At 43.4% G+C, this 124,088-nt stretch overlaps 6 protein-coding genes across 11 annotated transcripts; 2 read left to right on the top strand and 4 right to left on the bottom strand.

Annotated features, from left to right (window-relative positions):
- Positions 1-3,010: 3,010 nt before the first annotated feature.
- On the bottom strand, positions 3,011-7,149 carry spred3 (sprouty related EVH1 domain containing 3; the record flags this gene model as incomplete). The annotated part of the gene is made up of 6 exons (XM_084310294.1): positions 3,011-4,009; positions 4,274-4,432; positions 4,573-4,634; positions 4,794-4,962; positions 5,178-5,343; positions 7,139-7,149. 6 exons carry the CDS (start codon positions 7,147-7,149, stop codon positions 3,011-3,013), a joined length of 1,566 nt encoding a protein of 521 aa, XP_084166420.1.
- Positions 7,150-14,793: 7,644 nt separating this feature from the next.
- psmd8 (proteasome 26S subunit, non-ATPase 8) lies at positions 14,794-27,069 on the bottom strand. Its single transcript, XM_084330800.1, has 7 exons — positions 26,916-27,069; positions 25,658-25,730; positions 25,421-25,523; positions 25,136-25,301; positions 19,791-19,891; positions 16,349-16,460; positions 14,794-15,715 (listed from the first exon to the last, which is right to left on the bottom strand). The coding sequence occupies exons 1-7, from the start codon at positions 27,018-27,020 to the stop codon at positions 15,578-15,580; spliced, it is 798 nt and encodes a 265-aa protein (XP_084186926.1). The 5' UTR covers positions 27,021-27,069; the 3' UTR covers positions 14,794-15,577.
- A 91-nt stretch (positions 27,070-27,160) lies between these two features.
- Positions 27,161-30,274, top strand: nup88 (nucleoporin 88). Its single transcript, XM_084330790.1, has one exon. The coding sequence runs from the start codon at positions 27,233-27,235 to the stop codon at positions 29,399-29,401; it is 2,169 nt and encodes a 722-aa protein (XP_084186916.1). The 5' UTR covers positions 27,161-27,232; the 3' UTR covers positions 29,402-30,274.
- A 1,909-nt stretch (positions 30,275-32,183) lies between these two features.
- ehd2b (EH-domain containing 2b) lies at positions 32,184-42,527 on the bottom strand. 3 transcript variants are annotated; one of them, XM_084330425.1, is made up of 8 exons: positions 42,355-42,527; positions 42,157-42,226; positions 38,352-38,581; positions 37,401-37,577; positions 36,194-36,309; positions 35,036-35,448; positions 34,096-34,260; positions 32,184-33,703 (listed from the first exon to the last, which is right to left on the bottom strand). In XM_084330425.1, exons 3-8 carry the CDS (start codon positions 38,570-38,572, stop codon positions 33,152-33,154), a joined length of 1,644 nt encoding a protein of 547 aa, XP_084186551.1. In that variant the 5' UTR covers positions 38,573-38,581; positions 42,157-42,226; positions 42,355-42,527; the 3' UTR covers positions 32,184-33,151. The 3 variants fall into 3 exon arrangements, with proteins under 3 accessions (XP_084186551.1, XP_084186553.1, XP_084186552.1); XM_084330427.1 differs by having other exon boundaries at positions 36,212-36,309; XM_084330426.1 differs by having other exon boundaries at positions 42,359-42,527.
- Positions 42,528-44,639: 2,112 nt separating this feature from the next.
- On the bottom strand, positions 44,640-78,153 carry bicra (BRD4 interacting chromatin remodeling complex associated protein). 4 transcript variants are annotated; one of them, XM_084332232.1, is made up of 14 exons: positions 78,105-78,153; positions 65,575-65,620; positions 64,824-64,869; positions 61,678-63,639; positions 61,285-61,473; positions 58,397-59,029; positions 57,356-57,563; positions 57,146-57,243; positions 54,794-54,916; positions 54,131-54,180; positions 53,788-53,936; positions 47,114-47,208; positions 46,908-47,013; positions 44,640-46,808 (listed from the first exon to the last, which is right to left on the bottom strand). In XM_084332232.1, exons 2-14 carry the CDS (start codon positions 65,613-65,615, stop codon positions 45,040-45,042), a joined length of 5,469 nt encoding a protein of 1,822 aa, XP_084188358.1. In that variant the 5' UTR covers positions 65,616-65,620; positions 78,105-78,153; the 3' UTR covers positions 44,640-45,039. The 4 variants fall into 4 exon arrangements, with proteins under 4 accessions (XP_084188358.1, XP_084188359.1, XP_084188360.1 ...); XM_084332233.1 differs by having other exon boundaries at positions 46,908-47,010; XM_084332234.1 differs by lacking the exon at positions 61,285-61,473 and having other exon boundaries at positions 58,397-59,068.
- Positions 78,154-88,955: 10,802 nt separating this feature from the next.
- On the top strand, positions 88,956-104,109 carry napab (N-ethylmaleimide-sensitive factor attachment protein, alpha b). The gene is made up of 11 exons (XM_084332764.1): positions 88,956-89,160; positions 89,779-89,858; positions 89,964-90,080; positions 92,290-92,336; positions 92,476-92,553; positions 94,748-94,803; positions 94,902-94,986; positions 95,803-95,907; positions 95,998-96,066; positions 97,167-97,217; positions 102,610-104,109. The coding sequence occupies exons 1-11, from the start codon at positions 89,063-89,065 to the stop codon at positions 102,709-102,711; spliced, it is 888 nt and encodes a 295-aa protein (XP_084188890.1). The 5' UTR covers positions 88,956-89,062; the 3' UTR covers positions 102,712-104,109.
- Positions 104,110-124,088: the final 19,979 nt, after the last annotated feature.

The raw sequence follows: 124,088 nt of genomic DNA, 5'->3' as shown, positions 1-124,088 counted from the left end.
GAGAGCGCAAACCATTCATTAAAATATAGAGTGAGGGTTTAATAATGATACAAACCCACGATATGTAACACCTCAAAGCAGCACATTGGCACAAAATCAGAAGTTAGACAGCACGGAAGATAAAAACCTGTCTCGAAAAATAAATAAAGAATCAGAATAAATATCTCAATAAATAAATAAACAGGTAATATTTCATTAATTACTTTGAAACTAATAAATACGTACATTTTAAAATATGCACATTGGCAGAAATCAATGACCCGAGGGGGGGAAATAAAGTAGTACTTAATACAGAGTTACTTAGAAATCATAAGTTATTGATTAATCAAATCAAAAGGCACATTTATTAAGATGTAAGAATGGGGCCTTCGGTTGTGATCTCCATTACTCTTGGTACTGTACCCTCTCACCATTTCTGAATCAGAAGTAGCAATTTGTGCGTGTGATGGCTTGACTAGTTCTGTATCTGCAGCATAAACTGAAGTCATGTGGTTCTGTGTGCAGATCTGCCCACTGTAGATATGTAGCGGTGGGTGCGAGTGAATATGAGAAATGGCAGTCCTGTAACTGACTGACTGGCGGTTGTATTCCTGTGATCTGGGAACAGGTTGGTATGTGTGGCACAGCATGGCTTTCTGACATGACCCCTGTGTCTTAATGCAATGTTCTATGCATTATTATAAAACGACTCGACGTTGGCCACTCCACTCGTGTGTATTCCTTTCTGACAGTGAAGGAATATCGTATGTCTCTAAGGTTAAAGCCAGTGTTGTGCTGGTGGAATGCTATGTACCGTATCGGTGTTGCTAAAATATAGCGTTAGTACATCCTCAATTAGTTTGGAAGGGGACTGGGCAACGTTCATGCACTAGAACATTGGTTCTCACCCTTTCTCATGTCAAGGACCCATACATTGATAGGCAGGCATTAGGTCACAGACCACCTTTTGTTAAGATTTTGTCTCAAGGGAGACAGTTTTCAGATTTTTCCGCTGTTTGATATGATTATGTCCAGAATTAGCTGAGTTGATAACAGTGGAGAAAGTGAAACCTATGATCAGAAGAGTCACACATGTTCTCATTTTGCTAACTTTGTAGAGAAGGAAACGGTGAAATTAAACTATTCCCCCCCCCCTCTCTCTCTTAAGGACCCATGCAGGTGTCCGGACCCCACTAACCACTGCACTAAAAACAAACATCTCTAATTCTCCTTCACCTAACCTCGTTCCCAGTTTTATCTCCATGAGATAAAGCCTGGTAATGAACTACTGCCGAAAGTGTCTATGGGGTAGAATTTCCGGTGTATGTACTTCCCCTGGAAGCTGCCTCCGAACAGACCAAACGTTTCCCGAATCCTGTCGGCAAACAAGCTAGAACGTCCCGGTCATGTAGTAAATTCTTCAGGCAAAGCCGTTGCAGTGGCTTAAACGAGGAAATATTGTGCACTTCACACGTTTCTATAATTGTTTTGTCGAAACCGGAACGCCTGTAGCCTGTACTTCCTGTTAGACACTTAAGGAGGCATATCTTGTCCAGCCTACCTTCACCACCTCATAGATTACTCAGAGGTAATGGTGATTGGGTTGGGTTGGAGGGGCGGGAGTCGAGATAGCAGCTTTTTCACTTCATACTTAAAGCAACATTCCACAGGCAAATCTCAACACTGTCTGAGCCCAGGTCCACCTCTTTCGTCGCTTCAAGTTAACGCGTCTCTTATCTCATCACGTAGGGGGGAACGTGTACAGTACACAGGTTTAGGACGCAGGCGACACCTGGGAACTCTGTGGGATGCTTCTGCTCAAAGACAACTGTGTCTTGTGTTTTTTATTTTCTCTCAGAAACTCACGCACATTTCACTAGCTTTCCAATTAATGTACTTTTACCTCCTATTCAGGTTTATCGGTCGGTACAAAAATAGTCTTTCGATACATCGTTAATTGCACTATATATATATATATCTTTTTTGGTGGCATCTCGTTTCAAGGTGTAGATAGGCCTAAAGATTGATCAGCGTGGGGGTTGGGTCGTTTTTTTCTTTGGGAATGGGGCTGTATATGGTTCGTCGTAAACATTAGGCAGAAAGAAAACATCGTTCAGAGGCCTCAGTTATAAGCACCTTAACTTAATCAACAAGTACAATGGTGGGATGCGATGGATCTACTGTCGACAGTCTGAAAACAACGTGGGAACGTGAAAAATGTATGTAAGCGGTGATATTCTTTTTTTTATCGTTTCGCAAATAGAAAGAGAACCTTGTTATTGTCATGGATGACTTTATGAATTTTTAGTCTTAGTGGTTGTCATTGCATCTTACCCTCATCATGATATCGTTCCCTTTTGCACTTGGTAACATGTCTTCCTACGCAGAGAGTTCCCGTGGCTGCTCTGCATTTCTACAAGTCTCTCTTTCCCTCTCTCTCTTGAGTAACATCTGAGGTAAAATTGGAGGTAAAGGGTGACACATCTGTTCATCTGATAGACAAACGGGCCGATACGAGACAAATAACCTCCCCCAATATCTCATGTTTGTGAATATGCAAGAGCGTGTGCCATTGGGGGTTCTGTTCTATGTTTTTTTTATTTATTTTTTACGTTTAATAAAATATACCAATCAAAATTATAACAATCATATATATAAACATCTTTTGTTTTTTGTGTTTTTCTCTCTAAAAAAAATTGACATTTTTAAACAGTGTACACATCATCATCATTGCCTCTGCCACTCTCCTACGGTCAAGTCTCTGGCCTCTGATCAGTCGACCCTTCAGTAAATCCCCTACGAAGGCTGCAGGTGAAGCCCACAGAGCCTGGTCTGAGTGCAGTGCACCACCAGCAGGCATGGACCAGCGAGGAAGGCCCCAGGTTGAAAAGAGAAAAGAGCGGAATGCAGTGGAAGGCCGTGGGGTTCGGAGGGCTATGCAAGATATCTGGTGGCTCTCCCACCAAGCTCAACTTCCCCCTAAAAGTCCCCTAGATACCAACCCAAACCCCTCCCACCCCCTAGCCTGGCCTCATCGGACCGCCTTGTGCTTTCCCCCACAGCAGCCACACCTCTCCCCACACCGCAAGCAGGCGCGCAAAGGCAGATAGCAGCACATGCAGGGAACCAAGAGTGACAGGGCCAGGAGGGCCAGCCAGCGGGCGCAGCACAAGGGGTGCGGGTGACCCGCGGGCGAGTCCTCACACGAGCAGGGCTCCCAGAACTCGCCCTCGGAGTCCGACATGCAGTGGTAGAGCAGACTCTCCGCGCACCACACACAGGTCCACTGGCGCAGGCAGTGCAGGGCCGGGTCGGGGGCGTCTCTGCAGCGGCCCCGCCCGTTCTCCGAGGCGCTGAAGACCGAGCGGCAGTAGACGCAGCGGGACGAGCACGACGACGAGCCCTGAGGACACGGGCTGTCGTCGTCAGGCGAGATGGCCCCCGGGTCGCTCCCGCCACCGCTGGCTCCTCCTCCTCCTCGCTTACGAGTCCGCGAACGGGGCGTGGCCAGCGAGGTGTGGATGCAGCAGGGAGAGGGGGAGCCCTTGCCCGTCTCCTGGGGCGAGCCGGCGCCTGAGGACACGCCGGACACGGCGTTGGACATGGACATGCAGGTGGGCGAGGAAGAGGACAGACGCTGGGAACCTTTGCTATCCAGGCTCACCGTCACCTCGCAGGCCGCTGTCCCCACGCCCGCCAGCTCCTTCTCAAAGCGGACCACGCACAGCTCGGACTTGTCTTGCAGACTCCCGCCGCCGCCTCCCACGACCACGCCCCCGGTCAGTCCGCCGACCATAGTCCTGGTGGCTCCCGCCCGCCTGTAGTCCTCGTAACCCCGGGAACCCCACAGGTCCTTACAAGGGTCCAAGCTGCGCAGGTCCCCTTCCTCCAGCAAGGAGATAGTGGGCGAGAGGGGAGACAGGGGGGACGAGGCGGGCGGGCCCACGGGAGGGGAGGGCGGAGCGGGGGGAGGGGGTGGCGGCGACGGGGGATTTAATACAGCTGTCACTTGTGCCAGCCTGGTGTGGACCTGTAGGACGGAAAGAGATGGGAAACAAGAGATCACAGTGTTAGCAGGCCAGAGGGTTAAGTATGGCAATCTGTAACCCCATCGCAACAAAGCTACGGGGAGGGGAATTCCTAGGCTCAAAACGAGAATGAAATGCCATATACTGTACTGCCAATAGATCAATGAGAACATTTACTGGAAGCACATTGTTTCTTCACTTTGAAAACGAAAAACGGTAATCTCGACATATATTGAAATACAAAAGGGCCGATGTGGACGTGGTACCTGTGCAGGGGTCTGGGTGGTGACGCCGTGGCTAGCTCCAAAGCCAAATTCTTCTGATCGCACGAAGCAGGTGGAGGAGGACTCGCTGGTCACTATGGTGATGGGTTTGGGAAGCATCTCCTTCCTGCTGTTGGATGACGACTCACTTCCTGTATGAGACTGACGAAAGACTATATGTCATCACACACACACACACATGCACGTCTGTGTGCCAGAGGTAACAGGACCGAATAGGGCCCAACAGCTGACTGGCAAACAAAACTTCCAAATGATGAAATAATTAGGTTAAGGATACTCACGGCTTGGCCATCGTCCTCAGTGTCCCCCTCTTCTGGTGTGGAGGAGGAAGGTGAGTCAGAGCCTTTATCACAGGGGGGGGGGAAAGGGGGGGCGGGGGGGGGGGGGTTTAGTATTTAGACGATACTTTTGTGAGTTTCCATTCTGAAGTGAATCCTAAAAGAACTAAGCTTCATGACGTCCACATAAAATCGCTGGTGTGCAATCTCATGTATGGTTCTACCTCCGTCCAGCTTGTCTATGACACACTGAAGCCCTTTCTCGAAGGAGATGGCATCCGCTGGACTCTGGAACGTCAGGCCAAACTTACGATCCTCCACTCGCCAGTGATGGAAGATGGGGTTCACCTTATTGTACACCAGTCCTCTCTCTACGGCACATTCCAACACCGACTGCATGCGGTGAGAGAGAGAGAGAGAGAGAGACATGGAGAGGGGGGGAGCGGTCAGTTTGCTAACCAAGAGATAGGGGAACAGAACACCTTCAATAAAACAACTCCCTCACAACAGAGACATCAAGGTACAAAACAGGTTCCTCAGGTGGTGCTGAGGAGCCACACGGCACCAGACACCAGCCGTAAACAGCACACCCACGCACGCGCACTCACTGCTCCATCTCGCAGCCGCTCTCCGCGTATGATGTGCTCTCTCCGCCCCTGGCCTTCCTGACTCCGCCCCTTACATATGACCACGTGACTGAGGCCACCGCCTCCAAGGGGCACCCACCCGCCACTGGAGTCGTCGCGCATCATCACCACCGCACGGACACGCACACTGTTCAGAGAAGCCAAAAGAGTGAGCAGGGGCCCAGGCTGATTAGACAATGCAATCACACACACATGCATGCATGCCGAACACACACACGCACACGCACACAGACACACACGCACACACACACACACACACACACACACACACGCACACGCACACAGACACACACACACACAGACAATGTTGGAAAAAACAAAAGGAACTCAGATCTTCTTCCATTCCATGATGTCTACAAATTTACAGCACATTGCAGTGTATTTAAGTCCATATGATTCAGAGGCAACTGTTCTAACTTCTCTCAAGCTCCACTGAACTCTGATAACATGTAATTGAATACAGAGAGAACCAAATGGACAGGTATGTGTTTGCTCATGTTGCAACAGTATAATAGCTCTGATGTAAATAAGCCTATATACATCAATTGTCAGGTCAGGTTTCTTTTTTTTCTTTTTTTAATCAGTTGTCACGTGATGGAGATAAATCTCATTTTGCTTGGGATGCGATGACTGTAAAATAGAAAAAACGAACAAACGGTCTAGATTGCATTCATAAATAATTCGCCAATAAAGCATGATTCCAAATATTACGCAGCTAGAGTATAGCTGTGATTGAAATAAAAAAAAAAAAATTGCGGACGACTATCTATACGAAAGGTGGTCAGAATGAAGGAACTATTGTGCACACAGACAGAGAACGCCAGTGGTGAGGAGGGGAGAATGACCGAATGGGAGGTAGAAGAAAGAATGAGTGTATCCCAGATAGATGTATCAATGAACGCGCCCATTCGCCATCCGAGGCCCGGCATTCTAACAAAAAAAACTGTTAGACGAATAGGCTGAAATAATTCATTGCCGCAGATCGACGTTTGCCTTTAAAACATGCACAATCGTGTCTTTTGTTTTAATCATTGTGAATTTTAATTGTTGCAATTATTTTAAGACGCTGCTTTCTCTACATTCCGCCCCTGCACACTAGCTGCACGCAGCACGCATGCACTCATTAACACACCCCGATATTTGTTATTTTTATGAATGAAATAGGGGAAAACAGCGCTGGGTTTAAAGGACAGCATAATGTAATATTTCATAGGGGGGGATACAATCGTATATGTGAAAGGAAAAATGAGTGGGTGCGAGGATAGAGAGGAAACGAGATGGGGGAGGGGGCGATGGGAAAGGGAAGGAGGAGAGGAGGGGTGAGGAGGATGAGGGAGAGAAAAATCACATTTCATTCATAAAGTTTGGCTTTAAAAATCATAATGAAACCCGAGACACGTTGATAAAAATCACAACGCTTCATCCCCTCCCTCGTTTTATCATAGCCATGTCTTGAATGACGCGATGTTGGCCAAAACTCGCCATATTTCGTCTTTTTTCATCCATACATTTGACACACTGACTGATTTATTTAATGGTTAAGAAGTCCACACCACTTCGTGACTATTTTCCACCATCTCAAACCACGCACTTAGTTATGATGAATAGCTGTGTGGCCTTTTTGTTTGATATGCTTTTGGATCGCGTGCCAATCGTTTCATAGCATATAGTTCCCATGTAGGTGACTAACATATTGATCATATATTGGCATCATGGATATATCTCACACGGGGTGTATACTGTTGATTCAAGACTACGTAATGGTGTTTATTCTCTCAGTAGACTAGTAAATTGTAGATAGCAATTGTGCTAACTGTCCATGGTTCTGAATTGGTGTAACACTGGTGATTCATGTCGCTGATCTCAATCCAAGAGTGGATGGTTGAATATAGAATGTTAAAAATTAAAATGTAAGGACTTACTCGCCCTCCATGGCTTGGTGTTGCCCGCCGCTTGCAGCCCCCGCGTCCAGCTCGCAGCCCCCCGGTCTCCTCTCTCTTTATCCCTCCTGTCGGAACACACACACACGCGCGCACTCACACGCTCACCCTCTCATTCTCTCTCCATCAGGCTCGCTGATCTCATTTTCTAATCTTTTCTCTCGCCACCTTGATGTCGTTTCAGTGGATCAGGATAGGCTTGAGGTTGCAGCAGCCATTTTCCGCTGGCAGCAGCGGCAGCATCCTCCCTCCCTCCCTCTCTCTCTCCCCCTCTCTCTCTCTCTCTTCCTCTCTCTCTCTCCCTCTCCCCCCTCTCTCTCCCTCCCTCTCTCTCCCTATCCCCCCCCCCCTCTCTCTCTCCCCCCCCCTCTCTCTCTCTCTACCTGCCGTGTGCCCTTCCAACTACCGTTATAGCAGCCAGCAGCACATCCGCACTAATCACCGACAGCATCAGGTATAGAGCGTCTCGTTGTCAGTGGAATAATTGTGTGATTGATTAAACATTAATGATACAAATAAGAACGGGTGGATGATGTGTTCATTCATACCACATTTATTTGCGTGTATTTGTAAACAATTTAACTGCTTCTCGAACACAATGATACGCATCTGTTTCATACTTTTGTTGTTTTGTATGATTTTATGGCCTTAGCTGAACCTTCAACTCCCAAACCAAACCACGCACCATTAACTGAGGCCGCGCGTTTCAGCACCACGGACAGCGCATCAACAGTTTTAAAAACTCAGGGCAACAATAAAGTTATTTTTGATTGAAATATGTATGGCCTGGCCTGGGCTGGGTTATGAGCCTATAGCTCAATGTTATCAGTATTCACATGTTCTACGGATGCTTGATAATGGAGGTAAGCATACTTTCAGAGGGGGAAACCTTGGAAGTAACTAAGAATTATGTTCGAATGTAACTTCATTGATATTAAGTCACCCAATATATGGCTACTATCTTTCTGAGTGAGGAATGACGGGAAACCGATGTTGAGTGATGGAGATGTGGTAATTGATAGGGAATAAACCGATTGGTTTTGACGGGAATCATTTGAAATGCCCTCCCAGGTCCCCATATACCATCTTAAAAAGGATTTTAAATATGCCTATACTGATTTTTGTGTAAGAAAACAATAAAAAACTGGGTTGTGTATGCTTGCATATAAATCTAAGGCTATTTCGCCGTTTGAACAAAAGATAATCAAGAGAACACAATTGAGTGAGTAAAGATCAAATAAACATATAGATATGCAGTATATGGGTGTTTCTGCAACTATGGTCACCTTTGACTCTCCCAAATGAAAAATAATTAACCTCTATAATTTCTCATTTCAAGCATCAGAGTCTGTAATACATATACACATACATAAAATAGCATATAGTCGTTAGGATTTCCTTACTGCAGCATTACAATAATGTACATTGTATAGTACAATTCCTTTTTTAATTTAGAAAGTGATTTTGGCAAGTATAAATCATAATAATCATTCAAATAAAGCATTACTGCGGTCATGGCGTTCTGTGTCAGTAAAAGAAAGGACACAATGTTAGGTAATGTAACCTTAACAATATATAGGATAGAAGAACAGTAGACAGACAAGATTAGCCAACATGTGTCAAAGATACTGTAGTAGATATTTGCAGTAAAGACTGTGTCAAACTGACCAAGCCATGTTTCAAAAAGATTATGGCCTGATGTGGCACCAACATTAATAACACAAACACATAACACTAACAGCTTCACACCTCAACATTATACACCTGTGCACCAAGTCTAACTATTTCTCATTTCATCCTGAGGAGTAAACTCATTGCAACTTTGAGGCTTTTGGTACATGTAAGATAAGATCTTTATTAATCCCCTTGGGGAAATTCTAGAAATGTACAGGTATAGGCAAGTAATTAAATATGAGAGCAGAGTTCCTTAATCCACACTGAGTCAGTAAGCTTCATGTGTCTTGATGTCACTGGTTTTAGTGCTCTAATTGTAGACAAACTCATCTAGGGTTGTAAAAATGACATGTTTTTATTTACAATAGACTTGCAATATAATATTATAACTCATTGTGAATCTGTCTCTACCAGCAACACCTAAAGCCGCTGCAGTAAATGTTGCGGAAATGACATTGGCCAATATTGCAGATAACTGTTAGCTAGCAAGGTCTAGCTAGTTAGCTTTTCTTTAGCATCTAAATATACATGAATTCAGCAGTAGTATTAATTTATTTAAAAAATATAGTTCAAAATACACAATTAGTAAGCTGTGGTAAGGACACACAATAAATAATTCCCAAGAAAAGATTGTTTAACTTGTTTTTCTTCATCTTGAGGATCGGTGGCCCAACCTGTAAAGCATGTGATCACTGCTCACATGCTAAATTCTGTTTCCATAGCAACGATATTTGTTTGACTTTGAAAAAAACATTTACTATGGCATTCAGTGTCATGGTAAGGATTCAAAAGTGTGGGACATGCACATATAAATAATCAGTAAATGTTTTAAAATAATTTATATGGTGTAAAGTAATATGTATATGAAACTATTTAATTTAAAATAAAGTCATATTGTAATTGAATTAGCTCATTTCATGTATCTCAACATTGAGACCCCAATTGGATATAAATAAAAGTAGTGTTTGGACCCATAAAATGCTTCATAAATTGTATTAAATCAAACATCTAATAATAGTTTTTGTCCACATACACGCATATACTCACTTGTAGGGAACAGGCATACACACACGTACTTATACACATATTTGAAGCATAAGCTCTCACTTACACATATAGGGGATATACACATACATAGGACACACACACATAGCTGAGATGCACATGCATATATACACACCTGAGATATACTCACACAGGTGGCAGAGACGCACATGGATACGAGACACACACAGGAGGTAGGATTACAGTCACATACCTGAGAGATGCACACACACACACGTATGAGACATACACACATTTACGTGAGACACGTACCCACATACACATATCTGAGACACACATTCATACATGTTCTCACGCACACCTAGATATATTTGAGACGCATCCTCTCACATGCACTATGGAGAAAGATGGCATCCCGATAGAAGATGCAGCACATACCTGCTTGCAGGTAGATCGGTCTACATGTAACGTATGTGCATCAGGGATATATATGCACAATGTATAGTAATGGTTTTTTTTTGTAAGTGCTTTTTTAATTTCCATGTCAGTTGTTAATGTGTTTGTATGAATCTTTTATGTGTTTTGTATGATGTTACAAAAAAGAAAAAGACAAATCTTGGATGTTGCATATTATGCTGTGGAAAGATGTCTTGTGAATATTGGAAGGATTTGTGCAAAAATATCAATTAAAAAAAAATAATAATAATTGTTTTTGTCAAGATGTGTAATAAGAGTATACTTGACACAATATCTATCAAGAATCATGACAGATTTGAACATAAATCCCGAATCTCACTGGAGAAAACGCCCAGTTGCAGAAACACCCATCACTTGACAGCGAGTGACGACAGAATCAACCCATCATGGTAAATAAAAACATTAGACAGAAGCACATTCCTGATTTATGGTTCACTGCTTTGTATATTCAATTAAAGGTATAATCTGTAATGCTGTCAACGAGCAACCTCTAGGCAAAATAAGTTCAAGAACCCCACTTGATATTGCACTGTTTATTTATTTGTTGTACTTTAGGCCTACATATGTTGCAGCCTTTTGCTCATGCTATAGTGAAAGACAGAAAATACATGAACCATGTTTAAATTCAGTTTTTTATTTGACAAATTATATCTTTGAAAATCACTTGTTGTATAGAGGTACCTGGTGTTCATCCCCTTGATGTAGTCTGCTGTGTTTGGCAAGGCAACATTCTGGAGTGATGTGGGGTCCGTTCCACGTGCTCTTTTTACACTCTCCAATCTCAAGGTGGGAGGGGTCGTCAAATTCCATGACTTTTCCATGACAAAATCATGGTATTAACAGTATTTGTCAAAGTCTATTTAAATTTGATATTGTATTGTTATACAGTTGGTTTAAATGTTCCAAGCTACAACATTCACTTGGACCTTATCTTATAAGTTATTCCTTCAAAGACCAGCAGTCAAGCTTGACATTTAGGCCAATTATTTGACCAGTGAAATCAAAATGATGGACACATTTCCATGATATTCCAAAAGATTTATGGAGATGAATCATTTTCCATAACCTTTCCAGGAACCATATCATATAGGCATATTGGGCAAAAACGTACATGTGTTGAAACCATAGAGAATAACACATAATAGAAAAATGCCAATAGAAATATGACCTGATATAAGTCTTGTGTGAATTGCTACCCAAATGCGCTTTGCCTATACTCACCAGCCTAGAGTGAAGAGTGCAACTCATATTCAGAACCATGAACAGCGCCAATTCAAGAACATTCTTTCTCTCTCTCAGCTAATATACCTTTTATTTTTTTTTGATCCACTTTTTCTCCCATTTTCTATATTTTCTCCCATCCCAATTTCGTATCATCCAATTCAACCCTCCCCTGTCACAAATGCTGTTTCTTGCCTCCCACAAGCCGGCTGCAATGTGGACTAAGTCATACATAGCACAAGCCCCCTCCGGTACTTGAGGTAACAGCAGTCGCATCTTTTCACCTGCGCAGCTCGATCTCTCAGTGGCGAGGAGTAACGCGTGGGAGGCTCACGCTGCCCCCGACACTTCCTGATTCTACTGCGCAGGCGCGCCAACCGACCTGTAGGAGTCGCTGTCCACAACGCCCGATCCCCACCCATCAGTTTCCCACCCTCTAATACTGCCAATTGTATTAGTACGGACGACCAGCCAAACTGAAAACAATGTGGAGAGCTGGATTCGAACACGCGAACCCAGCGTCTCCACATTGGTGGCGAGTGCCTTGCCCACTACACCACCTAGCCGCCCTAGCTAATATACCTTTTCATAAACATTCTAAAGGGGCCCAAGTTCTTTTTGTTTGCTAATACAATAGCTGACACGAAATACATACAACTGAATAATACACACAACATACAGCTGTTTCCATAGCAATGGAATGGTGCCACAAATTTCAAATAATGATTTTATTTAACTTAGCATTATCTAACCTAAATCTGTGAACATTAAATCTTGGCAACTTGAGACATTTATAGCAACGACTAAACTTAAAAATGTCTTGGCATAAAGATAAAACACAACCTCTTGTACAGTAACGTTAGGAAGTGGGCTGGAGACACTATATTTTGTGAATTGATGCACCATCAACCTGGATAAAGTTATAGGTTCATTCGCAAGGTAACCTATACACCTAACATATCAGTTAATTTAGCTAGCTGACGTTATTATTACTATTAATAGTCATTTCTACAATTTGAATAGACAGAAATAGATGATAAAATAGCCTAAATATTGTTGTACCTAGCACCCTGCTTTACAAAGCCCACTGTAAAATATAATACAATAAAATACCCCTCTCCAAATTAAAGGGAGATGTTTTGTCATCAATTCAGGGGCTGTATCCTTCAGTTTGTGGGACCTCAGACCTGTCATACTAAATAATATGGGTATTTTTTTGCTACACTGTATGCATTTGTTAAAGGTTACATTATATGGCTAGCACACCTTCCAATGAAAGTGTCCTGTTAAAATGCTTCCATTACTTTTACTACAAAAGTAAAACACGTTTGTATTACTTGGCTCCCGTTTTTGTTTTGTTGTTTTTATAATGCTGCCATTATGCCAGTTAAGAAAACGTTCATATTTTCCAGGAAAGCTGTATGAAATGGTATGGGGTGCATTCACTCCCAGTCAGAGCAAGGAGAAGACACTGAGGACACCCCTAAGAACATTGATATTGATGCAATGGAAACCAATAGGCAGCAACAGGCCACACCCACTAAACGGAGACACGACCAGGTACCACTTTCAAGTCTACAATTCCACATCCCTCAGAACAGGACAAGGAGCATTGCATCACACCAAATAAAGCACCTAAAGATCCTACACCAACACACAGCAAACAAAGAAACTAAGGTTGCCTCTGAGATATACAAAATTTAAATACCTCAAAACGCTGTTGAAATAGCACAAGCTAAAGCACAGGATCCCTACCAGGTACAGAACCCCACTACGTCTTACAGTGAGGTCATCCAAGGAGTAACATCTAACGTAAACCCAAAGCCGCGGAGGAAAGCAAAGGGCCAAAAATGCACCAACTGAACTTCGTATGTGGGGAATGATGCGAACACTGCCCAAATTCGTTAAACAAGATTCTCGACATCCAAGTGGTGAGCGCCCTACCGAACCAACTGTTGCACCCGTGTGTGACACAAAGTCTCTCACTTCCGTGGAGCTGGAGCCTCCTGCACCGCCAACAAATACCAAAAGAAAAATAGCAGGAGAGGTCAGGTGAAGGCTCGGGCAAAAACACCAAAACTGCCAGCAAGCCCGCCGTGAGCGGCAGTCAACCTCACTGCCCCAGCTAGAACGAGGCTGGAGCAGATGGCTGAAAATAAGTTCAAGGTTCAGCCACCAGATGGCAGTCAGATTTCTCCAGAAAAATGCTACCTGCATGCTAACCCGTCGAGTTTCAAGTTTCTTTAATAGTTGTCATACAGAAGTACAGAATACTTTTATACAAAATGCTTCTTACTGTTACGCTCCAGACTGTGCAAGACAAGATAAGTATGAAATAAAATAACATAGTATAGCATGTAAATTAGAAGTAAAAAATATATAAGGGAGGATCTGCAGGCCCAGTGAGGGCATTTAGTATGTATAATTCTATGGCAGTGAGCTCACAGCAGGGGGGGGGGGGGGGGGGGGGTAGCATTGCTACGGAAGAAAAACATGTGGAGCCACAATAAATATCTCAGTCTGTCAATGCCCAATATATTAATGGAGAGGTTCTGTGATGACCCTCCATTCTGCACGCCAACAGCCAATGTAAATGCAGACGCCTCATATGCCAGGGGTGAATGGGCGCCCTACAACTTCCTCTATTGCTGTTCTGTCATCCACTACCTGATCATAAACTGCAGATGCAAATATCGAGGTAAGAGCCAAGTGTCAGCCCAAGAACCCTACAACACCACCAGGTACACCGGTCAAGTCAAAATGGGGGAAATGCCAAAAAGGAGCTCAACAGGAGCCACCCAGTTGCCGTCCTCCATCTCAACGCCCAGCGCCGTTCTGCTGTGCGCTGCCAACGTAACACAGCACTGCCACATGTCTTAAAGTGATGAGTCACACGGCACACTTTGAAACACTACTGCCTCAATTGCAACATCACATGTTCAGTGTGTTACAGTGCCGAGTCTAGAGATTATGAACATCAATCGTCCCGTCCTTTGTTCCTGATCATCTCTGATCTTTTGGGAGAAGAGTTGAGTTGCAACATATTCTTCCTCTTCGCCAGGATCAATGTGTAGCGGAACTACCTGTGTGAGCCTCCTTGGATCGTCACAGCAACGCTCGCTGCTGCTTCTTCTTTGGTGAGGCAAGAGGGAAGTGAATCTCACCAATGAAAAAAAGGCATTTGTGATACTAATGAGTCATTCAAATACCAGTGTTGTGTTTTTTGTGTGTGCACATGTCTAAATAAAAATCATTCCAAATAAAAGAAAAGAAAAGGTTTATTGTTTTTAATCATACATTTCAGACAAATATTTGCATTTCCAGATTGATTGGATTACAAACCATCTAGGGAGGACAAAAATAATTACCATTTGGAAAACACTCACAAAACTTCAATGGCAATTCTCTGTCAGTTACTAGGATACAAGGCTAGGGCAATGAAATACAGTTCCATGAGCACTACTGGGGGGGGGGGGGGGGGGGGGGGGGCAAACTATATAAAAGAGTACTGCTTATACTTCCAAGTGCAAGGAAAGTAAAGTGTTTTCATATCTTCTATAGTTGTGTTACACTGGAGGACAAAGTCACTGCATGGCCACTGTGATGAAGAAGGCCTTTAATGAGCGAGACCCTCCCCAAGAAGAACAGCCCGGTCATCCTTTTACACTCATCAGCTGACAATGTACCATAAAAAAGAAAATAATACAAAATATAAACGTTGGATAGATGGCAACTTCAATAACAAAATTGTCTTCAAACATGCCAACCTTTCACCACCTTTACAAAGTAGAGTGACTGAAAAGACTGTTTGCGAGAGTGTTGCCGCAGGTTTACTGTAGATATAGCCTAAGTCCCTTACACACGTTGTCAAGACTTGCAGAAGGTAAAGTGTAAGAAGAAAGAGGATTTTTTTTTCTCTTCCAAGTTGGTTGACAAGTCAATCAGTCTGCCAATATTAATCCCTTGGGGAGATGGCATGTGAATTGATTGGGTGGATACTGTATGGGCTGTGTGTGTGTATGTATGCATGTTCCTGCAGTTGGATTACACAATCATTTCCAGCTGTCGTGCGTATTCGATGACCTGTTGTGCCAACTCTTTGGAGGGGATGGTGACCTCTTCTGTCCGCTGCTGCTGACTGCTGAAAGAGTAGTATCCATCTGGGCTCTGACTCCATCCCCTCTGAAACAACGACAACATAAAAGAAGACGATCGACTTCAGGTATTGGGCAACAACACGGGTATATAGTCCATGTGCAGAATAATGCTTCTTTCTTCTACTTGTTTACAGCAGTAGACGGTTATTCTGAGTGTCTATTCTAAGGCTATTGGCTGAGCTCTGTGATTCCCCCGTGGTAACCCTTCATTTTACTTTAATTTACTTGCTATGTATGATGATAGTAGAATGTGTGCATATTCTACTGTTGCACTTTGAAGACGAAGAGTGTGCTAAATGCCTGAAACAAGATAAAAAACTGAAGCAACATTCTTGGTGACGTACTCGGTCATCTTCTCAAACACAAGATTAAGAACTGAAGCAACATTCTGGGCGTACTCTGTCCTCCTCTCAAACACAAAATAAACATTTAAGCAACATTCTTGGTGTACTTAGTCATCTTCACAAACACAAGATTAAAAACTGACGCAACATTCTTGGCATACTCGGGTCATCTTCGCAAACACAAGATACAAATTTAAACAACATTCTTGCCATATTCAGTCAATCTTCTCAAACACAAGATGAAAACTGAAGCAACCTTCATGGCATACATTACTAGGTCATCTTCGGAAACACAAGGTGAACATTTTACCAACCTTCTTGGCATACTCTGTCATCTTCTTTGGGGAAGAGCAGAAAAGCACCCGGGTGGCTTCGTTGAACTGGATCTGCTCATACGCCTTCTCTATACAACCAGCAATCTCATCGCTGTAACAGAGAGAGAGAAGAACTGGGTATTTCTGTCCGGGTACAGAGTGTAGGACTACAGATTAAATACCGCTAAGCTTCACTGTATCTGTACCTTAATAATATGGATTATTGAGAACACCAAATACGAAGCACTTGGAATACGCAAAGTGTAGAGGAGCCAAAGCTATATTAGGTTATTGTATTATATGAATGTTTATATGTTTATTTTTATAACCTTACATTGAAACAGCATTAGGAATATTGATTGGATTTAAGATAGTCATTGGACCCAGAGTCTGGCTATTCCAATCATGTCACTCCACGCCTAAGTGGTAGCACCATGGACCGTCTTATTTGTCATAATAGAACATTCTAGAACATTTGTGATGTCAAAGTATGATGTCATAATCAAACATTCTAGAACATTTGTGATGATGTCATAACCAACATTCTAGAACGTGTGTGATGTCACCGTATGATGTCATAACCAAACCGTCTAGAACATTTGTGTATTTATATTAGGGCTGGGCGATTAAGCGATATTATCGATTAATTCGAATTAATGATTTAGGACGATTTCAAAAAATTAAAATCGGTTAAAAAAAAAATTTTAGTCACCTTTTATTTTACAAAAAGTGATGTTTGGTGAAAGTTAGATTCTTGTTTGATGATCAAGAGGCACATTTTATTTGTTTCAAGTGAAGTTTGGTGAAAAAGCAAGTTATTGCACTATTAATCCCAATAGGGACATTCATCTTTGTTTGATCAAGAGTAACCTTTTATATTATATATAATAATTTTTTTTAAGTGAAGATTGGCTAAAGTTAGGTTTGCACTTCATCTTGGTTTGATAAATTTTTTGTGTCAAATATTTTTTTTAGCTCTCTCAAGAGGAAACAAATCGATTACAATTGTAAATTGGATTTAAAAAAAATAATAATCTGGGATTTAATTTTTTGGCCATATCGCCCAGCCCTACTTTATATATTCAACAATTCTCTCAGTTGAATTTGCATCAGTTTGCATCTTGAAACAGTGCTGAGCAGTACTGAACAGATAGACTAAGGCCATGGTTAGACTGGTGTTTTTGTGGTTTTTTTTTTATACGTTTTTGAATACGTTTCATGTCCCTATTACACAGAAATGCGTTTTTTGGCGTTTTTTTTGTGGATACGGCTGAAACGCTAAATTGTGTTTGCGTTTTGGAGAACCGCTAAAAAACGCGCCGACAACAGCGTGTAGTCTGCATGAGCCGTTGTTGCGAAAACACCCATGCGCAGTAGATACCATCTGCGTGCCCTTCCGGTGACAACAGAGTGTGTGTGTGTGTGTTTGGAACAGAGGCAGAGCTGTCCCAAATAGCTGCAGCTACCATGTGTTGTCAAGTTATTGTTATAAGGATCCCAGTCCAAGCTACAACAGTCTGCATTCCCTTAACAATTGTTTGTATTGAGCCGTATTGTACCCATATGCAATATGTTAAATAAAGTTTACATCCATTCATTCTGCTAGCATTACCGATTGCATGAGCAGCTGGCTAACGTGAGCTATCAGATCCTGTTAGCTCAAAGCTCCTCTTTCAACTTAACAAGCATTAAACAAAATGGCCCAGTCATCTATTCACCTTTGTTTAATACACACAGCGTTGTCTCTAATGTTATCTAACTACTGATAGCTCTCGATATCATCAGTTGGTGCTGGCTAAATAGCGTGAGCTAACGTTAGCTTCTAGCCACAATGCTATACTGTTATAATGGCACACTCCATTGACGTTAGCATGCAGCTAACAATGCTACCGATCTTTTTTTAGACTAAACTATCCGCTCTTGGTGGTCACTTGTGTTGATGTTAGTTTTGTTTCATCAACAAATGACAGGCAGAACACACAGTGAATGTATCCGTTTTGTTTATTGCACTTTTATTAGGCTTTGCTGAAAAATAATTGCTGCATTGAGTAAATAGGCAAGATGGTGGCGCCCATAGGCGTCTGCCTTGTTGACATTTTCTTTGCTGGAGCTACCAGGAAGTGTATTGGCACATTCAAGTTCTGATTGGTTGAAATTGCCTTCATGTTCGCCACCTACTGCCACCTACTGCTTTGGCAGTGTACTACATCAGTGTGCTCAGGTGACAAAAAAAAAAAAAAAAAAAATGTGACTCGAGGCGCAGGACGTCGCGGCGAAACGCGTATGACAATGAAACGAAAATGAAACGAAAGGTGTAACCGCAGCCTAAACAACATAGATTGAAGCCTGCATTTCTAGACCAGCATAATGGGTTTGTAGTCACTTGTCTAACGGAACGTAGGCCAAGTGCGTCCACATTTTTATAGGATTCTATCACATTTTCATAACAATAGCACCCTGCGCCGTTTTCATTGAGGTTTCTTACAAATTAACGATGCTTTATCTTGTCCTTTATATGCCGATTATCATTAGAATCTTAAATTGTACCATATGTCCCCCTTTAGACAACATATGTAATGCTACCAGCGCACTTTTGTTAAGATAATTAGTTGGCCATTCGCGGTCGCTATACCGAGGTTGCAGTAATAGTTTAACGCTGTTCAGATCACGTCGGAGAATATAGACCCATCCCAGTGACCTGCGACCTGTGCTAACACTCTTGGGAAATGCAGTGTTGTAGTTCTCAACATTTTCAGCCTTTAATTTTAAACCAATGCTGCCATCTACTGACAACAAAAAAGTGTTGTCTAATCGTCACCTTGAGAGCCACTTCCGTATACAGCGCCGCCCCAAACCCATTCTAGAGATTCCCACTTTTTGCTGGGAGTGGGGCGTGGCCGTATTTGGTCCCAGACAATAAGAGTGGCTGCAATTGGTCACCGTGACGTTATTTGTGCGAGTAAATGAGTGAGCAACTGCGATAACAAACATTTCTTATCCGATTTGGCTCAAACTATGTGGATAGGTTGAACCTGCACTATTGATAATTATTTATTTCATTATTATTATATATATATATTTTTTTAATGGTCCAAGATCAAAGTTTTAGGTATTGGTGCATACCAGTAAGGATGGATTTTCTGCCTGGTGGGGACACAAGCGAGGTCTACTTGGACCATTTGAACACGTCTTCGGTCTACTTATTATTCTCCCAAATCCTTATGCCTGGAGCCGGAGGGTAAGTTTATGGGTTGACATGTGCTGTAAGGTGAGTGTAGCCCGTCTCTGAGCAGTTTGAAATGCCGCAAGCCATACCCGATGCATTTGTCAATCACAAGAGTTCCTACATTCACAGAGCAGTGAAGATCGGTGTAGGTCATTGCATGTGTGGCGAGGATGGTGGAAGTGGACTTTGGGCTCAGTTCTTCATATCGCTCCTTACCGAATTGTGTCCAGCAAAATGTCTATGAAGAAGGTGTAGCTCTCTGCAGGGATGTTCCCTTTGGCCAGAAAGACTTTGTTGTAGCTGCCTTCCATCAAGTACTGAAAAGAGCAAGGGGAGGACAATTAAAAGCTCTATAAACATGCATAGATTTGATTGTATCTACTGTACTTAGCAGGATTTTTTTGTACTTAGCAGGATTTAAAAAAAAAAAATCATCAAGACGCTTCAGAGTGAAGTAGAAAAGACATGCAACCTAGGCAATCCAGCCGTGGTCCTTGACCGAGGTACTGCAGGTACCCGCATTTCACTGTATGCCTTGTATGCTGTGACAAATAAAACTCTTGACTTGAAAAAATGTCATCTTTGACGGTGAATAACACCATGCTAACATTGACCAGACGTGAAGAATTCCCATTGAGCTCATTCAGCACCTTCTCGAGATCAAATGTACAAAAAAATCTAAGCAAATGAATAAAGGGCAGATTATATTTACAGGGGTTTTTGTAGATACAGTACTGAATTTTGCCATCCAGACATGCCATTTGAAATATGAATATAGAATATCAGGCCTATAAATTACCTTATTATGGCCAAATCATACATCTATGGATGGGGCCAAATCTCATCTTTCTAATGGCAGAGTTCAATCTGGATTTAGTACCACCAGGCGCCCATTACAGGGCAGCAAAGACCGTGAATTAAATCTGACTTTTTTGTTGATTGAGACGCGTTTTTTTAAGACGTTCAAAGAAAGGTAAAGAAAAACAATATTCTCTTTTATGGCAATAACATTCAAGTGAATTGGCGTGAAATAATTTCACGCCAGACGGCTCCAAGTTTGACAGGGGCTGGCGTGAGCTGGGTAGTGTAGTTTTATGAAATTCGAAAGCCCTGGGTCTCTTCTTTCATAGGACTACACACACGTATGACAGCTTCCTTTATTCCCATCTAATTCATCCAGTTTCCGCCGGGATGCGCCGAGATATTTATGAACTCGTATTTCGCCAATAACACTTGGTAAACAAACGTAGTGCTGAAAATATACACGTTGACTGCCGTTTTGATAGGGTTTGGGTCTTTACTCTTGGCTACATGTGAAGAAGGAAAAAAACACTACATTAATCCATTTATGACGTGAAACAAATCTTGGTCCGGTACAGGGCCTGTCGAGCTTAACACTTTCTGTGCCAAAAACGTAAAAAGTCATTATTGGGCGCCAACAGTTGAGTGCCAAAAACGTAAAAAGTCATTTTTGGATCGTTTGATCTTTTTACTTTGATCCCCGCTCTACAGACTTGCCCAGAGCTATCTGCATAATTTTCGACTATCCCCACACATTAGAACTGCAATGCCGATCGACTACCACCAGTAAGGTGGCATATTATTTACCCGAACATAGCAAGTAGCAAGCATTACTCGTCCTTCCGTTGCTCATAGAGCCCCGAGTTGTACCCATTCTGCAGTTTGTTAATAAAGTTTTCAATCAGACACATGTATAGAAAGGCTTTGTTTTATTATAACATTCGTTGCAGTAAAATCATTATGCCTCGTTTGGTCATCCTCATCTACGTTCTCGGCGGGGAGCTAACATATTAGCTACGGTGAGTCTGTTGTGCTTCTCGCAAGCAGATCAATGGCGGCATTGCCGGAAGTAAAAAAACGAATAAACGCTTGCCGATTGGTGGTAACAGCAGAGGCGGGTGCAAGCGGTGTGACGTAATTGGCAGAATCGCCCGTCAATCACAATTGTTCGATTGCATTGGTTGAGAGCTCTGGTTGAGACAATAGTATCCAGATGGAGCCCGGCAGACCATACTGGTTGAGCCGAGCGCCGCGCCTCTTCACATCGCCTCAACCCCGCGCGCCTCCCTTTTTTTCCCACCGAACGTTCGAACCCATTAATTAAAGTCCGAATGTCAGCGTAAGGAACGAACGTTCGGGCTCAGCCTTAACCACCAGGTGGCGGTATCGTCCGTGTCTGAACTGCGATGGCTTGGGTTGAATCACACTCTAACTTTCATTTCTGCTTGGCCAGTGGCCACTCCTCCTGCTGGAACATAGATTCACATTGATCGCCTAGAAATTCCGTCGCCTAAGCGTATTTGGTAATCGCGATGGCGATGCGATCACTTGGAATTCTTCTTCTTGGAATACATTCTGGCTAAGGTAAGGTACATTCTATGTCTATTTTACCGAATCTGAAACGTGTTTTTCTAACGATCACAGTTGTGTTTCACCGGACGAAAAACATGCTTGGAAAAACACGATCATAGTTTTGAGTTAAAACACCCCCCCCCCCCCCCCCACCTTGATGATTTTGTGATGGTATATACTTTGATTTGAGAGTATTCTGGGTTTCAGGGGATCAGCCAGAATGGTTTGGGCTTATTACACATAACGCGTTTTATCTCACAATCTATGAAAAAAATACTATTATCTTGGAAATGCTATGTTTAGCGTGTAATAAACTACAGCGTGTGGAAACAAACTATTATTCCCATGCTGGACTACAAGTAATGTTTGTCAAAATTAGCCACACGGTGTCTCTACAGCTATAATACAGAAAATGGGGGACCCTGATGTAAACAAGACGAAAGTCTTTCTCTGGTCTGCACTCCCTTAACAATTGTGTGTATTGAGCTGTACTGTATTGTACCCATTCTGCAATCTGTTAATAAAGTTTTCAATCAATCAATCAAACACACACACAGCTTCGCAAACATAGTGCAATGACCACGGAAACGACTAGAAGGCTGGCATTCTAAGGGTAATGATAACCGAATTGCGTGGCAGTCAATGTGTTAAAACAACACAGTTTCAACAGTGACATTTTAAGGCAGCATGTGCAGGGATTAAAGCAAAAAAAAATCTCCTGACTGAACTTTTTTCAGGCCAAGTCATATTCTTATTTTAACCTCCACTGCATTTCTTTTTAATAGCGTTGGCGTTTTAAGGGAGCCTACTTGTTTCGGTTTAGTCGATAATCCAATGTACAGTCCCCCCCCCCCCCCCCCCTCCACCCAACCTCCTCCAATGTACAGTTTCTTCATCAAATGTATATACTCCTTTTTTAGACTCTATTGTATTTCACAAACAATACTGTATTTGTAAATCTGGTATGTCATAATCATAAATGTATAGATGTAGCAGTATTATCTATCTGTATGTCATGTATGTCATATATGTTATGATGAATTGAAAATGGGGGACCCTGATGTAAACAAGAGGAAGTCTTTCTCTGGTCTGCACCCCCTTAACAATTGTATTGAGCTGTACTGTACCCATTCTGCAATCTGTTATAACAATCAATCAATATTTAACAGATTGCAGATATATAGGATATATAGGTTTAGGATTGCAGGTATATAGTAATGATTGCAGATATATAGGTTATATAGGATATATAGGTTAATATAGGATTGCAGGTATATAGTAATGTTACATTTGTGACATATACGATATGGAAATACTGTTACCCATAGATCCTAACAGAGATTATATACATTATGATGGGGAGGAGACTGTACATTAGGGTGGGTGGGAGAAAAAAGATACATACGGGGAGAGAATATACAGTGGGGAGGAGACCGTCTACAGATACACCTGTGTGATGTTGATATTTGTACTGTGAAGTAACACGACAATGACAAATGTGTTGTTTCTGTTTTTCTTTTTGACATAGTTGCGGAACACGGAACAAGTTAACAACTCACCACCGTCTACAGCCCCCGCATCATACTGTAGCCTAGCCAGTCTCTTGAAATACTGCTATCTTCAAACTTCCATTCCTCTCGACACTTTCTTTTGTTGGGTGGTGCCGCTCATCCTTTTCGTCTGAGAACACTGTGTTTTCTATTTAGTGGCCAGCTTACTCCTTCCATTAACGTTATTATGCTGACGTTAGCTAATAACTATGTGTTGGGGATAATGGTTCCGCACGGACCATATTGTTTGTTACATTGCTGTCGGCAAACTCGCTCAGAGTGTCAACAGAGTGTTGACGTTAGGGCTGGGCGATATGGGAAAAAATCATATCGCGATAACGATATGATAATTTTATTTTATTTCTCGATATCGATAATTATCGAATTGTTATAAGTATAATTTTTTTTTTTTTTTTTTTTTTTTTTAACAACAGATGTATGTTTATTTTGCAGCAATTCTTTGTCATTGCCGCCATCTTTAGTGTTACATCCCCTCACACTCCAGTTCTCAGGCTGCAGCTGGTTTAAAAGCTAAAGTAAACCGGCTTCTCTGCTGGCTGTGGCTCCAGAGGAGTTGAACAGTTCTGGCTCTGCTAGTTTATTTTCGATCTTTTGGCGCTTTTTTGGTGGACAAACCACCGCACATGTGCACTGTGACTCGTGACTGGAGTCTAGTTCTGCTAGCACACATAGCCTACTGTGTACAGACGGTTTCAAAATGTATTTTAAATTAGAAAGCAAACAAAATAAATGGACAAGAGAAAAATAAATCTGAATTTGGTCAGTATTGTCATTTGGACAAGCAAAGCCATTACTTTAAGTTGCAGGCAAGAAAGACAAGTCTGTCCACTGTCTCTGGTTTTAAAACTGCCCTGTTGCAGGTAAAAAAATATATAATAATAAAAAAAAAAAAAAAACGATTTTTCGATTTTTTTTTAATTTCGATATTCGATATCGATTATTAAAATATATTGCGATATTTATCGTTATCGTTATATCGCCCAGCCCTAGTTGACGTTAAGTTGATGTTAGCTGCTAGCTGGCTACCCAAATCCACAACAGCCAGGCAGCCAACCGTACAAAATACAGTCTCAGCCAATCACATCGATTTGTACAGTTAGTTAGCTCCACTCCATTGCAAAGTAAAAGTTAGCCAGCCAGGACAGCCCGTATTAGCAAGCTACAGTTACAGTAACGTTAGCCACCCGAAGATCGGTAGCTAGATAACGTTAGCCACAGCTTCAAAAACGAATTTCAATTATGTTATGAGCTATCAGCTAGCCAGCTAGATAACGTTAGAAAACGCCTTGTGTAGTAAACTAAAGTGAATAGTTTACTGGGCCATTGTTTAATGCTTCAGTGGTGTTAAAAGAGGACCTGCACGCTTGCTATCTTCGGTGCAAATGATACGGGTCTGTGACAAGACAGGTCTGTGAGGGGGAGGGCACTGTGAGCAGCGTGTGTGCGTCAAGCTCACGTTTAATTGGTTAGAATGGTCAAAATGCCCTACGCATCTACACAGCATATTATACCAGGTAGCCAATTCCGTCAGACTCCAAATCAAATTGACGGAAAAAAATTAAAAAAAAGACTGAAATCCGTCTGGAGACGGAACGCTTTAATGCATGCATGTGGCACCTGCTCTAAGGAGACCGGGTGTCGGATGTATACGTTGCTCTGGATGTCTCTTGCACTCAGCCTCTCCAGTTCCGTGTGAAACTCAGACACACGGTTCTGTGACAGCAGGAAAAGCAGGTTCAGTCCGAGTAGCTGGTGCATGTAGGCGGCATCGGGCAACTCCTCCCTTGACGGAGAGCAAAAGAGAAAGGGAGAAAGTGGAATATCAGAACATAGTTTACTTAAGTTTATTTGGCATGATTTAAGAGAGAGAGAGAACAGGCGAAAATGGAACGATTGCATTACTTGTAATCAAAATAGTAGCACTTCAGCTGTGCCATGTATCTCTCAAAGGAAGGGATGTCCTTCTTGAGGATGCTCCACAAGGCTCCGATTTCCAGAACATCACCTGAAAGACAGTTAGACAGGCCTTTTAAGTCTAAGGTAATGATAAGTTAAACTGTGGTGATATTGGTGTTCATCAATCACACTTTCGGTAAGTAAGTCTAGTGATAATGACTAAACTAAAGTGTTAATACTCACGGGCTAAAATTAGTTGCTGCTTAGTGAGCTTGGTCCCAGTGGTAGGAAGAAAGTTCAATTCCAACAGAGAGATCTGGGGAAAAAACAAGTAACGGAAAGGGTCATTAACCAGGAGGGGGGGGGGGGGGGGGGGTAACGTACCTAAATGACCCTGTACAGCAATATTAAATTATGTGAGATAATTCCAGGTGACAAAGCACAGCACACATAATCTCACTGTTTGACAGTTGCCATGACTGGATTAAAGAGAGAAATCTCACAATATACACTCATCTTAATCAATTAGGTGGAACGCCCTACCCAAAGCTGTAAATGTGAATCACTACCCACTTTCAAAACCACTCTCAAAGAACACCTACGGAAGACTGCAATTCGAAACTGGCCCCTGTAAATGTCCTAACCCAACCCCCTCCAATGTACAGTAATTTACCTAGTATGGTTGTCAATATTCCAATGTACAGTTTTGCTTGTTTGTACAGTGTCCCCCCCTCCAATGTACAGTAAATTACCTAGTATGGTTGTCAATATTCCAATGCACAGTTTTGCTTGTACAGTGTTCCCCCCCAACCCCCCCCCCCCCACCCAACCTCCTACAATGTACAGTTTTTAAGTCAAATGTATATACTCCCTTTTCTGGACTCTTTTTGTATCACTAACAGTACTGTATTTGCAAATCTGGTAAGTCATAAATGTATAGATGTAGCAGTACTGTCTATCTGTATGTCTCATGTATGTCATATATGTCCTGATGAATTGAAAAGATGAAAGTCTTTCTCTGGTCTGCATCCCCTTAACAATTGTGTGTATTGAGCTGTACTGTATTGTACCCATTCTGCAATCTGTTAATAAAGTTGTCAATCAATCAATAACAATTGTACACAATGGATAACTTGGTGGTTGTAGGGATTCAAATACAGACGACGGTGGCGTTATGTTCCCTAATATAAGTTAGCTAGTATAACTTATATTAATTTAAGGTTAACATAACATTAACGTTAGCTGTTAGCCTAACTTATACGAAATTATCTACTCGTGTTATGTAGTTATTTTCCAAACGTTGATACATCTTATATTGGCTACCGTACCAATATAGCTGACGTTTTGACTTCAGAAAACATTCATTGTCATTCTCGCTCTTTATTAGCTACCTAGCCGTTAGCTTCCTCCCTGCTTTCTGTTCCAACACACACCGTGACCGTGTTGTCATTTAGTTCAACCTCAGAAACATACACACACAACCAGACACACAGCGTTATACCTTGAGTTTAGTTAGAAGTTCGCCGCATTTCCCCACGTTTGGGTTCTTCTTGTTCCACTCGGTCTTCAGAGTGTCGTACAGACCCGCGGTCTCCTTCAGCGCCATGATGGTGATTCTGCACAATACACGACACCGGCCGCCGGGTTACGGCAGATACTGTCGTAAAACACAACCCACTCTTCTTCTTCTTATTATTGGGGTTTTACGGCGGTCGGCCACCATCTGATTTGGGCATTACCGATCTATGATTACCGCCACCTACCGACCGGGGAAAACACAACCCATTGTCAACAACCGTTTCTTACGTGCGGTGCAAAATGGCGGCGTGGGCAGAAGACCGCTGGCGGAATGAAATACCAAATCATTATATCTTTCAGAAATTACGAGAGAAACTCGACTTGGAACCCAAAGCGAACGGCAGAAAGACTGTGAAAAACCTCACGTTTTGTCTGAACGGAGACTTGTTCGTGTGGGACGACGTGGACCGCGTGTTTTACACGACCAACCTGAGACAGCTCAACTCGGAACAACAGATCCCGGGCGGGAGCGGGAGTTATCATCAGACCTTGCTGTGCATCAACCCGCCTCACTTCGACGTCTGCCAGGTGCTGCTGAGTCCGACGCGCTATCACGTCGCGCTGGTCGGACAGCGGGGCGCCACGGTGCTTGAACTCCCGCAGCGGTGGGGAAAGAGGTCCGAGTTCGAGGGCGGACGGAGCGAGATCAACTGCAAGACCATCCCGGTGGCCGAGCGCTTCTTCACCAGCTCGGCGTCGGTGAGTCTGCGACAGGCGGCGTGGTATCCGAGCGAGACGGAGGAGCCCCACCTGGTCCTGCTCACCTCGGACAACAGGGTCCGGTTCTATGGCTTGAAGGAGCCCCAGACTCCCGCCAAAGTACTGTCTGTCTCCCAGTCGGAAGAGGACAGCAGTGTCCACAGTCAAGTGCGCTCCTATGGTGCAGCTTCTCTCGGGGAGATTGCAGTGGCATTTGACTTTGGGCCAGTGGCGTGCACTCCCAGGAAGCTGTCGGGCCCATCCAAAGAACTGCTGGTCTACCCACTATACATCCTTTACGAGAACGGAGAGACCTATCTCAGCTACACCAGCAAAGCCAACAGGCTAAACGTCAGTAAGCCCGTAGGACCCCTCCCCATGTACCCCGCAGCAGAAGACAACTACGGCTATGACGCCTGCGCCATCCTCTGCCTGCCCTGTGTGCCCAACATCCTGGTCATCGCCACAGAGACGGGCACCCTCTATCACTGTGTAGTGCTGGAGGCGGAGGAGGAGGATGAGACCGGAGCAGAGAAGTGGAACAGAGGAGCAGAGGCTGTGCCGTCTCTCTATGTGTTTGAGTGTGTGGAGCTGGAGCTCACCCTCAAACTAGCCACGGGAGAGGACGAGGATCCCCAAGAGACCGACTTCACCTGCCCAATTAGACTGCACAGAGACCCCCTGTGCCAGCACAGGTACCACTGCACGCATGAGGCGGGGGTGCACAGCGTCGGTCTGACCTGGTTCAACAAGCTGCACAAGTTCCTGGAGTCGGACGAGGAGGACAAGGACAGCCTCCAGGAGTTGGCAGCTGAGCACCGCTGCATCGTGGAGCACATCCTCTGCACTCGGCCTCTCTTCACCAGCCTGTCGGCTCCCGTACTGGGCTTCTTGATCGTCTCGGATCTCTCCCTGGGCGCCACCATGATCTGCATCACCAGCAGCTACGAGTGTCTCCTTTTGCCCCTGCTGAGCTCCATCCGACCCCCCTCCCCGCCCCTGCTGTGTTCCCATCCGGGGGCAGGCTCTGTCAGCTCCCCCCTGCGCGGACTGGCCGACGACTCCTTCGAGCAGCACGTCCGCAACATCTTGGCCCGCAGCTCCACCAACCCCCTGGTGCTCCGGGCGGGAGACAAGGACACGTCGTCTCCTCCCCCCCCGGAGTGCCTTCAGCTCCTCAGCAGGGCCACGCAGGTCTTCAGGGAGGAGTACATCCTCAAGCAGGACATGGCCCGCGAGGAGATGCAGAGGAGGGTGAGGCTCCTCACCAGTCAGAAGAACAAGCAGCTGGAGGACTTGGCTCTGTGCAGAGAGGAACGGAAGAGCCTGAGGGAGGCGGCGGAGAGGTTGGCGGACAAGTACGAAGACGGCAAGTATCGCCAGGAGGCCATCATGAACCGGGTGAAGCAGGTGCTGGGCAGCCTCAGGAGCCAGCTCCCCGTGCTGTCGGACAGCGAGAAGGACATGAAGAAAGAGCTGCAGACCATCGGCGACCAGCTGAGACACCTGGGCAACGGCATTAAGCAGGTGACCATGAAGATGGAGTACCAGAAGAAGCAGATGGACAAGGGCGTCAATCCGGCCAGGACCACGGTCGCCCTCAACGCCCACCAGAGGAAGTGTGTCCAGGGCGTGCTGAAAGAGCAGGGCGAACGCATCGCTGACATGATGAAGCAGATCAAAGACATAAAGAACCATGTGAGTTTCTGAAACAACCCACCCCCCCCTCCCGATGGCATCCTGTACCCAAAACCTCCATTGTTTCGGAAACATCCAGAAGTAGCCTTTTATCCTTTGAAGACGGTCCATGTTGACATTTGCTTTCAGGTGACATACAAGTCCCAAGAATCGGCACTTAGAAGTCATAAAGACTGTGGAATGGAGGGTTGATATGGGGAATATTTGATCTTGTATGCATACACATTAATCTAACCAATCTTTTACACTATTTTTGTTTCTCTATTGGTAATAAAATAAAATAATACCCAAAAAAATCATAATGGTAGAATCCAAACAGTCAAACAGCGACCTCTAGGTCCAAAAATGACAACATGGTACTGCGCTTTGTTTACAGTTTAATAATTTTTTGTCAAATGCGTTTGTTGTATTCTAGTGGGAGGGGTTGCTATTGCTGGCCACACCTCTGGCTCTGCCAAGATAAGTCTGGAGAAATTCACAGTGTAATAATAAGTTACTAAACTCCCAACCCACACATCAAACCAAAAAGTAAGCAAGGTGCAATATCAAGGGGGGGCTCTTTTGCCAAGAGGTCGCCGTTTGCTGACATTACAGAATGATTCTACCTTTAACTGCTCAGTGCTCTGGCATGACTTGGTTGCTTTTTTCCCTTAGCTTTCTTTGCCTTTTTCTTTTTTTACATAAATCAGAATGTTGTGGGCCTTTGATGAATGAGTGTTATTCACATGGATGACTAACACATTGCTTAAATGTGTCACATGTGGAACTGCAGTCGACATGCAGAATATACAAATATTTTGTATACATGAATCTAGGCAAGTTTCTGTATTCTACATGTTTTGCCTGTCACGTTGGAGAATAATAAAAATGTACTTTATAATACTGGCATGGCTAAGACTGCATTTTTCTTTTCTGTACGAAACAAATGCCTCTGAATCAAGAAATTAAATGAATACCAATAAATAAAAACTGCTGTTGCATCTTTGATCACATCAGTGTTTATATTAAACATATATCTGTTTCCCACAGTTTTTTAGGTTATTTGCAGGTCCGTCCCAATTACCATTTATGACATTTTTGGAGGGGTAAAAAACAAAAACCACAACCAAAAACAAAGGAAGCGAAGCATTCAAATAGTGATTTTGACATAAATTACCATGACAGCAATTGAAGCTTTCGAAGCATTTGGGTCTGCCCTCGTTAAAAGGACTGTATAATGAAAGATGATACATTATTTGTATTATGTTATGTGTGTATATCCGTTTGGGAAATGTATTTGTGGTGGACCACCACAAACAAACCTATGTATAATGGAGAAACCTTGATAATGTATTATATGCTCCAGCCTGCCACCTACAGATGAATACCGTACTGTTTTCAACACTGGAATGGAATAATTCTTCATCCGCCAGAGGTCACTCCTTTCCAGCCTTTTCATCCTCAGTTTTTCCTTCCCAGTGGGGCCCCGATGAGGAATTCCCCACATAAACACTGTGACGTACATGGAGACCCCGCTTTAGTCGCGGTTTAGTCGCTTTAGACGCGGTTAGGGTTTTTTCTTGTTGCCGATGGTCTTCTTCGGTCCACTTGTATTTCCTGCGTGAGCTTTCCCCCAATTCTGTTGCAATGTCACACAGCTCAGTTGGAATGTTGCTTTTGTGCAACTATAGAGTTTTGAATTGTCATCTTGTTTTACTTAATTGTAATTGTGTAATAGGTCTGCTCTTGAAAGAGGTCATCAGTCATTTGAGGACACTAGTCCACTCTTATGAGACATGATCGATAAGACTTAAATTTAAGCAAACTTTGTTTCAAATCAAGAGCTATCCATAAGAACTATTTCAGATGGGCTTGGATACATTTCACATTTTTATTTTTCTCTTACACACTGGGCAGCAGAGGCCCTACTGTAGACCCTAGGCCTAGCTGAGTAACACTCCAAATAGGGCGATGTTGTTTAAAAAGTCTTTCATAAAGGTACAGTGTCTAGATCCTGTGCACGGGCCCAAGGAAACTTAGCGGACCCTAGGAAAGGAGATATTAATAACTCCTGGGCCAGCCCACCACATTCCTCCCATGTGAGTCACAGTGTACACCAGAGAGCGGGGAGGAATGGGGTGGAATTGCCTCTGTTTCTTATTTGTGTTTCTTTCCATGGAGGAGTGGAATTGGGATACAGGGAAGACCACCCCTTCTTTTCCCAAACCTTGAGAAAAACCCTCACACACAACAAATACACACACGCTGCACCACGGGCACGTAGTTGCTCTTAAGTTTCAAGTGGGGGGAAAAGCCTGGAACTTAAAAAGATATGCTGGCTATGGGTGTACCGTAGATCTGAATAGGAATAAGGGAATGTGTACTGTATTCGTAGTGTGCGGTGTGTTTGAGAGGGGGAGAGCGAAAATGGAAAATGGTGGTATGGAGACTTGGCAGGGTAGACAGTGAGTCACTGTTTATGTGATCCGTCACTTGGAAACCAACTGTGGATAAAGGGAAAGTATGTATAAGAAAAACTACTCCACTAACTAACGCTCAAATGCAGACGTTTATACTTGGCTACTGTTTTGTCTACTTTTACTGCATGCTAATGTATAGACCTTCTCTAACTAACATTCTAAATAGGCCCCTTTGTATTTCCTGTTGCAATGTTTGTTAAGACAGCTGCTGACGGGAAATAAACAGGCCAAAGCTATTCCCATAGCAACAGAATATTTCTCAAAATATCTAAACACTTCTTTCAGCCCCATTAAAAAATGTAAATGCCCAAGAAAAGGCACAGAACAAACAAGGCCACAGTCCATGAAGTTTATTTAGTTATGCAATAGTTAACATGGGAGCAGATGGGGATGTCATCTACAGTAGTCAGTGAGAAAGAACTGTGTCTTGCTGAAAATCTCATCATAGCGTGACATTCATTTATACATCAGAGAGGCCTTGTCAACATACATACGTCAAACTGCAATACTTACAAAATACAAAACAATATAAAGTGGATGCACAAAACTACAGTCAGGATAACAGCGTGAAGGCTACATATGTGGAGATGCGATATGTTTATTGGGTAGCGATGGCAGGAGTTAAAAATGCTTTTGCGGTTCAGCAAAAATAAGTTCTTCTACATAATTCGAAACCAGTCAGTACATGTGAATACTCGGAAGATGATACCCTCGTTGACATGGTCAGAGCATCATGTAGCAGAACCTCTTCATCATTAAATACGCTCTTGTTCTTTCTGCCTCTGGGGTTTAGTCATTGCAGGAATGTTAAGCTGGAAAGTGTGAGACAGAAAGGTTTCTTCTGTATCCAGTCAAATATTGTGAATACAAGTGGTGAATACTGCTTACTTAGAAAGAGTGCACTTGAAAGAGTACACCGCTTTGTTTTCCTCAGCCAACACTAACAGTTTTTTTTTGTTTAATTTATGTTTTTAAAGCACATCATACAAGCAAACCTCCGGGAGCGAACGGGAAGAGGGAACCACGCCAGGGTGACTTTACTCATTTAAATCTGTTCAGGTACTTTAAGCATTTGCTTTTGCCTCAATAGGCTGCCTTGACTGTAAAATGGGCGAGTTTTCACTTTTGTGGAAATCAAATTTATTCCACTGTGCAAGATAGAACAGAAAAGTGATCGAATCCTCTTCACATTGCGTCGTTCTCACCGAGGTCTGTAGGGAAACATAAACACAGTAGCACAAGTATGGCAGCCACTAGAGGAGAGTCTCTCTTGGCTCTCGGCTCCAGGGTCAGTATGGCATGTCTATGCATCAGAGCCTTTCTGTCTGCGCTTGGAGGGGGGTATCAGGCGGTTTGGCAGCTCAGGGGGCAGACCGTGGCCGTCGAGCTTGACCTCGATGAGATGGCTAGCCAGGGCAAATTCTTCGTCATCCAGCATGCCATCGCGGTCCACATCCGACAGCTTCCAGATGCGACCCAGCACCGAGTTTGGCAGGCGAGTGCTCACCATCCAGTCCTTGGCCTTGATGCCGCTCAGCTTCCCCTCGTCGGGAGCCAGGTTGTAGAAGATCTCGTCGTACTTGGGCTTGTCTTTGGTCACCACCCAGCCGCCCTCCTCTTCCTCGCCCATGTCCCCGTTCTCCTCGGCAAAGGGGTCGCCCTCTGTGAAGGGTCCGCCACGGTTGCCCAGGAAGGCCCCGCCCTGCACCCCCAGCTGATCCCCGGCCTCCAACTCCTCCTGCCGCAGCAGCGGCATCAGCTTGGAGATGTCGGTGGACAGCAACTCATCCAGAGCGGTCATCAGGCTGGGCTTCAAGGTCTTGAACTTAGTGAAGTCATGAACCATTAGCTGCTCCTACAGATGGAAAACAAAGAAAGAGTAATATACATGAGCCAATAGGCCTGAAACAATAGACCCTTTCACTCTAATATTGATTAAACATTTCTTATCAGAGGATAGAGAGAGATGAGAGAGAGGAGAGAGATAGGAGAGAGAGAGAAGAGAGAGAGAGGATAGAGGTTGAGTGAACGCAGGCGCGACTAGCTGCCGCTGCTCTCCGGTTGTTTTTCGGCGACCTTGAGTGCCTTGAAAGGCGCCTTATAAATAGAATGCATTATTATTATTATGAACAATTATTGGAAAAGTGTTAAACAAAACATTCCCATGTTGAGGTTTCCTGGGAAGCTTAAAAGGGATTTAAAGACAATTGTTTGCACACTAGACGCTCCCTGCGGCCTCAGACTCACCTGCATCTTGGCACAGTCTGGGAAGTCTCCGGGGGAGATGTGGTGCTGCAGCTGGATCTTGGAGAAGATGACCGGCAGCTCGTGGATCAGACTCTTCTTCTTATTGTCCTTCCTGAAGACGGAGGGCATCTCCTGCTTCAGGTAGCTGATGATGTGGGCGTGGACCTGGGATAAAGAAAAGCTTAGTCAGTTGGTTGTCCTTTGTGCTTCATCAGTGAAGTTGTTTATAGTAAAAATTCAAAAATAAAAATGTATCCGATTACGCACTATAATTTAATCCGATTACTTGCTACAATTGAATCCGATTACTCAGATTATTCTTATGTACTACAAACTATATAGGTGCACTATAATAATGAAAGCATGGGGGTAGTAGTATCTAGTATGGCTACATCATGCAGGAAGGAAGAGATTTACATCTTGTATCCACTTTTTCCTCCTTATTTTAAAATGTTTCTCCCATCCCAATTTCGCTGTTTCCAATTCTCCCTCCCCTGTCTTGAACGTTGTTCGCATATGCCCCCCATAGGTCGGTCGTAGGGAGGATAGAAGCCTTGCATCACGTGTCCCCTCCAGTACACGAGGAGGCAGCCTGTCACATCTTTTCACCTGCCAGCGAGGACTCTCATTAGCGAGGTGTAACGCGTGGGAGGCTCACACTACCCCCGCTATTTCCTGTCTCTGCCGTGCAGGCGTCCCCAACCGACCTGTAGGAGTCGCTGTCCACAACGTCCAGATTACCACCCATCGACTTCCACCCGCTGACTCTGCCCATTGAGCCAGTATGACGGCCGGCCCAAGCCGGAGGCAACGCCGACAGCCAGATTTGAACTCGGTGTCTCTTGCGTTGGTGACAAGCGCAATGTCCGCTGCGCCACCCAGCTGCCGCCTGGAAGGAAGAGATTTTCAATTAAACATGCACACTACTGTGTCCACGCACCCTGACCAGACGTGCCCTCTTGACCAGGTCATTCAGTTTGCGCATGGCCGCGTGTTGGGGGAGGTTCTGGATGTCGGTGAACAGGTCCTCTTCTTCCAACTCAAACAGCCTGCGGTTGTCTGGTACCAAAAGAGGCTCAGCCCAGAAGGACCCGATGTAGACCCGCAGCACCTCCGGGGTACCGAACACCTTCCCCAGGGACCACATGAGCGCGCCGTACACCCGCATCAGCTGCTGGGTGCCCACCATGTCGGCCTTGTTCAGCACCACGCGCAGCTTGTCCTCATTGCCCTTCAGCGCGCCGATGGCCTCTGAGAACTCGTCAGATATCTCCAGCTTGTGGGCGTCGAACAGCAGGATGATGCGGTCCACGCGCTCCGCAAACCAGCGCAGTACCGCTGCGAAGTCGTAGCCTGTTTCGGAGGGACAAGGTGCGGAGGATAACTAGAGACACTGGTGCAGATGTACAAACGGGTGCAGACAACGTGCGCATGCATGCGCGACACTCAACACATGTGGGAGAGGATAGGAGGACGACATAGACACAAACCCTTCACCTCTTGTCTAGCCATCTCTGCCCCTCTCTCTATCCCATTATTTCTTCTCCATCACTGTCCCTCTCTCCCTTTCATATCCCATCTCCTGCTCAGATTGGTTCCATCATCAACACGATCAAACTGACTCTAAAGATCCAGACTAGAGAAAGGCTATCATTCGATATGACTAGGGAGGACATTGTCATAACTTTATATTGTTCTTGTCTAACACTGCACCGACACAATTCGTTAATCGTGTTAGTTGTTAACATGCATGATGATTTAAGTGATATTAGGTTGAACAAACAGTATATGAATAGAAACGTGAATAGATAAGATGATTATGATGATGATGGCCTGTGAAGATCATCGTTTATCCTCCACACCGCTCTCCTACAGACGAGCCGTAGGAATTCCAGCTGCGCTCTCTCCCTCATTAGATGTTCACTGCTTTTCTCCTCTCCCTCCGGAGAGTCGCGCTCTTCCTGCGGCTGAGTGTTATTGTGACACAACATGTTGGTTCCATGGGTTAGCCAGGGATGACAAAGGAGTGGGGTTTTGTAAGCTGAGGGTCAGGGGTGTGTGTCTCTGCAGGCCCGTCCCAGCATGCACCTCTCCTCACCTTTGTTGCTTCCCTCACCTCGGCTCACTCTCTGCTTGGCTCCGGACAGGATCCCGGGGGTGTCGATGATGCTGATACTCTCCAGGACCTGATTGGACAGCTGGGCACACTGAAACCTGGCATCATACATACAGTATGTCAGCAGAGAGGGGCAATGAGTCACACTCACACAGGTGGGAGGGAACATCTACTCGAGGTCATCTGAGGTCAGATTTGGTTAGAAAGGAGTGCTCCCTTAAAAACACCCCATGGAAAGAATCTGAATGATGTGAAACATAGCTCTCTGTTATCATAGTAGCAACTGTGATCTAACAAGCGCACTGGAAGCCACTGCACCCCTCCCACTGCAGGCCATTGTGTGGAAGCAGGCCTCTCAATTACTCTGGGCTTCCTGAAGGAAAATGACGGCTACTGCCAGCGTCGAACAATAAGGCCCGCTAATGATGTGTGGCTTAGAACAACACCGCCACTTCCTGTCGCTGATGGGCCTAACGAGCCCCGGCAGGTTTCCCAGAACAGGAAGTTAAAAGTCAAAAGGATAGAGACGCAAAGACGTTCACAAACACAACCCGCAGAGGTGAGGAGAGGGACTCCCCTGGAACAAGGTCAGTGGAATCCCAAGAAGCAGAGGCCCGTCATACAGATGTCATGCGTCTCCAGCAACACACAACACACATGGCTGCCATGATAACGCTAGTGTTTACATCACTGGAAACAGAGACTCACAGAAAGACGACGGGGCCTCAGACGGCAAACAGAGCGGAGGAAAAATACCTGAGTGTTATGTTCCTTTTCACCTGATTCGCTAAGCTGCCTGTGTGACTTCATCTGTTTGCCTGCCCCGAGGGGCCGTGCAAGCCCCTGACCTCGTCTTTAAACTGGTGTACATTGCAGTTCCCCTCGAGTACATGAGCTTTCATCATCCTCTCGGGTGATATCGCTTCCTTTCTCCATTTTTCCACAAATAAGGAAAGTCCCTCTCCGCGCTGACATTTGGCACAGAGACTTAAAATTCCAATAGAGCAAAAACTGCTGCACTTTTTCCTTTCTGTTATCTCTGCTCTCCCTCCCTCTTGAGGAGCAGGAAGACACAGGGGTGGGGGGGTCTCCCTGCTCTTTCATCCTTATCTCGCCTTATCTCCCGGTGTCCCTCAGTAGGGCCATTATGAAATAATTAATATCCTAAAAGAAAGTCCCCCACACTTACCTATTGAGGAAGGTATTTCCAAAGGGGTTGAGATTGCGGAAGGGCTTGTTGGGATCCACGATGAGGGCATTTCCGGGGATGAGGCTCTCCACCTCCCCGTGCATGATGGCGGTGAAACAGTCGGTCGTGGGCTCAGGTCCCACCCTGCTCCCTGGTATGTCCTGCTCCAGTAGATACCTGTCAGACACATACAGTAGGCACGTCAGCTCCAGTGAACAGCACATTGTCAATGTCAACTTTAAACATCCCTCTCATTTAATTTCATACAGGTAGAAATCTCATTGAGACAGTCTCATTTACAAGAGCGACCTGATCCACCAAACAAACAAAACAAATACATAAAACAAGTTCCAGACAAATACAAGACAAGTAACTCAACAAAAAATCGAAGAGGCTAAAATCTAGATAAATTAAATTAAGAGCAAGAACAAGACCAGGCCCCCTTGGATGCCCTCTCAATATTGCGTATAAGAAGTTTAAAATCCCCAATGGGAATTAGGTTCGGGAGCCTCAGTTCCTTTTGCAATAAGTTCCACGTAGATGGGGCAGAATAGGTAAAGGCTGTTTTTCCAAGTTCTGTGCGGGCAAACCTACCTTATAGTGATTTCACTATGTCCATTGAATCCATACTAAAATCAATAGATTTGTATGACATCGTACTGCTGACCCCGGCAGTCAAATCATATTTGTAAATAACTAGTAATAACAGTGTTTGTTTTGTCTCGCCTGGAGTGCCAGATGGCTGGGGATCACTGCGTCAGAACAGATGAGATCATCTCAAGCGAGTTACGACTAAATTGACTTTTGAGTACTTTCTGGCACTCTTTGTATCATCTCATTAGGTAAGCTCCTCCCCCTAGCCACCCAGCCACCCATCTGGCACGTCAAACACCTATCAAGTAATATCCAATACTATCTTCTGTTGGGTGTCCACTTGTGGTCACGTCTCACTTGATGAAGGTGGTCTTCCCTGTGGAGTACTGTCCCACCACCAGCACCATGGGCTTGTTGTCGAAGTCGGCATCCTCCAGGCTCATGGAGTGGAAGTCGTGGAAGCCGTAGTACTGCTCCAGAGGCAGCAGCTTCTCACGGTACAGAGACTTCAGCCCGTCCGTCACGGTGCGGATCACTTCTGGATGCTTCTTCGCGTCTTTCCTCCCCCAGCGTGACATGGCGACGACCTGGAGGAACGCAAGGGAGGGGGAAAAAAGGGAACTTATTGTAATGGAAACACGTGTAGGTCTATATTTCCTGCGGCTGAACCCTGGGAAGGCCCTCAGGTGTTTCCTGTATTTACACGAGCGTCACTCACTTGTTCCCACAAAAACCCACCTCCCCTACATGTCGAAAGAGACAAAAGCTCTCGTGTTTCGTCCGAAGACCCTGGTTCTTTTTGAACTACCGGAGTCCTCTGTGAAATAAGCACAGATATAGTCAAAGTCTATTGCCGCTCCACCGCCCTGTTGATTTTTTGTCTCAAACATAGAAACATAAAACAAGTTTAAAAAAACAAAAAGGTCAAAGACTATTTCCATACAGTTCAATAAGTGTTCGAGAAGGGACAGGGGGAAGTAAAAAAAATTAAAGTATTAAAAAAAACGTATCAAGCCCTGCCCCTTTCTTGCAATATCTTAACACATTGAGTGCCAGCAGGGGGCACACTATTTATCGCTTGAATGCCAGCCTTTTTGGACTGATTTTCCGATATTTCGCGGAGCTATTTCTATATTCTATATTATGGCTATGTGTCTAATACGCCCGTCGCTTATCAATGACTTGCTTGCGGTCAACATGTACGAAACGATTGTTTTTTCATCGGTACATTTCCGTTTTATACCGTTTTGAAAAACGGACGTTTTTGAAAATGTCCAGAAAAAATTAAGATTCTGTGATAATAGCTCTTTAGTGGAATACACAAAACACGTTGTCATTTTTAGGCCTATTTATGAATCGTTTTCAAATAAACGCATTCTATAGTATATGTGTACTTATGCACGCTAGAGAAGCGGGCTGAAAAATCGATTATCTATTTCCTGGTCTGCGCTAACGTCATACACGCACACACAGACACGTTGAGATATGTGAAAAATACATCTGATTACCCCAAGACTGGTAACATAGATTCCTTACCTCACATCAGATGTTCTGCAAAAAGATTATTCCAAATATCGATCGCGTTTATTGATCCAACGTTAGGTACTCGAAACATATTCCATGCTGTTCCGAGGGTCCACAATGAATCCGATCGGCTCGGGTTACATGCCTGAGAAGTAAAATGTGGAATCCGGATTTTTTTTCTCTCATACATTTTCCTTGAGTCCAATCCAATGGGTGCATTACCATCTGGGAGACGATAGGGGGCGGTATTTTCCCTGTTCGAGCTCATAGACAGTCCCAATGGTAACATGAGGCTAGATTGATGAAAAATGAAATGGATATCGCTAATAACGATTAAATAACGAGATTTCTCGTCATTGGCACTCAACGCATGTCATGAAATAACGAGTTTCTCGTGGCTGGCACTAAAAGTGTTAATATAATAAAAATAATATAGCAAATAAAATAAAAGTATTTATTTTATATATACAAATATCCAAATGAGGAAACAATTTATATTAGGCAGTCACATTACTGCTCAAGCTCCTCTCTCTTATGTGTCCATAAGTGCTTGTTTATAGCTGCCTTTAAATTGGTTGATATTATTGCATAATTCTATACTCGCATCCAGACCATTCCAGAGTGATACCCCACAAACTGCAATGCACATGCTTTTAAGAGTTGTACATACAGTAAGTTGTTTTAAAGCTAATGTCCCTCTAAAATTATAAACACTCGCTCTAGCCATGAACATTTTTTGAATGTTCCTTGGTAATTCGTTTTTTATTGCCAGAAACATAATTTGTGCAGTTTTGAATTTGATTAAGTCCATGAATTTTAATGTTTGACTCTTTACAAACAGACTATTTGTATGATCTAAATATCTACCATGATGTACTATCCGTATGGCTCTTTTTTCTTTATGGCCCAAGTTTCAACACAATATGATAGACATGGTACAATGAGTGTGCAATACAATGTATATCGTTTTCTGATTCAGGATATATCTAGTCTTGCCCAGTATACCAATACTTCTCGCTAACTTTTAACACAAATATTTTATATGGGGTTTCCAGCAGAGTTTGTGGTCTATTAAAACCCCTAGAAACTTGTTTGTATATACTATCTAAATTTTTACATGATCAATTTCCAGTTGAGGATCAGTGTTTATTTTACAATTTCCAAATATCATGACGTTTTTTTTTTTTTCAAATTGAGTGGTAACTTATGTGTCGAACCAACCTTTTAATTTGTCCATTTCTTTCTTTGCCACTTCTAAAAGCTGCTGTAGGTCATCCCCCCAAACATAAAATGTTTGTGTCGTCCGCAAAGACAAGTTTCAGTATGTCAGATACTGTGATTGTAGGTAGACTTTAAACAGTGTAGAGAAGAGGTCTGCTGTGATTTCCCCCCCCTTTGGGCACAGAGTCTGGAGGAAAGAGCTCTAGCCCACACCGACAGACTGCAGGGCATTGTCAGTGCATGCCTGGAAAAAGAGCTGGTGTTCGCTGTGGAAAACACGCACACCCTGCCCAGCCTCCACATTTGCACAGGCGAAGCTCATTTCCTTACATTGAAATGAGTAAGACGTTCCTCCCCCCCCCCCCTCCCTCCCAGAAGGTTGTTCTCAGTTAAACGATAAATGAGCGAATGACTTGTCAATTGTTCACACGATGAAAGGCTGTTGATGGCTGGATCCAAGACATCACCACACACACACACACACACACACACACACACACACACAGTCTACATGCTCAGACACATGCCTACATGCTTTTGTCCACAGGCCTGGTTATTACCTCTACCTGCTCCAAGAGCAACATGAAATCATATATCAAAGACAGACAGTCTGTGAATCAGTTGAGAGAGAGCGGCTCACAGGTCTGCCCCCCCCCCCCCCCCCCCCTGCTCATTAGAAAAAGATCAGACACACACCAGTAGATGGTACTTCATCTGTGAAGAAACACTCTTGACTTGTGAACCTCATGTGAAACGGAAAGACGGGGCAGTGGGGAAACAGATGCCCCAGGGAGCCTGGGGCAAGAGAACCCAGGACATGTCACAAGACGAGTGAGCGACGAGGCCGTGGCAAAATGGCGAAGTTCGGAGATCCAAAGGACAGGCATTATATGTAATTTGTCCGCCATTACAAACAGTAACTGTGGTAATCTCACAACGAAGGCATGTTAACGGCATTAAGAGACGATTCCCAGGGTTCCTGCGAGTATGAATGGTTTGGGTTAGGCTCCGTGAGTAACTCCCCGACATTAAAAGATGATGGAAAATGCCTTGTGGGTTTTTTGCCAGCCCACAATTGCAACGCAGTTTTGAACTTGGAACAAGAAAGTTTAGAATTCTAGACTGCGGGAGCGATGGGAATCTTTCAGAATGTTTGCTTAGTGTTCTAATGAAGCAAAGGAACGTGAGCTATTGAAGCAATGCAGCAATAACAGTACTTCCAAAGATAAGGTAATTAAAATGCTTGGAATGTTTCATCCAGTGCGTTAATGCTGCCACTCTTAAGCAGTCATCTGTAAGTCAAGTCAATCACATGTTTTATTCAGTGCTTTAACACTATTTAAATAGAATTTTAGAACACAAGGGTCTTTAAACATATTTTCCAAGTTATATATAAAAAGAAAAAAAACATATTTACCAAGTTCTTATGGAGCAGGGAATGGATTTCTTCAACTCCTCTCTCTCTCCCTCACTCTTGTCTTCTGGAGCTTGGGGGGGAAAAAAAGGTTTGACTTGAGGACAGGGAAAAAATCTGTTGGAGGAGCTGCTGCTACATGTAAGTATGCACATTTATCAGCAAGGAAACAGCCGTCGGTGGAGTGTCAACGCAGCTTACTGACTGAGGATGGTCCTTCTCCTGGGTTTTAATGTATTTCAGCTGAACTCCTGGTGAAGATCCTCCTTCTGCTCACTGAAGAGGCACAAGACAAACACACACACACGCCACACGCTGAAACAAACCTCTCCCTCTCTCAGTGCACCTCCTCTCTGGTAGAGACGCCAGGCAACACTGTGGGCCAGCAGTAAAATCCCTGCAGTACGGGGCAGGGATGAGACGAAGTTAGGACGGAGGGTGTGGACCCGCAGGGGGGGGGGGGGGGGGGGGGGGGGCGTTCTGAATAAATTATTTGGGTGGAGTGAATTTCTTTAGATGACATAACCCCCACACACAAAGACATCAGTATGTCCACATGCTGAGCTTCTATGAATGGCAGAGAAAACCTTATGATGCACTCTTCTACTGTAGGTCCTTGTTCGTGGGATTCATATTCTTTTGGGCCACTCATCCAGTTACTGCGTCCCCAGCAGAGACTTTTTCCCCTCTCATCCAAGGCTAAATTCTGTGGCTCCTCCCAAACCCCGTGAACCCTAAGGGGCACGGGAAGAACACAGGCCAACTCCACTTTCCACTTCCATGCACCATCTGCTGGCGATAAAGAGCACCCCCCCCCCCCTCCAGAATGTCATCCAGCACCTGTCTGTCACTATTAGTCATCAAATGGTATGCAGCCTTGATTACCGGGGATGACTTTATCAACCACTTCATGGAATACATACTCATGTGCAAACGGAATGACTGATATTTTGAGCTCCAAGCCTTAATCCTATTATAACTAGCGCTTGTCTCCCTGCTTTCTCTTGTCGTTTCTGTTCTTAGCTCTATTCCAGTTAAATCTTTCAAAAATGGGGTATAAGTATGTACCCCAGTTGCTATTGTATGTACATATTTGTGGTTTATTACATATTCATACATACCAACTATTTCGCCTGTTTTATTCTCCACCCACGATCATCCTTAGCAACACTACTATCAGACATCCAAGAAGGGGGATCCCCCTTGAACAGCCCTTCTAAGGTTTCTCTCCTCCACATTGCCTGTGGTGCTTTTTTTCTATTGCTAGGTTTTAGGAGGTTTTCCTTACTTCGCTGGGGTATGTCTGGGAGTGTTTGTTTTGGATTTCATGATGTTTTTTTTTTGTTCTCTTGATTTATTGTGATGTTTCTTCTCGACTTGTTTAAAGACTTGTCCAGCCCATGGGGATTGCGGGCTTTACAAATAAATTAGATTTGATTCCAATTACAAAGAGATCCAAGGAATTTTTCATAAAAGAAGCAAGGTTTAATTTACAGTTTTACTAAATGTACATTTCTTTTTAAAAAGTGTCATTATACACAATAAATACAATACAAAATTAATCTGTAATACTATACTTCAAATTCTCTTACGGTCTTTTTGTACATTATTATTGTTCTTTTTTTCCTTCTCCTTTCTTCGCCACCTTCTTCCAATGTCAACGCTCTCGCTGTGTTTGTGTTTGAATTGTCCACCAGGTTTAGAGGAGGAGGAGGAGGAGGAGAATGGGAGGCAGGGACAGTGATAGCATGAAGGGAGATATTGGACTGGAGAGAACAGAGAAATAGATCAACAAGTAAAGACTGGCCTGCCCCCTGCTGACTGAAATGCATAAAGTCCATACCTGGAACTGTAAGCAAATGAGGTGGGGGGAGGGGGAGGGAGGCTGGGGGCGGGGTCTAAAAACATGGACCTGGAAATTGTCTTAACATTTGAAAAACAGAAGAGAATCGAATTTTCATTATTACATGTTCATTTACAGCCCACCAGTACATGAATACAGATCCCAGGAGCAGCCACAAGGTAAAACCACTTCACAACAGAACCAGCTGGGTCGACATGATACAATTAAGATGAATGCAACATGTATATGAGGTGCTGAGGAAAAGAGATGTCTGGGGGGGCAGGTGGGGCTAAATCAGTGTGTCTGTGTGGGTGGGGATAGCCACAAAAGGTTGCAGAGTCGAGATATGCATTACAAAATCGGATACTCAAAAAACCAGGTCAGATTTTTCTCCGCCTCTCCCCCTCGTAACGGAAGAGAGGGGTGGGTGTGTGTGTGTAGTGAAGGCTACCAGGGTGTCTGGGACTCCTGCACTGTTCTGAGTGCTGCCAGGGGCTCAGTGGGACACCATATATGCCAGTTAGGACATTTGGTTGTGGAGAAATGGCACTCGGGCCACTGCGTGATCGGAATGTATGAATATTGGGGGGGGGGGGGGGGGGGGGGGGGGGGGGGGTTAAAAAAGGGGAGGGGCGGAGTGGGGGTGTAACAAAGGGGAGGGGCGGGGTGAGAATGAAAAGAGAGAAATGGAGAACTAGAACTTCAAGACAAATTTCTTCTGATCACTTGACCCAACACACCACCGCATCTTCCAAGCCTCATACTGGGGCCACCTGGACAACCACAGTGTGTCAGGTTCCCTCCAAACCACGTCCTCGATCCCCCGCCCCCCTCCCCGTCTGTGGTGCAAAGTCAAGTAAACCACGAAGAAATGTCTGGACAATTCAAATGGACAAAACAAAAGCCCAACACACAGCTTTGTCAAGAGTAGTAGTACAGTGATACTGTTTTCACAGTGTCCCTCTTCCCCCTCCACACGTCTGTCTGTCCGCCAGGCCCGTGCTGCTCTACTGGCCCGGGGGGCCCAGGGGGCAGAGGGACCGTTATCTGCTGTGTTTCTGCGGCACCAGGCTACCGTTGTGGCCGCGACCCCCGACCTGAGGGCGCTGGGCAGACGAGGAGGAGGAGGACGACGACAACGAAGCGGAGGGGACCGAGGGTCTGTGGGACGAGGCCGCCGGGCCCCCCGGGCGCTGGCTTTGGTGCTGGTGGTGGGGCCTGCCGCCTTTAGAGTGGTGCCCGCGGGTGGATGGCCCCTGCTGCAGGTTGAGGATGCTGTCGATGGCACACTGCAAGTGCTCGTTGAGAGTGTCGTCCGGAGGGCTGCCGCTGGAGAAGCTGGCGTTGTCCATCTCGGGAGAGTCCGACTTGCAGCGCTTGGCAGGAAGCGCAGAGTCTCTGGTGTAGGAGGATTCCGGAGAGGGAGGCCCGGGGGCGTGTTGGTCCATTCGAAACGTCCCACCTGCCCTGTGTCTGGTTTTCCCACCGGCCCTCTTGTGGCGACTAATATCCGCCACTTGGTCCGCGCGCTCTGCCTCCTTCTCCCCCTTCTCCTCCTCTTTGACCACCCGCTGGGGCAGATGGTGGTGCTGTGTGGTTTTGATGCCACGGTAAAACACCTCCTCCACCTGGTCCAGCCTCTGCGCGGCGTTCCCCAGTCGGCCCCCGTCGTGGCCGGCCTCCGTGCGAGAGTCAGAGGCCTCCCGGCCCCTCTTCTCCACCTTCACGCTGGCTATCACCGTTCGCTCGGTGGGGGGCGGCGAGGCCTCGGGTTGGGGGGGTGAGGGCGTGGGTTTGGGGTAGGGCAGGCTCTCGTCCCCTCCCCCGGGGACGCCGGGCCGGACCCGGGGACTGATATTTTCCCGGTAGGTCTTGCGGAGAGGGAGGCGACACGTGGTCTGAGGTGGCGTGGCCGTGGAGGCCGGGTTACGCTTGACCCCGCCCACGTTGTGGTGCTCTAACGTCCCGTTCATCTGAGTGGAGGAGGACGAGGAGGAAGAGGATGAAGTCAATGTGTGAGAGGAAGAGGAGGAGGACGGGGCTGTGCTAAGGGGAGCTGAGCCTCTATGTGGAGGGTTGGGCTGGGTGGTTGCTGTGGTAACCGTTGACGTGGAAGCAGCTGTACAGGCCGGGGACTGAGTTCTAATGACCGTGGCGGGAAGAGGGGCTACCGGGCGGGCCTTGGGGTGTGGCACAGCAACTTGAGGTTGGGACGGGGGCTGGGACGGGGGCTGGGACGGGGGCTGGGACGGGGGAGGGGGCTGTGCGTTCTGCTGAGGTTGTGTGTGGTCCGGGTCTAAGGCAGTGTTGTGGACCACCTTGCTGAACCCCGTTTGATCCTGTTTGATCTTCAGCTTCAGGCCGATGCGCCTTCGGGCCTCGTAGGTCTTCATGGGAGGTTTGCTGGTTCGCTGGGGGAGAGCGTCGTCGTCGTCAGCCGGGCGAGGGCGAGAGGACGACGAAGATGGAGGGCGGCTGAAGGAGGAGCCGCGGCTCGTGGGTTCGGCGACCAGGCGGGACCCTGCAGCCGGAGAACAGCTGCTGGACCAGGACACGGACGCTCCTCCCCCGCCATGCTTGATCACCAGTTTGGTAGGGGGGAAGGGGGCCGGGCCGGGCGCCGGGGCCGGAGCAACGGTAGGGGCGGGTACAGGTGGAGGTGCGGGCGCCGGGGCAACGCTTGGTAGAGGGGCGGGAGCGGGAGTAGCCGGCGCCGGAGCAGGGCCGGTGGGAGCCATCCCGCCACTCACCAAGCCGGGTTCAGAGGAAGCAGCTACACTCTCCAACATGCGTGCATTCGCCACATACTCCTCTGCAAAGAGAGACAAGATGCATCATTATCATACATCCGATTCAAAGCGTCGGTATACTGTGGTGAAAGATGAAGCAGGGACACAGAGGGACAGGCTACCTGGTCTCTCCTTGGCCAGAACCCTGTCCTGACTCAGGGCCAGCTTCTCCTCCTGAATGAACATCCGGTCGATCATCACCATCTCTGCCGACGGGCCCAGTCTCTGCTCGGGTACAAAGCGCACACACCGGTCAGTTCGAAATCAATCCAGGGGGAGAGGAGAAAGCTCAAGGGGTTCACGGGACAACCGCAGTTCATAAACATACCTTTGACTCCGCAAAGAGTAGATGGCGATATTTATCCAGCATGGCCTGAGTCCTCTTCAGCAGCTGACAGGACACACTCTCAAACTCATCGTCCACTAGGCAGAGAGAGGCAGGGACACATGGAAATAGGATTAGGGGGTTAGATTGGGTTGATTCCTCATCAACGCTGGGAAATAGGGGCTCTCGCACACTAAAGAGCAGGAAAAGGCGCTACCGCGTCGTCACTTCTTTATTGAATAGAGGCAGGTAGAACAAATGTTTCAGTGTAAAGCCTTCACCGGTGTACAACGAGGCAATACCGTCTGCTGCATTAGACTAGTGGTTCATGACCCTGAAAAACAAGAGGGATGCATGTTCCCGATCCACCTACATAGTCCATCATAGACAGAATGGTGACACAAAATATATTCTTTATTCATTTATCTTTTTCAGGCTATTTAACTTGATTAATGATTATAGGAGGGCTTTAGACAAAACAAATCTACACCAACAACTATAACAGGGTGTCTACATGCATCAGTTAAACTTAATACTTTTTAAAACCTTTGAATGCCATTGGTTCATTACATTTAAGGTCGATTTTGCAATGAGAATAAACATCAAATGTAAAAATATAGGCATATTCTTCTGAGTAAATACAATGTCAGTTCAGAATTATCAATAAGGCACAATGATAACTGCTGGTTGAGTTTATGGCTGCACCTAACGATTATTCTTTTGATTAGTCGATTAATTCAATCAATCAGATTTATTTATAGAGCACATTTAAACATGACACATGTCAACCAAAGTGCTGTACAGAGGGTATATACATCTAGACAATATATATACATCTAGACAATATATAGACAACAATCACATCTCAGTTTTAGGAGAGGACACACAAGCAAACAGGGCATGAGTCAGTGTACATCTGGAAATGCTAATGAGTAGAAGTGGGTTTTGAGTCTAGACTTGAAGGCATCCATCGAGGGGGCAAGCCTAATGGAGGTGGGGATGCTGTTCTCCTGAGCTTAAGGTTAGACCTCCGGACTGTCAGGAGCCTCTAATCGGCTGACCTGAGGGACCTGGTGTTGGAATAGGAGGTCTGAGATGTAGGAGGGGGGCTGACCATTTAGGGCTTTAAAAACTAACAGGAGAACCTTAAAATGTATTCTGTAGTGTACTGGAAGCCAATGAAGGGAGGCAAGGACAGGGGTGATGTCGTCTCTCTTAAGGGTTCCGGTCAAATGGTCTGGCAGCAGCGTTTTGTACTAGCTGTAGGCAGGACAGGGAAGACTGGTTGATTGATACCTATATAGAGAGAGTTGCAGTAGTCTAATCTAGATGAGATGAAAGCGTGGATAACTCTCTGAAGGTCTGCAGGGGAGAGAAGGACTTTGAGCTTAGCAATGGTGCGTAGTTGGAAAAAACATGCCTTTACCACTGAATTCACTTGTCTGTCAAACTTAAATTGGGGATAAAAAAATTACACCTAGGTTCTTGACATAGGGCTTGACCAGGGCGGACAGGTTGCCTAGACTGTTGGTAAGGGTGGTGACAGCGTCTGGGGGGCCGAAGAGGAATATTTCACATTCGTTTTCATTTAGTTGTAAAATGTTTTGTGCCATCCAACATTTAATATCAAGGCAGGACATGACTGTTAAGTAAAGACTGGTTGTTGGGTTTCAGAGAGACATAAAGCTGTGTGTCGTCAGCATAAATATGAAAGGAGATGTTGTGCTTCTGAATGATTAAACCAAGGGGTAGCATGTAGAGAACAAAATCGGGCCAAGGATGGACCCTTGCGGGACCCCACAGGAGAGGGAGGCTGAGTAGCAGTTGGCAATGTTGACAGCAAAGCTTCCATTTTTTTTAATCTACTTTTTCTCCTCCCTTTTTCTGTATTTTTCTCCCATCCCAATTTAGTCGTTATGCCAATTCCCCCCTCCCCTTCCTGGTTGTTGTGTGCATTTGCCCCCCACTTGCCGGTCTAGGGAGGGTTGAAGTCTATCACATGCTTCCTCCGATACATGTGGAGATAGCCAGCCGCTTCTTTTCACCCAACAGCGAGGACTCTCTCTGGGGAAGTGTAACGCCCAAGTTCCCTCCCTCGCTGTGCAGGCGCCCTGACCGACCTGTAGGAGTCGCTGTTTACAACGACCAGGATACACCCCACCCCACCCTCTGACACTGCCAATTGTGTCAGTATGGACGACAGACCAAGCCGGAGGTACCACGGCAGCTGGATTCGATCCCACCGTCTCTCCGGTGATAGGCAGACGCTTAGTCCGCTGCGCTACCCGGCCGCACCCAAAGCTTCCATTTGTGAGATAGGAGAAACATGTTAATGCAGTGCCACTGACACCAACCACATGTTGGAGACATGTCTAGTAGAATGTACAGTCGTGATCAACAGTGTCGAAAGCTGCACTGAGGTCAAGCAGCATCAAAACAGAGCAGTCATGATTGTCAGCGGCGAGGAGTAGGTAATTTGAAACTTTAAGGAGGGCTGATTCTGTGCTATGGCCAGTCCTAAACCTAGCCCCTTTCGTGACTGTGATGCACGCCAACAAGGTTTGGCCGAGTGAATCCACAGTCACTTGCTCCTCGACTAATTTATAATTTATCCTTTAGTAGTGTAGTCTCAATACTGGAATTTTTAACTTCCAATACAATAGTGGACAATGAACTTCCCATCACAGTTAGGACAGCTGAAACCGTCCAATCTTTCGCCGTCTAAAAACACACTTCAATCAATATCTGAAATAAATAAAATAAATACCAACCTTCTTATACTATAGTAGTAGTAGTTTATTCAGTCATCATCTCACACAATACAATATACACAATCATTTAACAAAATTTGATTTTACAGTGACTGAAAAGGTACAGACTGAAGCATAATGCCCGTAATATATAATAATATATATGCCCGTCCTATATTCTTAACAAAATTAAGACTCAAACAGTATTCTAAAATAAAATAGCAAAAAACAGTATTATTCACCTTTGTAGTTTTCAAAAATAAAAATAAAACTAAACTACTATTTTCTTAAAAACCAAAAGTGAACTACTCATTCTTAACTGTATATCAGCATTGTTCCACAAGTTAACCCCAATAATAGAAATACACCTCCTTTTAATCCCTTTCTTAGCTTTTTGAAGAGTAAATTTACAAATATCTCTCAAATCATATTTTCTTTCATGTATTGAAAAAAAAACTTTGCACCCCGTCTGGGAGTAACTTTGCTTTAGCTCTGTACATTATTTGCATAGTTTTATAATAAACCAAATCATAACATTTCATAATATGAGACTTTATAAACAATGGATTTGTCTATCATGCACTCTCCCTACTATACTAATATGTCTTTACTACTATGCATATGCACTCAACACTGTACCACTCAAGTTTCAGCACTGTTTGATGATCATCGTTACTCAGCTAGAGTTGTACCCTTCCTGCTGACTTGTCGTACAGAACTTGTAAGTCGCTTTGGATAAACGCGTCAGCTAAATGACTAAATGTAAAACAATACCTTGAAAAATATAAATATTTGATACCACGGCGCCCGGTTCACTTTCTTAGCTTCCTATGAGTTTGCATCATACATTGTTTTCAAATACAGTTGGTAGGGTAGGCTGTGAGTGTGCTGTTTTAATACTACAGCTAGTAGGGTAGGCTGCGAGTGTGCTGTTTTAATACTACAGCTAGTAGGGTAGGCTGCGAGTGTGCTGTTTTAATACTACAGCTAGTAGGGTAGGCTGCGAGTGTGCTGTTTTAATACTACAGCTAGTAGGGTAGGCTGTGAGTGTGCTGTTTTAATACTACAGCTGGTAGGGTAGGCTGTGAGTGTGCTGTTTTAATACTACAGCTGGTAGGGTAGGCTGTGAGTGTGCTGTTTTAATTAGGGCTGTCAGTTTATCGTGTTAATTAGATTAATTACACAGCAAATTATCGCGTTATGAAAATTAACTCAAAATTAATAAAAAATTTCAATCTCATCCATTCCATAAGAACGTAGAATACACGTTTACAGACTTTTTTTAATATGTCCATTTGCATGTTCTTGGTATCTGATTCTAGGGACATCTATGGATCTCAGGGAATGTATTACCAGTGTCAGAAATACTGTGTCTAGGCTTGAGTAAATTGTAATGAACCAAATGAGAATACCAATAAATTTTTCTTTGACTGTGAATAACACCATGCTAAAATTGACCAGACCTGAAAAATCTTAAGCAAATGAATAAATGGAAGATGATTAAACAGAAGGTTTTGTAGATACAGTACTGAATTCTGCCAATCCGGACACATGCCATTTGAAATATGATTATAGAATATAGAATATCAGGCCTAAAATGGTTATGCGATTAAAATGAGATTAATTAGATTAATTAATTACAAATCCTGTAATTAATTAGATTAATTTTAATCGCCTGACAGCACTAGTTTTAATACTTACAGCTGGTAGGGTAGGCTGTGAGTGTGCTGTTTTAATACTACAGCTGGTAGGGTAGGCTGTGAGTGTGCTGTTTTAATACTACAGATAGTAGGGTAGGCTGTGAGGCTCCCCAGCTTCTATCTAGTAGGCTAAGCTACTATAAAAGAGAAATATGACACTTTTATTTTAGAAACCTTATTTTCTCATGTTAAATTAGGTATTTAAAAAAAATTATATAATTAACTAATCTTGATTGAATAAAAATGTATATGTATATCACCTTCTTATGCTTTATTAAAGAGGTGTACAGCATCCTACTAAATTAATTGACTATTGACCATAGTCATAGTATTTTTCCTATAAGTTGCAACCCAGCTGTCTGATTTCTCAGGCCTGACAGCTCTCTGCAGGGGTTCGCTTAGCGGGACATCTTGTTTGAATGCTTCAGTGGTGTTGAAATTAGAGCGGTCGCCAACCTCTGGAAATTCTTTAGTGTCCTTTTCCTTTCCTTCGCCTAAAAAAGCCAATATCCAAATAGCACTCCTGCCATTTTCCTTTTCAAATCAAAACCAGTCGTCGCTCTAAATCATTTTTAACAAGCTAACAACACTGTGACAAGATCCACAAACTATTTTCAAGTAAAGTTAAAATATATGAGACTTGAGAAGAGAGCGAGAACGAGAGAGACAAGTTTAGAGTCCCTGAGCACTGAGTGAGAGGGGGCAGGTCTAGCTCTGCTGGGCACAGCGTGCGCATGTGTCTGTGTGTGTGTGTGTGTGTGTGTGTGTGTGTGTGTCGGATGGGTACCTTTCACATTTGAACCGATACCGGTACCGGTACCTGTGAATCGATACCAGTACCCAACGGTACCTTTTTTCGGTACTTTAGTCTCAAGAAATTTAATTTACCTACCTCAGTCGTAAAAAAAAATCCAAACTTCAAATAACTACAATTTCGACAGTTTTCGGCTTGTCATTGCTCTGACTGCTTTGTTGTTGAATCAAGTCAAATCCTAGGTAAGCATATATTGTGCGTGTGAACGTTGACATGAAAAGAAAAAAGTCAAAAAAAAAAAATCAAAAAATAATAATAATATTTTTTTTTTTTTTTTTTTTTTTTTTTCGGTTTCTCACTTGATTCGATACTCTGTAGTACCGACGTGTTTCGGTTCGGTACCTCAAAAGTACCGAATTCGGTACCCATCCCTAGCCGTGACAGCTAGCCTATGTGTGTCTGTCTGAGACAGAGAGCAGAGGAAAATGTAGAATGATGTGTACATATATAAGCCGCACTGGACTATAAGCCGCAGGTGTTTTAATGTTTAATTACCATATGTAAGTGTTCGTGCACAGAGGGGATTGTCGGCAAAGAGATGGCTGTTTGAGGAAGCTCCCATTTATTAACATTTCACACACATAGCGTTTCAGACACAAACTTTTCAACTTTCAAACTTAAACGGTGCACTCAAACAAATAACAACACTATAGTAACAAATATATATATCTATATAATATATATCAACAATAACAGTGAAGTAAACATCTCACGTGAATAATTGAATGAACGTCTCGACTCGAGGCGAGTGAATGAATGTCCGTGAAAACCAAGATGGCCACTCAGCAATACCATAACGGAGCAAGGCCTATCCGGTTGGATACTGGTAAGGCGCTGCCCTCTAGTGGCCGGCGATAAACTCTTCATGTAACCTGTAAAATCCATAGATTTAGGAGGTCCCCTAGTGGCCGTTAGCTGTAAAAATCCATGATTAGCCGCACTGTTATATAAGCCGCAGGGTCGAAGAATGGGAAAAAAGGCGCAGCTTATAGTCCGAAAATTTCGGTAGCTGCTCCATGCCATCCAGACAAGTTAGCTAGCTAGTTAGCTGCTCCATGCCATCCAGACACGTTAGCTAGCTAATTAGCTGCTCCATGCCATCCAGACAGGCACTACAGTGGTCACCAGGTGACAAAGGTTGAGAACACGAACAGCAAATACCAAAGACTGTAATGTGATAACAAGGCTTTCCAATTCAACTCTTGACGATTTTGCCAAAGATTAATTGTATTATTATTTGGACCCTGCTTACGTCATTCAATACATAAACATGTATTCCCAAAACAGAATGTAAAACTATAATACTTTTAAAAAGGTGAATTTATTTTAAAAAGGATCCATGGCCACCCTGTATAAACATGATATTGTATTTATATCTTATAGTGTGGAGTTAGGTGAAAGGGGGGGGGTTACCTCTGTGATAGTCTTGAGGGGAGTTGGCAGTGCCTTGGTACAGGTGGTAAGGCAGCAGTCTGTGCAGTGTGTCCTCAAAGGTCTGGAAAGGAGCACTGTAGTTTGGGTGGAGTACCGAGCCCTGCTGCTTCCTAAGCTGCTCCAGCATTCTACACACAACCACAGATGGAAGCGTCATTCAAGTAAATTATTTTTGATACGAAAGTACGAATTTCACCTCATTAACCCCCGATGATGTCACAATGGCAACTGGCTATCCTGAGAGCGATGGGAGTTTTTGGATTCTAAGAAAACCTTCCAAAAGGTAAGAGAGAGATCCCCCTACAAGTACAAGCGTACACACCTGGCTTCTTTGCTAGGCTCTGCACTGAAAGGCATCTTCAATGGTGCAGTCTGCGACGGGAACAAAAAGGAAAGAGAATTTAATACAACATTCAAACAGCAGATTAAGAGTTTAGATTAGATTAGGGGTGAAGTCTCTCCCACTGGACCACCATGGGACCCTATTCCGGGAAAAATATTAACGGTAGTCAACGACGAGACCCCGTTTGAATTGTATGATGTTTGTCAATTTAAGTGTAATCGTCAGCTAGCTAATGTGACGTTACAGCATCAAGAGCTATCGATAATGTTAGCGATAATGTAACATTAACTCACTTCTTTGTAAATCAACTTTAAGTCAAATTAACAGACATATGTGTAATTCATGGCACAACTCAAACAGGATTAAAAAAAAAAGGTAGTCTCTCTGAAATAGGGTTCCATGGCCGTTACCGGACAGCGAGGGACTTGGCCTCTCTGTAGAAGACCTCACAAACACACATGGGCAGAACCTGTGAGTCTCTGTAGAAGACCTCACACACACACATGGGCAGAACCTGTACGTCGCTTTGGATAAAAGCGTCAGCTAAATGACAAAATGTAAACGTAAATGTAAAAGTGGGAAGATATGAATGACATGAAAGGTGGAAAAAAAAGAAAGGAGACAGAACTAGCATTCCCTTACATGTGTTTGTACAGAGGCAGGGGGTTGAGGCATCTGTGTCAGACCTGGGCCCAACACCTGTATCTGAATCCCACCTGTCCCCAGAGCCATCCCTCCTATGGAGCTGATCACTCCTGGCTTGACCTGGGGGGGGGGGGGGGGGCGTGAAGAGTGGGTTTAAGAAATGGGAGAAAAATGGTGGGTTTGTGAACGTAAACAAGGACGTGCACCAGCAGAGAGACATGATTCCCATTGACAGGGTTCCCCACAGACATTGCAAAATTAAATTCAAGGACTTTCAAGTACTTTTCTAAGCACTATTTTCCATTTTAAAAGGGCATTTAAAAGGATACAATTCACTTTTAAATGCTGTTTTTTATTGAAAAGAAAATCGGATCCAATATTTTTGGCTTAAAACCAATTTCCGACAATTAGTTACACTTTAGATAAAAAAAAGTATATTTCTTGATTCAGAACTATTTTATCATGGATGAACAAAACGTTCAATGCGAATGGTTTTGAATTTCAAGGACTTTTTTTAATCACATTGTTAACAAAAATGGTCTGTTTTCAAGGAATTCCAGGCCTCGACTTTCTTTTAACAAAAATCAAGCACTTTAACCCTTTAATCACCAAGGACGACTTGCCATGCGTAATCTGCCAATGACGTCGTACAGCGTCTTTGAGATCAATATTTCAAAAATCTGTCATGGCAATCATATTTCACCCACGGAGACTTGAGATCTCCTGTAGATCTCCTCTCAACTCTCCAACGGTTCAAGACCGCCATCTGGTGGCCGATCGGCAAATCGCCAAAACCGGAAGTGAGCGGCCGGAAGTGGTGCTCACCCATATTTCGTCCGGCCACTCGCTATCGCTAGCGGGACTCCATCTTGATACACTGGATATCGATCCGTTGCCAATAACTCGATAAACAACATGATTTGGACGTATATAGTATTATACAACCTGGAACTGGACCAACTAGATCGACATCCCATAATAACGATCTTCTTGCTCCACGCTGATCGCCCAACGCTACGAGGAAGCTGCGGTGAGTTTCAGCGTGTTTGATTATTATTATACATACAAACTGCTCTGATCAACATATCACCCATACTACATGAATCATTTAACGTCGGCCACGGACTTATAAACCCCCCCCCCCCCCCCCCCCCCCCCTCCGGTCACCAGCAGATGATGAGGCATGACGTTTAGGACCTTGTACAATTGAAATTTTTAATCTGACGTCAATCGGTATCAAACTACATTTGATGATATAATATATGTATTTATGGCTATAACTCACATTCTATGGAATGATGCAGAAAACGATAAAAACATTTATACTTTAGACCATATTTTAGTACGAATGTGTGAATGAAAAAGTAGAACGTTGCTACATCCTAAACGATAGATGATGAATGGGCCATAGCAATGTCAATTTAGCAATACAATTTAAAAAGTTATAGCCCTGCAAAGAAGAAGAACATCTCCAATCTCCATAGACTTGCAGAGAGTGGATTAAGATCAGAATAATCTCTGGCAGATAAAGGGTTAAGCACTTCAAGGACCTTGTGCGAACCCCAAACAATTTGTATCTAAAAAAAAGGCAAGCTATGCACAGGGGAAATGGTCACAGGTAATAATATAAAGTAAACATGTGCGCCGATTAGTAAACAAGCTAAAACTTGACAGATTATATTTTTGTACTAACGTCACAGTGACCAAGTGCGTCCACATTTTTATAGGATTCTATCACATTTTCATAACAATAGCGAATATTACGTACCCTGCGCCGTTTTCATTGGGGTTTCTTACAAATTAACGATGTTTTATTTGTCCTTTATATGCGGATAACATTCAAATCTTAAATTGTACCATTCTGTTTCCCTTTAGACAACAAACGTAATGCTAATGATGCACTTTTGTTAAGATAATTAGTTTACCATTCGTGGTCACTGTACTGAGGTCCCGTTAATAGTTTAACGCTGTTCAGATCGCGTCAAAGAATAGACACATCCCAGTGACCTGTGCTAACGCTCATGGGAAATGTATTCATGTAGTTTTCAACATTTTCACCTTTTAATTTTAAACCAATGCTGCCATCTACTGACAACAGAAAGTGTTGTCTAATCGTCACCTTGAGAGCCACTTCTGTATACAGCGTCGCCCGAAACCCATTCTAGAGATTCCCACTTCTTACTGGGAATGGGGCGTGGCCGTATTTGGTCCCAGACAATAAGAGTGGCCGCGATTGGTCTACGTTCCGTTAATACAGATGTACCAATTAGCTTGGCATTAGGACATTATGCGTAAAAAGTACTGGTTTCATCTGGATCCTAGAAGGTACTGGCGTGTGACGCAACCCACCTGTGCAAGCTGGGTAAGGCTAACTGGAGTGACCGCTTGATTCACCATAGCTCCGCCTAGTCCTTGGACTCCTGAGAATACCTGCAAGTCATTTGACACTAAAACAAGAGGAGATAAATAAATTACAGGGAATGGGAGGAACAATTTTCAGAAGGATATTCAGAGGAATATGTTTTTTCTTTTTGTTTCCGAGTGGTCCACTATGTCTACCTGTGGCAGGAGTCTTGACGAGCACAGATGTCTGCTGCAGCATTGGGGTGAGTTGCGGGGGATGTTGGGCAGGTATACTGGCGCTGACTGATGGCAGCACCACTTTCTCAACAGGCACGTCTTGCTGCAAGCTGAACTGACTGGTGGCCAGAGCCTGAGCCTGAGGCTGGACGAGCTGCTTGGCCTGCAAGAGTATGTTCTGTTGGACCTGAGAAGACCAGGGCAAAGAAAAGCTAAGCAGGTTTTATCAAGCTTTTTTGACACTAGGCTTGGGTGATATTGAAATTCTTCTACAGACGATATTGCTGTATTATCGTCCAAAACAAAAGCTAAAAAGCTTTTATTTTGAAAGGTTCTGATGTTGTTGTCGCTAGTGGAACAGGCTGCTTGCTTGACACAGGCCTTTGCTGCAAAGCTACAATCTCTAGGAAGATTAAAGCATTTTGATTCCAGTGTCCGATCAGAATTGATGAAGAGGGCGGTGATGGACATAGAGCTATAAATTAACATTTGACCACATGCCTGGTCAGTGCATAGAACTCTGCATCCCTGACTTGCCTTTTTCTGAAACACTAACGTTATATGCGGCTTGGCAAGTCATATTGTGAATCCAATTTATTTACCATTTCCTTGGATACAAACAATTTCTTCCTAATGTACCTACTAGTAACTGCATTCTTTTTGCTAACGAGAGCCGACATCTTTCCAAAGTTTTCTCCACTAAGTTAGGCTACATGGGGTAATGTTGTGTAGAGGGTCAGAACCTAGGCTCACATAATGTTACTTTTCTTTGGTAGACTACAACAAGGCAGTGAAGCATAGAGAAAGAAAGAGAGAAAAGGAAAGAGAGACTGATTAAAGCGCAAGATGCATAAAAGGTGTTGCATAATTGAATATTGTTCCGTTATCGGGGGCGCGTGAGGGCCATTATCGTGGCCACGTGCTGGATAACATCACCATATCGCTCAAGCCTATTTGGCACATAAGGATGATGATACAGAACACAGGAAAGAGTGTATGTGTGTGTAGGAGGGATATTACCTGGTGCAGCTTGTCTAGCAGCTGTTTCTGCTGAAGCGATGGCTGGCCGATGCCTGAAAGAGTGTGAATCTGAGCCCCGACCAGTTGCAGGTGGTGATGTTGATCCGCCGTCAGGCCCGACAGGAGAGCCTGGCCTTTCATGACTGTGCTGGCAGGGCCGGCGCCGACGGGCACCGTGAAAAGGTGCTGTACGGCCGGAGCCGGGGGAGGCTTCGGGGAACGGGACGCGGGAGGTAACGTTGCGTCCAGCTGGAAGGGAGCCGGCTGAGAGGGGGGCCGCGCCAGGGGCTGGAGCTGGACTTGAATGTGAGTCTGCTGCGGTTGTGACTGCTGTGTCTGGCTCTGAGGGGCCGACTGCGGGGACCCCGGGATTTGGTTGTGGACGATGAAGAAAGGGGGGTTCGAGGAGGGCGTGCACGAGCGGGAGGGAGTCTGAGACTGTGGCTGGGGCTGAGAGGGGGGGCGAGACTGCTGCTGATGGTGGGGGGAGTGGATCTGCTGAGTCCGGGCCAGGGGGGACTGAGAGGGCTGGGGGCTGACTGCCAGGGGCGGGGCCGAGGCCTGGGTGACCATGGTCGGCGAGGGGGACATGCTCTGGATCTTCATGGGCTGTTGATGTCCTGCGGAAGGTACCTGAGGAGGCGCAATCACAACAAACCCATTGTTTGGCACCTAGAAGGACATATCTTTTAAATAATGATAATAAAACATAGTAAAACATTTGATCACAGAAGGACACTGGACGTCAAGCACACAATCACAAACCACTCAATAAACACATCTGCATGCATAAAACAGAAGAATCACAACATAGGAGGAGCTAAGATTTTAAACTAGCTACAAAACCACGCAAAATGTGGGAGGAACAAACGATACGTAAACAATACAAAAGCAAAGTATTTATGTTATAAACTCTAAAGTAGCTGCTAATGGAAGAAGAGTGGCAGAAGCCGCTGAATTTGTTCGATGTCGGGAGTAGGATTACACATACATTTTTTTTTAAATAATACAAAAAGGGAGAGATGATCATTATTGAGCCAAGAGAGAACAGTTGACACAAGCAAGAGGTCAAGGTTTGCGGGTCTGTGATGGGAGGGTTCTGGGTTATCTGAAGAGTTCATGGAAGGAGGGCAGGGGTGGGAGGAGCAGGTGTTTTGCTTGTGGGGTCATTACACTGGGAAGACTAGTAGTTACAGGGGGAGAGAGGGGCTGAAAGCAGGGTGTAACTGCAAGGATCAGGAGGGTGGATTAATAGCCTGTGGGGCACTTTGCAGGGGAGAAGGCAGGGAGCTGGTCCCTAAGGCAGGTGATGAGGGGGGCGGGTCGACTGGGGATGAGGGTGAGTCAAATGGATGTGATCAAGCAAAGAGTTCCAACTAGAAGGGATACAGCTATGGACGGACCGATATATCCTCGGTACGGTTAAGGTTAAAGGGGCATTTTGCCAATTTCTAATCCCAATCCTGTCGTTCTGTTGTGAGAAGGACATGTGATAATCTGACGAACCGGCGTGTTCGGTGTCGACAGCTCTGCCACATTGACCCCCTCGAGATCAGACCTCACCGTTTCCTCAGTTATTTTCAACTGGGGTAGTAGAACCAACTCAAGTTGGGAGGAATAGTTGAGGAAATAGCGCCTGCGGTTCATTAGAGGTCTGCTCTCCTCTGGGTGACATCATCCAGCTGAGTTTCAGGGGGTCGATGTGGCCAGAGCTCTGCAGACAGAAATGCGTTGGCGTCCAATGATGTCCACTTCAGACACACAACAGAACACTTCAGGTTAAAAGAAAAATCAGCAAAATGCCTCTTTTAAAAAGGTATGGGTTAGGTTTATAAACTACAGATTTTACTTTAGTTTGTCATCCGGCGAACAATACACGCCATTTTTTGCACTACTTCCAGCCACGGCTGTATCCATCCTAGCCGCGACCCGAGCATAGAGGTGATCAGGTGGTGAAAAACGAGTACCCTTGGATGGCTCTTTTTTTAGTGATCGTTCCACAAAAAGCACAAGCATGTTTCCCATTATACTCAAATACGTAATTAATACGTAGATTTGGATGCAAAACATGCCATGGGTACGAGCTGGATCTGAGACAAAACACTCCCATGAGAAATTCAGGTTAGGGGGGGGGGGGGGGGGGGAACAAGGAACGAACAGACAGTTTATCTGGTGAATTAGCTTCACGCTGAATTCCAAGGAGATGCAAATAAGACGAACATGAAAACATTAACAGTTATGCACATGGGCAGGTGAGATGAGCATGCTATTAGGACATGGAGTGTTAAATAGGGTTGGGAACCGAGATCCGGTTCTAATAGGAACCGGTTCCTAACTTCCGGAAGTAACATATTTGCATTTCGATTCTTAATTTCGATTACATTTTTTTTTTTTTTTTTTTTAAATGTACTTTGTTAATTAATACCCTAGTTACAGTACAGCAACCAAATTAAACTGTATCAAGTCAACTGACGATGTGAAATAGTATGAAAAAAATCTCCTGCGAAATAAGCTGTGACCCGTTTTGACCTGCACCTCAAAGAATCGGAATCGAGAATCGTTTAGAACAGGAATCGAAATGGAGAACCGGAACCGGAACCGGAATCGTTCAAATCCAAACGATGCCCAACCCTAGTGTTAAAGCTCTCTCAGAAGTGGCAGAAAAACAAGAGGAAATGGATGGGATTAGACACGGCATGGCAACAGGTGAGTGGATAGCGATGGAAAGCCAATGCAGGTGAGAGAAGCAGCGGAGCAGAGGAGTGATGAGAGAGAGATGAGCGTTGCTGAAACGAACAGTTGCCCTAAAACGCAGTGGCGGCAGCAGCAGCGACAAGTGGGTGGGACTTAACATATAGGGGGGGGGGGGGGGGGGGGGGCATTTCTACCTGTTTTACCACTGCTGCCATGTGGGCGGGACCAGGGGAGGGGCTGGGGCTCTGACCCAACCGAGTGTCAGCTAATTGGCTGTCATGGACTGAGGGGGCCGGACCAGTGCTGCTGTTGCTGCTGACGATAACAGACGCTGGCACGCCCACAGAGGGGGTCGAGTCATTCTCTGTTTGGTGGCGCTGCTCCTGACATGAGTACATTTACCAATTCAAGGATGAGGAAGGGAGGGTGGGAGGAGGGGGGGGGGGGGGGGGTTGGAGGGAAGGGGGGAGTAGAATAGTAAACCAGAGAGGTCAGACCAAGGTATCACTCCGTGCATGTTATCTTTCTTTAGCCAATGTTAACTACACACAATTCATGAGAACGGGGAGGACGAGTGTCACACTGACCTGTTGCAAGAACATCTGCAGAGACTCTTGGCTCAGGATCATGCTGGAGCCGGCTTGGTTGGTGAACAGCACCCTCCCTGGGCTGTGCTGGGCCTGCAGCCCCATCGCTGTCACAGAGGAAGAGGTGGACACGGACATGGACGGAGAGGAGCAGGGGACAGAGATGCCGGTGGACTGCATGGTGAGGATGGAGGACTGCGGCGTGTGCTGCTGGCCAGGGTGGGCGGCCTGGTCAGTGGAGCTGCCCAACACGGTGATGCTCTCCCCGGGCTGGCCCTGGGCCATGGCCGCCGCTCCGGTGCTACTGCTGCTGGGGACGCCCCCGGCCTGGGGCTGCAGGGCTGGCTGCAGGCTGACCGCGGGGCTCAGCCCCTCCACCTGACTCAACATGGTGAGAGAGTTCTGGATGGGCATGCCCTGGATGACAGTCTGGGCGTGACCCGTAACAGGGTGATTCTGGGCCTGGCCCTGGGTCAGTGAGACAGGCATCTGAAACAGAGTATGTGGGCCCATCTGGCCAGGCTGTAGCTGGATGGGACCAGAGAGGATGTGGGCCCCAGGATGACCCTGGGAGGCCAACATCTGACTCAGGTTGGCGATGAGCTGCCCTCCGGGGCCCTGACTGGTGATGATGTGGCCCCCAGGGTGCTGCAGGATCTGCGCACCCGCCTGGAGCTGGGGCAAGAGGAACTGGTGGTTCTGACCCTGCAGAACGGTCTGGGAGGGAATGACAATGCTGCCCGATTGATTTAACAGTTGCACACTGAGGGGCTTGCCTGATGGGTGGGCCCCCTGCTGCTTGAACAGGGCTTGTTGGAACTGGGGGCCACCTTGCGACCCGGCCTGCGTGCTCAGGACAACATTAGAGCCAGGCTTGCCCGTCAGGAAGGCTACATTCTGAGCAGCGGAAACTGGGATCTGCTGCAACCCTAGAGCCTTGTTGGCGTCGTTTTGCAGAGAATGGGGCACTGGCTGTGGCTGCTGTTTGAAGAGTTTGGGTTGAATGGCTCCCCCCTGAGGAGGTCTGGGCTGGATGGGCGTCGGTGTGCGCTGGATAATCACGTTCTGCATGATTTGGCCTTGAGTTTGTGTTTGGGGTATCATGCCACCACCGCTGCTGCTTGCGCTGCTGACACAAACAGCTGGTCCATTTAAAGCTGGAGATCCCAGAGTGGCTTTGCCCCCTTGGATAAGAAGTCCACCTCCAGAGCTTAGCACTGACCCTCCAAGCCCCGCCTGTGTCCCCGCGCCCGATACCTCCGACCCAGGCTGGTGCAGCTGGTAACCACCCATGGCTTTGGCCAGGATCGGCTGCCCAGACTGGTTGATGGTCATGACCGTGGGCTGGCCCACAACCTGAATCTGTCCGATGCCCAAATGTCCTGACTGACTCCCATTAGGAAGAGCTTGAAGACTTGAAATGGGTTGAAGAGTCACATTTCCCAGACCTACAGGCTGCATAAATGGCTGAACACTAAGGGCCTTGTTCATGACTTGGGATTGAAGCTGTAGGCCCTGGTGAGCCAACACTGACCCCAGCATGTCAGCCGTGGCATTAGGAGGGGTTGCGGAGGAGCTAGGGCCTGATCCGGGGAAGATTGTTGCCGCTCCCCCAACTCCTATACCTACACCAACAGCAGTGCCTCCGGCCCCGGAGAGGCTGGCGTCAGGCAGCGTCTGAACCACCTGCGTAAGGCCTGGGATCCCAAAGGAGCCCAGGTCCAGCTCAGCCTCCGCCTCCTGCAGGCTCTGCTCTGTGATGTTGGCTTCAGCCAAGCTCTGCTGCAGGATGTCACATGGCTCATGATTTGTCCCAATGCCATTGCTCCCACCTTCACCGCCAGGGAATCCTCCCAGGATGTCATCATCCTCCAGGAAGTCCAGGTCGACACTGACTCTGGGCAGGCCCGCCGGCTCACTGGCCGACAGCTGGACCGGGGGCTGGACCTCTGCAACATGGCCCTGGAAGAGACACATATAAAGTAAAACCAGGCAATCCGTGTGTATGAAAGATGAGATGGGATGGAGAGGACGGAGCTGCGTGGACGTTGAGATGTTGACACAGCATTCCCCCCAAAAACATTTTCAAGGGTCAAATCAGGGCCAACCGGAGCCTTGAGCGTGGAGATGTTAGTTAGTGGAGGGGTGGGGTTGGGAGATGCATGCTACATACATGGATGGAAAACAGAAGGAAGTGGGGGGGGGGGGGGGATGTTACTCACCCCAGCAGTAGAGAAGAATGAGCTGGAGGGGTCACTCGAACCATCCAAAAGGTCGTCAGTGTCCAACTACAGACACACCCACCCAGGATAGGACAGACATAAACCATAGGCACCCAAAACAGCAGGCAAAAGCCACCAGGACAGAGAAACAGACAGACAGACAGACCGTCAAACAGAGGAGGGCAACAAAAGGACAGTCCGCAGAAAAACAAAAGGATAGAAAAGAAATGGGAGAAGGATCAGGAGGATCAGGAACAGAGGGGCAAAAGAAACAGGAATAACACAGAGACGGGAAGTGTTAGTATTAGCATCTCTTATTTGGGTAATTACCCTAGTAAAAGGGGACAATGCAGGCTCAAGTTGAAATCATAGGAAGTGCAATCAAAAGGCAAAGGAAACCATAAGCGCAAAGGGCCCATTTAAATTTTTAAAGAAAATCAGCAGGGAGCGAGGTAGGGAGGGGTTATCGGTGTAATCAGCGAGGAGCAAGGTGGGGAGGGAGGTAGTAAGGTAGCTAGGTAGGTAGAGATGGAGGTAGGTAGGGAGGGATGGAGATAGGTAGGTATGGAGGTAGGTAGCTAGGTAGGTGGGTATGGAAGTAGCTAGGTAGGTAGGTAGGTATGGAAGTAGGTAGGTAGGGAGGTATGGAAGTAGGTAGGTATGGAAGTAGCTAGGGATGGTAGGTATGGAGGTAGGTAGGTATGGAGGTATGTAGGAAGGGATGGAGGTAGGTACTGTAGGTAGGTAGATAGGGATGGAGGTACAGTAGGTAGGTAGGGAGGGGTTATTGAAGTGATTGGCAGGTATCACGTCGGCCCCAGAAGATTCCTCCTCTCGCACCAACCACAGGTAATGTGTAAAACACTTATGTAAAACACAAGCCTGACAGGTGTCACTCATTCAAGTATAGTATCTCTCACTCACATGGGTCTCAGATCCATGAAGAAAGTCATTGAGTGCTTCTGGGTCACTGTCGGAGAAAGAAAGGGTTGGACATTAACACCAGCCACATGCTGCTCAACGTTGGCTGATGCCCCCTGCCTTTCCTTTTTAAATTCCTTAAGCCACTTGGCAGGTGTTCTTGAAATCTATGGAAGATCTATCGTATTCAAACACCAATTTCGGCTAGTAGAAAATTGGAGTGACTGGACAAATGTCTGGATACACCTTGCACGCCACTGTGGCAGAAACTTAACAGTAGGGATGGACCGATGCCACTTTTTCACTGCCAATACAGATTCTAAATAGTAACTTTCAGTATCGACTGATACCAAGTACGGATCCAATCCAATCCATCACTTTACTGAACAGTATAAACTTAGACCATCAGTTTGGAGTCATTGGACAAAATGTATTTAGATATATAATACGTTTTTCTCCATTAGAGAGATCCATGAGTTAGAAATGCCGCAGATCAAGTGATTTTGCTTTGATTTCTAGCATCTTACACATTTCTATATCAGACTTTAAGACAGGTATCATACTTTAATTTTGGATACATGGATACCAATATCGGTATCATTGCATCCCTAATTAGAAGTTTGATTACTTCTAGAATATCAAATAGAAAATATAGTCTATTAATCTATTGCTTTAACATGGACTTACCAAATTACATCTAGAATATCAAATAGAAACTGCAGTCCATTAATATATTGCTTCAACATGGACTTACCAAATTACATCTAGCAGGGACCTGCCGTCTTCATCATCCATGACAACTGCAGAAGATGACAAGAATACAACATGTAGTTAGTCAAACGCTTCAGTTCAAGAAACTACCACACGTCTCAGAATGCATGACCCAGGTTCTGATCTAGAAATGTTGGCAGGCCTGGTGGCAAGTGCCTAGAGAGAGGGCAAACGTGGGCACGGTGACATATTTCTGGTGGCAAGTGCCTAGAGAGAGGGCAAATGTGGGCAGTGGCACGGTGACATATTTCTGGTGGCAAGTGCCTAGAGAGAAAGCAAACGTGGGTACAGTGACATATTTCTGGTGGCAAGTGCCTAGAGAGAGGGCAAACGTAGGCACAGTGCCATATTTCTGGTGGCAAGTGCCTAGAGAGAGGGCAAACGTAGGCACAGTGCCATATTTCTGGTGGCAAGTGCCTAGAGAGAGGGAAAACGTGAGCACGGTGACATATTTCTGGTGGCAAGTGCCTAGAGAGAGGGCAAACGTAGGCACAGTGCCATATTTCTGGTGGCAAGTGCCTAGAGAGAGGGCAAACGTAGGCACAGTGCCATATTTCTGGTGGCAAGTGCCTAGAGAGAGGGAAAACGTGAGCACGGTGACATATTTCTGGTGGCAAGTGCCTAGAGAGAGGGCAAACGTGGGCAGTGGCACGGTGCCATATTTCTGGTGGCAAGTGCCTAGAGAGAGGGCAAACGTGGGCACAGTGCCATATTTCTGGTGGCAAGTGCCTAGAGAGAGGGCAAACGTGGGCACGTGACATATTTCTGGCGCCACAGTGACAGATTCCATCAGGCCCTACATTTAGTGCAAAGCAAAAATCTCAAGGTACTTTTAAAAACAAATGTGCCCTGAAATCGTGTCCCCCTGCTGGACCAGGAAGATCAAATCCCACCTAGTCTGGATCGGCACCATGAGACTGTTGGTATAAGCACGCCATTGGCAGACTATTTCAGTCAGAGTTCTCCTCCCCTTCTGTTATTTGCGACACTATTTGAAAGTGCACCGTCGCTGGTGATTGTGATTGGTTTAAAAAAAAAAATACAAACAAGCCAGAGCGTTTTCCCACCCCTATAGACCTGTTCGCCAACGTCATGACAAATATGCGAGCGCAGACCCGAGGCAGAAAGGAACATAATCCTGATCAGAACAACGGGGCAGACGACAATATATTTGCATTTGTTAGCCATGCTAGCGATCTAAACAATCAATCCATCCATGCCAAAGCTAGATATGTAAAAGGTAAAAGACTCACACTCACAGCCATGCTGATTTGGCTAAATTACATCCAGCCATTTTTGTTTGAAACCACATTTAGTCAGGGGAGTGCCATGGTTTCTCCATAGAGCCCCGTTGTACTTCTTTTGGCGCAGGCTCGCGTGACTCCGTTGGTATTGCTGATTGGCTTGAACACAGTATGTTTGTAAACAGCGAACAGTCTATACCAGAATGATAATAGGTTCAGCGAACTTCAGCCAGACCTCTCTCCAGCACTGGCACATCCATAACATAGTGTGGAGAGAGCTATGGCGATGAAAGACTAAATCCCACCTGAACCTCCTTTGCTGCCTCGTCTCCCTCTGAACCACCAACTCTTTCAATAAAGAATAGGGATGCACCGATCCGATAATGGTATCGGCCGCCGATATCAGTAAAATAGCTGGATCGGGTATCGAAAAAAATAAAAATATATAGGATTTTTTTTATAAATAAAATAAGATAACCATTTATATCTATGTGTTAATTTGTTACATTTAGTTTCAGTTAGGAAAGTTAGGAAAGTAATGTTTTAAGTCAAGCCTGATGTTGCCTTGCACAAAAGAATGATCCCAGTCTCTTCCACACAGTGACAGTGAGGCACAGTTTATTATGAAGTTTATTTTCTGTCTTTGTTTACAACAAATCAAAAACACACTTGTGATCCTTTACAATTTTTAAAAACAAAATATATTTCAATATATAAAAAAAGAAAAACGTGGATAAATCTTTTTTTTTTATTACTTTTTGGGGGGGGGGGGGGTTGACAATGGGTATTGGATCGTAGGGCTGGGCGATATGGAAAAAAATCATATCGCGATAACGATATGATAATTTTATTTTATTTCTCGATATCGATAATTATAGAATTGTTATAAGTATATAAAAAAAAAAAAAAAAAAAAATGTTTTTTTTTTAACAACAGATGTATGTTTATTTTGCAGCAATTCTTTGTCATTGCCGCCATCTTTAGTGTTACATCCCCTCACACTCCAGTTCTCAGGCTGCAGCTGGTTTAAAAGCTAAAGTAAACCGGCTTCTCTGCTGGCTGTGGCTCCAGGGGAGTTGAACAGTTCTGGCTCTGCTAGTTTATTTTCGATCTTTTGGCGCTTTTTTGGTGGACAAACCACCGCACATGTGCACCGTGACTCGTGACTGGAGTCTAGTTCTGCTAGCACACATAGCCTACTGTGTACAGACGGTTTCAAAATGTATTTTAAATTAGAAAGCAAACAAAATAAATGGACAAGAGAAAAAGAAATCTGAATTTGGTCAGTATTGTCATTTGGACAAGCAAAGCCATTACTTTAAGTTGCAGGCAAGAAAGACAAGTCTGTCCACTGTCTCTGGTTTTAAAACTGCCCTGTTGCAGGTAAAAAAAAAAAAAAAGTAAAAAAAAAAAAAAAATAAGATTTTTCGATTTTTATTTTATTTCGATATTCGATATCGATTAATAAAATATATCGCGATATTTATCGTTATCGTTATATCGCCCAGCCCTATTGGATCGGTATCGGTATCGGCCGATAACCAAACCCAGGTATCGGTATCGGGACTGAAAAAGTCGGATCGGTGCATTCCTAATAAAGAACAACTCCAACAAGACACTTACACTTCTTTTAATTACGACGTAGGGTTCTCCGTTTGATATAGCCATTAGCCATCCAAAGCCATGTTAGTAATGTTGGCCACTTTTAATGAAGGCTATATTTCCAATGTGTTGGAAAGGGAATGAGAAGCAACACACAGTGTATAACTGCAAAAGCATTGGAATGTGAAGATAAAAAGGAAAAACAAACATAATGAAAATGTATTTGAATCTTGCATTTGTCCTACTAAGGCTAAATATATACAATTAGGCCTACCCCTTAAACCTTTTAGACAGCAACACATTAGGTGGTGGCAATATGGTAATGAGGTTTAAGTGCAGACTGTAAGCTTTAATCTGAGCAGGTTTTCAGCTAGATTTGATGAAAGTTAAATAATTGCTTACTGCCCTTTCTTCTCATGGCCCCCTCCCAGCAAAAACAAACAGCCAATTTCAATGTGCCCAAATATGTCCACTATGCGCATATTAATTAACACTTTGGACGCCAAGAACAAGTTACGCCGTTTTTGCCCGCCATGCGTTGAACGCCAAGAACGACTTACGCCGTTTTTGGGATCAATATAAAAAAATTTCGCCATGGCATTCATAATTCATCCAGCCAACCTCCGGACTCCAGCGGGACCCTGTATGAGATTGCAACGCCTCAATACAGCCGCCTGGTGGATGGTCGGGCGAGTTACACTCTCGCCAAAACCGGAAGTGCCGATCGGTGCATTGAGGAAATCCCTCCGGCAGTGATATCTTGTTACGTGGCTCCAGACAAACACTATAGTGCATTTGGATTGCTTTCTAAACTTAATAATCGGCGAACGGTAAGAGGACAGTAACGTTATTTTCAGCCCGATTGTTTATTAATTTCACTGCAAACCATCTGATCAATATATCAACCCATACTAAATAAAGCCGTTACTGGCGATCAAGGAATTATAAACGACCCCCCCCCCCTTTCCTTCACACATGATGAAGCATAATGTATACCAATCATATACATTTGAATTTTTTAATATAGCGTGTATAGGAAAGAAACGCCAATCGATAATCTATCATATGCGTCAGGGCCTATAACTCGTTTTTGGAATTACAGCAGAAAATATTAAAAACATACTTATGAATAGAATAGAAATACTTTTATTATCCCGTGGGAAATTTGACACTGCAAATCGCTCAACATTTAAACATTTAGACAGAACAGGTCACAAATTAGAATAATACAACGAATCAAATCAAGTTGCCTAGGATAAGAGTAGAGTAAAATAGAATAAAAATGGAATAAAATATACAGTAAATAAATACAGTAAAAATATACTGAGGTCTACAGTAGGTGTAATATTGCACAGTGCTGTTTCAAACTAAGTCCAGGAAGATGGTAACTGCCACTCTGTGCTCAGTGATGCAGTGAGGCACAGTGATGCATTGTATAGTCTGATGGCTGTTGGAATGAAGGACTTCCTGTGCCGTTCAGTGCTGCATTTGGGTAGTGTGAGCCTAGCACTGAACATGCTCCTCCTGTCAGCCAAGTCTGTGTATAGTGGGTGGGAGGGGTTTTCCCTGATGGCCTGGAGCTTAGCAAGGCTCCTCCTCTCCGCCACCCTCGCTAGGGAGTCCAGCTACACCCCAACCACGCTACTGGCCTTCCTGACCAGCTTATCCAGCCTTATATTCTAGACGGTACGGTATTAACACAACAATGTATGAATGAAAAAATATAACGTTCCGACATCCTGAACGATAGATAATCGATGTTGAATGGGCCATAGTAATGTCAATATAGCAATACAATTTAAAAAAGTTATAGCCCTGCAAAGAAGGTAAACATCTCCATAGGCTTTCAACGGTGGCAGACTGGGTATATTGATGGATATAACCCATGGCGCCCAATGTGTTGGTAATATTTATATTAAAAAAATAATAATAATAATAAATGTCACTATGCAATAGGGAAACTTTTTATGTTATTGAAATTGCAGGAGGCTTCAATATTTGCTAAAAGCAAAATGTGTGTCAAAGTAAGCGATGGCAACCATGAGCATCTAATGATACCGATCCAATATTTGTTAATGAATACAAAGATAATAATTAATAATAATTTGCATAATCTTTTAAAATAACCAAACAGCTGCATACTACATGCATCTTATTCTTTATGATCAATCTAAAAGCAATAAAAAGGGCAAAAAATCCGGCCTTCATCAGTGTGTACAGTACAGAAGTCAAGTCGACTTTAATGCTAGTTGGCAATGGAGGTTGGTGCTAACTATTAGCAAGCAGCCAAACAACAAACTGCACATTGATCCAGATGAAGCTGTTATTGGGGTGATCTCTACAGAGACAGTGAAATATCATGACATGAGGTTTCAGCTTCAAGGTTTCAGGACTGGTTACTCCACAGACGGCCCTCATAGCGGTCACAGAGGCTCTCCACTTAGCAAAAGCGAAGGGCCTCTCCTCTGTCCTGATTCTGCTGGACCTGTCGGCAGCCTTCGACACGGTCAACCATCAGATCCTCCTCGCATCCCTCCCAGGAATGGGAGTGGCTGGCTCTGTGCTGGCATGGCTGCTGACGTCCTACCTCGACGACCGCTCCAACCAAGTATCATGGACGGGTGTCCCCCAGGGCTGGGTCCTTAAACCCCTCCTCTTCTCCCTCTACACCAAATCTCTGGGTAACATTATCACGTCCCATGCCTTCTCGTATCATTGCTATGCCGATGATACTCAACTCTTCCTCTCCTTTCCTCCCTCAGATAACCATGTCTCTGAGCGGATCTCGGCTTGTCTGTCCAACATCTCCGCCTGGATGACGACCAACCACATCAAACTGAACCTAAGCTAAATGGAACTGCTCCACCTGCCAGCCAAATCCTCCCCGCTGACCGACCTTTCCATCAGTGGAAAATGTAGCCGTCACCTCGTCCCCGACCGGCAATAACCTTGGTGTAGTCCCTGACGACCAGCTGAACTTCTCCGCTCACATCGCTGCAATGACCAGAACCTGCAGGTTCCTCCTGATTAATGTCAGAAGGATCCGCCCCTTCCTGACAAAAGAAGCCACCCAACTCCTCGTCCAATTAATAGTCATGTCTTACCTCGACTACTGCAATGCACTGCTCGCTGGTCTACCGACCACCAAGCCCTTTCAACTGATTCAGAACGCAGCCGCCCGTCTGATCTCCAACCTACCAAAGTCAGCCCATGTTACCTCGCTTCTTAGGGACCTGCACTGGCTCTCTATCGCTGCGCGATATGCCAGGTCGAGGACCTTGAAGCAAATTCGTGCAGCGATAGAGAGCCAGAAGGGAACGGCTCCCGCCTACTGCAATGGTCTCCAGCTAGCTACACACGGCCAAGACCCCTCCGCTCTACATTCTCTGGCCACCTCAGACCCACTCCTATCAGAGCTCCGGGAGGGTCATCAAAGAGAAGCCACCTATTCTCGGACCTCGCTCCACAATGGTGGAACGAACTTCCCACCACAGTTAGGACAGCCGAAACCCGATCGATCTTTCGCCGTCGACTAAAAACACTTCTTCAATCAATATCTGAAATGAAAAAGAAAAAAAACATTCTAACATTCTTACTGTCTTATACTATCATGCACTCTATACTAATATGCCTTTACTACTATGCACTCATCACTGCAACACCCAAGTTTCAGCACCGTTTGATGAACATTGTTACTTGGTTGTAAGAGTCGTACCCTTCCTGTTGACTTGTCATACAAAACATGTAAGTCACTTTGGATAAAAGCGTCAGCTAAATGCATAAAAAAAAAGGAAGAAGATTTTTTTTTTCTTTGACCCTACGTGGTCATGTGCAAGTAACGTTACAGTATCCGGTCGGAGGTGTTCATTTGTGGAGTTGGTTGTTGTAGGAGATACTTATTTATTTTTGTATCTACTTTTTCTCCCCATTTTTCTATTTTTCTCCAGTCCCCAATTTCGTATTGTCCAATTCTACCCTCCCGTCTCGAACGTTGTTAGGCCATGCCTCCCACAAGCCGGCTGCAATGTGGACGAAGCCTTGCATCACGTGTCCCCTCCGGTACTCGAGGAGGCAGCCGTCGCATCTTTTGACCTGCACAGCGCGATCCCTCAGCAGCGAGGGTCTGCGTGGGAGGGGCACGCCGCCCCCGTCGCTTCCTGATTCTACTGCGCAGGCGCACCAACCGACCTGTAAGAGTTGCTGTCCACAACATCCAATCCCCACCCACCAGCTTCCCACCCCCTAATACTGCCAATTGTATTAGTATGAACGACCAGCCAAGCCGGTAGCAACGCCGAGAGCTGGGCTCAAACCCAGCATCTCCTGCGTTGATGGCGAGCGCCTTGCCCACTGTGCCACCTAGCCGCCTTGTAGGAGATACTTTTTAAACTTTTTTTGCACAGAGGCTTGTTTAGCTTAGTTGTGAGTGGATAATATATAATTAATTTGTCATGTGCCTGTGCCTCTCTGCACTGTGAAGGATACATTGTGAGTGAATAAAACATTATCTTTTATTTTGTTATATTGCGATTCAAACCAAATCATGATAGTTCATCTCTAAGACCTATTGTATGGTCTCTGTGATGTGATGTCATCTCTCTGACGTCTTTCACGAAACTGACTAGTTCAAGAGATTAGTACCGCCCCACTGCTTTGATTGAAAGCCTAGTGTGATTGATACGCTAGACTCATTTTGCCATACATCCTTGCCTGCAAGCAAGCACCGTTTACTACTGGGTCAATCGAGGAGAACATGGATCTATACTGGCTCCTGGAGAAGTTCTAGTTGAAGAGCCACAAATTATGGTAGGTCTATTTTACCTAGCAATCTAAAGCTATGCCCAACAGCTAGCTGTGTTATATAGTTAGCAAACAAGCTAACGTGGTTAGCGACAAGTGAACACAACTAAGCTGACAGACAGGAGAACGAGGGGAAGAGGCAGGTGAGACTGACTGGTCACTAAAACCTAAAACCAATCAAACAATTCCGTTCACACTCAGTTATTGCTATAGACCCACTTGGTTCCAGAAGAGTTTTGGCTATGGTCTCTCTACTAGTACCTAATGGTGCCAAATTCACAAAGACTACAATTTTCATCTTACGCTAGGGCTGTCGCAGTATGACATTTTCTCACCGCGGCTGTGTGTGTGGCTAATCACTGTGGGATGCGGTGGTACCGCACTTCTATTACATTTTTTATTATTGTTATTTTATTTTTTTATACCTGTATATATATATTTATATTATTAAGACATGCGAGTTTACCCGCGATCGTGATTAGAAAAAAATTCTAAGGTCGTAGGAGTCCCGAAACTATTTTAAACATGTTTGATAATCTATCCATTTGTCCCTCAACGTTCTGAAATGTGATAAAAGTAGTAGGGTGTTGCCTGCTCCTTTTTTTTTTTGATCCACTTTTTCTCCCATTTTCTATATTTTCTCCCATCCCAATTTCGTATAATCCAATTCAACCCTCCCCTGTCACGAACGCTGTTTCTTGCCTCCCACAAGCCGGCTGCAATGTGGACTAAGTCATACATAGCACAAGTCCCCTCCGGTACTTGAGGTAACAGCAGTCGCATCTTTTCACCTGCGCAGCTCGATCTCTCAGTGGCGAGGAGTAACGCGTGGGAGGCTCACGCTGCCCCCGACACTTCCTGATTCTACTGCGCAGGCGCACCAACCGACCTGTAGGAGTCGCTGTCCACAACGCCCGATCCCCACCCTCTAATACTGCCAATTGTATTAGTACGGACGACCAGCCAAACTGAAAACAATGTGGAGAGCTGGATTCGAACACGCGAACCCAGCGTCTCCACATTGGTGGCGAGTGCCTTGCCCACTACACCACCTAGCCGCCCGGGTGTTGCCTGCTCCTTTAACACTGAGGACAATGTTACAAGACTAAAACAATCAAAACAACTGTTACAACAACAGAATACACTATTGGAATTACATACTCATGATTACCTGACTCAGACTGTTTTTCAACACCTTAGTTTTGGTGTTTTGGACGTGGATGTCCATAGTGTTCAATGAAAACAGAGATGGCAGGGGATGCCGCGATAAGCAAAGAGAATGACAAGGGATACCGACGTCAAGAGTTGCTGTGCTCTGATTGGTTGAAGATTGGTGAGGACTATGGGTATTGTAATAGTTACCATGGAAAATAGTAACACAGAAAAACACATTTTCTCAAAGATCTATCCATCTGTCAAAGGTTATGATTATGAACAATATGGGATGGTAGTTTGATCTTCAGTAGGCGGCTGCAATGGGGGGAAAACCACAGAAGAATCTCACTCCCCAGGTCTATATATGCTAATGTGATAAGAAATATCTCATCAAGCACTGCTCTGATGTTAATGAAGGAGGACGCATTATGGTAACGTTGCAATGGATTGGTCGCGGACTGGACCATCTGTGGCCGATACGATCCATCAAACATGTTGTTGGCACAATTTGGAAATGCACAAACACGAACCAGTTTTTAACGCTAAGCTAACAAACCTTTCCATGTAATGTTAAAGTGTACTATCCATGCTCCACAGCTTCCAATTTCCTGCAACAATTCATGCCTTGCAGGATTTCAAAGCAAGTTTTCTGGGCGCCTGCACAGCAAGGGAAGGATCTGGAGGGAGGTAGTGTGACCTTCCACACGTTACACTCTCCCAGTGAGAGTCTGCGCTGCCAGGTGAAAAGTGGTGGGCTGGGTACACATGTGTCGGAGGAAGCATGTGATAGTCTCCACCCTCCCAGACCGACGGTAGGGGGTAGAGTGCGCAACGACCAGGAAGGGGATTGGGAATTGGCATAACAACTAACATTGGGAGGGGAGAAAAATGGAAAAAGATAATTAAAAAAAAAATACCATTCTAGGGGAGCTCCAGTAGCTCACCGCGTACCTCGAACGCTATTTCGGCGTCGGGGACAACCGTGCGCGTCACGGATCTGGGGTACACAAGTTCGACTCCCGGACTCGCCGTATTTTCTCAGAGTGTCTTTCCCCCGATCTATACCCCATTCAACCTGTTTCTGTCGGTCATGCTTGACCAGAAAAAGCGATAAACGCTAAAAGAACCAGCTGACTGGTCAAAGTTTAAAAAAATAAAAATAAAATACCATTCTAAATAAAGTATTGTGGTACTGCAGAGATTCCTTGGTCTACAAACCAAGTTGCAGACGCAAGAAAATATTTGCTATTTGTTTGGTACAAACCACTGCAAAAATCACATCTTAAAATAATGAAAATTATAATAATGATGCAAAAAAAATCCTATTCCCTCCAATATTGTGAATCGTATCGCAATTGCAATATCCGTCAAAGGAATGGCAATAGTACTAGCAGTGACTACATAGTAGACCACTTACTGTGTGTAATGAGTTCTACAAAGTCTGCAACCAATAAACATCATCTGTTGATATTTTCTCGTCAGTGCATCTCCATGAAGATACAGCTGTAGCAGCTTCACTCGGAATGAAGCTACTCTGAGATAGTATATAAAGTAGAGTATGCCAGGCTAAATGAGTGCAATCAAATAAGGATATGAGTTATTAATTATAAACCAACCTGGAGCCATGATGCTTCTGCTGTCCAGGTGCACCATGTCATGTGTGGGACAGAAATGTGAAGCTAACTCAGGGAAGTTACTTTTATTTTTTTCCCTTTCTAAATTACATGGTATATTTTCACAACTGCATAAACAAACTGTCCTGGGGGGGGGGTCTCTGGAATACCTGAGAAGTTACCGTTTAACTGTAGGCAGGGCCTGCAATTTCCTTTACAAACATACTATTCAAAAAAGAATTAGGCCATCTTCTAGGCTTAGCCTATGTTTGGTTCATAGTGCTAAAAAATATTAGTTTTGATTTGTGATAAGCATAGACATAGGATAATTCATAGGTAGCAATGCAAGCATCTACCTCACTGAAGGACCGATGACGATTAAGTCTGTTCTGTACATTGTTCTATACATCAATAAACCTTCTATTGTAAATGTAAACCAATAGCAGGCACTGCAAATGTAAACAAAGTTCTCGCTCCAAACTGCATAGTGCAGTTTCTACTCCCACTAACTTCCAGTCCCCATAGAGAGATATATACAGGCTAGTTATTTTGTGTTCATATGGGCCTACAGTAGCTGAAAATATCCTCACACCGAAGCTGACAGTCTGCACTTAACTCCATACTGCATCATTTCACATTGAAGGGTTAATTAAGGATATGAAACCAAATGTGCGCCGTCCATATACGTTCATAACTTACTGTGGGTCTGCATGTATATTGTAAAAAAAAAAATCACTTTTGAGTTATTGCGATTAGCTCATCTCACCTGCTCTATCACAGTATAGTATGGTAGGTCGGTATTTATTTAGACAACAAAACATACAGATTATTACATCACATACAACTCATTACAGAAATATTTCACAATCATTACATTTGATAGCAATAATGGCACAATCATTAATTAATACAAACATGCGCATTTGTTTAGACATGTTAAACTAGCCTTGAGTCTGTTATTGGGTATTGTTGTCATAGGGAAAAACGTAGCATACCTCACATTTTAACATAATTTACCCCATCTTTATCACCAATTGAAAGCTTGCGTCTTTCATATCACCAATAATAACACGCAAATCGACTGTTGTCATACCAGCCAAATCACAAGCAGTGATTCAAGTGTGATGCTGGGGAAACAAACATCAAGGTGCCGGAGAGAACCGTGGACTTGAGGAGGAAAGACGTGGAAAACAATCCGAAAACGCGCGGGTTTCACTCATCAGTGGAACAACATTTCGGTGTGCGAGGTCTTTGCCATTTCAACGAATGTATTAAAAGGTCAACGAATGTATTAAACACAAACACGAGGAGTCGCCGCACAGATTTAACCAGAGACGTGGGCTGGGATGAAGCTATAAAGGGGACATGTCCCCATATTGCCGCTCTCTCTCTCTCAGATCGTAGCCATTGCTCCGGAGCAGATGAAGCAGTGCGCAGGAGATGAATGGAGAGACACTGCAAACCACTTGCTATATGAGCTAGCTGGTGTTTCCAGGTGGCTTTGCAATGCACATATAAATAAACTCGCCGGAATCGTTAACATTCTCCCGACTAGATAACGGACTCAAATCGGTTAAAGTTAACAAACCCTTTTGATCCCCGCAACCTGTTTTCAACCTATTTCTGAGCGTATCGCTGCATCTGTGTTGAATTTCGTTAGCTTAGCAGGCTAACATGCTAAGCTAGGAAAGCTATCAACATTATTCAGACGTATAGCTGGCCCAATACATTTGACATTCAAAACAAACCACGGTCTGACAACAAGTCAAAACGTCGGTTTTGCATTGGTAGTGCTTCGTTTCGACTAACACCGAGCGGTATTGTTTGCTTTAAAATGTGTGGACAGAATTGCGTAGCGAGCTATCTGGCTGCCTTTCCTTGCAAGCAAAATATGAGTTAATGTTGGAATACTCTTGGATCAGGGGGGTATGCTTGGGGAATTCGGTGGAAAATGAACATGTTTGCCTGGCCATGCAGGAGTGTGACGTTTTGATTACGGCAGATGTGAAGTTTGCGATCCCCTTGCAATATGCAAATATTGCACCTTTATTACGGTTATTCAGATTAATAGAGAAATTGCTACATTGTAACAAACTCACCCGAGACGATAGAGGTGCAGGCAGCGCGGGGTCTCCGGAACAGCCTCGCACGGGCTGCTGTACAGGACCCAAGAACAGGCAGGAAACAGAATACTGTTTTCTTTTTGCCTGACCAAAATCCACGGTGCGTCAGTGTTGTTTAATAGTTAACGAAACAGCTAGTGGTTCCCCAAACATTTGGGTTTGTCCTTTTTGTAATATTTGTATTTGCCTCCCACCGCAGGACAGCTAAAACATTTACTAAAACAGACTGGACTAAAAAAAGACCTTTGAATACAAACTTAGTACATTGACATTAAGTCCCACAATGATTTTATTATCATACATGTACTGTAAAGTTTGGGTCAATTATCTATTATTTGCAGCGTTCAGTTTAGGCCTAAGCAGCCCTTGGTTACATATATTTGACTGATTGGATATAATGTATGGGAACATTGGGAAGGGTAAATAGAAAGCAACCACAAAGTCATCATCCCCTCAACCCATGCCTGGATTACCTACTGGGCATACTGTGCCAATGCCCCAGGGCCCTGAACCATCATAGGGTTTGATTAATTGCATCATCTCAATAATTTTAACTGGAATATATACCCATGCAAGCATGCTTTTTTATTGAAAGGGACCCCAGAATACTGTTCAACATACACATAATTACAGACGACTATAGAAATGATTATTCCAGATCCAGAGCTGTTTTTTTATTTAATTTTTTTTTTAATAAATGATCTTCATGGGAGCATGCCCCTGGACCCCCCTATGTCCCATACTATAGAACTATTCTGTCCCCTGAGGGGCCCATAACATTTTCTTGCCCAGGGGCCAATCTGGTGGCGTAATCTGGCCATGCCTCTGCCCTGAGAAAAAAATACAAAGGGTCTGAAACTAAATCTAATACCATGTAGGATCATGGGGCAATAGAATGAACAGTCTGGGCATTTGCTTTACTTGCCTCAGAAGCACAAAGGGACACATTATGCTAAAATGTGTGGCATTTAGGGACAGACCAACTAATTGAAATAACAGATCTGATCAATTTTATTTGTATTATTTACTTTTATTATTATTATTATTAAATGGTCCAGGAAGTGAAACCAACTAATTCACATTGTTACCTCAATGCACTTGTTCTCAAAATTACAGTACATCCCTTCTTCACTATTCCTGGAAAGTGGCAACATTTTGTCACTGACCCGTCCTCCACTAGGGGGTGTGTACATAAAAATTCCATTCAGTAAAATATATGATGAGACAAATCAATCTAAAAATAATCTCACTCCCCACCTCTCATCATCCAAAACTGTCTTCCTTTTGATCAACAGTGAAGGCTAAAGGTGTAAATCACTTTCACTCTTTAGTTTGTCATTATCTTTGGTTAAACTCCCTCCTGCCCCAAAAACTAGTTTCATTTGGAAACATGTCACATCACAGAATCAAATCATAAAAGGTAGAATCTGTAATGCAGTCAAACAGCAACCTCTAGACAAAAGAGCCCAGCTTGGTATTGCACTTTGTTTAAATGTTTTGTTTTGCTTTGATGTGGGTTGAGGTTTAGTAACTCATGCTGTGAATGTATCCAGACCTCCATTGGCAGAGCCTGATGTGGGCAGCAATATCAAGTTAGCAACCCCTCCCCTATCCCCACTCAACTCCAAACTACACACCAAAATATAAAATATAAACAAAGTGCACTACCAAGAGGAGCAATTTCTTCTAGAGGTTGCTGTTTGACAACATTACACTGGTATTACCCATGTTTAACATCTACTTAAACTACCCAATATACACACATTAACCATTCCCACAACCTATAAATGAAAAAGTAATTGTTGAAAGATGTTGAAACTACCCGCTTGACAGTCTACCCATGGTCAATTGAAAATCTAGATACCAACAGTCAACTGACACACTACTGGTATAAGGTGTAGGCTAGACTACCAAAATGAAGTGTGACTTGATAATAACTGTGTTTATTGCATTTAGCCAAGGTGCCATATTGGTAGGAAATTAATGCCACATCTTGCATTCTCTATTTGGGAGTCTTGCATGTCTTCGTACCATGTCCTTCAGTAGTCCCATGTCAGTTCATTTTGTTTTGGTATATCACCAAGGCAAATGTCTTGTATGTGCACCATATTCAATCAAGTATTTCTGATTCTAAAGACACTCCAATGGAAATGTATGGGAAAACATATTTGTGGAAAATACCCTTTTTTATGTGAAGAGTGACGGGGAAACATGGAGGAGAGACATGGGGATGATATGCAACAGAGGTCTTCAGCTGGAAACATGGAGGAGAGACATGGGGATGATATGCAACAGAGGTATTCAGCTGGAAACATGGAGGAGAGACATGGGGATGATATGCAACAGAGGTCTTCAGCTGGAAACATGGAGGAGAGACATGGAGAGCATCCTGACTGGCAACATCACCTCCTGGTTTGGGAATAGCACTGCACAAGACCGAAGCAGACTACAAAGAGTGACACGTTCAGCCGAACGCACAATTGGAGGGGGGCTCCCCACCCTCCAGAACATTTACAACAAGCGTTGCAGGGGCAAGGCTAAGAGAATCATTAAAGACTCCAGTCACCCGAACAACTGCCTCTTTGAACTGCTGCGGTCAGGCAAGCGATACCGGAGTCTCAAGGCGAGCACAGAAAGACTCAGAAGAAGCTTCTATCCCCAGGCCATCAGGCTGCTAAACGAACAATGAACACTACACAACAACAACCATCAAACGCACATAGCACACACATCCACACGCACACACTCACTTTAAACAAACACACTGTAGCACCCACTCCACACACTTTATAGCACACACCCACTTTAAACAAACACACTGTAGCACCCACTCCCCACACTTTATATTTATTGATGAAGGATTGCACTACAACTCGTACACCTTACTGTAAATTGTACCTCATCCCATTTCTGCTTGCACTATATAGTACTGTACATTAGTACACTGCATAGTATTGTATATTATATGGTAACTCAGTTACGTCTATTCTGCATCAAACATTGTACATATGTCTATACTGAACACTGTGACCTCATTTTCTACTTCTAAATTACATGCTATACTATGTTATTTGATACTATCTTGTCTAGCACAGTCTCTGGAGGGTAACAGTAAGAAGCATTTTGTATGAAAGTATTCTGTACTTCTGTATGACAACTATTAAAGAAACTTGGGGATGATATGCAACAGAGGTCTTCAGCTGGAAACATGGAGGAGAGACATGGGGATGATATGCAACAGAGGTCTTCAGCTGGAAACATGGAGGAGAGACATGGGGATGATATGCAACAGAGGTCTTCAGCTGGAAACATGGAGGAGAGACATGGGGATGATATGCAACAGAGGTCTTCAGCTGGAAACATGGAGGAGAGACATGGGGATGATATGCAACAGAGGTATTCAGCTGGAAACATGGAGGAGAGACATGGGGATGATATGCAACAGAGGTCTTCAGCTGGAAACATGGAGGAGAGACATGGGGATGATATGCAACAGAGGTCTTCAGCTGGAAACATGGAGGAGAGACATGGGGATGATATGCAACAGAGGTATTCAGCTGGAAACATGGAGGAGAGACATGGGGATGATATGCAACAGAGGTATTCAGCTGGAAACATGGAGGAGAGACATGGGGATGATATGCAACAGAGGTCTTCAGCTGGAAACATGGAGGAGAGACATGGGGATGATATGCAACAGAGTTTCAAGTACCTCAGAGCCCACATATCCGAGGACTTGACATGGACCACACACATTGACAGTGTTGTGAAGAAGGCACGACAACGCCTTTACTTCCTCAGGCGCCTAAGGAAGTTCCAAGTCAGTCAGAAGATCCTTAGGAACTTCTACTCATGTACAATAGAGAGCATCCTGACTGGCAACATCACCTCCTGGTTTGGGAATAGCACTGCACAAGACCGTAGCAGACTACAAAGAGTGACACATTCAGCCGAACGCACAATTGGAGGGGGGCTTCCCACCCTCCAGAACATTTACAACAAGCGGTGCAGGGGGAATGCTAAGAGAATCATCAAGGACTCCAGCCACCCGAACAACTGCCTCTTTGAACGGCTGCAGTCAGGCAAGTGATACCGGAGTCTTAAGGCGAGCACAGAAAGACTCAGAAGAAGCTTCTATCCCCAGGCCATCATGCTGCTAAACGAACAATAAACACTATGCAACAACCATCAAATGCACACAGCACACACACCCACATGCACACACTCACTTAAACAAACAACACACTGCAGCACCCACTCTCCACACTTTAGATCACACAAACACACTTTATATTTATTGATAAAGGATTTGCACTACAACTCGTACACCTACTGTAAATTGTACCTAAATTGCACCTCATCCCATTTCTGCCTTGCACTATATAGTATTGTATATTAGTATACTGCATAGTATTGTATATTATATGGTAACTCAGTTACGTCTATTCTGCATCGAACATTGTACATATGTCTATACTGAACACTGTGACCTCATTTTTTTTACTTCTAATTTACATGCTATACTATGTTATTTTATTTCATACTTATCTTGTCTTGCACAGTCTCTGGAGCGTAACAGTAAGAAGCATTTTGTATAAAAGTATTCTGTACTTCTGTATGACAACTATTAAAGAAACTTGAAACTTGAGGTCTTCAGCTGGAAACATGGAGGAGAGACATGGGGATGATATGCAACAGAGGTCTTCAGCTGGAAACATGGAGGAGAGACATGGGGATGATATGCAACAGAGGTCTTCAGCTGGAAACATGGAGGAGAGACATAGGGATGATATGCAACAGAGGTCTTCAGCTGGAAACATGGAGGAGAGACATGGGGATGATATGCAACAGAGGTCTTCAGCTGGAAACATGGAGGAGAGACATGGGGATGATATGCAACAGAGGTCTTCAGCTGGAAACATGGAGGAGAGACATGGGGATGATATGCAACAGAGGTCTTCAGCTGGAAACCAACCCAAGACATTGCAATTACATGGTGTGTGCCTTAGCTTGCGAAGCCACCAGGGTGCCAAGACGGTTACTGTTTTTGATGGTATATTTTCTGGGTATGGTATAATAATGCTAATTTGTGTGTACATATATTTGATGAGTCCATATCATTCTATGATCCATTGTCAATATAGCAGCTTCCATATTTGATGCATCAACGTCTAAGTTATATTTGCAGACAGTTGGTCATGTATTATAATTCTGAATGAACAAGTATTGAAATATAAATCTGTTTTAAGGGGGATTTTCTCTCTCAGTGTTGATATTCATAGAAATTCTGTTCTGTTCTATATAAAAGTCATGTATCACCATCATGGTACCAATTTTGTACTTAAATAATACCATGGTATAATCCTATTTAATATAGTCAAGTTAGACCGCGCTCTCAAGTTCTAACACTGGGTGCTGTAGTCCCATAAAGTTGAGTATATTAAAAAGCAGGGTAGCCGGACCAGCACTCTCAGGTTCAATGTTTTTAATGGCAGCCTGAATAAGAAACAGACATGTTTGGCCATATCACTGAAGAAGGACATAGTCCGAAACATGTCTGTTTCCTATTCAGGCTGCCATTAAAAACATTGAACCTGAGAGTGCTGGTCCGGCTACCCTGCTTTTTGATATAATCCTATTTAAACCACAATGCTGTAATACCATGGTATTCCCATTATGTTTGGGTTACTAGTAATCAAAACATGGAAATACCATGATCTTAGATTTTACATTTGTGGAAGTTCAGGTAATCATGTGGAACCCAAAGTCTCATTAAAGTTGCACGTTGGTAAACAACATTTTTATTTTGTTATGGTGTTTGGGTTGAAGTTTAGTAACTTATTATACTGTGCATTTCTCTCTTGGCAGAGCCAGAGGTGTGGCCAGCGCAACCCCTCCACTATCCCCACTCAACTCCAACCCAAACATCAGACCAAAAAAAACCAAAGTGCACTACCAAGATGGGGTATTATTTCTAGAGGTTGCTGTTTGACAGCATTACAGAATCTACCTTTAAGCTTCTTAATGCCATTTCACGTGGTAGTTAATATGTTTGTGCATTCTTCACTGGACTATTAGATTTATATACACAATCAAATGTACAGAGAGATTTTTAAATAGACTATCAAATTCATTTCCACTTGAAATTAGATAATAATCAGTCATTAGAAACAGTTGGCATTTTGTGTTTTAACTTTTAAGTAAAGTGGGGCAGTCATTTGTTGAATGAATGAAAACTTTATTTAACAGATTGCAGAATGGGTACAATATACAGTACGGCTCAATACACACAATTGTAAGAGGGAATGCAGACCAGAGAAAGACATTTGTCTTGTTTACAAGACAAACTTGGCAGAGCCTGAGTTGTGGCCAGCAATAGCAACCCGTCGTCTATCCCCATTCAACAAAAAATTTAAACAAAGTGTAGTACCAAGCGTGGCTCTTTTGCCTAGAGATCACTGTTTCTGCCTGCACAAAGACTAAAAGCTGTGCCTACACAAAGAGCAAATGGTCCCATTAAACATTAAGCAAATGTATATAAAACATAGCAAATTTGAACAGGAAATACTTGATCAATTGTGTCTGATTTGGGAAATCAGATTGCTTGTGTATTGAGCCGTACTGTATTGTAGGTAGGTTTTGATTGATTGAAAACTGTATTAACAGATTGCAGAATGGGTACAGTACAGCTCAATACATACAATTGTTAAGGGGATGCAGACCAGAGAAAGACGGTACCCTATCCCCCCCCCTCACAGTGAACTGTGGTGTTCCACAAGGAAGCATACTAGGACCACTACTGTTCCTAATTTATGCAAATGACATGTCGTCAGCTTGTGACTGCAACTTGTTCCTGTTTGCGGACGACTCAGCCCTGCTGGTCTCTGACAAGAACAAGTTACAGGTTGAAAAAACCCTCAGCTCGGAACTAGTCAAAATCTGCATATGGCTCGCCGACAACAAACTATCATTACACATGGGCAAAACAGAGTCCATTCTCTTCGGTTCAAATAACAAACTCAGCAAAACAGACGGCTTCTCAGTTACAGTGGGTGACAATATTGTCACAAGGAAAGATGAAATTACCTACCTGGGCTCCATCCTAGAGGCTAATCTTTCCTGTGACAAAATGGCATCCAATGTAATAAAAAAAGTCAATCAACGAACTCGATTCTTGTACCGGATCTCCTCCCTGGTAAACAAGAATACCCTGAAGACTCTGGCAGGAGCACTCATTCAAGGGTACTACGACTATGCTTGCACCTCATGGTACCAAAGCACCTCAAAGGCACTAAAAACCAAATTACAAACATCTCAAAACAAACTAGTCAGACTACTGCTTGACCTGACTCCTAGAACCCACCTCACCCCTGCACACTTTGCCAACCTAGGATGGCTTAGAGTAGACAACAGAGTACAGCAACTTGCAATGGGCCTGGTCTACAAGATACACTACACGACCAAGGTACCCATGTACATGTCAAAATACTTCCCAAAGGTCAGTGAATACCACGATCACAACACCAGAGGGAGCTCCACAAATCATGTAAAACCCAGATTCGGCTCAAACAAGGGACTAAACACGTTTCGCAATTATGCCACAACAATGTGGAACGCCCTACCCAAAGCTGTAAAGGAATGTAAATCACTACCCACCTTCAAAAACACTCTCAAAGAACACCTACGGGAGACTGCAATTCAAAACTGGCCCCTACAAATGTCCTAACCCAGTTGTACAATAAAGACCAAGCATGGCTTTGTCAGTATTCCAATGTACAGCCCCACCCAACCCCACCCCACCTACCCAACCTCCTCCAATGTACAGTTTCCATGTCAAATGTATGTCAGTATTCCAATGTACAGTGTGTCCCCCCCCCTACCAACCCCCCCCCCCCCCCCCCACCTCCAATGTACAGCCCCACCCCACCTACCCAACCTCCCCCAATGCACAGTTTCTATGTCAAATGTATATACTCTTCTTCTGGATTTTTTTAGTATCACAAACAGTACTGTATTTGAAAATCTGGTATGTCATAAATGTATAGATGTAGCAGTACTGTCTATCTGTATGTCATGTGTGTCATATGATGAATTGAAAATGGGGGACCCTGATGGAAACAAGACGAAAGTCTTTCTCAGGTCTGCATCCTCTTAACAATTGTATGTATTGAGCTGTACTGTACTGTACCCATTCTGCAATCTGTTAATAAACTTTTCAATCAATCAATCAATCAATTGTTTACATCAGGGTCCCCCATTTTCAATTCAAGTCAAGAGTTTTAATTGTCACGGCATACAAGTATACAATGAAATGCGGGTGGTCTTGCCCGCGACGATGTGCAATACAGTGGTACAACATAAAATAGAATCCAATAAAAAAACAACATTGTGCAATAAACAGGTAACAGGTAACATGGTGTGACATCTCGGTATCTGTACATAGTATTTACAGAGCATATAGGACATGCTAGGTAGCTTTAGTAGTGCAATACACTGTTCCTGTTGTTATACTAATTTAAAGTGGCCTTTCCTCTTGGCCATAAGTGTGCGTGTGTGCGGCATGAGTGTGTGCCCGCTCGTGTTAAAGTGTTAAAGTGGCTGCTAGTGTGTGAGCGTGCACAACGTGCGTGTCGTGTGTGTGCTTGTGTGTGGATAGTTCAGTGTTCTGTGGCACTCAATGTTCATTGTTCAAGGCTCTGATGGCCTGGGGGAAGAAGCTGAGCCTAAGCCTCTCCGTCCTAGTATCTGGGGTTCGCAGGCGTCTGCCTGACCTCAGCAGCTGGAACAGGCTGTTATTGGGGTGGTGGGGGTCTTTCATTATTCTGCAGGCTCTGGATTTGCACCTCTTGTTGTATAGAACCTGCAGGGGAGGTAGCGCAATACCCGTGGTACGCTCAGCTGAGCGCACCACTCTGTAGGCTAGGGCCTTCATCATAACATATATGACATACACGACATACAGAATAGGTAGGTAGGTATTTATTTAGACAACAAACATATACAGATCACATGAGTATTTGCTTTGTCAGGGATAGAAACGAAAAGCAGAGACTTATTTTTATTTCCATCGTTGTCCCTGGAGTCAAGGATGCTTGACTCCACACACACAACTCATTACAGTAATATTTCACAATCATTACATTTGATAGTAATACCCATTCTGCAATCTGTTAATAACATTTTCAATCAATCACGCAGGCGCGCGCGCACACACAAAACATGCAGGTAACATTTATTTTATATATACATATTTTTTTATATCATTGGATATACTTGGTGTGTAAAAGTAGGCTAGATAGATAGTATTCATTAATCACATTACATGGTCTTCATGGCTCTCCTGTGACAAAATGGCATCCAATGTAATAAAAAAAGTCAACCAACGAACTCGATTCTTGTACCGGATCTCCTCTCTGGTAAACAAGAATACCCTGAAGACTCTGGCAGGAGCACTCATTCAAGGGTACTACGACTATGCTTGCACCTCATGGTACCAAAGCACCTCAAAGGCGCTAAAAACAAAATTACAAACATCTCAAAACAAACTGGTCAGACTACTGCCTAGGATGGCTTAGAGTAGATGACAGAGTACAGCAACTTGCAATGGGCCTGGTCTACAATATACATACACGACCAAGGTACCCATGTACATGTCAAAATACTTCCCAAAGGTCAGTGAATACCATGATCACAACACCAGAGGGAGCTCCACAAATCATGTTAAACCCAGATTCGGCTCAAACAAGGGACTAAACACGTTTTGCAATTATGCACATCAATGTGGAACGCCCTACCCAAAGCTGTAAAGGAATGTGAATCACTACCCACTTTCAAAACCACTCTCAAGGAACACCTACGGGAGACTGAAATTCGAAACTGGCCCCTGTAAATGTCCCTCCAATGTACAGTAATTTACCTAGTATGGTTTTGTCAATATTCCAATGTACAGTTTTGCTTGTTTGTACAGTGCCCCCCTCCCCCCAATGTACAGTTTTGCTTGTTTGTACAGTGTCCCCCCCCCCCTCCAATGTAAATTACCCAGTATGGTTGTCAATATCCCAATGTACAGTTTTGCTTGTACAGTCATACAGTGTTTCCCCCCCCCAAACCCCTCCCTACCCAACCCCCCCCCCCCACACAACCCCACACAACCTCCTCCAATGTACAGTTTCTACGTCAAATGTATATACTCCCTTTTCTGGACTCTTTTTGTATCACAAACAGTACTGTATTTGCAAATCCGGTATGCCATAAATGTATAGATGTAGCAGTATTGTCTATCTGTATGTCATGTATGTCATATATGTCCTGATGAATTGAAAATGGGGGACCCTGATGTAAACAAGACGAAAGTCTTTCTCTGGTCTGCATCCCCTTAACACTTGTGTGTATTGAGCTGTACTGTATTGTACCCATTGTGCAATCTGTTAATAAAGTTTTCAATCAATCAATCAATGCAAATAGATATCAAATAGAAAAAACGAAACAAAACAAAGTTTTCCCTCTACAAAGAAAGAATGAAAGAAAGAAGCCACACATAGGTACCAGAGCCTTCTAAAAGATTTATATTATTATTATTATTATTATTATTATTATTATTATTATTATTATTATTATTATTATTATTATTATTATTATTATTATTATTATTATTATTATTATTATTATTATTATTATTATTATTATTATTATTATTATTATTATTATTATTATTATTATTATTATTTATTAGATGGCTCTGGGAACGAGCTGTCACTTCCTCCTCCGCCGTGTTGTTGATGCTCCCGCGCCACGTGACCAAGGTGTTGGTTACATTGTGGCTGGTGATGACGTCACGACAAGACAGTCGCTGCTCGCTAGTTTAGCGATAACAACATTTAGTTGACTCTCGCTGTTACTTGTTTTTCTTCTTAAAGAAGAGCGGTGTTTCGAATATGGACAATTCTGGAAAAGAAAAAGAAGCAGCGGCTTTAATTGCCGAAGCTGAAAAGAAACAAAGATCATCAACGTCGTTCTTCGGGGCGATGTTTGGGTGAGTGTTTTCAGTTAGCTAGCAGCTAGCTAGTTGGTCAGGTATGGGCCAACTAAGCGGAAGAGGTCGCTAACGTCAGTTGTAGCTGGAAGGCAAGGACCGCAGCGACTGCGAGGGCACAAGCTACTAAATCGACAGATGGCAAGATATCAAGTGCCTTTGGTTGCTACCTTTTGCACCCAACACAATTTCATAGCTGTTATATAAAAATGTAAAGGATTGTGGTATTCGACATGTATAAACGTTACATAACGTTAGCTAACGTCAGTTAGCCCAATGCCACCGAACACATCCCTGACAACAAAACATGAAAACGTGCTTTCATGGCTTAAAACGTTTTATAGTCTTTGCTACACAAATGTATACATCATTTGTACAACTTACTTTTGTAAACAACAACCAACTGTCTTTTAGTTGGTTGTAGTAGCCCCTGGTCGAGACACCTGTGCCATCCTTATTGTCAATAGCGGCTAAGGCATAGGGAAAGAGTATAAAAAGTTAACATATTGACGAAAACACTGACAAATCCCCACTTTCTCACATCAGAGTGATAATAAAGTCACAGATTCTTTATAGCAAAGAATTCCTTGTGTAAACAAAATGATCTTTCTCATACAGGGGCTCCTCTAAGACCGAAGAGGCCTGTGACATGTATGTAAGGGCTGCTAACATGTACAAGATGGCCAAAAATTGGTGTGGTAAGAGATTTTTGTATGCGTGCAGTGTACTGGACCCTTTTGCTCGATTTATTGTTGTAGATGGCCTACAGCTATTCCTCTTACATTGAGCGTCTGCCTTTTCAGCTGCAGGAAATGCCTTCTCCCAGGCGGCCTGTCTTCACCTACAAATGCAGAGCAAGCATGATGCAGCTACTAACTTCATAGATGCTGGGAATGCCTTCAAGAAAGCAGATCCACAAGGTATTCATTACTTAACGAAATTAAATCGAAAATGAAAACGAAAATCCAATGAAATCGTACAAGCCTCTCTGTACCAATTACAATGGACCAAGTTGCAGAGTTAATCGTAGTTCTCCTTTTAGAATCATTCAACCTTCATTTATACTTGAGTTTTCCCTATATGCACCTAGCAGCGGCGGTACGCCACTGCCACTGTTAAAACCACTCTCTCCCCTAGCAAACGTCCTTGTGGTGCCTTGTATACGTGACATGCCTTTATGGAAAAATTGCTGTCAAAGCTCCTTCAGCAATGTCATATATGGCCGTCAAATGCTCTGTCTTATCTTTTTATATTTTGCACTATGGACGTCACATTTCATATCCAGGTCAGTTCACACAGTAAAGCATATAAACAAGAAACTTTGTGCTTACCTGATCATTTCATCACAATGATGATCATGGATTATCATTCCCTGAAGGGAAACAGTCCTACGACTTCACGTGAGTGAAGTGACATAACGTTAACAGCAAATGCAATCATTTGATTGACTCAAGGAAATCTGTGAAATAACCAACATTTGGAAGATCCATCTTGATATGTTTCATTTAGGTAAAAGTATACTCTATGTCTCTCAAAGTAACTTATTTAATTATCCCATATGCGCAATTGTTTATCTCTTCTTCCTGGAGTGGGCCTTACTATGTGCAAGAGTATTCTATAGGTTGTGTCTTGAGGGCCACCGTAACATGCAAAAGCTGTCAATCTCAAAGACAACTACAGATTCCCTCAAAGAGATAGCCTGCTGCGACTCCCAAATATCTAGCTGTTAGCAATGACTCGCTTGTTTGATTATGTCATGTTTGCTATTAACCCCTTAAGCCAGACTGGTACCGGACCGACAATAATTTCATGCCATAAATAGGTCAATACAGTCCGTATTAATTAATGTAGCCAAGAGTAAAGAGACCCTAACCCTATCAAAACAGCAGTCAAATTGTATATTTTCAGCACTGCGTTTGTTTACCAATGATTTTAAGTGTTTATAGAAATCTCAGCGCATTGAGTCGGAAACCAGCAGATATTGACACAAAGCAATGGCACAGACATACGTGAGTGTAGTTCTGAGAGAAGAGACCCAGGGCTTTCGATTGGCTTTTGAATTTCATAAAACTACACTACCCAGCTGATGTGAAATTATTTTTCAACGTTATTTTTCACAATTATGATTATGAACGGTTATTGCCATAAAATAGAATGTAGTTTGTTTCTTTACTTTTCTGTGAACGTATAGGAAAAAAACGCGTCTCAATCTGATGATAAATGGCGGAGCATTTTTCATTACAAAAAAGTAACTGTACTTACAGTAGATTTCATTCACTGTCTTTGCTGCCCTGTTATGGGCGCCTGGTGGTACTAAATCCAGATTGAACTCTGAATGAGGAGATTTGGCCCGATCCATAGATGTATGACTTGGCCATAATAAGGTCATTTATAGGCCTGATATTCTATATTAATATTTCAAATTGCATGTGTCTGGATGGCAAAATTCAGTACTGTATCTTCTGCCCTTTTTTTCATTTGCTTAGATTTTTTGTACACTTGATCTCAAGAAGGTGCTGAATGAATTTGTCCTCGTCTGGTCAATGTTAGCATGGTATTATTCAGTCAAAGTAAAAAAGAAAAAGATTTATATTCTCCTTTTGGTTCATTACAATCTACTCAAGCATAGTAACAGACACAATATTTCTGACACTGGGAATACATTCCCTGAGGTCCATAGATGTCCCTGGATACCAGGAACATGCAAATGGACCTTGTATAAGTGGAGCAATCTTCCATTTACTTGGGTATGTACTTTTAGGCGAATTTTCAGAAAATATGGCTAGGGGTTAAGTAAAAAAATATGTGCTGTATGTACTTAGGCCTCAAGTTCCATTTTAAATAGAGACCTCCCGCAAAAAATGTCACACACATGCCCATCCCAGGGCAAACACTGCACACGCGTATATGTACTCGTACATAAAATATTTGTAGTTCTCCAGGCCCGACACGTGACGGCTCTTCCTTTTCGTCTGAATGAACACTCACAAAAGTGAATGTTGTGTATTACACCTTCTTCTCTGGACTTCGTCCAAATGTATTGAATGCCCGGGAACTCTCTGAAGTTAATGTTATGGATGTAGCCCTTAGATGTTTTATGTGGATATTTGTCTCTCTTTCTCCCAACAGAGGCCATCAACTGTCTAAACCGAGCTATTGAGATATACACCGACATGGTGAGTCTCTATGGACAATGAATGCTACTCAGTTGAAAGTCATAGACCCAGTCATATGTACTGCTTTACTGATTTCTATAGTATATGCTGTATTTATAACCTTCCTACCCCACAATGATCTCTTCCTCTTTTTTTTTAGGGGCGGTTCACCATTGCAGCCAAACATCACATCTCCATTGCTGAAATATTTGAGACTGAGCTGGTTGATATTGATAAGGTCAGTTGAAATATGACATTTTCATATGATCTCTTGGTAGACTTGGACTCAATAACTTGAGTAGAACAAATCTGCAAAGTGACTTTTTACAAACACTTAATTCTGGCTCAGATTCATTCATATCCCATCCTGCCTCAAATTCATTACATTCTATATGTGTACTAATATACTAATAAAGCTAATAAAAGTAGTAGGGATGGGCATTTGAATTTTTTATATTCTAATAGTTTCAAGTTTCTTTAATAGTTGTCGTACAGAATACTTTTATACAAAATGCTTCTTACTGTTACGCTCCAGAGACTGTGCTAGAAAAGATAAGTATGAAATAAAATAGTATAGCATGTAAAATAGAAGTAAAAATAGAAGTCAGTGTTCAGTATAGACATATGTACAATGTTCGATGCAGAATAGAAGTAACTGAGTTACCATACAATATACTATGCAATGTACTAATATACAATACTATATAGTGCAAAGCAGAAATGGGATGAGGTACAATTTACAGTAAGGTGTAAGAGTTGTAGTGCAAATCCTTTACCAATAAATATAAAGTGTGTTTAGGTGATCTAAAGTGTGGAGAGTGGGTGCTGCAGTGTGTTGTTTGTTTAAAGTGAGTGTGTACACGCCTGTTCGAATCCAGCTCACAGCTCCGGGGTTGTCACCAGCTTGGCTGGCCGATTAGAGGGTGGGAGAAGCTGGCGGGGTGGGTCCGGGTCGTTGTAAACAGCGACTCCTACAGTTCGGTCGGGGCGCCTGCTAAGCGCGGATAGGATCTAAGGGCGGTAGTGTGATCCTTCCACACGTTACACGCTCTCAGTGAGAGTCCGCGCTGCCAGGTGAAAAGAAGCGGTTGATTGGCTGGACGTGTGTCGGAGGAAGCACGTGATAGCCTCCACTCTCCCAGACCGACTGTGGGGGGTAAGTGCGCAGCGACCAGGAAGAGGATTGGGAATTGGCATAACGACTAACATTGGGATGGGAGAAAATCGGAGGAAAAAGGAGGGGGAAAAAAGATAAAAAAAAAATAAAAAGTGAGTGTGTGCATTTGATGGTTGTTGCATAGTGTTTATTGTTCGTTGAGCAGCCTGATGGCCTGGGGATAGAAGCATAATAGTCCTTAAATTATAAAAACATCAATTAGTTTATGCAAATATAGTTTTGTCTCTGAAAATATAGTTTCCGTTGTTTTTACCGGCACCTACAATGTGTGGTGTATTGAGAGTTAGCGGTTAGCAATGACGGCAGCCCACTTGCTCGCTTGATTATCTCATGTTCGTTATTAAGTCAAAACAAAACCATACGTTAGTGTGGAAGCTCAGACATTTCAAGCATCAACAATGTAACTTTTGGAATTAATGCTTTTGTTCCTGGAAACAAAGTTAGCCTGCTGCGACTCCCAAATATCTAGCTGTTATTAGTAATCTAATACTTCCCTGTGACTATCGAGTAACGGAACGTAGGCCAAATGCGTCCACATTTTTATAGGATTCTATCACATTTTCATAACAATAGCACCCTGCGCCGTTTTCATTGAGGTTTCTTACAAATTAACGATGCTCTATCTTGTCCTTTATCATTAGAATCTTAAATTGTACCATATGTCCCCCTTTAGACAACATATGTAACGCTACCAGCGCACTTTTGTTAAGATAATTAGTTGGCCATTCTCGGTCGCTATACCGAGGTTGCAGTATTAGTTTACCGCTGTTCAGATCACGTCGGAGAATATAGACACATCCCAGTGACCTGCGACCTGTGCTAACGCTCTTGGGAAATGTATTCATGTAGTTCTCAACATTTTCAGCCTTTAATTTTAAACCAATGCTGCCATCTACTGACAACAAAAAAGTGTTGTCTAATTGTCACCTTGAGAGCTACTTCCGTATATAGCGCCGCCCCAAACCCATTCTAGAGATTCCCACTTTTTGCTGGGAGTGGGGCGTGGCCGTATTTGGTCCCAGACATTAAGAGTGGCTGCAATTGGTCACCGTGACGTTAGTAATTCTGTGAGTTTTAAAACAACTCATAAGTAGCAACACCAAAGCTAAATATGCAACCAGATTCTCCCTTTTTACTAAACAATTTCTATTCAGTTCCCAATGTAAATGCACCCAAGTCTCATCAGTCCACTTCACAATGATATTTTCTGTGTTGAATTGATATATTCATATGTTGACTGTTTTTCTCCCTGCAGGCCATTGCCCACTATGAACAGGCAGCAGACTATTACAAAGGCGAAGAATCCACCAGGTGGACATTTTAAATGAATAACCCAATGTTCTTTGGCCTTCTGGTTTATCTGTAAATCTATGTATGCGCTAATCAACCTCTTTTATCTGCCATTTTAGTTCTGCAAACAAGTGCCTTCTCAAAGTTGCAACCTATGCCGCTCAGCTGGAGCAATACCCCAAAGCCATTGAGATCTATGAACAGGTAAGGTTATACCAGAGACGGTATATAACCAGGAGACGGAAATCTGAATCGCTGAAGATGATAATTTTATGTGATGTGATTTTATGTTGTCATGGTAACAAGGACTGTTGTAGAAACCAATGGACAGCGCATGCCTAGAAGCTGGTCTAAGTGGGAATTATTTCCCTTTTTATTACGTTACCATTGACAATTAGAAGGCTCGATGTCTGGTCAATGTAACATAATAAGGAGACGGTAGCCAAAGTAATCAACAAAGAATATTTAATTAATAATTACCATGGTTGAACAAAGGAAGTATAAAGTAACGACAGACAAGAACACATAACTGCACAGACAGGATCAGCACCAGACAAAGGGGAAAACAGAATACTTATACATGAGGGAATGACGAGACGAGACACACCTGGGTTGATTACAAATGGGTCCACCTGGAAGGGAAAACGATAAGGACTACAAAACCATGACCGGGAACTGCAGCTAGACATAACACATCACACTAGGAACGCCTGATCAGGGCACAAACACATAACAGCCATATTAGCCAATAGCCATTATGTGTTGTTAGTTATTTACCAGTGACTTTAAATATGAAGGAAAAAATATCATATGTTTCACAGATTGTTAAGATATGGATGACTTCCCATTCATAGAGATAGGGATCAGATCTTGTTTGTCCCCGTTATCAAGATGGCGGCAGGGTGAACTGATTCATACCTTGACCACACCACCATCACCTTAAGCACTTTAAGTATTCAAGTAGCTCTTAAAGTACGCATTAACAGAATAATCATGGGAATATTTACTATCTGGTTTTAGGTTGGAACCCACGCAATGGACAGTACGCTGTTGAAATACAGTGCCAAGGACCACTTCTTCAAGGCAGCTCTCTGTCACTTCTGTGTAGATATGCTGAATGCCAAAGTAAGCCCTACCCTAGAAGATCTGTCCATGCAGTGCAATGCCTCTGTCGTTGGTTAATAATCAAATTGTCCTCTTCCTGTTGTCAACTAGCTTGCTGTGCAGAAGTATGAGGAAATGTTTCCAGCCTTCTCAGATTCTCGAGAATGCAAGCTGGTGAAGGTAACTTTTTATTTTTTTCTTCTTTTGTTCAGTCATTTAGGAGTCCGATGGGGGAAAATCACACTGTTCATTATTTGGATTGTATGAAAACAGTTTAGAAAACACTTCTATCTGTGTTTGGTTCCAAAATATGACTAATTGCATTTGGTTTACATCTAATTTGGGAACTCCCATCTATCGAGTTTGTCTTGGAACATCTAGCATTAACGGGATAGTTCACATTTTTGGATAAGTTGTATGAAATACTTGCCAGTGGTGTAGTCCCATGGTCAGAGTTGTGGCCGGGTTCCGAGTGAACCGGGAAGCTTTAGATAGGCAGCAAACCCGGGATTCAGGGCTCACAAAAACCAAACCAGTTTTTTCACTACATGCAGGCAAAAGGGTTACCCATTTCCAACACAAAACCAGTCCTCCAGCATTTTGAAACGGCTGATAGGCAGGCAGCATCACCTGTGAAATGGCTTCAGTGCATACATTGGCTTTTTTTCAGGAAACAAAATAGTAGCATGTGATGGCAGAATGGAAAAAGCTTTTGTGTTGGAAATGCTTATTCTCCTCTTATTTTTAAAGTGCTGTAAAATCCTAACTGTAATGACTACAAAACATACATTTTGTGATGGGTGTAGCAGTCGCCTGTAATGAACGTTCACTTCATCGTGAACCCTGCATAATTAAAAAAAAAAAAAAAATATATATATATATATATATAATATATATATACAACCGTTTGTGAGCAAGTGCTGTCCTGGATTGTCAAGAAAAACTGGTACAGGTTATATAACTATATATCTCCAGCCATCATTATTTCACATATCGCTGCTGTCGGGACAAAACCTCATAACTCCATTTTTTTAATTTTTTTTTTTTTATATAAATCAACTCCGTAGATCATCCTCCATATGTGTGTGTGGGTTTTACAAAGTTTAAACAATGGGAACGCATTAAACCGATCATCTGTCTAAACCTCCTAACTCTATTCACCCTCAAATCTGTGTTCGTTTTTTTCATCTGCTGAAAAGTTGGGTTTTTGGAGTTATGAGGTTTTGTCCCGACAGCAGCGATATGTATGTTCTAATCTGGTTTGTTTTTATTCTCACCAGAAACTCTTAGATGCTTCTGAAGAACAGAATGTGGATGCTTACACTGATTCGGTGAGTGGTCCAACATGAAGTGAGCCAATGAAACAAGTTAATCTCAAGATAAATGCACCCCCTCCTCTTTCTGCAAAAATCAACATGTACATGTGTGAACTTTATGCCATGACTACCCTAAAAGGTTTTACACTTGGTTGAACCGCTCAACAAATGGTTGTCTGTATGTCACAGAATCTTAGAATGACCAAAAAAGGCCACTTACAACAATTTTTTTTGCACGTATCATAGAAAACGAGTCTGACAAATGACAGTGTTGTGGGATGAATTTCAATAGTAACAAGTAACAACCCTGCATAAAACATTATTACCCTAAACAAATAATAATACTGCTGTGTGTTTCTTAGTTTATTTAGTTTTGAAGGGTAGAATATTGTAAACAATAAGAACAAAGCGGGGCTCGCAACTCACTTGTAGTTCCAAGGTGATTTTAATAAATTTGTTTATTAAAATCACCTTGGAACTACAAGTGAGTTGCGAGCCCCGCTTTGTTCTTATGTATTACTGTTTTTACAGTTTGGCTCAGCACCAACAAACGGAGGATGTGCGTTATTTATTTTTTCTAGAATATTGTAAACGACATGTAGTCCTTCATGACTGCAGAATACAAACTTACACGGCACTCCTTTACCTTCAGGCATGTGCTGCTTGAGTACACCAGGAGGAGAGGGGGCATGGGCTAAATAACAGAGATGGAATAATAAAGTACAAGTGGCTATTTTCATTAGTCGTTTGTAAGATCGTTTCAACTTTACAATGTAAACATTCTAAATGGAGTTAAGTTTAGTTCCTGTTTCAGTGTTTGCTGACTAGAACATCAACCCGGGTTCAAGCTGTTCCCCTAGCAATGCAATTCCACTGAAACCTATACATAATGAGAAACTGTACATATAAAAGCACTTATCCAGAGAACGAAAGGACAGAATGCTACACTTGTGTAAACCAGCTTGGAGAACGAGGCCCGGATGGAAAACTGTATTAAAATGGCAAAACAACATTCTTATTTCCTTTGACCGCCTGGAGGTGTAATGAAAGGGAAGGGTGGGTTACTTATATTTGCACATTCACACCTGGGAGCTGCCTGGCCTGCTACAACTACACTCTTCTCAGCTCGAGGGGGACAGACCTGCTGCTTGTGGTGGGGACAGACAGACAGACAGAGAGACCAGCTCCCCTGGAGCAGTTCCTTGTGTTGGGGACAGACCAGCTGCTTGTGGTGGGGACAGACAGACAGAGAGACCAGCTCCCCTGGAGCAGTTCCTTGTGTTGGGGACAGACCAGCTGCTTGTGGTGGGGACTGACAGACAGACCAGCTCCTCTGGAGCAGTTCCTTGTGTTGGGGACAGACCAGCTGCTTGTGGTGGGGACAGACAGACAGAGAGACCAGCTCCCCTGGAGCAGTTCCTTGTGTTGGGGACAGACCAGCTGCTTGTGGTGGGGACAGACAGACAGACCAGCTCCTCTGGAGCAGTTCCTTGTGTTGGGGACAGACCAGCTGCTTGTGGTGGGGACGCCTGAATGCCTTCTACAACAGAACTGCGTTTCCACATCTATGATTGGCCAGGTACATGTGACACGCTCGAAATGTAACTCTTTCGAAGTTGGTTATGGTTAGAGTTTGTCTTAGAGCATGGCGATAGAAGGTAGTTTGCAGGCTGTTAGACCCGGAAATAGGCGCAGAACTTGCTGTCCCACGATTGGCGCACATGTCACATGACCTGGCCAATCAGAGCGCAAAACTTGAACGCGGAAACGCAGTTCCGTCGTAGAAGGCATACACGCGGTGGGGACAGACAGACAGACAGACGGACAGACAGACCAGCTCCCCTGGAGCAGTTCCTTGCTCAAAGCACCTTGGTGGTAGTTCTAGAAGAGATGGGCGTGTCCTCAGCATAGGCTTTCCCAGCTTGTCACACGCTTGCTTAATTAGGCCGACATCACCCCCAACAGTTGGAAATGAGAAATTGGTGAATTTTTTGCTACACACGTCATTTAGACCTCACCATCTGTTGCAGCTGCCTTATTGGGATGAAGTAAGTGATTGTCTTAATGAAGTGGCATTAAATCCCTAAATCTTAATCCAAACATTAAAGGGTAGCTCTATGGATGGAAATAGAATTATTTTTAAGATACGATGACTCAGAGCTGATGGACAAGGAGGTGTATTCAAACGAGGTTTGTAAGCGTCCTATCATACCAGCCCATATCACCAATCAGCTCTTATTTATGACACATTTATTTTTAAAGCTGCAATAATTCTCTGCCCACTAGAGGGCAACAAAGATTTGGAAACAAACTCACAGCTAAGGCACTCCTCGAGTCCTCGCCCCCTCTCTCTCTGTCCCTCAAAAAAAAAAATTTCTCACTGTAAATACTTCACATACAAAACAAACAACACTGCCTTGCTAGTTGTAATTTTTGGGGGAGGAAAGCAATACTTTTATTACTCTCTACATAAACGTTATCTATAGCACCTTTAACCTACAAACACAAAACAGCGCAGTATTAATGTAATTAAGATGTTGATTGAGATGCATAGGTTTATGAACTATAGGAGTGTTTTTATGACATTGGGGGGGACAAGAATAGGTGTAGTCAAGCAACGGAATGAGGGAATGACAACAGACTGGCCACTGGTGTCGCACGGCTGCTTTAGTAGGACACTAGGACTCATTGAGATTGCAGGTTTTCATGAGACATTTAGAATATGCAGTCAGAAATCAATAATTACATCTTTAATAATTAAAGATATGATTCCATTCCCATCCCTCCAAAGACCTAACTGTTTAGTTTGTTTGGATTAAGGCTTGGGGGTTCAGTGAGCCAGAGGCGGGAGGCACGGTTCCTGATAAAGCTGCTGTACAGTAGTGTTGATGAGATTAACTATTGTGTTTAGGAATATACTGATCAATCAATCAATCAAATTTATTTATATAGCACATTTAGACATGACACTTGTCAACCAAAGTGCTTCACATAGCTAAAAACAAAAGTGCTAAAGTATAGAATAAACCGAAAATAAAAACAACCAATGGATGGACAAGGAAACAAAACAACAAGTCAACAAGCAAGGCAAGAGTCAGAGTGAGTCAGGGAAGGCCAGGCAGTATAGGTGGGGTTTGAGTTTCGATTTAAAAGACTCTATGGAGGGGGGCAGCTTTTTTTAAGGTTCACCTTATGATGAAGTGAAAATGGGGGACCCTGATGTAAACAAGACGAAAGTCTTTCTCTGGTCTGCATCCCCTTAACAATTGTGTGTATTGAGCTGTACTGTACCCATTCTGCAATCTGTTAATAAAGTTTTCAATCAATCAATGGACATGGGGATGCTGTTCCAGAGGTCAGGGGCTGCGACAGCAAAAGCACGGGAGCCAGTGGAGGGAGGCATGTACAGGGGTGATGTGAGCTCTCTTCTGGGTACCTGTGAGCAGTCTAGCGGCAGCGTTTTCGGGTAGTTGTAGGCAGGCTATGGTTGATTTATTTAGCCCCAGGTACAGGGAGTTACAGTAGTCAAAGCGTGAGGATATGAAGGCGTGGATTACTCTTTCAAGGTATGAGGGGGAGAGAATGGCCTTGATCCTATTCCTGGCTATGGACCTGGCTATGATACTGGTGATACTAGCCAGGCTAATGTAAGGTATCGGTAATATCAGGCTGATGTAGGATATCAGGAATATCAGGCTGATGTAGGGTATCAGTAATATCAGGCTAATGTAGGGTATCAGTAATATCAGGCTGATGTAGGGTATCAGTAATATCAGGCTAATATAAGGTATCAGTAATATCAGGCTAATTTAGAGTATCAGTAATATCAGGCCAATATCAGACTGATGCCAGGCTAATGTAGGGTATCAGTAATATCAGGCTAATATAAGGTATCAGTAATATCAGGCTAATGTAAGGTATCAGTAATATCAGGCTAATATAAGGTATCAGTAATATCAGGCTGATGTAGGGTATCAGGCTAATGCCAGGCTAATGTAGGGTGTCAGTAATATCAGGCTAATATAAGGTATCAGTAATATCGGGCTAATGTAAGGTATCGGTAATATCAGGCTAATGTAAGGTATCAGGCTTATGTAAGGTATCAGTAATATCAGGCTAATGTAGCGTATTATCAGTAATATCAGGCTAATGTAAGGTATCGGTAATATCAGGCTGATGTAGGGTATTATCAGTAATATCAGGCTAATGTAAGGTATCGGTAATATCAGGCTGATCAGTATTGGGAGCATAACACCCACACAGCTTTGCAAGCCAGAAAAAAAAGCTTGCATGATTTCACAATGTAAGAGTCTTGTGTTGTGAAACAATGCAAGGTTCTTGTCTGGCTTGCGCAACCAATAGACACATGTGACATGTCGGAAATGAAAACTTTGAATCTGCAGTTAACTCACAGAAAGTTGGGTGTCTCAAATGGGAAAAAATGGATGACATCTTAAAGCATTTTTGTCTAATGACCCCTAAACTAATGTTCAGCAACTCTGTTTTTGAAGATAATAAAGTATAGATTCTGTATTGGCAGTGACTAAGTGGTATCATCATGCTTCAGCCCTAATCCTGTTTGGTCACAGGGTGGCAGTATGTCCATTCCTGCTGCTCTGGTACAATAGGATTCCCCTCATACAAGATGAAGCAACATAAGATAAGATAAGATAAGATATTCCTTTATTGATCCCCTTGGGGAAATTCAGGCATCATAGCAGCATGGGGGGGAGGGGGGGAGGGGTACAGGTAGTAAAACAACACAGTATACAGGTAGTAAAAGACAACACAGGCAGTGTAAACAATTTGATCAATATGGTCAATATAATTTACTATCTGACTAGCTGAGGAATATTCACATTATTCACAGTGTCACATGAGGTGCAGTATGCAAGAGGTAGTGTTATAATAATTTACTATCTACTGAGTATACATTAATCAAAGTACCAGGGTAGTCTACTTTGTCCCCCTTGGGTTCCTATAAGTCCCAGGTCAATGTCTGGTAGCAGTCGCTGTCGCTGCCCCCTGTTGTGGGGCCTGGAGGCTGCTAGTCGCTGCCCACTGTTGTGGAGCCTGATGGCCGCTGGTATGAAGGACTGTCCGAGGCGGTTAGTTGAGTGTCGGGGGGGGATGAGTCTGTGGCTGAACGAGCTTCTCATCTTGACTAGCTCGTCGTAGAGGGGGTGGTAGGGGTTCTCCATGATGGCATCCAGCTTCCTTGTCCAGTGTCTATTATACTAATGACAATAATTATTATTATTATCTTGTTTGGACAAGTCTTATTGAAGTGTTTGAAACAATGAAATAAAATCAAGATATAACGTTTATTATTATTATCTGATGAAAACCTATGAAGTCTTTAAAAAAAAAAGTTCTTTATCACCCCCCCCCTCCCTCCTTATACCAGGTGAAGGAATTTGACAGTATTTCCAGGTTGGATCAGTGGCTCACCACCATGCTGCTCCGCATCAAGAAGACCATACAGGACGAGGAGAGTGATCTCCGTTGAGTTCCCTACCAGTTCCACTTCAAGCGCCTCAGAAACCTCTCGACACCCCTGTGGTTTCCTCTGTTGAGTTCCCTACCAGCTCAGCTTCAAACACCTCAGAAACCTCTCGACACCCCTGTTTCCTCTGTTGAGTTCCCTACCAGCTCAGCTTCACCTCAAGCACCTCAAAAGACACCCCTGTTTCTTGCCTTTATTCTTTATTCGCAGCCAAACAATCTTGCTTTCCTTACGGTGTACTTTTATCTTCCACTACAAAAAAAACAACAAAAAAACTGTGTCCTTCCTTCAAAGTGCAGTAGTGTTTTTTTTTTTTTTATATATATATATATTTTTAGTTCAATTATCTTCTTGCTTAACAATTTTCTTTAGCTCAACAGTGGAGTTTGAGAACAGAAACACTTGTTTTCTAAGTAGGCTAAACCCATTAAGTGTAGTGGTGTTATGATACCGGTGTTGGTCCAATACTAGTTTTAAAGTACTCAAACTTGGACCGCCAATACCAAAAAGAATTCGGCACCATCACATTGCTTTAATGGTGCTGAAATTATATTTTTTATTCCAAATGACAAAAGAATATATAGAAGGGAGGATGCCAATTGACTAGATTAACATTTAAACCTACAATATCACTTTATTTTTTCTTCTTAAATTTTATTTAATAAAGATTAACAAGTCTATATTGACAATAGCACTCGGATTGGTTCTTGGTATCAAATGAAAGACTTGTACTGGAAATTGGTCATACCTGTTCATCTTTGTTTAACTTGGCAATGTGCCGACTAGAGACTAATAAGCAAAGCAGTCTCTTATGTTACAGCCTGCACTGCTCCCAACCAGAGGAGCCAAGCGTTTCTGAGGCTATTCCACGGCAAATACCCCTCTGCCTTAAACTGCTTCATTCTCAGGAATGCTAGACCGCTAGGTTTTGATGGAAAATGATAATGTGGATTTTTGGAAGCATATCTTTATCAATGCTTGGTTAATGTTAATTGTCAATATCATACAAATAAACGCTTTTTAAATTGAAGATTAATGAAGCTAATCAGAATTTTATGTAAAAGTTTGTTTCTGGTGTGGATGAAAAATGCAGCAGTTTTTCCATTGTGTCGTTCTGTTTGGATTCATTTTAGTTTTTTTTATCTTGTTTGTTATTTTAAAGATGCCAATGTGATTGTCTGTTTTTCTGTTATATTTGATCAGGTTGTAGATGTGGTTTTAGGCCTGACCTGCACACCATGATGCAACACATGGATTCAAATTAGCTTTACTGATTTCAACACACAACAATTAGCTATGTACAGGAAATTTCAACACATATTTGCCCTTTTGTCAATAATGGTCTTAAGAACTCTGTAAATCATTAATGTTACCTGTTTGAATAAATTAGTTCCAAATGTGTATTCCATTTTAATCATTCTGACATACACTTGTGAATTGCCTACCATTGTCAGACATTTAAATCGAGGTCTTGGCTATATTGCAAGCAGGGACTGTGGGGGGTCGCTACTCGCTACCATTCCCAAACATGTCTGTGACCCATTAAAATAATGATTTTTGAAGTAATCTTTGAGACATGTAGTAGGCTACTTGTACACTTAGCTTGTACAATTTTATTTAAAGGCCCAATACCATTTTTGTCTACATACTGTGGTAGCCTATAGCCACAGCTCTTGATCAACTAGACTAGAGAATGAAAACGTGTTTCCATTCTTATTTCTTACTTTTGGTGGTGCGGTAGCTACATTTGTTTAAGTGTGGATACCTGATGGCCTTTGCAGCTAACCATATTTGGTAACATGGACATGCCTCATCCCACCCCCCCTGCCTCTCTGAGGTTGGAGAACATGGATTTCTCTCAGCCAATCAGGGGAAATGTGGCTATATCACAGAAACATTTACAGTATGTACACTTTTAGACAAGCCTGCTAAAATGTACTTAGTAATTCAATATTTGTGATTTATAATTTTTTTCTGATTGAATTTTAAGAAGAATATAAGTGGTACCACCCGTAGGCATATGCTATTTACAACTTGTAAAACAAATTAAATAATTGTAAATAACTCAAACTGCTTGATATTGACTCAAAAAACGTTTTTTACGGGGAGGGTAAATGTACCAGTCCACCCTGCCATCAGTAATGATGAGTGCTCTGAGGAGCAAGATGATGTGGGAGATCCTGACTACACCGCACCCACCCACAACCTGGACACTCCAGGCCTGAGTGACATGGGTCCCTCTCCCAAGAGGACATGCGTGCGGCCTGCAGTGGAGGTGCTTGAGGAGGATCATGACAACAATGACAACGAAGAACAGCCATTACCGCAAGCCAAGAGGCCCGCCAAGAAGAGGAAGCCTGCAGCCAGGGTAACCACCTGGAAGAAGGTTGACCTGGACAATGCAGTGATGCCTGAGTACCAGCACCCTCTCCCTGACTTTGTGAAGACTCCATTCAAGTACTTCAGCAGGTACCTCCATCAAGGAGATGGAGAAGAAGGCTGTCCCTTGTGGTACATGTGACTATGTTGATGTCAGCATCACAGCAGGCATGCCTGGGTCATCGCTTGCTGAGAAGGGGCTATCACTGAAGAACTTCAGGATCGGTGTTCAAGAGTGCCAGCAGCCAGAGGCCAGTCACGTCTCTTCCAGGCAGGAGGAGTGGAGGAGGAGGAGTGTACAGTATACACCTCTGTACATACGTGAGACAGAGGTGGATAACCTTTAAATTCCTCGGTACCCACATCAGCGAGGACCTCACCTGGGCTCACAACACCCAACAGATAATAAAAGAAATCCCACCAACGACTGTACTTCCTAAGAAGGCTGAGAAAATTTGGCATGCCACCCATGATTCTCAGCAACTTCTATAGAAGTACGGTTGAGAGTGTCCTTACCAGCTCAAGGAGAGGAAGGCACTCCAGCGAGTGATTAAAACTGCTCAGTACATCTCTGGAGCAGCCTTCCCCTCACTACAGGACATTTACTCTACCAGGGCCACCAGGAGAGCACATAACATAATTAAGGACAGTATACACCCCCAGCACAGACTCTTCAACCTCCTGCCATCAGGCAGGCGATACAGGAGTCTGAAAGCCAGAACTGTTTCTACCCACAGGCCATCAGGCTTGTGAATGCCAGCTCCCCCACCTAGCCCCCACAGACACACACCTTCTTGAAACTGATCCCCCACGTTTGTTCCAGGCAGACACTCTGACCTGACTGCTGCTGTGACCACACTGTCACCCTTCCCCAGAACTATGAATCACTAAAGACACTTTTTTAACTGCTGCTTCCCACTGTCACCTCCATGTATATTGTACTGATCGGAACATGCAATGTTACTCACTGTGCCTTATAAAAGATATTTATCTATTTTTACCTTATTTTCTAGCACTCGCTAGTCGCTTGTATTTGGGCGGACTAGCAAAGTAAGATTTTCATTGTATGGCGAACTGTCCGTTAATTTTAAGCACATATAAACAATCTTGAATCTTGAACCCCAACACCTCTATTGTTTCAAAATAAATATTATTTCCCCCCTCGAAGGACGAGGAACCTATTTGAACTTCATTGATATTGATATTTTACCCTCGACAGGCAAGGAACCATATGAACATTTCAATTACCTTGATTTGCAACATGAAAATGTACATAAAAAAAAATACAATATCTTGTAATAACACCATAGGGTTTAAATGTAGAATTTTTAAGTATTTCAATGAGTGCCCTATAAAGGGTTAATTACTCTCCACCTGTGGCGTGTTTTTTTTTTTAACACGGCAGGCAGTGCAGAGCTGTTAAAGTTGCAAGATGTAGCCATATGGCATATACGGTAACCTGGTGCGGCAGATAGTTAGTGAATCCAGCTGCATCGCAAGGTCACATAATAAATACTCAGTTGTGAATCAGTTCATAATCGTATTTCACTAATTGTTTATTTGTAAATGTGGCTAATTAGCTAACCGTACAGCATACAGCTGATTTGACGGATCGTTTGCAAACCTGACGGGGGCATGATGGGGCGTCACAGAGGGGATGGTCCGCACGCAGCGCCAACCCCGGGTTCACCGCTCAATCAGGCGGGGATCTGCGGCAATTGCGACGTGATTTTAAGTCTGCCAATGGGGGTCTTTTTGGTAAGTGCGTTTGTATGCTACTTGTTGCTTTATTATTATGCTTGTATGTTGTTTATTTTTTGTATACTTTTAATTTCCACTTGACTCCAGTTGAAACATTAATTATTAGCGGTCACATAGATATAGCACTTATGCGCCTGAATTTCCCCAAGGGGATCAATAAAGGAATATCTTATCTTATCTTATACACCTGCCATGCGTTTATTTTTCTTTCTTCCTGCTTTATTTGATTTATCTTTATACACCGTGTTTCTGAAGGTCAGACCACCAGACTTGTAGCACGCGATTGCGCTAATGTATGTGCTCATCATTTGACAGCACTTTAATTATTATTATTATATATATATATATATATATTGTATTGTGTTTGTGGTGGTGGTATTATTTTTATATTTTTATTAAAGGATTTCAAATTCAGATCCTGTTATCTGGATCCTAAGCTTGTTTATGAGATCCCACAGGGATTTACCCTTTGTTGTTCCAAGTTTTCCCAAGGCATTTCCTTCTAATTAATCACTTGAGAGAGCAAGGTGTGTTTATTTAAGCACACCCTAAGAGAATAGGTCTACCTGTCTGGATGGTGACATGGTGCGTTTAGCTCATCCTAGGAGAATGGGTCTACCTGTTTGGATGGTGAGTGTGACATGGTGCGTTTAGCTCATATGGGTCTACCTGTTTGGATGGTGACATGGTGCGTTTAGCTCATATGGGTCTACCTGTTTGGATGGTGACATGGTGCGTTTAGCTCATGGGTCTACCTGTTTGGATGGTGACATGGTGCGTTTAGCTCATGGGTCTACCTGTTTGGATGGTGATATGGTGCGTTTAGCTCATATGGGTCTACCTGTTTGGATGGTGACATGGTGCGTTTAGCTCATGGGTCTACCTGTTTGGATGGTGATATGGTGCGTTTAGCTCTAGTCTACCTGTTTGGATGGTGACATGGTGCGTTTAGCTCATATGGGTCTACCTGTTTGGATGGTGACATGGTGCGTTTAGCTCATATGGGTCTACCTGTTTGGATGGTGACATGGTGCGTTTAGCTCATATGGGTCTACCTGTTTGGATGGTGACATGGTGCGTTTAGCTCATATGGGTCTACAGTGTGCGAACCATACCATGATTTTCGGGGGAGCTTCGGGGGGGGGGGGGGGGGGGGGGGGCAAAACAAATAAAATGCTAAGAACGTTTTCCTGGGTCTCGCGACTGCCGCGGCTCCGCCACTTCCTCGATGTTGATTGGTCGGTCGAAAAAAGTGACCTTGATAAGCGTGCTCCTCTCCAAAAGTTGAACTAGTTTAGTAGGGAGCACTCCGCCCAAAAACGCGAGGCACGGCGCTGGGAAAAGGAACGCGCCGGTCGCGTCTGTAGCATAGAAATGAATGACAGACAGGAGCTGACAACTCATAAAACGTCCCCGGTCGACACGGGCCCTATTAGGCTATAGGTATGAGCAGAGTCATAGAATATGACTCTGGGTATGAGTAACGTTATAGAACCACACCGGTCTGCAGGCATGATGAAGACGCACGTATTAAAATACACATGCTCAGATTAACCCCTCTGATCCAACACTAAAATTCACACACAACAGTCCTATTTACACATAAACACACGGATGAACCAATACCGAACAACAAGTCCACGACCAAACACATCGAGTCTAACATTATTATAGTAGTAGGAAAATGCAACATTACCGACCTGATGGTGAAGATTTGCCCAATTCTCAAAATCTGCATGTGACAGAAGTAGTCCCCGCAGCAGGCTGCTTTGCATTCTTTGTAAAACCAAAATTGGTTAGAAGACTTACTTCTTTGATATTTCGTTTAACTTTCGACATTACGCTTGTTTGATGAAGTTTGATTTGTGCCTGCAGGCTGCAGCGCCGCCACGCTCCGAATGGTAAACGCAAGAATAGCATGTTTGCCATCTATTACGAGTAGGGTATATCTGCAGTGCCGATATAGGGTATATCTGCAGTGCAGATTTATGCTATTGTCTATTACAGTGAATTAGTGCGCAAATCATTAATCATACATCAAAATAGCCTAATTTTATTATTATACACGATGATGATATAGAAAATTACAGAAAAATGAGAAATGCATGGCAAAGATATCATTTATTTTCAGTAATTTAGAGACCCCCCAAAAATTCACAAATCATGTTTTCAGGGGAGCTGATGTCTGATCTAGGGGAGCCATGGCTCACCGAGCTCCCCCATGATTCGCACCCTGTGGGTCTACCTGTTTGGATGGTGACATGGTGCGTTTAGCTCATATGGGTCTACCTGTTTGGATGGTGACATGGTGCGTTTAGCTCATATGGGTCTACCTGTTTGGATGGTGACATGGTGCGTTTAGCTCATATGGGTCTGTTTGGATGGTGACATGGTGCGTTACCTCATAGGAGAATATCCTGTTGGAGTCAAGTCAAGTCAAGTCAAGAGTTTTATTTGTCACGGCATACGGATATACAATGAAATGCGGGTGGTCTTGCCCGCAACGATGTGCAATTGGTACAACATATAACATATAATAGAATCCAATACAAAAAATTTGTGCAATAAAATTGTGCAATAACAGGTAGCAGGTAACAATAAATTTGTGCAATGACGGGTAACAGTTGACAGTTAACAGTAGTAGTAATAGTAGTGCAATACACTGTTACTGTTGCTAATACTAATTTAAAGTGGCCTTTCCTTTTGGCAATAAGTGAGGGTGCGTGCGGCCTGAGTGTGTGCCCGCTCATGCTAAAGTGTTACAGTGGTACTCAATGTTCATTGTTCAGGACTCTGATGGCCTGGGGGAAGAAGCTGAGTTGGATGGTGACAAGGTGCGTTTAGCTCATCCTAGGGAGGTCTACCTGTTTGGATGGTGACATGGTGCGTTTAGCTCATCCTAGGAGAGATATACCTGTCTGGATGGTCACAAGGTGTGTTTAAGCTTCTATTTAGTCTCTGTCTACTCTAGTCTTTAGTGTCTAGTCTACTCTAGTCTTTAGTCTCTACTCTCGCCACAAAAAGCAGATGTCAAGGAAACATTGGGTCAGCATTTCCTTAGTTTCCTTCCTTACTGTGGCAAATTAGTCTAGATGGCTACATTCACACTGCAAGCCTCAGTGCTCAATTATGATTTATTGCTCAGATCAGATTTCTTTGTTTGGCTGTTCACATTATTTTTTTTAATGTGGCCAATATCAGATTCCAGTGTGAACTGGTCACGCTCCTGAATAGAGCCGCATGCGCAAATGAACAACAACGAAGATGGATGTTAACATGGAGGACACTGGGCTAAATGATATCGCAATATTTTTTTGGCTATATCACGATGCTCGATATATATCGCGATATTTGGACATTTCCTCTAAAACACTTAAAAATGCTTGATTTAAGTTAACCCTTTGATGCATAGTCACGTCAACATGATGATTATAATAGTCCCTGCAACATGTCTGCATTAAACCATGAAGATGCTTTCAAAAAATAATTAAATTAAAAGTTTCAGAAAATCTAAAAGAGTAGTCTACTGACACACTAATACAGGAAAAAAGATTATTAACATCTAAGACAATTTATATAAAAACACTTGGGTGCCTAAGACTTTTGCACAGTAGGCCTACTGTGTTTTCTATCCACTTTAGCCAAAAATATACACACACACACACACACACACACACACACACACACACACACACACACACACACACACACACACACACACACACACACACACACTACTGTGAGAAAATAAAAATAATTTGTATTATCAGCAATGTTATAACATCCTACTGGTAAACAAAACACTGTAAAGGTGTGTGTGCATCATGTGTATTAAATATATATATTTACTTTTTAATTGCATGACACATTATGAACAGGCACATGCACACATAGAGCCCAAGGGGTGCTTGAGCACCTGCCCTTTTGAGCCTCATAAAAAAAGTGCCCTTAAAAAAAAATATAATTTTTAAAAAATGTACCGTTACTCATATAGACTGCCCTTCCAACTGAAAAATGTCAGGATAGAATCAAAATATAGGTAAAGAGAGAGATGCCCCATATTCCATTGCAGTTTGCACGGCCTCCTCAGCGTGCCTCTCCACGGACCTATATATTGTATGCATAGCGTGGGTGGTGATGATGATGATCAGGGGAGGAAACTTTTGGAGAAAACTTTTTGGCTTACCAGCCAACTGGCGAGTATCTGATTTTTTTTACCAGCCAAACAGATTTTTTACCAGACAAAAAAAATCGCCAATTGTGATAATTACTTCTTTGTATGTCTTCGTCTAAATTGATTTTCAATCATAGTAAAATAATCACACCGTGTCTCTACTCTTTAAAATATTTATTAGCATAAAACATTAATCTCTACTCTTCACAATATTAGCATAAAACATATTAACATGAAAGAGGTATCTATTCTGGACTGGGTTGGGCTGAACTGGGCAGTGAAAGATGCTGGGTTGGACTGGGTTGGGCAGTGAAAGAAAAAAACCGAAGTATGTTGTGAAGTGTATAGATAGATGTGAAATGTATAGATGTAGCAGTAGTCTATCTGTATGTCATATGTTATGATGAATTGAAAATGGGGGACCCTGATGTAAACAAGACGAAAGTCTTTCTCTGGGCTGCATCCCCTTAACAATTGTGTGTATTGAGCCGTACTGTATTGTACCCATTTTGCAATCTGTTAATAAAGTTTTCAATCAATCAATCAAGTTAACTTTGAACCTCGGTTGTCAAGCCTCGTCAATGTTGTGTATGCATCTGGGTAGGCACACTGTGCCTTTAAGACAGCACGGTGGTCTTACGACAGTGCTGTGAAGTACCGTCAAGTGTTGTGGTAACGTCAGTTGGGTTGGTGTGCTGTTGTGCACAGTGCACTGGTTGAGCTTAGCTAGCCCCTTTCGTGACTGCGATGTGCAAGCCAGGGGCTTTTGAGCATGAAATAAAATGTCTAACCTTACGTCGTAGTCCGGTGCTTTTTTGGAAACATTATAGTCATAACAGATACACAGCTGGCTGCTTTGAGCACACGGGGCTAACGTTAGCTAGCAAGCAGCTATCGCTAAAACGCTACATACAGTAGCGTATACAGTTCCAGTAGACCAGGGGTGGCCAACCCGCGGCTCGCGAGCCGCATGCGGCTCTTTGCCCGTCAATGTGCGGCTCTTCCATCCATAAAAAAAAATAAAAAAAAATAAAAAAAAAATATTTTTTTTAATTTTTTTTTTACTTTTTTTTTTTTTTTTACTTTTTTTTTTTTTTTATGTCACTCATTCCATAAGGACGTAGAATAAACATTTACAATTTTTTTTTAAATGGTCCATTTACATGTTCTTGGTATCTGAATCTAGGGACATATATGGATCAGTGTCAGAAATAGTGTGTCTGTTACTAGGCTTGAGTAAATTGTAATGAACCAAAGGAGAATATCAATTCTATTTAAATTTTTTTTATCTTTGACTGTAAATAACACCATGCTAAAATTGACCAGACCTGAAAAATCTAAGCAAATGAATAAAGGGAAGATGATTAAACAGAAGGTTTTGTAGATACAGTACTGAATTCTGCCATCTTTTTTATAATGTAAATTTCTCCACCATTTTCATCATATTGCAACACCGTTTTTTGCAAGACGTTCACAGAAAGGTAGAGAAACTAACTGCGTTCTGTTTTATGACAATAACGTTCAGGTTTGTGGGAGATAATCCCAAAAAATAAGAGAAATTAAAAAGTAAATCCAGAAGTCAGATGATTGACAGGGGCTGGTGTGAGCTGGGTAGGGTAGTTTTTCGAAATTTGAAAGCCCTGCGTCTCTTCCTTCAAAAGACTACACTCACTTCTGGCTGTGCCACTTCCTCCTGTCAATATGCGCCGGTTTCCGACTCAATGCCCTGAGATTTCTATAATCTTATATTTCACTAATAACAGTTAAAATAATTGGTAAACAAACATAATGCTGAAAATATACACTTTTACTGTATATCTCGGGCTTAAGAGGTTAACCCTGTGAGGCCCAAATTAAAAAGAAATTAGCAACTTCAGAGGCCAGAGGGTGGGACATATAAACACATTTACTATCAAATAGCATTGTGAGGCTGAACAACAGGACCAATTGACTATACATGTGCTTAAAGGGGAACTATCTTATAAATGGCTTTTTTCAGTGTTTACCATTGTTTCTTAGCTATGTGGACTTATATTAATAGGATATATGTCTCTAATTCTCATATTGGCGAATTCTTCCAATTCTCCTCTCACAATATTCACCCTCACTGAACTGAGTCATCTGAAAATGTGCATATCTGTGATGTCAGAGATTTCTCAGCTGCATAATAATGTGGCAGTTGATGTGGCAGTTGGCACCAGGCCACACAGTGGTTGGAGCCCAGCCTCAAAACGGCTTAAGATCTTGAGGTAGAAAAATGCGGTTTTTAGTACTTGATTAGAAATACAAAACAATGCATTTAAAAAAAAAAAAAAAAAACCTAGGTGTTCCATAGACTCACAGGAATTGTGTAAAAGTGCCCAAATAGTGAAAGAAATAGTAAAATAGTTCCCCTTTAACATTTTTTAAATAAACATTATTTTTTTAAATGGCTAAAAGTGATTTTGTAATTTTGCAACCGTGGGTCTCACAGGGTACTTTTAACCCTGTGAGGCCCAAATAAAAAAGACATTAGCAACTTCAGAGGCCAGAGGGTGAGACCTATAAACACATGAAGGGTGCCGTGACTGAAAAAAAAGGTTGAGAAATGCTGGTATATGGTGTGGCTCTTTGTGGTACCACAGTAATTTTTTTGTGGCTCTTAGTCTCTGACTGGTTGGCCACCCCTGCAGTAGACTAACATTACACCTCTGTGATTTAAATGTGTCCTTAGTAACTTATACTCGAGGGTTGTGCTAGGGTTGGATGCAGTTCCCCGTTGGTCCGCGGGTGGTCTTGTGCAGTGCTCTCGTGGCACTGTCAACTAAAGCGAGCACTCAGAAGATGCGCACCGTTTGCCAGTGCAGTGATTGCAGAATTTTTTTTTTTTGTATACTCGCCAGACTGGCGAGTGGTCTTCATGAATCACTCGCCAAACGTAAAAAATACTCGCATTTGGCGAGTAAAGTGGCCTAATTTCCTCCCCTGATGATGATGATAGAAACCGCTGTGGCGCATACAGTTGAATGCTGGTATTACACTCATTGAGGGACACGAAGAAGTCAAGTCCGATGGGATTTGGGAATCTCAAATACAAATCGGGATTGGAATAAAAAATGCATTTGTATTAAACAATACAGAATATACAGCACTTCTTGGGTTCTGTAGGGTAAGCACTTATTCCCTTCCCCCTGAACATTTATGGAGACGTATGGGCCTTTTAAGTCAGTGATAAAAGTGTCTTTCAAGGATAAGCTCCTGCACTGATTATTATAGTTCAATATTTGATCACCAAAACCCCCCAAAAAGCATAAAAAGGGGGCCCCCCGCCCCGAAAAGGGCCCTTAACACTATGGCCGCCAAGGACGCCTTACCTCGTCATTCCCCGCCATGCTAATTCTGCCAATGACGCCGTAACACGTCATTGAGATCAATATTTCAAAAATCTGTGATCGCAATCATATCAGATCTTGAGATCTACTGTTGATCCCCTCTCAACTCCAACGGTTCAAGAGCGCCATCTGGTGGCCGATCGGCGGATCGCCCAAACCGGAAACCGAAACTGGTGCTCATCCAAAATCGGTCCGACCACTCGCTATAGGTCCCGGGACTCGGACTCGACACAATGGATAGCGATCCGTTACCAATAACTCGATAAACAACATGATTTGGACGTATATACTATTATACAACCTGGAGATGGATCGCATATTTCAACATCCCATAATAGGAATATTTTTGCTCCACGCTCATCGCCCAACGGCCCGAGGAGACTGGGGTAAGATTCAGCGTTTTTTTTTACCGTGTTCGATACAAACTGCTCTAATGATCATATCACCCACACTAGATGAATCATCTAACGTTGGCCACGGAATTATAAACGACCCCCCCCATCCGGTCAACATCAGATGATAAGTAGTAACTTCTAGAAGCACGTCCATTTGAAATTTTTTATCTCGCGCCGATCGCTATCAAACTGTATTTGATCATCAATATAATGCATTTAGGGCTATAAATCACGTTCTGCAGAATGCTGCAGAAAACGATAAAAACATATTTATACTTTAGACCGTATTTTAGTATGAATATGTGAATGAAAAAGTATAACGTTGCTACATCCTGAACGATAGATAATTGACGTTGAATGGGCCATAGTAATGTCAATTTAGCAATACAATTAAAAAAGTTATAGCCCTGCAAAGAAGGGGAACTTCTCCATAGACAAATAGAGCTGGCAGAGGATGGTATAATGATGTACAGTACATAAGCCTGGCAAAGAAAGTGTTAAAAATCTGGCTTGCACGCTCGGACAAAACAAAAAAAGGTATAGTGCCCTTTTCAGCCTTTGAGCACCTGCCCCTCTAAAGTCCTGTGCATGTGCCTGATTATGAAGTGTTCTCTTATGCCGCTTTTCCACGGTCTGCATGGTACTACCTACTTGACTCGATAGTACCCCCCCCCCCCGTCAGTGTAGTGAGGGCGCCGTGACGCCATCTTCAACGCGACACACACAGACAATAGAGGATTTCGAAGCCTGCTATGAAGCTATGAAACCAGTGCCTTATTAGCTAATTTACGCTAGCCGCAATGCAAACAGTTAGAACGCGAGGCTATTATTTTCTTGAGCGGATGATAATGGAGGTGAGGAGGAGGAGGTGAAAGAGAGCCATTTCTTTTTTTCAATGTGCTTTCAAAAACAGACCGGTTATGATACATCCCCTCAAGTTTTGCTTGTACAGAAGTGCCACCCCAAATAAACTCACTGTCCCTCCACTGATCAACAGAAACAGACCTTCTCAAGGTCACAAATTACATTGGGATGGCTGCAGATTACGGGAAATGCTCTTTGCTGGTGTTGTTGGACCTTTCTTCAGCGTTTGATACAGTTGATCATCTTATCCTTTTGAGTAGGCTTAACGATATGGGTATTACTGGATCTGCACTAGATTGGCTCACATCATATTTGGCTGATCGCAGTTTTTCCTGTTTCTGTGCACCAGTACATGCCAGACACTGCCCCTCTGTCTGTCATGTGGCGTCCCTCAGGGCTCTGTTCTTGGACCAATGTTATTTTCTTTATGCTACTCCTAGGCAGTGGTGGCTCGTTCATAGAGGGCGCTCAGGCGCCGCCCCCCCTGGTGGAGAGAGAAGGAGAAGAAGAAATATAATTTTTTTAATTTAGATTTTGGACTCTAAAAATACAATAAACATGTTTAAAATAAATAATAATTACTCATTTGAAGTATGTTTGTGTTTAAAATGCACAATAACGTTAATATATCAAATATAAATAATTTTGGGCGGCTGAGTGGCGCAGTGGGCAAGGCGCTCGCCACTAACACAGGATATGCTGGTATCGGGCGGTTAGGTGGCCGAGCGGAGATTGCGTTCGTCACCAACCCCGGAGCTGTGAGCTGGATTCGCCTGTTCGAATCCAGCTCACAGCTCCGGGGTTGTCACCAGCTTGGCTGGCCGTCTGCACTAATACAATTGGCTGTATTAGAGGGTGGGAGAAGCTGGCGGGGTGGGTCCGGGTCGTTGTAAACAGCGACTCCTACAGTTCGGTCGGGGCGCCTGCTAAGCGCGGATAGGACTTGAGGGGGATAGTGTGGTCCTCCCACACGCTACGCCCTCTCGATGAGCATCCGCGCTGCCAGGTGAAAAGAAGCGGTGATTGGCTGGACGTGTGTCGGAGGAAGCACGTGGTAACCTCCACTCTCCCAGATGATCTGACTGTGGGGGGTAAGTGCGCAGCGACCAGGAAGGGACTGGGAATTGGCATACGACTAACATTGGGATGGGAGAAAATCGGAGGAAAATGGAGGTAGAAAAAAAAAAAAAAAAAAAAAAAAAAGGGATATGCTGGTATCGAGCCCAGCTCTCGGCGTTGCTACCGGCTTGGCCGGCCGTCATACTAACACAATTGGCAGTGTTAGAGGGTGGGAAAGCCGGTGGGTGGGGATTGGACGTTGTGGACAGCGTCTCCTACAGGTCGGTTGGGTGATGCCGGTACGGCAGAAACAGGAAGTATCGGGGGCAGCGTGAGCCTCCCACGCGTTACTCCTCACCACTGAGAGTTCGAGCTGTTGCTGTGAAAAGATGCGACAGGCTGCCTCCTCGTGTACCGGAGGGGACACGTGATGCAAGGCTTCTATCCTCACTACAGCCGACCAGTGGGAGGCATAGTCTAGCAACGTTCAAGACAGGGGAGGGAAGAATTGGAAATACGGAATTGGGATGGGAGAAAAATAGAAAAATAAGGAGAAAAAGTGGATAAAAAAAAGATATATAAATCATTGTTTTGAGCGTGATTCACGTCACTTTCCTGATGACGTGACATCTACCTCCAAGCCTGGGCGCATAGACTTAACGTGCACAGTGGTGGGCGTCACTGCAGCCAATGTATCGTCGCAGCCAATGTAAATGGATCAAGCAAATAAATGTAGCCTATTATTTAGGGTCTTCAAATATGATGTCTGAGCGGTCAGGTGGCGTAGTGGAGATTGTGCTCGTCACCAATGCAAGAGGCTGCGGCCTCGACTCCCGGAGAGTCAGCATTGCCTTGGCTCGGGCTGATCGCTATACTAACTCGTTTGGCTGAGTTAGGGGGAGGGGAGCCGTGGGTGGGTCCTGGGCGTTGTGGACAGCGACCCCTACAGTTCGGTCGGGGCGCCTGCTCAGCGAGGGTAGGATCTGGAGAGAGGTAGTGCGAACTCCCACACGTTACACTCTCCCAGTGAGAATCTGAGCTGCCAGGCTGGCTGCCGGCTGGCTGCACATGCGTCGGAGGAAAGCATGTGACAGTCTCCGGCCTCTCGGACCAACAGTAGGGGGGAGTGCGCAACAACCAGGAAGGGGGTTGGGAATTGGCATAACGACTAACAGTGGGATGGGAGAAAAAGATAATAAATAAAAAAAAAATATATATATATGATGTCTGGGGGGCGCGTTTTCTAGCACTCGAAGCAAGCTCAGTGCACCACTGTACTCAGTCGTCAGACAGAAAATAATGCTTGGAGGAAGAGCCAGGAGTATTTTCAGATTGTGAGTTAGCTTAGCTTGTGCTAGCAGTGTTGGATCTAACTAAATGGATTTATATGGACACTTTTTATCATGGAAAGTTCAAGCCTGGACCACAAAACAACAACAAGTGAGTCTTCAACTTGCCATCAACTTGCCGCCCCACACCCCCCTCGCACCCCCCATCCCCAACCCCCGGTGACATAACTCCCACTTGTACATTACAACAATAACTGTGAACCGGACTTGCATTGCTGCACTATACACTATTCCATCCATTGCAAGCCAACGCCTCCATTAACTCAGCTGGACTGTCACTGTACTATCTACTATTTATTGCACTATTGCACTTGGGACATTGATGTTATATTATTATTATTGAGGACATTGGGACATTGATATTATATTAGTATATTATTATTGATATTATTATTTTGCGGACATTGGGACATTGATATTATATTGGTGTATTATTATTGATATTATTATTTTGCACATGCTATATTCAGTATGTTTGTATGTCAGTGGTGATGCTCCAAACTCAATTTCGTTGTACCAACAATGACAATAAAGATTCTATTCTATTCTAAAAGGTGGGTTTTGAGGGCTTTTTTAAATTATGTGTACTCAGCATTAGCTAAGAAATGTAGGTGTTATTTTTTTTTACCAAACTTTGTCTTTTAATTATCATGTTAGTCAGCTCACTCGTTCCTGCTTCTTCCAACTGCAGGAACATTGCTAAATTAAGATCTGTCGTATCCAAGGCAGAATTAGAGATGATCATCCACGCTTTTATTTCCACCTGTTTGGACTATTGTAATGCACTTTTGACCTGTTTAAATAACTCTTGCTTTGGACTAGGGATGTCCGATATTATCGGCCTACCGATATTATCGGCCGATATTGGCATTCAAATGTAATATCTGAAATGATTGGTATTGGTATTTTTTTCTTTTTTACATTTATTTAACCTTTATTTACCCAGGGAAGCAAGTAAGAACAAATTCTTATTTTATTTATTGTCAAAAGTATGCATAATGTTGTGTTAATTCCACAACAAGAGATATGTATAAATCAAGATCTTCTGACAAACGTTTACTGTCTGTCCCTAGAACTCGTCTTGCAACCCAGGGTGATCATGCCTTCCATGTAGTTGCTCCCAAATTGTGGAACGCCCTCCCTTTCTCTCTGAGATCAATAGAGTAATGTGACTCTTTAAAAAAAACAGCTAAAAACGCTATTGTTCAGACCGGCGTTTGGCTAGTTTTATCTTGGTTTTACTTTCTACTTGGTGTGTTCGATTTGTTCTATGTATATGCTGAGGTTGTTAGATTTTTTGACTGGAAAGCACTTTGTGATCCTGTATCTTGAAAGGTGCTATATAAATAAATTGTTCAACTGCCTCAACTTGCTATGAGGAAGTATGCCTACCCCCACAAAAATGCCATTTCTTCTAACTCAAACATGAGTCAAATGCAAATGACAGAAACAGTACAGAACTGTATTCGGGTACTTTCGATTGGCCAAAAAAAGGTGAGGTGGTGAGTGCAGTGGCGTCCTTTCACTAAAAGGCAAGGTATGGCGAGGAAGGGGGGGGGGGTGAAGGGGGGGGGGGGGTGAAGGGGGGGTTTCCCCCCCCTTGGTGGATTTTCTTGTCAAATCAGTTGTGCAATAGTCACTTTTGGTGAGTTGTTTCTATACAATTCAGTTATATGACATTTAGGTATGACACAGGACTACACAAGCATTTTTAGTATAGAAATGTGTCAACAGACTAAAGCAGGGAACCACAATATTTTGCATACGAATTATGCAGAATGTAATATCATAACTGTCTATTACTTTTCTTGCAATTGGGCCAATTTTCCTTGGTTTTCAGGTGTGTGTTCAACAGAATGTAGTATCAAAAACACATTCACAAAAAGTATGGGTTACTGAATGCTGAACTGCACTATTATAATCACTAAGCCAGACCTTACCTGTGTCCCTGTATCACTTGTCTCTGCTGCCCTTTGATAAAAAAAAACGTCCCTATGTCCATTTTCCTTATTCTTTGGGCATATTTCAGTTAGTCACAGCAAAAGTCACCTAGTAAAAGTGAGATAATTGACAATATCAAAACATGCTAGGGCTGTACCGAATAGTAAGAAGCTTTGTTCATAATGTTGACATTCAAATTCTAAATCAACATAAAAAATTGTAATTATTATTATTATTATTTTTTTTACATTTTTATTTGCCAAGGTATGGCGAGTGCCATACCTTGCCATACCAAATGGACGCCCCTGGGTGAGTGCAACTAGTTGGTCTGTTTTGGGAAATGGCTATAAGTGGACAAGATGAGTTATAAAGATGAGCTATACTTCCCCAAGGGGATCAGTGAAGGAATATCTTATCTTATATCACTTAATATTCACCAGCATTGTTTAAGTCTGCTGTTGGGCCGCATTACAGATTTAGTTTAGTCTGCGATAGAGATGCATTAAACCCGTTCGCATCGCCCCAGCACACGATCTGGTAACGTATTTACTAGGGCTGTCAAAGTTAATGCTTTAACTTTGGAGATTAATTTAAATTATTTAAAGCATTACATTTTTTTATCTAGATTAATCTATGGAGTGAAACATTTTCAATGTTCTGAACTTTCAGCAGTATCTTTGCTTGTTCTTTTTTTGCATTGACTCATGCACCTTTTTGAAAATCATCTGACATGAAGATGGAACACATTTTTGTTGTTAGGATTTATATTACTGGTAGTTCATACAAGACATTATTGTCCTCTAATCCAATCTGCACTTTAACATAGGCCTGGGTTGTTTTTATTTCTGTTAGCGCCGCTGATATAAGAAAGAGGTCTAGCTGAGTCAATGTTGATGGTTTTGTTGAGCATTTGTATTTCACAGGAGAGAAACTGTATTCAAAGAGAGCTATTAAAATAGTCTTTGAATCTAAATATACTTTATTTGTGTTGATTTTACATTAATTCCATGATTTTACTCAAGTAAGTATCTGTTACAAGCTTCGGTCTTAAGTAGAAAAATGCGATTTTTTATCTAGATTAATAGATGAATTACAGAAAATTGTGAGATGAATTAGTAATTTTTTTTTAATCTATTGACAGCACTAGTATTTACACAAAACAACCTCTGCATTTAGATTCCGACAGGCCAGGGCAAAATCCATAATCAAATTCTTAATGTTGTTATATAGCAAACTATATGCAGCTCAATGCAGTCGCGGGTAGTTTGTTATTTCAGTGCATAGCGTTAATATTTCCTCTTAGTCACTTCAGCAACAGTCTGCATCCTCTTAGCAGTTGTTTGTATTGAGCCGTACTGTATTGTACCCATTCTGCAATCTGTTAATAAAGTCTACAGAGGGATGGATCTCCAGAGCAAAGTTACCAGACTGCCCACATCTTTTGATTATACCAGAATGAGGGAAAAAATAAAGTATGCGTTGCTTATGCTTTCAACTAATGCATTGAAGGCAAAACTTTATTGTTATCTCTTAATTAGTAGTTTGAGTTTCTAAAAACCATATGAACCAAACAGATTTGTGTGAACCGTTCCACCACTAGACAGTACATTATTAAGGTTAATCAAAGATGGAGGAAAGAGAGAACAAGAGAAAGATGATGTATTATTTTCAAGGGTAAGGAGACAGGACTGCTCAGCAAATGACTAAGCTTGCATAAGTATTGTCATGTCATTCATTTTAGATTTGGACATGATGATGCGTTGTTGAGGTTATCTGGTTAATTCATGTTGGAAAATGTCTTTGGCAATTAAATTATGGTAATTCTGTGTTAATTGAAGGCTGTGTGAGAATACTGGGCAGTTTAGGTGCAGGCTATGGAACTGGGTAGTTTGCAGTATTGTGGTAAACCTTACAGTAATGGACACATTTGGCCTGGTACTGGGCAGGCTGTGGTATCAATGGTCTCTGTTAGGTTATGTCAAGGGTAGTACGTGGAACAAAACTCAATCAATTATGTTGTAGATGGATCTTCATGATCAATATAGGTTTAATAGTGAGGAAGTACATAGGCACTTCTGGGCCTTCTTGATGATGGCAGTGGTGTTAATGTCCCATTTTAGTTTATTGCTGATGTGGGTGCCGAGGAACTTGAATGATTCCGTTAGGGTTATGGGTTGGTCTGAGATGGTTATTGGGAGTAGTATGGGTGTTTCTTTTTAAGTCCTGAAGTCTATGGCAATTTCCATGGTTTTGGAGGTGTTGAGCAGGAGGTTGTTGGTGGAGCACCAGGTCTGTGTTATTCCCTCATTATTTCATTTACAATGAGCAGATAAAAGGTCTAGAGTTAATTTCAAGTGTGGTATTTGCATTTGGAATCTGTTGCTGTCGACTCTCAATATGAGCTGTCACTATCGGTGAAGCAAGCCATCATTAGGCTGAAGAGTCTAAACAAACCCATCAGAGAGATAGCAAAAACATTAGGTGTGGCCAAATCAACTGTTTGGTACATTCTTAAAAAGAACATACTGGTGAGCTCACAACACCAAAAGACTCGGAAGACCACAGAAAAACTGTGGTGGATGACAGAAAAATTCTTTCCCTGGTGAAGAAAAACCCCTTCAAAACAATTTGCCAGATAGAGAACACTCTCCAGGAGGTAGGCGTATCAGTGTCAAAGTCAACAATCAAGTGAACAGAGGGTTCACCACAAGATGTAAACCATTGGTGAGCCTCAAAACAGTTCGATTTAGCCAAAAAACATCTGGGGGAAAAAAAATAACCCTGTACAGTTCTGGAACAACATCCTTGTTTACATTGTTTATTTTTCTCATATTTCTATATTTTAATTAGAAATTTTACAAATTTGATTGCCTATATTTATGTATTCTATTACTCTGCCTATACGTACCTCCCCTCCCCCATTCTGCTATGACACCTGCATGAATTAAGGGGATCAATAAAGGAATATCTTATCTTATTTATTATGTATACATATATCATCTTTATTATATATTTCTTTAGAGAACATTTTTAGCCAAAGGTACCAAAAACCGCCCTATTTTCCGTTGTCGACTAAAAACACACTTCTTTGTACTGTCTTTACTAGTATGCACAGTTTGCACACTGCTAAGGAATCTACCTTGCCTATATTATTACCTATTATACTAATATGCACTCAAGTCTGTAGCACTGAAGTTCAACACTGTTTGACAAATAATGTTACTTACTCTTAGCTGCCAGAGTTGTACCCTTCTTGCTGACTTGTTGTACAGAACTTGTAAGTCGCTTTGGATAAAAGCGTTAGCTAAATGACTAAATGTACCAAAAATACCATGAATATTCATAAGCCCTAGCCCATACACTGCCAGTTAGCACACTATTTTAAAGAATTGAGCACTTCATTACTAAATAAACTATGGTACATTATGTAGGTAGGTGTGGTACGTATAGGCTATGGGTGGTGTGTGTAGGTATTTGTATTAAGGCATCGGCTGCACATGAAAAATGCTGTGTGTTGACTTCTTGTGTTTGTACTTGAAAGTTGTGCTGGTTTTGTAGTCTTTCTGGGATCTCTACTCGATTAGCTTCTCACAGCTATGCTTCAGCAGCACGGTGGTGTAGTGGTTAACACTGTCGCCTCACAGCAAGAAGGTCCAGGGTTCGATTCCCGCTTGGGGACCAGGTTTCCATGATGCCAGGTACCCAGGTGGGGTATCTCCCAGGCCTTTCTGTGTGGAGTTTGCATGTTCTCCCCGTGCTCGCAAGGGTTTCCCCCCGATAAGAAAAACCCAATGGAAAAACATGCACAACAACAGATCGCTAATGCTGTGGTGTCCTTGACGAAGACGGACAGGAGCACTTGGATTGGTTCCCGGGGTGCGGCTCACGTTGACGCCCTATCTGCTCCCGGCTGCCCATGTGGGGAAGGACGACGGGATGGGTCAAGCGCAGAGACTCAATCGCATCGGCGACTGAGGAAAGACAATGCATGTGTGTGTGTGTGTATCCCGGTGTGTGTGTGCCGCTCCAATTGCATGTCCAGTTCGTTGCATGCCGAATAAAGACCCCCCCTAAAGAGGTCCTGCAT

The sequence above is a fragment of the Notolepis coatsorum genome (genome assembly GCF_963971535.1).
Source record: "Notolepis coatsorum genome assembly, chromosome: 1".
Taxonomy (NCBI): Eukaryota; Metazoa; Chordata; class Actinopteri; order Aulopiformes; family Paralepididae; genus Notolepis; species Notolepis coatsorum.
The sequence above is the reverse complement of the archived record's forward strand: the minus strand, read 5'-3'. Positions and strand labels throughout refer to the sequence as shown.

Bases quoted from the DNA above. Each gene is read 5' to 3' on its own strand.
- psmd8 (XM_084330800.1), bottom strand. From the start codon at position 27,020: ATGGCGCTGAAGGAGACCGCGGGTCTGTACGACACTCTGAAGACCGAG. The intron at 25,302-25,420 runs GTAATGCAATCG...CTCTCCGTCAAG, and splicing joins TGCTACTATTTTGATTACAA to GGAGGAGTTGCCCGATGCCG. The intron at 15,716-16,348 runs GTTGGTAAAATG...TCGTTGTTTCAG, and splicing joins TGACAGAGTATGCCAAGAAG to AGGGGATGGAGTCAGAGCCC.
- nup88 (XM_084330790.1), top strand. From the start codon at position 27,233: ATGGCGGCGTGGGCAGAAGACCGCTGGCGGAATGAAATACCAAATCAT.
- ehd2b (XM_084330425.1), bottom strand. From the start codon at position 38,572: ATGTCACGCTGGGGGAGGAAAGACGCGAAGAAGCATCCAGAAGTGATC. The intron at 36,310-37,400 runs GTAAGTGTGGGG...GTATGATGCCAG, and splicing joins GGAAATACCTTCCTCAATAG to GTTTCAGTGTGCCCAGCTGT. The intron at 34,261-35,035 runs GTGCGTGGACAC...TCTTTATCCCAG, and splicing joins AGAGGGCACGTCTGGTCAGG to GTCCACGCCCACATCATCAG.
- bicra (XM_084332232.1), bottom strand. From the start codon at position 65,615: ATGGATGATGAAGACGGCAGGTCCCTGCTAGATGTAATTTG. The intron at 59,030-61,284 runs GTAGAAATGCCC...GCGCCTCCTCAG, and splicing joins TGGCAGCAGTGGTAAAACAG to GTACCTTCCGCAGGACATCA. The intron at 47,014-47,113 runs GTATGTTTATGA...TTTGTACCCGAG, and splicing joins TACTCTTTGCGGAGTCAAAG to CAGAGACTGGGCCCGTCGGC.
- napab (XM_084332764.1), top strand. From the start codon at position 89,063: ATGGACAATTCTGGAAAAGAAAAAGAAGCAGCGGCTTTAATTGCCGAA. The intron at 90,081-92,289 runs GTATTCATTACT...TTCTCCCAACAG, and splicing joins CAAGAAAGCAGATCCACAAG to AGGCCATCAACTGTCTAAAC. The intron at 92,554-94,747 runs GTCAGTTGAAAT...TTCTCCCTGCAG, and splicing joins AGCTGGTTGATATTGATAAG to GCCATTGCCCACTATGAACA.